The sequence below is a fragment of the Macrosteles quadrilineatus genome, unplaced genomic scaffold (assembly GCF_028750875.1).
Source record: "Macrosteles quadrilineatus isolate MER2022 unplaced genomic scaffold, UCM_ALF_1.0 Scaffold_9__3_contigs__length_116548681, whole genome shotgun sequence".
NCBI lineage: Eukaryota > Metazoa > Arthropoda > Insecta > Hemiptera > Cicadellidae > Macrosteles > Macrosteles quadrilineatus.
In genome coordinates this window covers 107,387,450-107,531,628 of record NW_026542602.1, presented here as the reverse complement: position 1 = coordinate 107,531,628, position 144,179 = coordinate 107,387,450, and the positions used below count along the sequence as shown (strand labels likewise).

Below are 144,179 nucleotides of genomic sequence, written 5' to 3'. Positions count from 1 at the left end.
CCTATACGAAACTTGCTTCACACATCAATTGTATGGATTACAAGCTACTTCCAAACAGAAAAAAATATATGGAAAAACTTGAATATGCTAATACCTTTATTTAATTTAGGGTAATAATTAAGCATTACAATATTGATATTTCTATCAAATACCAATATTGTGACATCAAATATAAAAAATTCGTAACTGTAACAGTAATAAATCTTTAGATTCTAATTTAAAGCAACAACTACCACTACATTGTTTATGACTAAAATGTTTTGTAAAAACTTAGTAAATGTTGGTTTCATCAGTTAGTTTCCAAGCAATTACCAGCCTCCCAATGCAAATAAAATAAGGTTTGCTTGCAAAGTATTTATATGCCCCATTGCAAGGAAATAATAATATTGGAGCTTTTGAGGGTGGTATATTATTTACTTTGAGTATATAATCATTTTACTCTATTTAAACCAAGACCAGATAAATCAGTATGCAAATGTGCACCTCTATTGTATAAATAATGCACTTATAAAATATCACAAAGTATAGATTATACGTACCAACCACCCGCATACACTTTAGTAAAAAACATGTAGGCTAACATAATTTTAGAAATATATTGCTTGTACTTATTACAGCGAGGTCTAACACTGCAGAGATCCCTATAAACTCTCATTGTTTTAGGGTCTATTGTTTAGCAACAAATAAAGCAGGATATACACGAGACTTAGAGATTACGAGACATAACACCTCCTACTCTTCTAAAAATTTATTTTATCCTATGTAGAAGCATTACAATAGTTTTTTATAAGTTTATTAATTTCTAACATATTTGGCCTTACATAATAGATGCTCTTTCGCTGAATTGTTTTTATCATTATAATCTTATATTTTTGGTGAACATTATTTTCAACCACAACGATCCACTCCAAGTTTTAACTAAAAAAATAATACCTATCTAGTATGACGTTTATTGAAAATATATGTACCTATTTTATACAAGTTTTTACTTTATATTTAACCATTGGCTTGCTGTTTATGTAGAAATATAGTTAAAATTTAAATTTTAACAGTGTTTATGAAAGCTTTACATAATCGGTTATATTACTTCAATGGAAGCGCACGGATTTGCATTTATCAGGAGTTGTCATTTTGAGACATGACTTCTTAGGACGGAAAAGTACACAAATCCCGCTAGCTTAAGCTTTATTGAGAAAATGCAATGAGCTGCATTTACTGAGTGTCCAAGAATTCCACTCCTTTCAATAAGGACTAAAAAATCTAAGAAATATCTCAAATTATTGAGTAACTCATTTTTAAACTAGCAGAATCGAAAATACTTTTCTATGGCTATGGATTAATACTACTAATAACTAACTACTAATACTACTTCTTAATAACTTTTAGTAATTTTTCAACCTTACGTACTCCACCTAATATATTGTTACTACTAAAATATGTGTGGATATTTTTGATTGGACTTTTTTATAGGCTTATATTGTTTATTTACCACTTATTATCTTAAACTGCATGCGAGTAGACATCCGCAGTAAATCTTGCAGCGTATCTCATGGGCCTCTTTACAGGTTGTAAGTTTTGTATCAGGGTGGGCATAAGACATGATTCCTCATGCCAGTACTTCGGTAATTACAAACTTCACAATATTACAGCCAGGATACTGCCATGTCTATAAGAGCAGCCTGTAGATACTTATGAGGTGTGCATGAATTTCCAAAAGACACTCTTGCTAATTGTGATCTGGAATGGATCATTCAGGGCCTATCTTATAATAGATATGTTAGCTTATTATTCTTCGCAATGTTCCAGTGAGTGGGGAGTATATGCTGATCACACAACGTGTGCTGGAAAAATAACAAAAATTATGGTCTCTACACTTAATATAAACACAGTATAAAATATACATCATACATGCAACAAATATAACTGCCTTTACCCCTACCAGAAAATGTAGCTGGAAGCCTGGTATCCAGCAAATGTATGCAGCCTCCAGATTTTTAGCTGCATACTATTTTAGAATTTGCTCAAATTGTCAACCAGACAAAATTTTTTAGTGAGTTAAAGTTAAGTTTAAATGTGTATTAAATAAAATAAACACAATAATGCACTTATCTTTTGGCTGTTGTTGTTGCTTCAGCCAATTGGTAAAGTCCCAGAACATATTCAAAACCAACAACGCGGTTCAAAGTAGACACAGACATTCCTTTCCTTTTAGTTAAGGACCGCCATCTTAAACTTCATTTGCTTCTAATAAACCATACATCAAAAACTTTTTGAATTTACTGCAAAAATATAAAATCAGGAAATAAAAATACAATTGTAGGATATTGAATACTCTAGAATAAATATTCAATTTATTTCACCAAATAAACATAGTACCACTGCCGCAGCGAACCTGTGACCTAAACAAATTTCCATCTTCATAGGATTTTCATTAAAATATTACCATAAAAGCAGATGGATTAATTCTATATCTTAATAACAAAACGTTGAACGAGTAGGTAAAAAAAATTGAAAAAATCATCATCTACCCTGTCCTAAAAAAAAACTAAAAAAAAACAGGGTAGATTTTTTTTTTAATTTTTTTTTTAAATTAGTATAAAAACAAATTTGCCAAGTTTGATTAAAATATGTGTATTAAGAAGCAAACTACAAGAGTTTACTTATTATTTTCCAAAAGAATGACGTAGGAGCCAATTTTTAATTCACTTGATGCATAGCCATTTACCGTGCAAAGACGCTTCAGTATTCTAAATCTTTATTTTTTTGAGCTGTATTAAATGGTTTGACAAGAATTCCATGACCCTCAAGTCAAAAATGAGAAAACCCTATAAAAACCCTTTTTCCAAAGTCTGCTCATACTGGTTCACAAACTCGTGCAAATGTAGGTTTACAAGTTTCAAAAGGTTGAAAGTTACAAATTTCAACAATATATATGCATTTAGACGGATGGTGTTTTTAAATTGTGGAGACATTAAAATAAAATCTTTTTCGGGTCTAGGTCTTACCATGAGACCTACGGATATACTGGGGCTTAATCCCTATGGGAAATTCACTAAAACAAAATACTGTACTTTAATCACTAGAAAATCACTAGAATTTACAGAAGTTATGCCTTGTTGGTTACGACTTTGTCAGATTTTTTGGGGTTATTTACGATGTTCTCAGGTTGGCTTTAGGACAATAAGTTATTTAGTTAAAAGTGTTGGTTAAACCTGTTTTAGTATTGTCCATAAACTGTGAAAAATTTAAGTTTTCATTTATGCGTTAGGTTTCATGGATACAAAAAGAAATTATAAGATAAAAATTGACAACAGGAACACACGTTGAAGATCAATAAACACTTTTACGCCACACTACAATATTTTGACGAACTTCCCACGCAAGTATTTAGTCCAGAAAACAGCTGTTTGCCGCCGGCTTATTCAAATGGGGTTTTATTGCGTACTACTGTACCGTAATGAGTTTTACCGGACACCAATCAGCTGATTGTAATGTATTTAATATTTAGGTGGCAATGAGTGGTTATAAAAAAAAAAACATTACCTCTCAATGACTAATGATTTTTAGTCCTTTAGTTGGTGGAAATATATAAGGATTTGTACAGATTTAGTAGTATGGCGTAAACTAACTATCGTACGCAACTCGTCCAAAATGTGTGTATCGGACTCGTATGGTAATCCCGTACTCGACTTCGTCTCGCACGGGAACGACCACACTCGTCCGGTAAACACTTATTTTCAGGACTGGTATTGTAATATACTATTATCTACCACTTTTACCCATTTCGAAAACTCTTTCATACGGTTTCAACTTAGTATAAAGGTCATGTGACACGAGATGATTCATGCCTACCCACATATATTTACCTGGACCTTGAATTTAGATTTAGTAAAATATATCTTCAATAAACATCTCATGTTTCTATTATGTTTAAAATATCCCTTTTAATAAAATAATACACTTGGTAGTAAAAAGTGAATATACTTAGTTTAACATCACGATGTGCTCAAACTACCCTTTCAATGAAGGTTCACAGTTTACATATTACCTAATGAAAGCTTCAGGGTGTTTAAAGCGTTCCAAATAATATATCTCGGTATTTATTGGTTCTTTTTTCTATTCAAGGTATATTATATTTTAAATATTATTCGTTATTGATTCAATTCTGTCATGCATTCATTCCAACACGGATATCCCGTTTAGTATGCAGTTTTTTTAGTTGGGTTGGTATATTTATTTAGCAAACAACTTTATGTAGCTCAAACTATGTGAATACAGTACACACTGTAGAGATTTGCAAGGTACTAAAGAAATAGTACCTTGCAAATCTCTAATAATAAAACAAGAGGCTTTGTGCCAGATATTGTAATTTTAAAATAATGTGATTGTGCCTTCACACCTCCAATGCAAGCTCAATGCACAAGAACGTGTAGGTGTTGCTTGTCAGGAGTTAAGGCGTGTGCAAACAATTCTTGGTGCACGTGATGTAATAAAATTATGACTGAGCTCTCAGTTTGCATTGGAGGATTGTTTTATAGACTGTGAAATATTTGTTAAATTAATGTCATAAAATACAATTATTAACTGTTTTTAAAAGACTCAATTGGTTAGCTATTTTTGATACAGTTCAACCACAGCAACTGCTGAATAGAAACTCCATACAATACTTGGATGGTATATGTTAATTATGTTGGTATGTGAATAGAGCATCCTCATATATAATACGTGAAGGCGATTTCTACAAAACACTACTCCTCCGTTAATAATGGACGGATTTTTATAAACGATGTGTCAAAATTAAGTATTTTTTGTGTAGACGCCTCCTTTCACCAATTTCTGTAATAAAAGTCCTCGGGTTTTGCCCCACAGACCATCAAAATCCCAATGTATTTCTTATGAAGAAAATTTAATAACCCAGCTGTTATGCTTCGTTCTGCTATTTGATTAAACTTGTTTATATGAAGATTTGTTTCTTTGTGCCATGTGTTCAATGAATTTTATTTTTGCAAACATTTTTATTGCAATACACTATATAAAGTAATGGTAATACATTAATAAATCTGTATTTAAATAATCAATTAGTACGATTGAGCTTTGCCTATATGTTTCCGGGTAACTGTATTAAAACTGTTTCATTTAGTAGATTTAAACAAACGAATTATTCTTTTCTGTATTCGCAACCCGTAGCGAAGCACGGGCAGAGCAACTAGTATATTAAATTTATTGTACTAATTGTACTTATTTTATGAAGTTTTTAAAGTAAAAGTACAACAAAACAATGATAACCATTCTCTATAACCTTTTTACCATATGCCAAGGGTTGTAGCCATACTGGTTACAAATATTTACCTATCCTATATTGACATAATTGTTGTTTATATCCAAACATTATGAATGCTCCTTTTTACGATATAATAATATCCTTTGGGAACACTTAACAATGCTTTTATCGAGTCCCTTTGGATAAACACTCTAGTATCCCCCTTGAAACATTAACAAGAATTTAACGTTAATACGTGGATACCATCACAACAAGTTAATATTGAAACTTTGCTATTTTATTACAATGTTGTTATGGTCAAGTAGATTTAAAAAAAAAACTAAAAAAAATAAGATCTAGCAATGTATGAAAAGCGATAACAATCAAAACATTAATTTTACTGGCATAATGACAAATCATATAAAAGAGATAAGTAATCAAACAAAACATAATTTTGTAAAATTTAATCATGAAACTTTTCGTAGGTCTTCAAATAATAAATACAAAGAAAAATAGATTTTGGTGTAACATAAAAATTCAATAATCATGGTAAAGCGGTAACCGATTTTGATACTATATTAAAATACAAACAGGGTCTGGTGTAAAGCGTATTTATTTATTATATCATAGAGTTAATTTTTTAATGAAATTGCAAATTATACAGGGTGTCACAAAAAAGTGTGATGGGCTATACAGGACCTAATTCTACATGCAAAAATAAGTAAAAAATGAAGAATAATTTTTTTTGGATTTAGGCTTAGTTTAGCCGTAATCCGCCATTTTGTTTTTTGGGGAAAATATTTATTATTTCAAAATCCCTTTGAGATATTTTTACGAAACTTGGTAAAATTGTTTACACTATAGTAAGTAACATTTATAAAAAAAATATTATTTTAACTTTTCAAATTTCAAAATGGCGGCCGTTTAAATTTTTTAATGCCAAATTTCATGAAAACCGGTACCTAAATCAAAATTTTGTAAGAGACAAAAGTTTTAGTATTTATTATGACAAACTTAACAAAACAAAAATGAATAAAATCGGTTCATAAATAAAGAAGCTGTGTTTATTTTAGTAATTTAGACTGAAATTACTTAATACGTTACATAAATTATTACATTACATTTAATACATTTTAATATTAATAATTTCAGTCTAAATTACTAAAATGAACACAGCTTCTTTATTTATAAACCGATTTTATTCATTTTTGTTTTGTTGGATTTGTTATAATAAATACTAAAACTGTTGTGTCTTACAAAATTTTTTTTTAGGTACCGGTTTTCATGAATTTTGGAATTAAAAAATTCAAACGGCCGCCATTTTGAAATTTGGAAAGTTAAAATAATAATTTTTTTTATAAATGTTACTTACTATAGTTTAAAAAATTTTGCCAAGCTTCGTAAAAATATCTCAAAGGGATTTTGAAATAATAAATATTTTCCCCAAAAAACAAAATGGCAGATTACGGCTAAACTAAGCCTAAATCCAAAAAAAAATTATTCTTCATTTTTTACTTATTTTTGCATGTAGAATTAGGTCCTGTATAGCCCATCACACTTTTTTGTGACACCCTGTAGAATATAGTCTCAGTAACAAATTCAATCGCTTCCTTTTATCTAATGCAGCTACAATCACAAATAAGAAATCCGTCAAAAACATAATATTATTCTCACAGAAAACCATGCCGTCATCAAAAGTCATAAGTTATTTGTATGTATTTGTATAACTAACTGAATTAACATACAAGTGTATTGTGGCCTTTCATCAAAACTGTTAAAACCATCCAAATATCAGCTTACAATTTTGTAAAAAGCGATTAGTTAATCATAACAATAATTATTCTGATAAATTTAAAGTTGTCAAAAATAAATCGTCATATTTGATGTATAGAGGACGTGTTTCAGATTTAATTTTATTTCGAATCTATGTTTAATTATTGCTTTCTACTCAATGTAATAAAAAAATTAACACTTTGAAATTATACATGAATGAAGTAGGCCTATTATATTATTATTGGCATCACTCATGGAGATATAAGAATGACGCACAATGACCTTTCACCTTCTAAATTTTGTGATTTATATGAAAAATGTAGCATTGTTGAAACGATCTTCCGAACGATAAAGTGGGAGGATTATCTTTCACTAAAGGTCAACTTTTATATAAATCTCCCTTATAAGCGTATGGTTTGAAATACGGCTTGACAATAAGGTAGGAAAGTAATTTTTATTCGAATTCATTTTTTAAATGGCGTAGCCAAGGTAAATTTGTGTTAAATATTTAAAAATTGGTTTCAGTATACACTACAATTTGTTTAAGGTATTGTTTAATTTTATATAGGATGTGACGTAATGTACTTGTTAGTGTATTCGGTGTTTTACAGTATATTTTGAGTAGACAATAAAAAATGATAAAATGAGTATAAAAAATGAGTATTTTATAATGTTAAACGGTCAAAGATTTGAGTTTTTTGTAAATATTTTTTAAAAATCATTTTCATAAACCATTGAACAACTAAATAAAAGAAAGGATGTTTTGAGTTTTTATTTGGACATCTAGCAGAAAAGTATAATTTCACCGTAAAATATTTTTGAAATTTAAGGATATTGATAGGATGAACTTAATCAATAAACCGGCAGTTACATATATGTTCACGCAAGTACAAATAGAAATATCAAACGCCCGTAAAATGATGGAAAGCAGACGCAACAGAAACAAGTGATATAAACTTTTTAGAAGTCCTCGTCTTAACTGTATCAAAATAGAATTAAATATTGCTATTGATAGTCAAAATAATTAAAACCATCAATTTACCAAAAAAATATATAAATAGGCTTAACACATTTGCGGTATATTTCAGGGACACTTTCACCTCGCACATTTCTAGTTACCTCTATTGAGACAATCTGTCGGGTATTATCAGGTAGATTTACAGAGAAACCATTAGTTATGTCCTACCTACACCTCCACCCAAATCCGCCATTGTAAGTGTCTAACTTATTGTTCTTGCCAAATAATTGTCATGTGTATTTCATCAGACGAATAAAATGTATAAATATTATAATATGTATTTATATGTATATGTATTTATATGTATAAAAATATCTAATACACGAATGGTTAACATTAAATTTAATTGTAAAACGGTTGCTCTTTAATAATTTGTTCTTTGCTTTTCTTGCCCTTACTATATTTTGTATACAAATAACGGTAAATTAAAAGGATAAGCATTGGCATTCTTATACGTCACACTAGTTAAGGAATAGAATTACATTTTTTTAGAAAATATATGTAATTTATATGGAAATAGGTTAGGCTTTAAAATGTGTTGCTTTAACTTTACCCATGAAGATTTTAACCCATGAAAAATAGTTATTTTAAATAGTAATATTCTGCTCACTTTATATTGTTGTTCGTCTAATAAAGGAACATTTTAAGGATGGGTAATGAAAATATTGACTTATCCACAAAAATACTTTAAAGTTAACTTATTTTTATTATGTTTTAATATCAACTAATTTTTACCTTCTGCGAAAAGTTAAAAGCAATTTCTAACTTTAACAGAACACACCTAAAAATTATTAAACAGAAGAGCAGTAAATCTTCTTTTAGTGAACAAATGTAAAGTTAAAATATGTATACATATCTATCATTCTCTCAGATTGAAATATAACAACGTTAGATACTCTAGAGAGTTTGAATGTTCGAAGCAAGAGATGGTTTCCTGTTTTGGCGTTTTAGTTATCTTTTATTTGGAAGTATGTTTGAAGTGGTTTTTTAATGTAACCATCCAAAACGAAAGTCAAAAGTAAAACATATAAAATGTATTTGAACCAAATGTCTGCATCTAGTTTAATTGATAACGATCCGTAGGAACAATTAAGATATTGGCCTCTTCGATGCAGAATCGTTTCAAAGAACTTATAGTCATATAATATTTTTTTTGTGGAACATGGCTAGGAAGAATGTGTATTTCTTTCCCTGTGAGTTTCAACGTAAACATAACACAAAAGTGACCCACCTTGATTTTCCTACGCAAATCTCTTTGAAAAGTGGATTTTATGGATTATTATATTTCTTTCCTTAATGAGCTTAATTTCAAAACCATTCAGTGTATTAACTGTTACAAATAAAATTTAAGTTGGTTTACCCAATAAATAATTGCACATTACTTCATATTGTCCCGGAATCATATTTTATATCTTTTCTCATAGAAAAAAAAGAAATACCTTTCGTAGTATTTTTGATTAATAATATTCTCAGAGATTGACTAAATACTTCCTGTTATTCCTACTTTCACAAAACTTTAACATCGTGTTGTAAGGCGTATTTTGTCTAGACAGATGCTATCTTCTGACAGTGATAGATGGGTGTGTAAGGTGACAGTGTACAAAACGTAATTTAAACACCCCCCACTTATCATTGGAGTCTCGACTGGTTAGTCTGTTTTAAAAGTATAAAATCTTTCATTCACACCAACATACGTTAGTTAAAACAAATTTTTATTCCTTGTAGATTTTAATAGATTCAATTTAAATTTATTAGGTGGAGTAGAAAGTTAAATATCCCCATATGATGTCAAACTATAGATCGGCAAATGCCGCAATCACTTCAATCAGTTTGAGGATGTCAAAGTAAACAATGTATTCGACCGAAACAAATCGCCAATAAAAGTCTCATCCGATCACAACTCAAATATCATTGCTTTTTGTGTCACATTTGATCGATATCTTGTTTTATGAGATCACATGATGGCTTGCAGGGCTGTTACGTAAATTTAATTAAATAACTGAATATTTCATTAGATTTGCTTAACTGTAGTTAAACACCTATCAATGTTTTAGTTTCCATGTCTAGGGTTGTTTGCAATTATAGCTGATTATTAAAATACCCATAGATTTACCCAGATTTACCCGTTTTCAACTGTGTTAGAACAGTGATATTTTTTCTTAACTAACCACACTTGTCTATTCTATAAGATTAGCAAAACGAATCGGATGGTTGGAAACCTTATTTGCTTTTTTAATATCAATACTGAAATGAAATGCATGCTGTAATCTTAAATATATGGTTTAAATATTTCTTTGTGCAGAAATAACCAATACAAATTTGACGTGTGGTTAGACTGAAGAAATCTATTGGACCAGTTGTGTACAACGGCAACGGCAATGCTATGCCAATTTTAGTCTTGCTGTTAAAAATATCGTTTACAAACCTTCACAATTTAACTCAACATTTTGGCGGACCAACTAAACAATAGTATGTTTTTTATCCTTTACTGCATTGAAAGCTGATATCCTTTAGTAGAAGATAATCTATCAATCGAACGGTATGTAAGAAGATCTTGTAAACGGTTTTGATAACTTGTTTTATTCTTTATAGACTGGAGAAGCCATTTGTACGTTTATCTGAAACTAGAATCTTATAAAAATATAAAAATTTCACTAAAATATTATAAACAAAATTTTTTTTCAAAATTTAAGTAATTGATATAACTTTTAAACAAGCTTTAAACTATAAAGGGCTTACTCTCCTTAGTTAATAGACTTCTTACAATCAACTTGCGAATACTAATCTAACAAAACATTGCGTAGGGACATTATAAATAGTAAGCTTTGAATGTAACAGAGCATATAAAAGATAAAATGAAAATATACCACGATGACAAATTATTCAGCAGATGGTTAGAGCTGTGGAAAATACGTTTACGCTTGCGGTAGCATGAAACAAACTCTGGATAAACGATGTTTACAAGTTCAGTTGACGTTAAACTTAAAGTAACTGTTATTGTTCAAAAAGCATGAACAACTTCACCCACAGTTAGGATCTGACTTTTAGTAATTGAAATTGTATTAAAATAACCTATTCTCATAGTTAATTTTAAATTAATTACTTAATTGACGTATAATGACAAATAACCTATGCAAAATAGATCAACAAAGCTTCCGTTCGTGAACACCACTGTACTGTTTGGGATTAGGAATAATTTTATTACTCGTACAATGGTTGACATGATAATGCGTAGTTATTCTTATCAAAAAGGTACAGTGTTCCCCTAAAGTGACGTTTTTTATTTGTAAGTTATCCAGTAAACAGTTTTTCTTTTACATTTTTGAACAACAATTATTCCATGCTCATAGAAATATTATGTAATTTTTATTATTTAAATATATGAGCAGTTGTACAATGAATTGGTCAGTTATGAAAATAGGCCACTTTGCTGTGTTTTACTATTTTCACAATCACTGTGATTGTTATCTTTACAAAATCAGTACATTTCACACTCGTGTTGGATGAATTAGGTTTAACGTATATTAAAAAGTACTGTAATCCAGCCTCTTGACTCGCTACCTTCGCCACTCCCCTAGTGCACGTGAAGTGCCGCTACCTTCGGGTGTAAAAAAAACTCAGCTAAGCTTTACACTTCACTCCAGGCTCGCCACTCGTGAATGTATTCATTTTACACGTGTTGTGTTTTCGTTATTTTTAAATATGTGTGAAATATGACCACCTCCAAAAGAAGCGATCATTAACTTGTAACTCCTGATGAATGAAAAGCCATTGTAAGCTGAAACTTTACTACAGTAACCAATTGGATTACCTATAATACAGGAAAATGCTTTCCATTTTCACAGTTTTTATTGCGTTATTATTGTGAGCGGGTGCATGAGCATATTTTACGATTATTTCCTTTAATTTGTTGCTGAGCCGTCACAATTGTGGAAACCTTTAAGGTTAAATTTAAATTATTGAAAAATGGTTATAATAGTAGTAAAACAGTTATTCTTTTGCTAACTTTCATTTAGCAAAAACGTACTCATACCCTACCTTTACTGATAGGATACTATAATTCATAAATTTATAAAAAAAATCGGAGAAAAGTTTAAATTGATCAAGCAAGCTAACTCATATTACACATATTATTCATATTACTGATATTAAAGTCTAAGACATTACAGGTTATTGATACCTAACAGTTATTTGATTGATAAGTAATATTTCACGTACATGTCCGCAAATATTAACCGTTTGAGTATTTAAATGGTAAGAATGTCAGAACGTAATATCGTATTTGATGCTTGGAAGCTATTTCAAAGTAGTTATTAAATTGCGAGGAATGAAAGATGTAAACATTCTAAATTAGATTTATACAAAAGAATTTTTTGTCGAAGACGGAATAAGCTGTCAGGAAGATTTAACTCAAAGAACTAAGTTTAAAAGGATTAACTCATCCCAAAATTCTGCTTAACATATAATTGACAGTTATCATACAGACCGTTTAGTAACGATATTATTGAGTAGTTTTTTGAATTATTTGTTGCCATTATAATTTTAATACAATTCTTTACTTGATTTTAATATTTTGAAGGAATTAAAATACTATAAAAGTTGTGTTCACTTTTATTTTATTTTCATAAAAAAATATAAGTTAGTTTTAATTTTGGTCATATTCTGTAAGACGTTGACTTTAAAAGTTCATTGCTAGAAGTTCTTTTTATTCTACTTATTATAAATACCTTATTGCATTTTATGCCATAATAGTCAGGTTCTTGTATATAAATAGATTTTTGATAAAATGTAGTTCCAAATTCTGACCAGTTTTATATTTTGGCCACTCTCTAATAACTAACTAACTTCTACAAACGATTTTTATTTTTGGGGATGATAAAACACATTAATGCAGCTTTTTATACTCTTGCGTTATTTATCTTGACAGAATTGATAACTGTTAATATTGAATTTATGGTTTTCTGGTTGCTCATATTTCTATTTGGCTATTCATATTTCTTGCAATAACTATCAATCTAGACTTCTTTATTCGTAGTCATTACTTTTTTAGTTATATAAGTCTTATGTTACAAAAAGAGTTTCTTATAATTGATGAAAGGATTAGGAGTTGAAGATATGTCTTAAAGTCAAAATTGAATCTGGTGGATGGGAAATAAATGTTTCTAAATATAATAGTTCTAAGATAAATACAGAACACATTTTTCAAATTAAATTTCATATCACACGTAAAGTCACCGATTCTATTTTTGTTTGAAAACCACAACTTTATACTTCCAAGTGACCGAGTTTCAATATTTGATTGGGGTACATTAATTGCATATTATTGAACGGAATATATTAAAGGCAAGATACCATAATGGTAAACAACTATGTTCAACGCAGAACTTTGTTACGATCAAATTATGAATAATTCTCTTATTTATTTCTTTTCATAAGTTATTTGCTATTTTTCATAGTTTGTTAAGTTAGAGTTTATAGACAATAGTAAAAAAACACACAATTAAAATAGCAGCAGTTAAGTTCACATGAGAGCAATTGAGTGTGTGAAGTTGTTTGTCTGAAACACGGCTTTTAATTAATCCAAGTTAAATATTGAAGATTTTAGATATTACGTATTCAAAGTTAGAAGCAAACTCTACAAAAAAGACCTTGCTTGACTTACATTTATATGAATGAAGTAATTTTACCAGATACACTTTGTTGAAAGAAAATTAACGAGGGCAAATTTTACCTATTAAATATATAGCACTCCTAGTTAGAAAATAGGGTAATCATCAAAACAAATTAACTTGCTTTTCAGTAAGGATACGGACTATAGTCATAGTTCTAAATGTTCTAATTAAATTAAATTTAAATTTTATACTTTGTATATATAGTCAACGTTACAGCCTCCTAAGCCACCATTCAGCTTCACGAGGCAACTACATGTTTTGTTTGCTTATTGGTTATATTTTTATTTAGAAAAGTTTTTAAACAAACGTTATATATTCAATGTTACAAAACTATTACCCACCACTTTGAATAGATTGAATTGAGTAAACCCAAGCAGAAATATTAGTTTTTCAGTGAAACGACTATTTAATAGTTTATAACACATAAAATACAGTATTTAATTTATAGATAGAAATATTTTTACGTCAATACGGAGAGGACTTATTTATTGTCTACAATAAAGTCATAATTAAATATCGTGGCACTACCGTGTCGATTATAGATTGTGACGGATGTTATATTTTAAAGTACCCCTAAGCCTAATTCGTAATTGAAGATAATAATTCTTCAAAATGAACTACGAAAAACATATTTAGGTTTGTTTTTTATACATTTGGATGGTTTCAGACATATTCAATTTCAATAGTTCTAATACAGTAGATATAAAAGTGTTTTAATCAAATCAAATGTACAATTTAAAGAGTGAAAACCTTTTAGGTAAATGTATAGAAAAATACCCAATAATCAGTGATCATGCTTTAAAGTAAAACTGAAAATAAAATAACACTCACTTTACATTGCAGAACAGGTTTGGTTAGTTCTTTTGGTGGCCATTTATGTAGTACACCGTATTGAACAAGGGATTCTAGAAATGTACCCAAAGATCTTTCTTTAATACAATTCTTGCGTGCAGGTATTACTTTTTTATGCAAACACAATGCCCAAAGTAAGTTATTACTTCTTTGGAATTTGAAAAATCATTGTTCACAATCCAAAGATTTATGTTTATGTAAAATACAATCATTAAATCCCATCGATAAGTAGGAGAAACTATCAAACTATTCAATGTCCAAAAGTAATTAAACAAATAAAAAGTGTTGCTAGTCATAAAAAAAAACAATTAATTGATAAAACCAATATTTTGCATTACCAAACCAAACGAAATCTAGAAAACATAAAAAAAAACTCGATACAATCTAAGTCTACGTAATAATTGTGTTCTCATAAAACATTAAAAACATTTTTTTTTATTACAGTGCTTAATATGTTAATATGTGCTATGTTTTCAGATAAAACAGCTTTTAAAACAAGTTTTTGGACATAAGATCCTCTTTTTACAAATTTCTGTTCATGAAAAGAAAAAGAAAATTAATAAATGGGTTTGTCAAATTCTGTAATGGAGGGCTTTTTGACCGATATTATATTTTATTTTATTCTAAATTTTCAATATAAAGACTGTAATTTTCAAACGTGCCAATTAAAGCAAAAGAGAGTTATTTATACATGGCCAATCGAATTTCTTGGTCTATTAAAAAAACCAGTTCTTTTATAGTATTAAAGATCACTAATTATATTTAAAAACAATAACATAAGGTATATTAAAAATGCTACCTCAACTCTAAGATATTTTGATTAAATTATAGTAAGTTGAAAAGGTCAGAAAAACAACTCCCGATAAAATGCTTCGCTTGTTCTCTAAAGAGAAACCTTGAAACTTTTCAGTTCATATGGTTCTTCAATGTTTTATTAACCTATGTGTCTCTAGGTTAAGCTAATATATCGGTACAACTTCTTATCTCTAAGGTAGAAACATTGCATGATGTATTTAATCAAGCTAATGTTTTTCGTGGTTGAAATTTTAACCTTAATTTATATGCTTTTTATTTAGATGTTAAATAACGGTTCATTAAAAGGATTATTTATGTTTGGTTGCCTAAGGAAGGCTTGGTTTATTGTTGTAAATATAAGTTTGTGTATTTTTTTCAACTGTTTCCTAATCAACTAGTATACGAGTTTGAGAATAATTCCCAAACAGGATCTGCTTCAACCATTCAGGATGTTGCTATACAACGTTGTTTAACCTTAACTCTATTTTACATTAGCTGTTTTACAAAATTACTGCAAGAACTGTACTGCATTTGATTTTTTATTGGAAGTCCCATCAATTAGATTTTGTAATTTATATATTCAGTCATATTCTGTAAAAGTACAATGCCTATAAATAAACTTATAGGTGGTTCTATGCAGATTGCTGAGTTTTGAGTAAAATATTAAATTGTGAGAACTACTGGTCCAGTCGAATCATTTATACACATTCATGTCGTTCAAATAATTATTTTCCCAGGCCAAAAAGCTATTAATTAATGACTTTTTTTAAATACATGGCCCTTAGACAACTTGAAAACATGGATGCAAACCGTAAATTTAATTCAGTTGTGAAGAGCGATATGTTATCTTCAGTAAATTAAGTTGTAAAATTGAAAAGGTGACAATAGATTGTTTCGTGAATTTCTTTTAATTAACTTTACAATATTAGTTAGGCATCCAATCTTTTTCAACATTGGTAAAATATTTTCTTCCTCTCGTAAAAGGTGACTCAGAAGGTAGATTGCTCTGATATCAAAGGCTGCATGATCTTTAGTGACAACAGGGCAGTGGTTGTCCCAAGTACAGTCCAATTATAATCCCACTTAGCTCAGCCCCTATGAAAATATCTTATCAAATTTTGATCAAAAAAATATCAATACTTGATCAGGTCTGATCCGGTTATGGGACATTTCCAGATCAAACATTGATCAAGTATTGGTCAAAGTTGATCAGTTTTGATCAAGTATTGGTCAAAGTTGATCAGGTTTTGATCAGGTATTGGTCAAGGTTGATCAAGTATTAATCAATTATTGATCATGTTTTGATCAAGTGTTGATCAAGGTTGATCAAGTTTTGTTCGAGGTTGATCAAATCCTGTGTAATGTGAATCTCTAAGGTGTAACGTGATTCAAAAACTGAGTGAGAAATTGACAAAATATTGAAACTAATATTGATGAGTGCTAAAAGATGTGTATTGAATATTGCAAATAATAGGAACAAATATTTTCAGTAAAAATTATTAATTACTAGTGAGTTATTAGCTTCGAAAGTACGTGCTTTTTAGTACTTTGTCGATAATATTCAAACTAGGCCTAAGTAAATTTGTTCATATTCCACTGAGCTTTCCACTGAGACTCCGAAAGAGGTAAAGTATGTTTACACCTACAAACTACGGCAAATGCCTTCAGTGAATACCGTGGATGAAGTCTGTTTAGTTCAAGTGAATCACGCAGGAATTCCATGAGTCACTCACGTGGGGTTAGTGGTTCCACGGTAAGGCTGATCAGATGAACTGCATTCTTTTATATAGATTGTTAACACAACTCCTTCGTATTTTGGTATAGTTTCTCTGTCTTAAATAAAAATAATGGGAATAACGACGTTAATATGAAAAAAAATAATGTATCCTGTGAATTTATGTTATTTTAAATACTGTTTATTTATGTATTTTAGTAGGCATACCTACTAATTATTCTTTAACACCCGATAATGATTATGATCCTTTACAGTTAACCTTTATGCCAATTCAACTATTAAATAGTTTATTTGTGTTAGTTTGATTTAATACCATTGAATATTACTTAGAAAAAATTAAAACAAAGAACAATGCAAATGTAAATATAACTGGTTGATATAACTCCGCCGTGTTTGGACTACTTTTTCGTGAAATTACTAATCGAATTCAAATCTTTAACGTCAAGTTACAAATTACACTTACTTTTATCAGATAATTTGTAAGAGTGAAGTTCAATTTACGCTTCATTAGCGCGGGTGGCCGGCAGGTCCCCAGCTATTGTTTGGAGACCTCGCCCAGAGTCGACGCATGACAAAGGCAGTGGTCTTGAAGGGCAATAAACTGCCATCCCTTTGCAGCTTTCTCCGCGTCGATGAGTGGAAATCGTCAAATTCAGCTCGAAAACTTGTCACTGTATTCACACACTTATAACGTAAACACTTACTATCCACGGTTTGCGCGATCCGATGTCGAAATACCTAAATGTACCAAAATGCACTGAACTGTAGACGCACTATGAAAATTAATTGAACTTGAGTTTCACTGATTACACTTTAATGTCAGTAATAATGCACATGAAGAAAACACTGCTTACTAAAACGAACCTGCTGATAATGCTACTGTTTTAGTGAAAATTAAATTAATGCTCGAACGACTAATGTACACAGTTTGAATAAAAAGACGTGTAAAACGAAAAAAATGCACAACATAGACGTTCGGACGTTGGTGCAAGACTGACCTACGCTACTCACCCCAGTTAGTCTCAGGGGGAGGGGATAACACTTGATCAAATATAGTTGATCAAGTTTGATCAACTTGAAAAACTAGTTGATCAACAAGGTCAAAATTTGATCAAGAAATTATTCTTGATCAAGTGTGTTGACCAAACTTGATCAAGTTTGGTCAATATTTGATCAAGAAATTATTCTTGATCAACTGTGCTGACCAAACTTGATCAAGTTTGGTCAACTTTGAACCAAAGTGATCAAGTTTGACCGAGTTTTGATCAATCTTGATCAAACATTTTCATAGGGGAGCCCTTCATCGGATATAATGTACCTGGTGTCCATAAAATAATTATTTTGTTTTAATTACATATACTGTATCAATTAATTTTTGTCCCACTACACAGTGACTCAAACGTGGTTAAAGAGATTTTCCCTTTTGTTTTATAAGCATATGCTCAATTCATCATTGTTCATCGTTTCCCCGTTTGTTTACTTTCATTAGTTGTTTTTTAAATGCCTATATTTGAAGAAAAACCGTCTGCACATGTTAATATATGATGACAGTGTTTCTAAATAACTGTAACTGGAGTTGCATTTCTGATCATTTTGGAGCAATGGTTGTTTCGCCAATTGAAGAGGTCGTTGAAGACTTCATGTTGCAGCAGGATGGGGCTTCACCTCAGTGGCACTGATATGTCCAAAGTTTTTTTAATTGAGAGACTCCCTGATAGCTAGATCGACTGCTGTGTTTAGGATGACTTCGCTCTACTAAAGATGTCAATCCAGTCGCCGGATTTTACTGTACGTAATTTCTTTCTCTGGAGATATGTGAAGGACAGTGCATACATATATGCACTGTCTCAAATTCTGCCAGAGCTGCGTAAAAGTATTTGCTTTGTAGTGACAACAGTGAGCCAGGATATTCTACCGACGTTTGGGCAGAGTTGCAACAAAGGCTGAAAACATGTGTAGCTGAAGACTGGCACACATTGATAAACTCTAATGATATAAAACAAAACTTGATAACTTTCTCTTTTAATCCATGAAGTTTTTAGAAGCATTCATGTATCTGTGAGTTCAATAAATTATTGTAAAACCCGATATTTTATGGACACCTTTTAGTATGGCATTTTCTATTAGAATAGATACATGTGATAACATACATAGTGTCTGTGTAATCTTATCCTCACCATGGTTAACTTCCATTCCTCCTATAACAGAAACATACAATTAAAAAAATCATAATATTATTCCCAAGACAATCATTGAGTGCTAATGTACTGCATTAAAATGTAGCTACAACCACTAGTTTTCTAAATATTTGGAATTTGGAATGTTGAACTTGAAAATATATGGAAATTATGAAACTAATTTGTTACATACCTAATATAAAATATCATAACTTATTAGGCCTACTAGTGAGAGCAGTTGTTTGTATTTACTCGGATATAGGCAAATCTCTTGCTCAGATTGAAAAACAATATCGTATAACTCCCTTTAGAGTTGAACTGTTTGCGTCAGATGAGAGTGATTCCAGTAAATGTTTGTATTTTAAAAAGGGAAGTACTTGATTTAATATGTCTGCTTTTCTTGCTTAAAATAAACGCTTCTAAGCAAAATATTGCAAGATAATAGCTTTTATTAAAATTATATTTTTATCTATTAAACTTGATGGCATATTTACAGGTAAAAGCAAGTATAAAATTAAAATAGATCAAGATTAAATTAAAAATAATGAATATATGATACATTTAATAACGTTATCTTTAATTAACAACGAATGAAGTACTAAGCAATAATAAGTATAGACATGTTTAGGCGATGGAATTGGGTTGGCTAACATAACATAGTCCTTTGGAAATGTAATTAAATCATTCTAATTATCATATCAATGGTAAATGAGTAGCTCACAAGCTGCTTTAAGTGCAGTTGAATTTTCTACTATTAGTTTTGATGGAATTGAACTAATTTATTAGTATACTAACTAACCCTACAAACAATTAAAACTACAATGTATGGTTAGTTTATTTTTTTGAGCTAAATCCTTAGTGAGACCGATCACCTCAATGATGACTAAAAATAATTTAAGTGGTGTGAGTCCTTAAATGTTCGGATAACCATGGACAGAACTGACTTTAATTAGCCTATTCTGCTTTGAAGACACTAAATAGAATACACAAATGTATTGGGTCAAGCGTGGTCAGCATTATCGATTGACCAATGGCAGAACAGCTGATAACTTTGTCTGTACTTGCGTGGACGACGCGTGAGCACGTGGGGACGTTCGTTTAAGAATGAAGGTGATTAATTTAGGAGAAGCCAAGCCAACATCATCCACGATACTCAGAGCACCAACGCCAGTGATTTCTCTTGAATACAGTTTTGGAATGATTGTCTTGAAATAATTATTAAATTGTTAAGTGTAATGTGAAAACACCCATTCTCTTCTTAGCACTAAAAAAGAATATCCGCACGGTTTCCAATCGGACGGTAAAACCCGTTCAGTGTGGAATTTGTGTAAGGTGTAAAAAATTAAACACAAGCATAATCAAAACGTTTTTAATCAAACGTACAATTTAGGTTATTTAAAATCATTTACCTTAACTAGTTCAGTTAATCCGTATATTATTTTTAAGTTATTTTAATCCATTTATTTATGAGTTAGTACTTGCATGATGAAATATCGGCATTCAAAATCTGTATATATATACTACAGATCAAGAATTCCCGAGTCCATTACTATTATTAAGGACAAGGACGAGGTACTTTGAGATTAGTAAAATAACCTGGTTAACCAATATTTCCAAATTCCAAATTAAACTCATATCATAAAGAATTGAAGAACAATTATTTACATAACTAATGAATAATTCTTTAATTTTTTTAATATCCATAAAGGGTGAAAGGGTAAAATTAGAAGTACAGTAATGAGATGTTCCAAAATCTCTGTTGTATTTCATTTCAAAGCCTTCGTAATGCACTTAGAAGGGAGGATGTGAGATATTACAAAACCGGATCTACTTTATCAATTCCGGATGTAGTCGTTCGGTGTTGTTTGGTTTTCCCTCGTAAATTCACTTTACGTTCGTTTAGCGAGTGATTATTGTTAAAAATTAATAACGGTTATATAACATAATATGAGTATTATTGTGACACTTCCTAAGGTGCTATACTTCATTGATTTACTTGATTTAATTCCCATAGTTATAAACATTCATCATCAGATGATTGCTATGAATATTACTACCAGCTGACAAACTAAACTGATTTATTTAATAACTATTTCTGATAAATTATCGTCTCGAGTTTTACTGATTTGATTTTGTTAATACTAGGATAACACTGGTATTTAGAAGTATTTATATAAAAAATTAGGCCGGAATGACATTTAGTCCCTTGATTTTTAATACACTACCTTACCAATAACTTTTATACGAAAGTATTATAGATCTTTTAAAGATATTTTAATCATGTAAAAATGACCCCGTTAAATTTTGTATATTGCAAACTGAAATAGCTAGCTATGTTTCAGTAAACTGTGTTCATTAGAAATATTAAACATTACAAATTAGTATTGAAGACATTTTGATCTACTATGAGTCTTCCACATCCATAGCAAAAACAAAATTGACGATTTTGTTTTAAGGTACATGTCTGATGCGTTGAAGTGACGGGAAAGGGAGAATATAATCGATAATTAATAATGAACAAGTTGAAGAAGAGACATTAAACATTTTTTTTAATCTTTTGGTATAAATAATAAATATAACACAGTTTGGGCTTTAAGGATTTCAACTGCAAAACAGAATTGATTTTTCCTATTTAAAAACTTCATTAGACAACGTAGTGACTGTGGCTAATACATAATTTTTTTAAGTGTTTTCTTTAAATGTTAGTTATTCCTAAAATGCACAACAATCTATGTATAATTATACATATCATATATACATATATAAAAGTTTTACGAATGGTGTTTTTGGCCTCTGGGGACATCAAGATGAAAAAGTAAATCGGTCCCGGGCCTAGGTCTTTACGTGCCGCCTACGGTATAGCTACTTTCCTATAGGGAAATTGACTAAAAATATAAAAAATATGACGTATGAAAACAGAAATACTTGCGTTTTATGTACAATAATAAATTATACAACTGTGTTAAGATAAGCGTAAAAAGTGGAGTAAACCTCAGAGTTTTTAAGCGTAAAACAGAACTTGTCAACAAAAGCTAAGTAATGTTTGTCATATAAAGCTGCCCCGATTTTAATAATAACCATGTAAATGCGGTTTATGCAGGTTGGCTTGATTTATGTATTTTGAGTTGTTGGTTCCGTAAATTTTATTAAAACATTATTATTATTTGAATATTCCGTATTTTTTACTAGGTTATTTCATTAAATTAAGTATTTGGTTCAGTGCTTACAAAATAATACGGTGATATGCGTATGTATTCATATAAAAATGAATATATTAAAGCATAAATTTATCAATGTGTTACTGACGTACAGGTATTTAAATCAACTATTAAAGTGTACAAACAACCTAACATAAACACTGAGTAGCCTATGCATAACAATTTATTCCTTTGCTTAACATTACAAACAATTATTGTTCCGTAAACAAATCTGTCAATATTTGTGTAAAATAGTAAATTTTAGTAGTTGGTGTTAGATTTTAAAGAATAAATATTTAAACTTAAAATGTTAATGACTTGAAAAGCAGCTACCACATTTCAAGCTTAGTATTGATTATTAACGAAATTAAATAAACATGGACATTATCAATTTCTTATATTTTTTCTATGGTTAAACCTAAATTATAAATCTCAAATATTGTTTGTACTGGTATGAGTTTTGGTATGTTATCATCATCAAATAGTTAAGGAAATCCTCAATATAGATATCGCTAGCATGCAAACACAAGTACAAACTATGTCCATATCTATATTCACATTGTCGTATATGAGGAACATTATATGTAAACTAATTACGAAATAGTTCCTTCACTATATTAAACTCGAGTCAGTTTGGTAATAACCGAACAACTAATAAGTTGTGAACGTGTAAAACAAAGCCTTTAGACATTGATATTAGAAAACTATAAAAAAATAACAGTTAGTATCAGGAATATTAGGTAAACAATCTATGACTAACTTATTCTATAAAATTAGTATTCATATAAAGGTATTCATTCCAATAGGACAATTCACAAAAGTTACACTCATAGGCTATCCCACTCCCAAGATGAGACCAACCTTGTTATTTTTCAATATTGTAGAGAGATTTGGATGAATACTTCAACCTTTTGATGTGTATCAATTAACACCATACACAACCTTTCATCTCAATAATATTTCTGTAGCGTTGAATTAAAAAAATAGCATGATTTTGGTGCCAACTCAAAACACCTGCCTATGCAGAAAATATAACAGAGAGCTACAGTCTTATTAAATGTTGTTATAGAATCAAAGTTTTTTTTTATAATGCCATAGGTTATTGGAATGATGTGTGATGTGTGAATAAGGCTTAGTTTCTGGTCTAAAAATGCCTAGTGTTATTTTATGTTATACAGTAATCATAATTTTCTGTAAAAACATTATTTTAGTTTCAATTAATCGTTTTTTGGGGTATCTGTTAATTTCCATACATATAAACGACATAATACTAAAAATATTTACCCTACAGATATAAATGAGCAATGTGCATATAATATCACTCAATTAGTTAAACGACAAATATGTTTCAAACTGTGCAATATGAGCAAGATAGAAAATTGTCATAGCTAAAGAGGAACAACAAAATGCTAAAATTTATATGTATTGTACTACTCTCTATGTTGTTTTTTAACCAACGTGAACTAGTTTTGGAATATATCTGTAAAAATAAACTTTATATCTATTCAAACAAAAGACTAACAGAAAGAACAATAACTTAGATTAGAAACAATGAGAATATTTAATGGTTTTTGTGTAAATCCACCTCATTCTACCCAACATATTGTCTGTAGGATGTTGTTGTGATACTTAAAACCATTAAATACAGGTAGGTAAATCTTTGTTTGTCATTAGCTGTGAAATACTGGTATGTTTCACAACCTTGTAGTGATGTAAAATAAGAACAACGTACTACGATTTTAAATATCAGTTGTTGTTTGTTTTGGCAAATGGAAACAGATATAATTTTTATTACCCATTGACATTTAAGATGTATATCCTAAGTCCTACTTTATAAGGATATTAGATGTATTGTAAATTACAGTAGATATTTATCAAGTTGTAAAAGATTAATCTTACCATATCTTACCTGAATAAGAATTATTAATAAGATAGGCCTTTTCTGAACAGAATAGGAACAGTCTATTGTTTCACATGAATAAATGAAAAAACTGTATATTATAATGTAACTCTTACTAAGAATTGTCATTTGTATATAGAGTCTTTGATGTCGTTCACTACTAAACAACTTATCTGGATTTGGAAGAAATGTATAGTCTTATTCTTTTATAACTTAATTATATTGAAACAAACGATGGCATGAATACTGAAAAGAATTTTACAAAAATAAGTAAGTTGTAGATTACTACAAAGTTTCCTAACCCCCATACAAAGAAGTTTATATTCAACTCAGGTCCTGTACTGAAATTTAGTAATATCCTTTGTAGCATCATCACTCAGTCCGAGCCGCCTACGTCCCACCTTTATACCTAAAAACTCTAACTCAGTCTCTCATCCTATGAGATCATTAAAAGTACAAAGATATGTTCGAAAATTAGTTGTAAAAATAAAAAAAACTTCGAAAATCCAAGACATTTTACACTTTTAGAAGTAGGTACGGTATAGTTTTTTGAAGGTGAAGGAAAGCACGGCAAACCTTCGCTAGCCGTTTTGAAAAACGTGTTTCTTTTAAAGAGGGATTTAAGGGGAAATTTTGGGAACGGGTTTCAATTAAATGAATGTACCTTTTTGATATTCTGGATGGTTTGGGACCGAGAGTGACTCCCACCAAATATTTCAGATCCCTAGTTATTCTTTTATTGCGTAAACAATACCTACGTTTTCAACAATTTTAGTTACGTTTGAACAATACGTTTTCATAAATATCAAAAGCCACTGAATAATATTAAAATGATAGACATTTCAACCAATTAAAGTTTTTTTTTTCTTCTTGTGGCTTACTCATTAAAAGAAATTTATTAGAGCTATAGGTAGGCTTTCCAATCTTATGAAACTAGACAAAATAAATTAAATACAAACACTTTTTTTAATAGGAAATTGTAACACGAATTTTGTAACTTTTGTGTAAAATAAAATGTAACTTTTAAAATTTGTTTTCTTTAATGCAGCTGTTGGATGACTTGTATATAGTTGTTATAATTAGGATTATAAATCTAACAAAGTGATAAGAATCAAAGTGTTGTGATAAGAATTAACTCTGTCTGTAGTTGAAATAGTTAATTAGATACTGTAGTAAGTTGGGTCTTGATATAAATTGGTGTTTAGAGAAATAAAAAGTTATATACACAACCTAAAAATCCATTAATGTATTAATGTAATAATCTATTAATACGTTATGTCGATGTTAATAGTGAAGGTTTCTTAGACTTTTATACGTTATAGGAAGTGACGTAAATTAGGTTATTACATCATTCTACATTGTTTTCCTTTCACTTAATAAGGAAAGTTAACTTCCTATGTTTGTTGTAAGAGATATTGCAGTCTTTCTTTACAATATATAAAGTGGTCTTATAGTTTTTTGCTAAAAGCTATTATAACTATGTGCTCAAATTAGTAATAAAATGGTAATATTGATTTATTTTAGTCTCGTACCGTTATTAAAAATAATATTTTTCGGTGATTTCTATTGTACAAATAGATCTACTCACATAACGATTTTAACTATTTTAAAACTATGAATGGAATAAGTAGTTGCTCCCTCAATAGGGAACGACTAGAAACACAAGTAGAAAATGTTTAACAGTATGCAATGGGTATGTATTTTTGAAAATATTTATTTTTTTACTTTGAATACCTAATTTAAATAAACATATTTAAGGGATTTGGGGGTTAAGATGTAGACGACTGAATAGAAGAACCTATAGTTTTTTTGAAAGCTATAAGGTCTAGAATATACAATAACAATAATCGTCCTCTAAGAGTTTTCAAAAAAGAGCATTATTTATTTGAATGCACTGACGTTTGAAGAATCCTATTTAAGCTAAGAAACAAGATTTTTTAGTCCTTCTAAACTATTTAAAACTCATTTGTGTAGAGAATTTAATTATTTTCAAAACTCATTTCAAAGTCTTTACCTTTACAAACGAGTTAGTCAGCTGGTAAATACGAGTTTAATTATGACAAGTTATAAGCCATCTTGTGAACAGTGAAACTAATATTGTCTCAATATTCATACAGCTGTTTTATTTTATACACTTTAATTACAATACACAATTTTGTAGCTAATCTATAAGTATAAAAGAGGATGTTTGTATATATATATATATATATATATATATATATATATATATATATATATATATATATATATATATATTTGGCAGTGATAAACTCAGACACCGCTGAACCGATTGCCACGAAACTTGGTACATACGTGTAGAATTTCATGGAATAGGTTTATACACCATCAATTTCGTGATCCGTCCAATCGGCTCCGCCCCAGTGGCTTTGGAGTTTCCCATGTTAACCTTATGAGAAATGGAATTAATGAATCTTAACAGCTGTTTCAATTAAACAAGTTGGTTCTGTTCTATGATGTTCAATAGCATTAAAGTTACAAGGATTACCAACAGGGTGCAGCACTATTATTTCTTTTACATTTATGACAACAACTAATTTGCAACCAAAAGGTGAGTGAGCGTAGCGAACGAACTTCAACCTGGAGGCGAGTTAGCGTAGCGAACGAGCTAACCTGAAGGCAAGTGAGCGTAGCGAACGAGCTAACCTGAAGGCAAGTGAGCGCAGCGAACGAGCTCCAACCTAAAGGTGAGTGAGCGTAGCGAACGAACTTCAACCATTACGTGATTGAGCCATGCGAACGAGATCATCTTGAAAATTAAGAAGTTAAACGGGGCAAAGCCCGCGGGTTACAGCTAGTGACATATAACTGTCATTAAAAATATAAATCAATACAATATGGTGCTATCTTTGGTACAAAAACATATGGAAATCTTGTAGTTCTGTAAAATATACATATTTTATATGTCATAAACACTATACAATAAAATTACTTAATTTATGTTAACACTTTATTATTATTTTTTCTTAACCGACTCACATTTTAAATAAACACACGTTAAACATATTTACCAATATTGAAGTATCAAAGCAAACTTATAGTAAAACCTTTGGTAAACAGATTAGGCTTAGTAAAACAAAATACAATGGAAACATTATTAATCTTAGTAAATGTAAGGTAGACAAAGTCACAACAACGACTCAGCCAAAAATCACATGATATCTAATAAAAGCAAAGAACCAATCAAATATGACACGAAGGGCAATAATCTTTGATTTGTGATCTGATGAGACTTTTATAGACGAATCGTTTCAGTCAAACACATTGTTGATTTTGACATCCAAAATTGGTTTGAGTGTTGATTACATTGTGCGTCAATCAATATTTATTGCCATGGAGTGAAATCAATTTTTTTATTTAATTTAATGTTTGCTGAATATTATGATGAACAATATTTTAGGGAAATTATGACTCAAGACACACGATAATTTTGTAAAGCATATTTATTCAGTAGCTAAATATCGTTTTCTACGCCCAGTTGGGTTATATTTTGGTAGTAATTGAGTATAACACACATTCACAGTACACACGCACACAGACGGATAAAATTTAATTTTTATATCATAGTATAAATTAATTTTTTTCTTTAAATGAATTTGATGAATTTTAATTAATTATTTTAGGCTTTAAAGTTCATACAGTTCTTTGAATTTCTAATAGACTACAACAATTGACATCCTAATACAATTATTGATACACCCGAAACGTGTTATACCTTATTTTTAAATAATTATATTTTACGTAAAATACATTATAAAATAATATAAAGACCAAAGCTATGTTTAATATTCAGCGATTTGTAGCACGAACATTTAGTACAATGTTTGTAAAGCTCAACTACAACCAAAATAAAAAAATAAAAAAAATAAAAAAAATGGTAAATATTGTTGGGTTTGTTTTCAAATTTAACTATAACAATTATAGTCATTTTATTTAAATATAACGTTTTCTAAATTGATCGATTGTATAGAAATAACTTTGAAATATAACGGAGTTGTATATTCCAAAACATTAAAAGTAATAAAGAAAAACTCTCAGTTTGTTGATCGTTAAGTAGAATAGAAATCACGGGGGGTTTTAAAAGGTTCTATTCAACTTTCAACCCTGAGGAAGGCAAAGAAAACAAAGAGTTTAAACTCAAATGGAGTACTTTGCAGACTATATTTACTTTAAGTCAAGCTCTTATATTCATTTTAATCTGATAACTATTGGTACCAGTAGGCCTACTTTTGCTGGTATAAATGCTAATATGAATAATGTTACCACTGAGAAACTACTTATAGTTAATTATACTAAATAGTCCCCCATAAAACATAAGACGGTTTCTGGAATTTAGTCAAAAGTCAAAAGTCATTTTAAAGTCATTTAGTCATTCTTATCAAAAGTCAAGAAAAAGATATTGCCTTAATTTACTTTAGATATTGTTTATTTTCAATTTACCTTAGTTTCATAGTGTCGAGTAAGATATAGATTCTGTGTGTCTATTTTAAAATATACCGTTTCGATACATTAAATAAAACTACAACTACATATTTAATTGGAAGTAAACAGATAATCGAAATTATATTTTAAATTAATAACTTAGCTTAAAGTATAATCCTTAAAGAAAAATATGAGTGAATGTGAGGTTTAACAGATTCTTAAAAGGAGGATGTACAGTTTGAAATACGTTGGACAATTGTTGAACGTTTCCAGTTTAAATTGTTTTTGCTTGATATTTTAGTTTACTTTTATAATATTTGTTTGTTTGGTTTATGTCATTTTTCTAATATAACTTTTAGGAATTAAAATGTATATAACATATTGTATATAACATATTGTATAGAACATATTATAAAAAAAATACGAAAGAATGAATGAAGTTAAAAACTAACAAAGCAAATAAAATGATAAGTGAGATATTTTTAATTGCGTTCTGTAGCCTTCCACCCTACAGATTCATCCATCACTGCCTAAATATAACATATGTCCAGACAAAATCTAACATCTTAAACTGGTTTTGAAGCTTGTCTTTAAATTGTGCTACAAATTTAATATGAAAAATACACTCTGCAATGGATCTATACTACTTTTATCAAGAGAAGGAGCTTCCTCAATCTATAACAATTTCGATTAATCTGAATAATAATATACTCGACTGTTTCATAATTTTAAAATATACAATAAACAGTGTTTGGAAAGCAACACGAAAACAATGCTGATGGAAAAATAGGGGTTTTAATAAATGCAGATTACCCTTGACTTAATGTATAAAAAATAAATATATTTACCCTTGGTTAATGTTTACAGACCTGGTTTAGATCACAATAACAAACAATGTAATATCTAGTGCCAGACGACGCACTCATTCGATTTCGTGAGTTGTCTACTCTCAAAGTAAACATTTGAGTTAGTGCGTCACTTTACATGCTTATTTGGATTTACTAAACAAGTATATGTTATTATAGGACAATTCAATTTTTTTAGCATAACAAATTAAAAAAAAACAGCCTGTTCATCTTTATTTTAGGTTTTAAATAATGTTCTAATTATAAGTTTTTCATTTGTTTTTAGAGTTTAAATGGCTTAATATAAAGTAAGAGCTATATTTGATTTAAATGAACGCTTACGGTATTTTTACATATTCTGTAAAAAGTTGACGTTACACAAGAAAAGAAAATTAGAGTTGGTAACAAAATTTCTAATTAAGTTTTATGATAAAAGAAATAATCATGCTAGAGGATCGACCTTTGAACACGTTAATAACTATCGACTCCATTGTTAACAAAGATAAATGAGCTTAAGAAACCGCACGAATTCATAAATTAATAAAAAGTTAAGATGTTTTCATTAAATATTTACAGACATATGTGAATCGGAAACCCTGCTAATACTGCGAACAATCCAACGCTCTGGAACGTATAATGTTGTTATAGTTCAATCCAGAAAAGAGATACATGTTTATGCATATTTCAATATTCTATGTTTTCTCTGAGAAGGCTTTACTCCTCAGTAATATGGTTCTTAGAATTGTAATCTTTCTTCTATTAAATTCCTTCTCAGTTTTACACACTACTTAACTGTTGTTTTATAATTTTGCATGCTCTGACTGCAACATATTATTAGAGTGCAGTGTTATGATTTTAATAGAAATAAATACACATGTTACAAAATGTATGATTTAGTGGTTTATTTCTCATTAAATTACTCTATATTTATTTCAAAAGTAAAAATCCATAAATACGTGTCCTTTGAAACAGTCATAATATTTATTAACATAAGACTAACGTTTATTTCAAAAATGGATCATATTACCATTTATTTATTTTGTTTTTGTGAAATTGACTTAAATTACAGTTGCTTATCCCAATCCCATGTTTAAAGGAAAGTTTCAGGAAAAGGTCATAACACTTTATCTCAAATTACTTATACAAATTTATTATACTGTTTTCATGTCCAATATAAGGCCAATACACTTAGAGATGTAATTAGGAACTGTTATGTTGTTTTGAAGATGTAATGCTAATTTTTTCCGGCTAGTATTTTTTTGCCAATTTTGAAGAAGTTAATGCAATAAGCAAAGCCTCAGTAGAAGGTACTCATAGGTGATTCCTCTCGGGTTGAGACTAACTTTGTTATTTTTCAATCTTGGAGAGAGAACTGTATAAATATTTCAACTTTTGTTTGGGGAACAACAGAAATATTTGTATTATAGACGTCATCCTCAACACTTTAAAATGTTTCTGTAATCTAAATGATATTCTTGTGAGGACAATTTTAATAATAATGATATAACATAGTGTGAATTTAGGAAAAACACATCTATTTCAATTTTTAAATTAGACTGAAAACACCAAGCAAAATTATTGTTTATTATTGATTTCTAACCATAAATCCGCGAGAAAAAAACTTACATATTGTATTTATTGAGACAAAACTCAGTGGATCTTTTTTTCAATTTAATTACCTTGAATGAAAAATAATACCTAGTGCTTTGTGTTCGTGGACCACTATTAAATATACTTTATTGGTAAGCTTATAAATATTTGCTTGGACACCAATATGCATTTACGCTTAGTTTGAAAATGCTTTATTAACGCAGATACATGTATGTAAATTGTTATCACGCAGTAGTAGCTTAGTTAAATATGTTCAAATAGCAAAGTGAGCTAATTTTATAACGTATCAATAGGGGTTTGCGATGTATAGGTTTTAAGCAATAGTAATTAGGAAAAAAGGTTCCTTAGCAGCATTTTCGTGCGGTGAAACTAAGCCTACATGATACTTTTTTCTTTTTTGACCAAGACCTTTTTAAAGAAAACATATTATAAAAAATTAAGCAATACATTGAAAAGTTTGATTTTTGAAAAAAAAATTATGCGATGAAATTAGGAAACGCGCTTACTTATTTAACACAATAAGGGAATTTAGTCCCAAAGGACTCAGGCCAACAACAATAATGAGTTATGGGAAGGCCTAGGTTTAGTAGAGACAAATGGTTAATGATCTGGCTGTAGGGATTTATTTTCCCCATCAATATACTGCCTATTCTAAATGTTCAATCAAACGTTGATACATATTGTTTAACTCTATCTGCATTCTTATGAATAAGTATGAACTATTTGAGTCACAGCTGTTTTAAAGCCTATACTTTACAAGACAAATTACTTATCGTCAAAAACATTCATGGCTTCAAATACTTTATTTTAAAATCCATCACTTTAGTCGTTCTTAAAGAATCAACGATTAATTTCTACAACTTTTAACCCCTACATGAAACGGGTTTTTTTTATAATTCACACCCTTAATTTTAAAATAAGTAAGGTATTTAACGAAATAATGCAAGAAATAAGAACATTTTCAACCGGATTAATTTTAGCTTATTATTTTTAATTTTATAATTATGTAAGTATTTTTTCTTCATTTGATTTTATGGGTATTCAAAAAGATGCAATATTAAGAAAACGTTGAAACCCTTGCATTTTACATACACTTTCCATTGATCACGATACTATATTTCGCTGCCTTATATTTCTTTACTCTGGCAATTAATTGCATCATTTATTAGCGAATTTCCCTATAGGGAAGTAGCTATTACCGTAGGTGGCACGGTAAGTCCTAGACCCGGGACCGATTTACTTTTTCATTTTGATGTCCCCAGAGGCCAAAAACACTATTCGTTCAAATTTTTATATATGTATTTATATGTATATATATACGTCCGTAAACGCGATAACTTGAGTAATTTTTGTCCGATTTTGATGAAATTTGGTTTAAAGGTGTAAAGCGGGATAAACTTGAATGAGTTCGCGAACCAGCACGATCAGACCATGGGAACGGGGCTTTACGGGGGGTTTTATGGGGTAAAAATTGGTTTTCTCACTTTTGCCCCTCAAAACAAAAAATTTCCCAATTTCTGTTTAGACCTTTTTAAAGAGCTTAAAAAAACAAATAATTTAGTATATAAAAGTATTTTTGTTCAATTATTAGTAACGGAGAAAATTTAAAAAATTGTAAATTTAAAATTCCCATGTTATTCTTATGGAGAATATTGTCAAATGTTGTAGTTTGCTTGTTTATGAATATATTTTGATCAAACTTGTCAAATTTATTTATTTTGAACTAAGCTATCAATATTTTACTCAAAAACACACTTTATTTGTTTCCTTGTAGCAGCAAACCTAGGTACTCGTTAAACCTAATGTTATTAAAATATAATTTAACTGAAAATCAATCCAGACAAATGGAAATTCGCTTAGTCGGCAGGTTTGCTGCGGCGGGGGTATTTATTGAACGTTTGTAAACCAAAGTCCTTCCCCCTTTCAACTGCCAGCTGTTTTAGATCCTAATGTATATTAGGAGTCAAAGGGTAAGTCCTTGATAAATTAATAACATTACTACAGGTCTTTTATCTCTAATTAGCTTATAATCCCACTTAGCTAAGTCCTTTACCATGCTCTGGATAACATGAATCTGTATAAGCGAACATCGTGCTTGAAGCTGGTATATGATGTCACATATCAAAACTTCAAATGCGTGTAAATCGTAGAAAAGAAACACACCATGAGGTATGGTTATTTTGTGCATTATGACGATGAAAATAAAAACCTTGAAAACATGTTTTTGATAAAACTAATATCTTTCTTAAAGAACACTGATACCGCAGTGATCAAACCATATTATTATCATTATTGGTATATGCATGACGTTTAAATTACAGTATACTCCTCAGTTCTGCCACATCTTGTACTTAAAAATCAACAAATAATAACAGGATTTTATATCCTTATTCATTGATATTGTTTTAGATTCTTTTAGTAAGTACAAAAGTGTGCATAATGGAGAATTTTAAATCAATACAATTAAAACCTTAAAGTACAATTGAATCTTACAGAAAGTAAAAATTTGTATCCAAAATCTTCATACGCTCTCTGTAAAAAATGTTTACAAACCGATAAACCCGTTTCCTCGGAAACATCAACTGAATATATCTGTAATCGTTCAGAAACAGAGGTTAAACCCCCATAATCCTGATACATAGGGTGAATACCGGGTTTAAGTAGCGTTAAATCTTCGAAATCAGAGAGAAATTACGGAAATAGCCTATCAGCCGTTGTAAAACGTGCACTTACACGGTACTTTAGTTAGAGGGTAGATGACCTAACAATAAAACATTGGTAAAATAAATCAATAATCATATACAGAAAACTGTATATTCCATGAATTTCAGGCTGATTTCAACAAAGAATGCAGCATATCCTACGGATAAGTGAAAGTTTTAGCAAACAATCGGTACAAATAGAGACCACAAACTCTTTCCTATTAGGCTCACTATATTTGAAAAAAAAATGGAAAACGGGATTCATAAATGTAGGCCTACACAGGATTACACGCGAACTATGCCCTAATTATGCCAAAGTGAATAACACATTTGTTTAACAAAAATAAATCCACTAACCTTATGTTTTGTTTTAATATAACATGTTAAATATCTCAGAACATAAGTCTAACGTACATATAATTTATAGATTTGAAACGCTTATAACAAAAAGCAATAGGATTATTTAGTTGATTTTGGAATTATATTTATACTATTAAATAAGCAATCCGTTTGAACTTATTTAGAAAAATATTCAGGAATAATATAAAATATGTACTAAAGATAAACAAATTGTCATATTTTAGGTGAGGCTGATCGCAGTAGCCTGATAAATATGTTTTAGAACAAGAAGAGACAACCGAAACAAGCGTAATTAAAGTTATAGATTGGCATAACAATCATATTTAAATAAATAGCAATAAAAACAATTCGATGGTAATTCTTAATTTTTAAGCTGTTATAATTGCAATAGCTATATATTGTACACATTTAATCCAAATGCAAATTGTAATAATGTTGCATACTGGAAATGGTTAAATATTGTTTAGCAAACGGGGATAAACAGACGGTCGTTTGATTTCGGTTTTGTAAACAGTCATATGCATAATGAATGTTCCACCTAATGAAGGCTGCCGGTTGCATTTGTACAGTGACTAGAGTAATAACAGTCAAGTTTTATAAATAAATGTAGTTGAAATGTACAGTATAAATAAAAACACAAAGAATATAAATTAAATAAAAACTAATCAAGATAAAGTTTAAATGGATATTTTTTATTTCACCTGAACAATAAATTTAATTGAATGTTTAGTCCCAATTGAATCAAACGGAGTGATGGTGTTCTTTGCTACAATGACAACTATTTCATATGTAGGGGAAATATAAAAAGAAAATGCATGATATTAGACAATTATAAAAAAAAAATACTATCGATATATACTTTGTAATGAAAAGTTTTTTTTTTATCCACAGTGAGCAAAGGTTTAACTACAGGATAATGTACTAGATTCCTAAGTTATTTTATCCTTCAGACAAACCGTTGCTTCCTTATCAGAACAATTTTACCTACTGTAACACGTTCAATTTAATTACCTTTCGAAGGATTTAAAGGAGTCAAGGAATAACTATTATATGCATTTTAGCTTAAGGTTTTACGCTTAAGACAAAGTCTTTGTGAATCTTAAAATACGATTTAACGATTCAATTTTGTACAGAGTTTACTTGTAAGAGGTTTAAATTATATTCACACTAGAAGATGAAATTAAATACAATTTGATTCACTATACTGGGCTATATTGTATAGACGGCTCTGCTGCGTAACATTACAATGTTTGAATGGCAGATTACTGATTGCAATTGCTATTACCTTCCGTATCTGTTACTGCCTGGAGATAATTGAAAGGTATGGATAACATCCTATATCTTCCAACCGTGTTTTCAATTGGTGTGAGAAATATACATGCATAAAAATTATTTGAACAATGGCAAATACAAACTTAAAAAAGAAGGATAAATAAATTAATAAAAACAAAATTCATAACTGTTTCTAAATATTTTAAAATCTGATAAACTTATAAATAGAAATTAGTTTTATGTCACATTTTAAGCCCCTTAATATTTAACTCAGATTTTATATGAGTTGTACACTTAATAACTCTGAAAAAACTGACTTAAAATTAAGGTGTTTAAAATACGAATTAAAATTAGTTGTACCATATTTGAAATTATTTACAAACAGTTATGAATGTTGTCTTTATTAATTAATGTATTCTTGTTGTTTTAAGGTTGTAATTGCAATTGTTTAATTAATTGTTATGCACGTATATTTCTCCCACAAATTGAAACCACTGGTTTTACAATCCGTACCTTTTTCAATTGAAAAAACATATATCATATTTGTGGGCTATAATTTATGTTTGTTTAAATAAAATTATATTACTAACTAATACATTATTTCAAAATAAAATAAAATTATGGCTCACAAACAAGAATCTTAAAACATGTATTTCGAATCTAAGGCAATGATGTTACGGACATCATCCTAATGCTAAAAAAAGTTGACTTTCAGGAGAATCTGGCGTTGCTTTATTTCAATTTGAGAGAATGAATGTGTTAGGTGCTAAACAAAGTTTTGAAAGACTGGAATACAGTTGGCTAGAGACTACCTATGAAATGATAACAATTTTACTACCACTAATGTGCTCTGCAAAAAATCACATAAACCGTAAAAAGGGTGGTTGGCAAGACAAACTTTCAACTTTTGTTTTAGGGACCTAAAGATCCTAATGCCAAATATTATAATTAATAAAAGATTAGTTTATTGATAGAAAAGATTAGTGAAAGGTTTAGTGTAAATATTAACGTTATAGTTGGATTAATTTTTTACTTTGAAATAATTCAATAAGTTACCTAGTGTCAAAATAATGCTTAGATTCTATAATATTATTTATGTACATTAAATATGTTGTGTGAAACTAAACCCCTGCTGGGTAAAACGTTTTTAAAAATATATATGATAACAAATATTTCTAAATATTGGGTCAATACCATACCAATCATAGATCTTAGTTTTTGCTAACTGTAACTAAATATTCATAAGGGGTTTTTTTTTATTTTTGTTCCAATTGAACGTATGTAGTATTATTTTATTTCGTCATATCATTGTTTGAATTATCACCTTAGTTTAGAACAATAAAACAGGACGCAGACTCTGGCAGGTTTAGAAGGAGGTGTTGTAGGACATAATTAATGGTTTCTCCGAAAGTCTACATGATAATACCCAACAGATTTGTCCCTAGGGTTGTATTTTGTAATGTATAAAATAAGATTTCAATTCAAAATCGACATTTTATATTTTTTTATTTGTAGGTTTTACTTTTTGATTTTACTAACTTTGTGTAAATATTTTTTTTCGTTTTATTGTTCTGATTGAATATAACCCATATTTCTAAACAATCGTCTTTTTTGTTTTTTCAAATCTGTGTTTAAATGCCACCGTAGGTCAAGCAAGAATATTAATTAGTAAACACAAGTTTTCTTTTCATAAATTTGCAAATTATTACTTGAAAACAATTTGCATAAGGCAAATCATCATAATTATGTTTCAGTTTTATTGTTATATAAAAGTAAGAACAATACATTTCTTTTCATTAGCAACTAAATTGGCCTGAACAGCTGATTAGTTGAAGCTCGGAGCATTACAATTTTACATCTTTTCTCTCAATCCTTGACTTCATTGGTCTGTTACCCGTGTAAAAAAAACGAAAACAATGCTGTTAAGTAAGTAAACAATGCTGTTAAGTGAATCTCTTTAATTCTAAGACCTGAATTGAAAAAGCTAGTTTAAGAAAAACGGATATCATGATTACAATAAATAATAAATTTGTAATTTCTGGCTTTATAGGTAACCAGGGAGACTTTTTTAAAGTTTTAATTTGGCCGAAGATTAAACACCCGCTGCACAGTTTATATAAATCCTAGGTGTTTGAAGTAATATGTCATTTTTACTTTTACACTACATTAAATTCTTTAAATAAAATGTACTTTTATATACTCCTAAATTTACAACGAAAATAAAATTAAGTATAACTTAAATTTAAAATTCAAGTTCTACTTTTAATTGAGCAACGAGATTTGCAGGTGAATTCGTATATTTACGTTATTGGAATGTTAAGCTTAATTCAATTGAGTATGTTAGAATTTGAATTATAATTTTAGGTATTACAAGGCTGTTATTTCTGTAAAATAGTTTACATTTTGTATTTTTGATTAAAACCCTATAGATATTAGTTTACCAATAATGAAAAACCTCTGTTAGGTTTGTGATTAGTAACAGTTTCCTGCTTAGTGTAGGTTTTTTTATGGCACTCCAATAACGTATCCTTCAGTCTCATGGCCACTTGCCACCTAGACAGCCAGAATTACTTAACGAAAGTGACTTGTTATTTGCTCTTTTCACTACATACATTCGCTTTCACCAAATAAAAACACGAACAAGTTGTTATTTTTACGGTAATTAGCATTATTTCACTAATATCTGTAACGAGTAATTTACAAATCACAAAAAATCTACTGTTAAAAATCATAAAACTATAAACATAATGCAAGGTATATTTTAAATGAAAATAATCTTACATAATTGCAATACAAGACACAGTCTTGTAATTATATTCACAAAATTCTTCCCTTTTATCGGTCAAGTACTGTAATAGTAGTTTACGGAACGATTGCGTTAACACTATTTAGCTAACACACGGCCAAACTAACAACACGAAACACCAAAAACAAACTAGCTAAAACAGTGACACGTTTTCTCTAATGTTTAACCAGAGAGTATAGATATAATCTATTTATCTCAATGGTAAAACTATGCTGTTATGAAGTAAACAATGCTGTTATGTGGAACTTTTAAATTCTAAGAACTGAACTGAAACGGCTACTTAAAAAAACGGTCTTAGGTAAAAGAATTTAAAATCATTAAACTGTTTTACGATAATCTTTAACTTTACGTAGCATTGCCCAATAACTTTCCTGCTACTTCTTTATAAGGAAGAAATAACTTGGAACGAATAGAGAAATGAATATGTACTATAGGACTGGCCTTAGATCGCCTACAAGATTCTACATGATCCATACATGTCATGCCATGTCTTGGACATGTAGATGCTATCATTAGTAATGCTACTATCAATTATCAAGCAATCGTATCAATTATCAATTACGAGTAGAATGAAACAATAATCCTTGGAATGTTTTAAAGCGACGTTCATTTGAGGTATTTGGGCCAATATCAATACCATACAGTTTAGACACAGTATAATGAAATAAGATTTATAGTCCAATCAAGTACCATTTAAGGTTTAGAATACTTTATTTTGCAACTTTGTATTCGGAAAATATTTATGATCTAAATCCATCCCGAGCAATGTGTGGCGAATAAAAGGGACAATTGTGTCATGATTGTGTGACCTGTCTATTATATTATTCAGATTGTAAGTAAAACAGGTTATTTATGTTTCTTTACAAATTAAATCCTTGTACCGAAATCTTTGTGTATAATCCATTGTTTGAAATAAGTCTCCCTGATGACAGGTAACGACTTACGATTATTTAGGAACGTTACCAATCTAGGGTTAAATAAGTTACCTAGTAAAAGCTGATCACATATGTACTATATTCATACATCAACAGCAAGTTTTAGTAACGACTATATCGTCAAGCGTTTGGATTCAAGGTTACAAAACGAGTAACTACACTCACTAATTAGGCAGTAAGTCTCTTGTAATTTATAATGTATACTATTTAAAATGTAAAATACTTTAAAATAGATTTAATTTTCATCCATTTAAACAACTCAGCATTATATGTTTTCACTATGTATCTACTCCATTGAGTTGTATTCAGACAGGTTGAAGTGTTGGTTCAGATACACGCAACTTGGCAAGGATAAAGATCTGTTATTTACTTAACAGGTTGTTTTGTGAAATTAACTATGCATGAAGAGAGTCGCGTAAACGGTATCCATCATTGGTATTTGCGTGGTGCTGTACACGCATTTTATCCTCTCAAAAGAGAATAAGCAGTTTTAAAATGTTGATTTAATTGTTTGGTGGTTGGGAAACACCTGTAATACTGTAATACTTGATTAATTTATTACAAATTCCCACCTCAGCAAGCCTGTAGGCTAAGGGCCTACTAACCGTCATGTACCTGGTTGGATTTACACTGAAATATGTTCTCAAACATGTCTCATTTAGTCCCTAATTAAAATGAATTATGTCTATGTTAAGTGTAGTTATGTTATTTAATGCTACAGGGAACTCAGTAGTGTGGGTTTTAAATGGGGTATTATAAGCTTAGTATTAAATGAAAGCTATTTACAATTATATCAAAATGGATTTATAAACTAGCTAGTAACAGTTTGATTAGTCTTCATAACAAATAAGATTAGCATTGTAAATTTGCTGTTTTTTTTCATTCAATCCGTAACCCTTACGTGTACAACTACTTCAACGAAGTGAATAATTTGTTCTAATCTATTCAGAATAATATACTATATTAGGAAGAAACTACAACATTTTGGTTTGAGTCTAAAAACTGTAAAAACCTAATAATTAATTTCTCAAAAAACTGTTACCATTTCATATAGCCTAAGAACAGGTGTTGTTTTTGGACTCTGGGGACCTCTAATACAGAAAAGTATTTCATTTTTGTTTATTAGTTGTAATATTGAATATTGAAATCACTTTCATCGATTACGAAAAAATCTACTAAACAAATACTGAAACACAGCATTCCTAAAAAAAGAAGTAAATCGGTCCTGGGTCAAGGTTGTACATTGATACCTATGGTACCGGTAATAGTTTTTTTTTCTATTTGCAGAATGCGCTAACAATAATTTTAAATGCATGACTAGCCTTGAAAAAAAGTAATTGTAAAATATATGTATGCTTCTGAAATTAAACATTCGTAAAATCCATTTATTTTGACTAAATGTTTAGACAAATTTCAATCATACGCATTTAGTAGATGTACTATATTTTAAATTACTCGTATTTCGTTTACTAATAAAATATGATATGGGGGAAATTTTCTTATGGTAAGTTAAATATTATGTTTTATTATTAACATTAAAATTTACACATATTTTTTTGTAAAATTTTATCTCCAATCATCATTTTTGTTTTACTATTGATCAATAACCATACTTTTGGTTTATTTTATTTTATAAATTTTATGAGCAGGCTCTAATCAACAAAAGTATTGTTTTCTGACTGTTTTAAGACCTGAGAGAATGAGAGAGAATTTAAAGGTTTGTCCTTATTTAAGTACCCTTTCGTCTTAGAAATACTTTTCAAACTGGCAAAGCGTAAGATTTTATGCAAAAAGTAGATCCTGTTGTTACGTTTTTGTATATTAGAATAATTCTGATCAACAAACTATTTATCTACTGTACATAATAAATTCAATGGATAATATTCTTTTATACTGTTTAAGTCGGATAATCTTAGTGACGAGGTTTTATAGTTAACTTATAAAATGTTTACGCAATCGTTTATATTGTGAAACGGTTATCCACCAAGATTCATGTTTTAATAAATATATGTATATTGTCTAACGCTAACTACACCTTAAAGCATATAGTTTGTCATAGATTTACAATGCAATCAACAAGTAAGTGGTGAGGGCACAGACACACAAATGTTTCATGCATAGATTCATGCATAGAGATGGAAACTGTAGTTTTTGGAGATACTCGATCAGCTTTATATTACAACCCGGTGAAAAACGTACTTCGCGCATTTATACCATTGAAGTGTTTAATCGGTTCAATTTAAGTACTAGTTTAATTTGGGCTTTTAAAAAATAACAAAAATAAGTTGATTTATAAAATAGTTAATATATTGTAGTATTGGTTATATTTTTTATCATGGTATATTATAGATGAAACACATATTACCAACAGTGAAAACATTAAACCAATTAATAACGGTGATTACCCCGCTTATTTACGTATAAACTCTCCTTTAAGTGTTACATTACTTCAGTGAACAGAAACAGACATCGGGTATGATTTTGCAGGAACAATAAATGAGCAAGAAAGAGTAAATAATCGGTGTTTTTTGCTTTTAGCGAATTTCCCTATAGGGAAGTAGCTATTACCGTAGATGGCACGGTAAGACCTAGACCCGGGACCGATTTACTTTTTCATTTTGATGTCCCCAGAGGCCAAAAACACCATCCGTTCAAATTTTTATATATGTATATATATATATATAGATTTATATATATATATATATAAATATAAATATATAAATAAATATATATATATATATAAATATATATATATATATATATGTACGTCCGTGAACGCGATAACTTGAGTAATTTTTGTCCGATTTTGATGAAATTTGGTTTAAAGGTGTAAAGCGGGATAAACTTAAATAAGTTCGCGAACCAGCACGATCGGACCATGAGAACGGGGCTTTACGGGGGGTTTTATGGGGTAAAGATTGGTTTTTCTCACTTTTGACCCTCAAAACACAAAATTTTCCGATTTCTCTTTAGACCTTTTTAAAGAGCTTAAAAAACAAATAATTTAGTATATAAAAGTATTTTTGTTCGATTATTGGTAACGGAGAAAATTAAAGAAATTGTAAATTTAAAATTCCCATGTTATTCTTATGGAGAATATTGTCAAATGTTGTAGTTTGCTTGTTTATGGGTATATTTTGATCAAACTTGGCAAATTTATTTATTTTGTACTAAGCTATCAATATTTTACTCAAAAACACACTTTATTAGTTTCCTTGTAGCAGCAAACCTAGGTACTCGTTAAACCTAATGTTATTAAAATATATTTAACTGAAAATCAATTCAGACAAATAGAAATTCGCTTAGTCGGCAGGTTTGCTGCGGCGGGGGTATTTGTGTTTTACGCGGTTGATATTTTTGTAGATTTATCACTGTCCTGGCCCTGGTCTTGCTACCATCTAAGATTAACCTTTTGTTGGTTAGAATCATTAATTGATAGCTTAATATTAACAAAAATCTGGGTTGGTGTCCGTCATCGCATTTTAATATATACAGGGTGGATGAAAAGTAACTTGCCCCCCTTAACTTTTCAACAATTATATATATTCGAAACGGTTTGTGTCAACCTTCTTAGAAATGAGGGGCTACAATATATATGGTAAATTTTGAAAATTTTGCTCTTAGGTGTAGTGGTGGTAGGGTGTAGCTCAAAGTTTTCAAATGACAAGTATGGTCGAGTTTGGTATTATTTTACAGATCTTAACAAAACTAAACGATTGAAATAACACACTTGCCATTTGAAAATTTTGAACTACCCCCTACCCCCGCTAACCCATAGGGCAAAACTTTCAAAACTAACCATAATTATTGTAACCCCTCATTTCTAAAAAGGTTGCTGCAAATTGATTTTAAATATCTTAAAAGGTGCGAATATGTTACTTTTCAGTCACCCTGTATACGTTTGGATTCTTTTTTTTATCAGAATCAAAATTCTAACCGTTACCAAATTATAGCTTTTATTGTACACAGTATACAACGATTTTACAAAACGTTACTTCCGGTATTATTTCACTTATAAATATACAAAGTAAATTTACCAATAAACCCAGTATGGGAATTGTTCCAAATATAGTGTGCATTAGTCTTTCAACGGATCTGAACTTTGACTTTTTCAGTTTAAATGAATAGCTTCGCGGAACCATAGCGTGTCATAAATAAACAAACAGAACTTAACCCGTGTGGGATGATCATTGTCCAGCTAGGTGCCTGCATAAAATCATTGTACAGATTGCTTTGTTTATAGAACAATATAGAAGTATTGATACAACTGATGTACAAGTAGCAGGAAGGTTTTGTGAAATGCTTGTAAAATGAACAATCAATTAAACATAGCAAATCTTATCAGAAATAATTAGGAACATTTTCAATATTTAACATTTAGTTTAAATAAAAGTCACTAATATAAAATAGCTATTATCCCGAGGACGGCTGAAACAACTTTACATACGAATACAGGTACATTTTAAACAGATTCTCAGAGAGCAAAATGATGTTGTTTCTTTGCTAAGTAAACATTTGACCCAGTCTATACTTCAGCTTATGTAGGGCTTTACTCTACCTAGAATCCATTGTCCCCCCTTTTGTAGAGTCAGTTGGAATTTGCCGAATCAGTATTTAATTTAGACTAGTATAAGTATTTGTGCTTGTTCAGATTGTTAAATAAATTCGTGTTATGAAGGCACGTGTTAATATTGAATCCGAGTAATATTTCTCCATTGTTTATGAATAACTATGAACATTTATGCCTATATTAGGTCATATCGCTTCATTGGATTAATACACGATAAGGGTTAATTAGACTCATAAACTTAGTTTGTTGGCAAAAAAAATGAGTTGAAATAAAATGGACTCTCCAGCATAGGTTATGTTTATATTCAAAACAATCTGACGTTTTTTTTACAATTCTTGTAACAAAAAAAAGAAAACAATGATAATTAAATGTAAAATAACCTTAAAATATACAGTTGTTACACGATAGAAAAGTATTAAAACCAAATAACTACGTTTTATACCATTGTGAAAACTGTACAATACATATTTATTCTTACATTTGTAAGATTTAAATTTTATCATCAAAGAAAATATTTTCAACGACGTATAAGTACCGTTGACAGTATATATTCAAGTGATATTTTGAGTGTTTCTATACAAAACATACTAATTTTACGTCGATTTCCAACATCAAATATAATAGGCCTACATGTTAAGGTTATAAGGACAAGGGGTACGTATTACAGGTAAAGTTTCATCAGTCTTGTTATAGTGTCACATTATCTTAGTGATATATTGAAGTGTTCAGTAAGACATATTCCTACCCACCACTTTTATACCATGATATAAACTATATTATGAAACGGCTGACATCCCTATTATAATAAGCCGATCGGGTATATTCATCATAATGCAAGTGTGAAGTATTAATTGTTGAATATTGTTAGCTTACTTTTTAATTAACTTTTTGAATTGAATATTTCAGCAAGAGAGTAAATTTATTTTATTCTTTAGTCAACAGTCCTAGCAGAAGAACCCTAGCAAAAGTAATCTCTGAAAAAGTATTCAAAGATCTTACTCTTTTTTTGTTATCTTTTGTTTCTTAAGATCGAATAGTTTTCAGTCAAACGTAGAGTATATTGTGTAATACACCATTGAGTATGCACGTGTACACTCAATGGTATAAGTTTTTATGACCACCATTTTTACATTACGAGAATCTTTGAGTAAAGGGTTGGATTCCACATGTAAAATGTAGTACCTTATGTTCAAAATGTTACATTTATAATACTAGTTAATAAAAACTCTAGTTTGGAATACTATCACATATTTTGTGTTTCATCCAATAGATTGAACATACTACTATTTATTTACTAGAGTAAAAAAAAAAATAAAAAAAAAAATATCTCTCTATCTTGATAATCTAAATATAAAATCCTGAATATGTTTAATACAATAATGTAAATGTGTAATTAGATGAAATCTTTAAAAAAGAATACTTATTATATTATGACTAGCTGTTACCCACGGGCTTCACTTCGTTTGACTTCCTAAATATTGATAAAACTATTGATGTGGTTAGGTTGAGCTGAAATAAACTAAACTGAATACAGTAATACAAACAAATAATCACACCTGATTTTAATAAGGTAAAAAATTGAAAGAATAGCGTACAAAAAAAGAACAGCTGAGGTATTTTGAACATTAGGTAGGTATATAGAAAGTTCCCCTTATAAAGCAATTACGACCTTAAAGGGCAATATAGATATAGTTTTGTGCAAGGTTTTTCGTCATGACGAGAAGTATATCGTTTTATGGGGTGTGACTTGTAGTTTTATCAAGAGTTCATGGGTACTTTGGGCTTTATGATGTATATGGATATAGCAATGTCCAGGTAATTCACATATATTTATGTTGCTTAGCCTCCGGATCACTGGTATAGTAATCAATAATGGTTTTACCTTAGACCGTCAAAATTGTCTTTTGTTGTCTATATATTTGTAGTCTCTTTTGTAGGCTACTACAGTTTTAATCCCGCCCCGAATCACATACTTCTATGATAGTTAACTGTTACACAGTCTACAATTAAAAAAATATAAACATAAATAAAAGACAATATTGCTATTTTAAATAAACGTTTTAGTGTTTATACGTAAAATATATTATAATGGTTTGAGAAGGGGTCTTTTTTAAGGAGCGCGTTTAAAAGCATTACTTGAGTGGAAATTGAAAATCTTTCCTCTTTTTGATAAGCACTATAATTTCTCCATAGATTATCACCACACCCATTTTGTTTACCAGTTAAATCAAGTGCAGTAAATCTCGATTTTAAGCCGCTCAGATCCAATCCCATTATTCAAATGATACGTCCCGAGAGGAGGTAGATACAAGGATGTTTACCAGCGGCACTCCGCCTAGAAGGCTCCTGGAAGGATTGTGAGGGTGTAATAGTTGCAGGGTAGGGTAGGGACAGCAGTGGGAGGAGGATGGACACGCGCACGCGGGTTGAGCCCGTACAAAACGCAACCCAGACGCTCCCATCGTCCATTCCAGTGCGGTGTTTGACTAAGAGAGGAGCGCGTCTGATTTTGGTGAGTTCAACACGTGGTTTGAAGCAGGGTAAACCACTCTGGAGTCAGATAAGACACTCTGTGTGGATTTATTTTTCTCTAAGTAAAAGGTTAAGCCAACGGGTGAAATGTGTCCTATATTAAGAGCATATTAGCAGCTACATTAGTTATATTAGCAGCAAACACGTTTCACTCCGAATAATAACTAACTGATTAAAACTCTATCATTAAAACCAACACACAAACTGTTTGATAAAAAACACTTACGGTTTTATAAAAAAAACAACTAAATTTTCACCTAATACTAATTAATAAACTGATAAAAAAGAACATGACTAAAATATACGGAAACTGTTTGATTAAAAAACAAAACACTTTTATAACCATTTTAATCATACTCCACTTTTTATACGCTAAAAATATAGGACTCAGTTAAATTTATCTTTTAATTCCATATAATTTTAAATCAGCCCTTTTTTGTTTCCATAATTTCTGTTTTTCTCTTTTCATTCTTAATTTTAACAACAATCTTATTAACAGAGCACAATATTAGGTACATGAGCATTAAGTTTTACCATTTTTCACATACAAGCATCATCGCCAGTTAGTTAATAAATCCCTTTCAGGGTACTGAAGTTTTTAAAGTAATCAATTTCCTTTTAAATTTTTTTTTGTAAGCAAATACAATTCAAATCACAAAATCAGTAATATCAAAATTAGTACTGCCGTTTAAGCTGACCAGCTTTTGAAGATTCCACCTTTAGAATTCTCCTATAAAAATAGAATGTTTTTTTAAATGTTTATCTTCTGTTTTTGTACAATCCCAAACGTGTCAAATGTGCCTAAACACGTTTGAAAAGACTATTTTCTTATCACAGGATGATTAACAGTTTATTATTTCAGCCAAGTATTTGAAAAACTGATACAGTCCTTTTTTCACTTTTTTATTTAATCATTAATTAAATGCCCGTTTATAACGTGAACCTCAGTTTTAGCTACTTAGTTTATTATTTACTCACTCTTTTAACTATACATATTTTTAATCTGTTAAGTTACACATTTTAATAACTCAGAGCTGTTTACATATAGATACCTCGGACACACCCAGCTCCGGTCGTTAGCGCTATCCAAACACGGCGGATATTGTCAAAATATTTACTGTGTTGTGGAGTGTAGTTACTGTAAACAACTGAAATATTTGTAGAATTATATCCTAATTTAAGACGATCAATCCCTAAGAAAATCCAAAAAGTAAAAGACTAAATCCATTTATATATATAATTGTATTTTATATCGATGTTATGGGTGGTTTAGGGAATTTCCATCAATACTATTTATTTATAATAATCGGTGATTTTTTAGGTAATTTATATTATTTCGACCCATCGCGAAACCAAGTAAAACATGTATATACAATATCTTAAACAAAAGGTATACCCAGAAGTATTGATTTATTATTTATAGGAAATCAACTTTAGCAGTTTAATTTATCTTTCATGTAACGACACAACTAATAAAATACCTTAAATTCTTCATTTAAAACAAATTACTTGACCTATTTCTGATTTCCAATTCCAATACTATATATTATTTCATTATTACCACAAAACACTGTGAACTCCCGTAATTTGGTAGTTTTTAGTTTTTTTTAATAAAAAAAAACAAAATAATAAACAAAAATAATAAACAAAAATAATAAACAAAAAATAATAAAATAATAAAAAATAATCGTTGACATTGGCCTGCTAAAAATAAAAGAAATTAATATATTATTTAAGGGATTATTTTCTATCATATTCCTAGTTATGTAGACGTTCTTTAATTAAGTACGTAAAGAGGAAATTTTAATTTAACATTTTGGACATATATGTTTAAGTTATAACCCAATTATAAATGCTTGATAACCAAACTCTTTAATCTATAAACTAATATAATATTAACAATTCTTTAGAAGAATTTCTCATGAACATCACATTTTGCCAAAGGGTTTGATATTCCATATGTATTTAGTGAATTTCCCACATATTAGGAGATAAGCTATTACCGTAAGTCTCATTGTAAGACCTTGTCACAAGTCTAAAACACTTCCGCGTTTCGATGTCCCCATAGACCAAAAACACCATAAGCTAAAATGTATTATATGTCTGCCCATTAGCGCAGTAACTCGAGTAAAAATGATCCCATTTCGATCAAACTTGGTACAAAGGTATGAAAAAGTTACATCTATTTGCGAATGAGTTAAGAGTACCAGCATGAGTGACTATGGGAACAGAGCTATGTGTGGGGTTTATGTAGTAAAAATCGGGGTTTGTCATTTTTAACCCTTAAGTCATAGAACTTCCAAATATCTCTCTGGGCAATTTTTAAAGCTCAAAATACAAAAGAAAATTGTATTTAAAAGTGGTTTGTATGGTTAATAAATACAAAGTGCATTTAAAAACACAAAAAATGTAAACTCTAAACGCGATTTTTATAGAACATAACTAGACTGTTGTAGTTTCCCGGTTTATGTTAATAAAACTTGTCCCATTCATTTATTTTACCTACTTAAGTTTTACTTTAAACCCTATTTATAATCTTTCCAAATACATTAACAGTTAAGTATTTGTTAAACTAACCCAACTAGAAAATAAATTTTGATAGCAAATAAATTGGACATATTTAGGAAAATATCCAAGTAAAAATCAAATGAGGCAAATTTAATTTGGCTTAGTCTGGAGGTTTGATGCCGCTGGGGTATTATAATCTAGTCTAAATTAATCTGTACGACATTTTAAAACGAAAATAATGGAAGTTGTATGTTTAGTCGAATAGAAATTTACATATCCCACGCAAAGAAAGGTAAAGAAAATGTCAGGATTTACATTAAAGAGAAGCTTTAGCTTGCATAACTTACTTAAAACCAATCCTTTTATATTGTTAAACAATTTAAGATTTTTTTATTATCTTCCCTACTTGTATGCTAAGGTTACTTTTCACTTAACTATCAGCTTTTTGTATATAATTGAACCAAACCACGTATTAAAAATAATGTATAAAACTGCAAGGTTTTATAGTAAGGCTATTTATGCTTGTAACGTTAAATATCAATATCTGGCACATAATACTCTCACTCATATATGTTATATGATATCGTTCCAATCATTAATTTTAACCATTGTAGACAACATAAAATTTTGATACGCATAAGAGGCAGGAAAACTAATACATACAATAGTAGATTATTTTATCTTATGTATTGCCAAGTGTTTTTTTATGTAGTTAATAAACCATAGTTTCGAAGAGCTTGTTAGCTTCAATTTTTAAGTTTAAAGGACATTGAGCGTATTAATTCTTTTCTATTTAAGTTACGCGAGCTTTTCTGAGTCGGTTCGTCTCTTCTACCCGGCCGATTTTCATAGTTTTGGTCATACATTAAAGGTATGCCCGCACAGATTTGCCACCAAGCATGGGCATACATTTATCTGACATATAGTTCTTCCCTGTCCATTTCTTGAGGGATTAAAATTTGGGTTTCCTTTTCCGAGTTCGATTAGCTCTTCTATTTTCATTTTTGGATAATATTAAAGGTATGCAAGCACAGATTTGTCATCAATCATTATCATTCGTTTATATACTGTGTAACTCGACCAAAAAATATAAATGAGATATTTTTTCAAATTCTCACAATAAACACTATAATTTTTAATTCAGTATTTTATTTCACTAGTTCTAGTTACATTATCCCCTATATTTTGGCCTAAGAACCTTCAGTGAAATACCAGCTTTTATTTGAGTTATTTATTATTAAGATCGGACATACCTGAAGTAGGACGTATCAAAATAATTATTTTAGGACTCTTCTTCAATCAATGATACGTATCTCCATTGTTATTTTAGTTTTTCTTTTTATGTCTTGGTCTTAAAGTGCTCCTAGAAATAAAGGCTTTAATTTTAGATATCAATAGTTTGAATCAGTTGAGTTCAAGATAGGTATTGACTGTATTGATAGGTAAAAATCAACGCTGCGGACTTATGTAAACAGCACAAGGTCCTCTAGTAAATCTTAACATATATTTATAAAATACTAACCGAAGTTTAGTAGGTGTTGCGAGCTATTCAGTCTACCTAAATCTGTAAGGCCTATACTCTTAAACATTTTTTTAGCGAATTTCCCATATAGGGTATAAGTTATTGCCGTAGGTCTCATGATAAGACCTAGATTGACTTGTTCGTTTTAAATTCCACAGACCCCAACACTATCCGTTAAAATTCATACTATGAGTATGCGAACCAGCATGTTCAAACTATGAGGATGGGGTTTATGTGATAAAAACGGCATGTTTCCATTTTTGACCCTAAAACTCAAAATCTCAAAATTTCTTTCCAAATAAAGTTTTTTTCAGCTTAAAAATTTATATTTTTTTACATTTAAGCGTTGTTGTATGCCTAACGGTTATGGGGATAATTCAACAAATTGTAAATTTTTAATGCCCTTTGTTATTTTTGTGGAGATTTAATAAACTGCTGTAGTTCGCTTGTTTATGGGTATATTTTAATCGAATTTGGCAATTTTGTGTGTTCCATACTAAGTTAGTAATATTTCAATAAACAAAAACACACGTCACTACCTTCCCTGTAGCAGCAAACCTAAGTACCTAAGTAGGAAATAAATCTAAAAATTCTAAGGGAATATTTAAGTAAAAATTCATCCAGGTAAATGGAAATACGTTTAGTCTACAGGTTTTTTCTGTGTTGGTGATATTTAGGTTTTTAATAGAAACCCTTTTAAAGAATAACATTTATATAGATTGTGGTATATGTAGAAACAATGTATTGATAAAACTGTTACTATAAATATAAACATGGCATACATTACTTACCAAATATGTTTTACTTAATAATTTATTTTTGTAGAAAAACGGTATGGACATAATTATTAAAAACATTTGTTTTGTCATCAAACGTTATCACATGTTTACAACATGTTAACGGACGCAAACACATACATTACCAGCCCTAACATTCCGTCAGCAACAATGTAGGGACCGCAAGCTGTTTTATAATGTTGCGTCATAAAATTTTTCCATCTAGGAAATTTCAGTACTAGCCAAGTGTCAACAAGACGATAAGGTTTTAATTTAAGAGTGAAGGCGGATAAAGAGTCTTGGAGCTTGTTGTTAAAATGGTTTACTTGCGTTAATAAGAGATTCAATTAAAGTCTTTGTGCCACAACCTTCTTACAAGTCAACTTTATATTATTATTTTTTAAAGAATCAAGAAAAATTCAAAGAATTTGGAAATAGGACAATTTTCTTCAAACTAAACATTTCTTTTACACCCGTTGAAATTATCCACATTAAAACTTGTAGTTGAAATGTATAGGTATGATCTAGGAATTGTCAAAACACATGTCTTGCGGTCATGGATGATTAAGATTATTCACAATAACACAAGTATAAAAGTATTTGGCAAGCTAATTTAAATTATATTTATAACTGATAGATGAGCGTTGTTTTTGAGTTTTTGTGGAAAATATTCAAGTAAAAATCCAATGAGGCAAATTTTAATTGGCTTAGTCTGCAGGTTTGATGCCGCTGGGGTATTATGGTCTAGTCTAAATTAATCTGTACGACATTTTTAAACGAAAATAATGGAAGTTGTATGTTTAGTCGAATAGCAATTTACATATCCCACGCAAAGATAATGTCAGGATTTACATTAAAGAGAAGCTTTAGCTTGCATAACTTACTTAAAACCAATCCTTTTCTATTGTTAAACAATTTAAGATTTTTTTAAATTATTATCGCTACTTGTATGCTAAGGTTACTTTTTACTTAACTATCGGCTTTTTCTATACAATTGAACCAAACCCCGTATTAAAAATAATGTATGAAACTGCAAGGTTTTATAGTAAGGCTTTTTATACTTGAAACGTTAAATATCAATATCTGGCACATAATACTCTCACTCATATATGTTATCGTTCTAATCATTATTTTTAACCATTGTAGACAACATAAAATTTTGATACGCATAAGAGGCAGGAAAACTAATACATACAATAGTAGATTATTTTATCTTATGTATTGCCAAGTGATTTTTTATGTAGTTAAAGAACCATAGTTTCGAAGACCTTGTTAGCTTCAATTTTCAAGTTTAAAGGACATTAAGCGTGTTTAATTCCTTTCTATTAAGGTTACGCGAGCCTTTCTAAGTCGGTTCGTCTCTTCTACCCGGCCGATTTTCATAGTTTTGGTCATACATTAAAGGTATGCCCGCACAGATTTGCCACCAAGCATGGGCATAAATTTTTCTGACGTATAGTTCTTCCCTGTCCATTTCTTGTGGGATTTAAATTTGGGTTTTCTTTTCCGAGTTCGATTAGCTCTTCTACTCGACCGATTTTCATATTTGGATAATATTAAAGGTATGCAAGCACAGATTTGTCATCAAGCATTATCATTTATTTATATACTGTATAACTCGACCAAAAAATATAAATTTTTATATTTTTTCAAATTCTCATATGGAAAAAAAATTTTATTACAGTTTTTTATTTCTCTAGTTCTAGTTACATCATCCCATATATTTTAGTCTAAGAACCTTCAGTGAAATACCAGCTTTGATTTGAGTTATTTATTGTTAAGATCGGACGTACCTGAAGTAGGACGTATCATAATAATTATTTTAGGACTTATCTGCAATCAATGATACGTAACTCCATTGTTATTTTAGTTTTTTTTTATGTCTTGGTCTTAAAGTGCTCCTAGAAATAAAGGATTTAATTTGAGATATCGATAATTTGAATCAGTTGATTTTAAGATACTGTATTGATAGGTAAAAAACAACGCTGCGGACTTATGTAAACAGCACAAGGTCCTCTAGTAAATCTTAACATATATCTATAAAATACTAACCGAAGTTTAGTATGTGTTGCGAGCTATTCAGTCTACCAAAATATGTAAGGCCTATACTCTTAAACATTTCTTTAGCGAATTTCCCATATAGGGGATAAGTTATTGCCGTAGGTCTCATGATAAGACCTAGACCCGGGACCGATTGACTTGTTCGTTTTAAATTCCACAGAGACCAACACTATGCGTTAAAATTCATACTACGAGTTTGCGAACCAGCATGTTCAAACTATGGGAATGGGGTTAATGTGGTAAAAACGGCATTTTTCCATTTTTGACCCTAAAACTAAAAAACTCAACATTTCTTTCCCAAAAAAAAAAATTTCAGCTTAAAAATTTAAAATTTGTTACATTTAAGCGTTGTTGTATGCCTAACGGTTATGGAGATAATTCAACAAATTGTAAATTTTTAATACCCTTCGTTATTTTTGTGGAGATTTATTAAACTGCTGTATTTCGCTTGTTTATGGGTATATTTTAATCGAATTTGGCAATTTTGTGTGTTCCATACTAAGTTAGTAATATTTCAATAAACAAAAACACACGTGCTACCTTCCCTGTAGCAGCAAACCTAAGTACCTAAGTAGGAAATAAATCTGAAAATTTTAAGGGAATATTTGTGTAAAAATGCATCCAGGTAAATGGAAATACGTTTAGTCTACAGGTTTTTTCTGTGTTGGTGATATTTAAGTTTTTAATAGAAACCCTTTTAAAGAATAACATTTATATAGATTGTGGTATATGTAGAAACAATGTATTGATAAAACTGTTACTATAAATATAAACATAGCATACATTACTTACCAAATATGTTTTACTTAATAATTTATTTTTGTAGAAAAACGGTATGGACATAATTATTAAAAACATTTGTTTTGTCATCAAACGTTATCACATGTTTACAACATGTTAACGGACGCAAACACATACATTACCAGCCCTAACATTCCGTCAGCAACAATGTAGGGACCGCAAGCTGTTTTATAATGTTGCGTCATAAAATTTTTCCATCTAGGAAATTTCAGTACTAGCCAAGTGTCAACAAGACGATAAGGTTTTAATTTAAGAGTGAAGGCGGATAAAGAGTCTTGGAGCTTGTTGTTAAAATGGTTTACTTGCGTTAATAAGAGATTCAATTAAAGTCTTTGTGCCACAACCTTCTTACAAGTCAACTTTATATTATTATTTTTTAAAGAATCAAGAAACATTCAAAGAATTTGGAAATAGGACAATTTTCTTCAAACTAAACATTTCTTTTACACCCGTTGAAATTATCCACATTAAAACTTGTAGTTGAAATGTATAGGTATGATCTAGGAATTGTCAAAACACATGTCTTGCGGTCATGGATGATTAAGATTATTCACAATAACACAAATATAAAAGTATTTGGCAAGCTAATTTAAATTATATTTATAACTGATAGATGAGCGTAGTTTTTGAGTAATCTATTTTTCACCAGTTATCCAAAACAAATCATATTCACATTTAAAACAACGATTTTATTTAATTATGTACGATTTGTATCAATAAAATTACCAATAAAACTACTCTATATTCTATGGCTCAGTTTTCATAGTTCACTCTTTTGAAGCAATAATCTTCATTTTAATATTGCAACATAAATGTGGTAATCCATGATTTCATACTTGACTCTAAATCATAAAATTTCATATCAAAATAAAATGAGTATGAAAGTGTTTTTTTATGATTTAATATTTAATAAGCGGTTCATTAATACACGAAATGATCTGAAAATGATCGATGGTTTGAAAATCCTCAGAAGTTAAACAACTATCCTACTTTTTCCTATCAGCACACCTACCAGCAACATAGCAAATATTTAACACTGTACGGATTGGCCTTGATATTCTTACAACAAAGGTAATATTACACTTATAAATACTTTGAATTTATAAAAACTTTGATTCAACTGTTTGGTTTTTTCAACTGTGTTTTGTATTTTTACAAAAGCACACTAACGTATTTTTTTAAATGTCCTTAATTGAAACATCCTTTTACTCAGTTATTATCTACAAGACCATTTTTTTTGTTTAGGAGTATGGATTAATAATACTAATCCTTTTTTATGCATTTGTATATATTCTCATACTGGCCTACTATATTTTTAACTTGTTATTATCACTAAACAATTTTAAATCTGAAGCTATTTTATTAGTGAACTATAAGACAATTGATTAATTGATCATATAATTAATAACTTTTTTAATTCAACATTATCTTAATTGTTCGTAAACATTTTATTTTATGCTCCTACATAAGTACTATTATCTTTGTATTTTATATTTTGAAAATCTTTTATTATGTTTGTTTACTTATTGTGAAAATAAATAACTGATTTGATTTGATCATTAACACCCTTAATCAATATTGATTAAGTAATAAAAACATTTTCAATGAATCCTTCTAATTTAAAAAAGAAATAGTTAGTTAACGCCTATTTGTATATACATATATAAGTTAACGTGTCCAGTCATAAAAAGGCGAATTAAGAAATTGCGTGAGCACTAGTGTGATGCGCTATATACCAACAGACACGTTGTTTTCCAAGAACTGACTGATGTCAATAACACAATAAGTCAGACTAAGTGCAGGTCCACAGAGACCTAAGTGACTTGGTCTTATATTATTAACCGGAAAATCAATAAAAGCACTTAGAACCTGCGTGAGAACATAGCTTCGCCTACGACCTTTTTATTAACTTTGAAAAGAGTAGTTTCAATTTAAGCAAGTTAGGTTTGAAAATTGAATAAGGTATTTTCGCTTGGTATACTTTTGAGTAATCCTAAAACTGATTCCAAATCACTTAATCTCGTAGTTTCTTTTATAGTAATACTGAAACAAGTTTGGATTAAGTTTATGAGTGTATTTTATTGTACAGGCATTTTCATGCCAAGGTCAAACACAATAGTTTATGTGTTTTAAATTAAGTAAGAGTGTAAATATAAGAATCAAGTGTTGTTAGACGTATTTTTATTTACTCTCAGTGTTATAATCGCCAAATATTTTTAAATATATGATTCACAATATGAAGGGGTATAATAACTCGAAACTAAATTTGTTAGAAATATACTTGAAATATCGTAAATAAAACTCATATAAATCGTCAAGCGTTCTGGTAAGTGAAAAATTTATCACATTTCTCTTGCAATTAAATTTAATGGTTGTGATTTAAAAACTCTTTTACTAGTTGAATATTTCACCCTAGTTAAAATATATACATAAAAAAACAAATTATACGTCTAACAACACTAAAAATAATATATTTACTACATTTGAATCACAAGACGGTAAATACATATGAAAGAAGGTAATCTAATAGGCGAATCTAAATAATATTAACACGGGCCTTGTTCGAACCTCTTTTAATTTAGCTAGGCTATCTATGATTACAAACATAGACAAACGCTAAACTTAAATTGAATCCACTTAAAAAGTTTTAATTTAGTTTAAATACATTTGACGAATATTTTACGTTTTGGATTTTTTAAGGATGGGAAATGAGACTGAACCATTGACCCAAGGATGATTTGGATCAGAATTGTCATGCATAGTTCTACACAACTGTTGTACAACCCCTTATGGTTAATTACTATGTTTAATTTTCTGGCATAAAGTAGGGTACTTTGTTCTTTAGTGTGCGCAGTTCTTAAATACCTCTGAATTTCATTACCTCAAGAACCATTCTTATATCAGGAAATTGAGAGAAAACAAACTAACAAATTTATTACGTGAAACTTAAACCTATATCAGTAAACTATATTAAAAGCAAACCACGATTGGAATATTACTATAAGATTACTGCCTTTTACTAAGTCAAATCAATTCACTTCATTTAGCGTATGGTCTCTACTGAATATAATTGTTATTATTTTCGGTTTGGATTACTTTTAATTACAAAAAATATAATAGCTTGTCCAAGAGTAAATAAATAAGTAGACTAAAAACACAAACCCTTCTGAAAATACCCTTACACAAAACAACTTTAAACATTTTACTAGTGCACAGACATTCATAAGTTGAACTTGCACTACAGTATCTATAATTTTAGTTTTTATTGTCAAGAATGAAAATGTACAATTAAAACAATTCGTACAGTTCAAGCTGATCTTAAGTCAAAATAAACGCAAAGTAATTTAAACAGAATAAATAGCTTAATAAAAAGCAATCAAAAGTTTGAAATTGAAAAGAAAGTTTACAATTGCAATGAAGTTTTATAGCATTGCCTGAGGACTTAGCTGAGACCATCCGATGGTGAGGCGTACCGGACTGGAAAGAAGTTATTGCAGGCTGTAATTTATATATCATTGGAATGGAAAAATAAAAATACTTTCCATCCCATTCGACTTTAGGAATAAAATAGTGGCACATGATGTAACAAGCAGTTTTTCCATCTTTATGAAGAAAGACGTGTGATTTGTCTTAAATTAAGCTTTTCTGATTTATTGTGTAGTTGATGTCGTATATTAATCCGTAGATCATAATAGAAAAATCGTTTGTTTTGCTGCAACGAGTATTGAAGTCATAGTCACATACAGGGTGACAAAAAAGTCTAGAAACGGCTTAATATCTTTTTAACTAAATCTGTTAGAAAATTCAAACCTTTCACATCAACTTATATGTAAGACAACTAATTTTTGCAAGCATTAACATTTTTTGACCTCTACCAGGAAACGACCCATGAGGAGTAGGTACATAATTTTTTAATGTAAGCATAGGTTGATATGCATATCATATTAAAGGTCTGCTCAAGTGAAGTTCATTGCCGGACACCGCGTCTCAAAAGATTCATCCGTTACAGAATCGCGGCTGTACAAAGTTCTTGCAGAAATACCTGCACAGGCCTTAGTATTTATTTATTTATTTATTTATTTATTTATTTATTTATTTATTCATTTATTCATTCATTCATTCATTTATTTATTTATTTATTTATATATTTATTTATTTATTTATTTACAGACGGAAAACAACAGTATTGGTGAATACTCGTAGTCAACATTAGCTAGAAAACTGAAACCCGGTTAATTTGTTTTGAATATTGAATAAAATTAGTCCATGAGCAAGTTGAATTTCAATCTCCCATGGGGGGTGGACCATCAGGAGTCAGTTCCAGCTCTCTTGCTCATACATTCTATTCTAGTTGAACATAATTGATCGGTAACAATGTTACACGTTTCACTTTGAACGCTAAATGGTCCTATAATGTAATTCATCAAAGTAGCAAGAGTCTCGTGTAAACAACTACGTAAACCTTATAAAATTTTTTAAATTCATTACCATCCGTTGTTACTGGGAATTTGGTTTCTAGTGAAATGATTATTTCAGTGAAAAGCTCCCCACAAGATGTAATTATTCAGTGAGACTATTTGTCACCTTGTCCTGACCAAACCTTTACACTGATCCCTAGAGAGCAACCATAATAAATGATTTCCATTTGTTTCACATTGCTATTAGTTTTTATTTTCATCACTTTAAATGATTATATCCAGGTTAGTTTTTGACGTATTACGTTGTGCTGAATATGTTTTTATTCAAAGAAGTAAAATGACAATCCAATTTACCATTTTACGTTGAAAATGGTATATTTATATACTGCTAAGTGTCTCATATTAAGTGTCTCAAATACCCCTGCCAAAGCAAACCTGTAGACTAAGCGAATTCCCATTTGCTGATTTGATTTTCAATTAAATCTACTTCAATTACATTAGGTTTATAACGAGAGTTTGTTGCTACAGGGAGGTTAATAACGTGAGTCTTCAGTAAAATGTTAGTATGAAATGAATGCATTTGCCAATTTTTATCAAAATATTATCATAAAAAGCGAACTCCAACAGTTAATTTATTCTTCATAAAAATAACATGGTGATTTTAAACTATCGTTTTTTGTATTTTTCCGTGCCTAATAATTAACTATAATTTTCAATGCACTGAATTATTAGGTTTTCAAGCTCTTCAAAATGGATAATGAAATTGGAATTTCATTAGAAATTGGAAAATGTTATGTTTTGGGGGTCAAAAATGAGAAAAACAAATGTTTACCCCATACATCCCCCGCAAAAACCCATTCCCATGGTCCTATCGCTCTGGTTCGTGAACTCGTTCGAATAAACGTAAATGTACACGTTAGTACTTATTTCTTCGAAATAAAATCAAGTTGGTCGAGTTATCATGCTTATGGACACACATATATAGTATATAAATATATTTATGTATACATTAGATACTGCATTTAATATATTATATGTACCTGAATTTAAATGAAATGTGTTTTTGGCCTCTAGGGACATATAACTAAAAAGTAAATTGGTCCTGGGTCCAGGTCTTACCATGAGACCTACGGTAATAGCTTATTTCATATACAGGAAATTAGAATATGCCTCATTACATCAACATAAGTTAAGTGATAACCATTAATGTACCGAAGGGCGTTTCCGATACAAACATTAGTGTTCTGCTTCAATCTTAGATTAATTAAATCATGGTTTATAAGCATGCAATTCGTCATTATACACCAATAACGAGATAAAACTTGAAATTTGGTGATCAAAACAAAAGACATAGCTTAAAAAAAACATGTTATAGTTATGGTAAAAATGTTTGTAGTAGTACTATACAAAGAGTTGTGAGATATAAACAACCGAATTATTCGTTACCTTGTTTGATAGCCTTGGTTCTTAAAGAATATTATAAGTTTCCTCCAATATAATTTGCCACGTGGAATCTTAAGGGAGAATCTCTTTATAATGTTATATAATATGTAAAAAAAATTTCCCCTGAAGCCACACACTAGGGCGAAATATATTGGAGGGGACTTCTAAAATCTTGCAAGAAAAAAGGCTATCAAACAAGTTAATAATTCAATTTTCTTCTTCTTGCCACTGGGTAAATAACCAACAATTAATCAACAATTGTTCTTAATTCACGTGTATTAATGTACGAATTTGCTCCATCTGCCATTTTTAGGTATTTAAAAACTTTCATATACCAATCAAATATTAATTAGAATATGCCTCATTACATCAACATAACAGTGATAACCATTAATGTATCGAAGGGCGTTTCCGATACAAACATTAGTGTTCTGCTTCAATCTTAGACTAATTAAATCTTGGTTTATTAAATGAGGTATTTAGTCCTCGTCACTCGTACATTTTGTGTAGTTTATTAAGTTGGTATCACAGAGATGCGAGGAAAGTGCAATTATTGAAAACACATCTAATAACTTTTTTAAAGCTATAAATTGAGTTAGTCCACGTTAGTTGTATTTCTTTGAATATAATTCCCCCTTCCTCAGCAACTGGGCATAGCGTGAGCCCAGCCCAAGTCTTATCACTCTTTATGACACATTTGGAATGGTTTATTTTTCCATCACAAGAAGTAGTAAAATGCCCAATATCAATACAGAATGTAATTGACAAACATTTACTTTGATAACAGTACGATAAAGACAATCTATAAATCGTTAACAACCATTGTTACTGACTAATATACAGGGTTTCCCATAAGTCATTAAAGAAATAATTTCTTATTGGGTTTAATGGGTCAAAATTAAACAAAAATCAGGAATTGTCCTTTTATCCAAAAATGCCCCGTTAGCGATATATCCACAAGTGTTTAAAATTGTATTTCTTAAAAACTATTTGGGAAATCTTTGTTACCATTTTATAAAGTAAAAAGAAATAAATAAAAAATTAAAATACATATTTCTGTTTTAAAATGGCAGCCATTTAAATTTTTATAACTTAAACCAATAAAAACGGCTTATTTCATGTAAGAGTGCCAAGGACACTAATTGTCCTTGGTTCTCTAAGGAGAATATATTATTGGTTCTCCAAGATATTGAGGGAATTAAAAAGGTTAAACATAAGTCCTACATAATTTTGTTTTCTTTAAACAATTATACGACAAGGATGCTATATATTCCTATAAGTTTGACTGAAACTATTTTAATTATAAACATTCCACGACTGCAGAGGTGAATATTTAATTTCAATCAACAACAGGAAAGCGCGAGAAGCTGCAAAGTGTTTTCTTGAGTCTTCTTATTAAAATATAATATTTCAATTAACACTTCTATCTTAATATCAATCCTAGATTTAAGATTTGTGTTGAAATGTTATTCTTAAGTACTTAGTTTTCCACTTATTTGAGATATTTATTTAAGTTATACTTTTCAATGCTAAATGGATACTCTAACAGCTAATGAAAAAACATTCATTATAATCTATGTATTTAATGCTTGTTCACTGTTTGGCATAGCCTGTAACAATATTGTTGATCGGCCGACTAAAATAATTTTATCAGTGTAACATTTTATCGTTGTAACTAAGTGAATCAATTAATGCATTGTCGTATTGACAAATAATCTTAAACAATTACAAACTTCAAACACCCTTCAGCAAAGAATTCACACTAATTTATGGTTTAAACTTAGTTTGTAAAGTATGATAATACACCACACAAATGTAAATGTTTTAAACCGTTGTAAAACATTGTTTTAATTAATACTAACATTATAATCTTTTTAAACATATTAATATAATATAACTTTTAAGGGTAATTACAAAAGCCTTTAGTTATTTACTATTGTGAACAAACAAATATTTTTCCATAAATAAATTTTAGGATATATATACTCCAATTATTTGTTCCATTATTTAATTTGGTTTAGTCGTCAAATTTTGTGTACGCCATTTATATTAGTACAACTATACCTTACATGTATACACTTGCATAGTAGCCTAAAAAATGTGTTTTCGGCAACCAGTACTTATAAATTACTAGGATTTTTTAAGGATGCTCCTAATCAATTCTTAGAACATGCAAGCTCTAGAAAAAGCTCTAGATGGAAAGCTAGAAGGAAAAAGCAAAATTAAGCTGCAATACAGAAATAATTCTTTAGAATTTCCAGAAATATTGTAATGTTAATAAAGTTTTTTCTGTATTAAATTGTTATTTAAATTCACTGTTTAGGATTAAATTAATAATCGCTTTTCGTATAGAAGTGACAATGCAATTACTATAAAATTAGATACTAATACAAAATGTCGTCGTGTAGGACATTCTGATAAACTTTTAGTGAAAAAAACTTTCACCTTGTGATTTACAAGGACGAGAAATATCCTTGGAAAGAATAATCTTGATGAGTTCTAGACGATTGCAGGTGTAAGCATTTAGTTTGCACTTCTCTATAAACTTTAAATAAACATTTAACCTTGTGATCCTTACAAAAGTTGAGATCTAAGTTTGTTTGAAAGTACCAAACGTAGAACCTGTAGAAACAGTTACCTTGTTTGGTCAGCTTTCTGTTTCAAGGATTTTGTCTTAATCGTTTGTATTTGAGACTTATAAAAAGGAATAGCAAATATTAAACTTAAATGGCGTCCAATATTTACAAAGCTCAGGATCTGGAAGACCTCTAATCATGTGTGGGTTTATCATCAAGCGACTTTACTATGTCATTTATATATCATTATATATTGTCTGGACTTATATAAATGGTTGTGTATTTACTATTTTAGACACCATTATACTGTTATCTCCGTTAGTAACATTAATCTTTTATTTTTATTTTTATTTTATGTGATGCCCCAAAGCCTAATGAGTTTCTTGGTTTATTACTATTGAATCTTAGGTTGGTTCTGTTCAAAGTTAAGCATTTTAAATACATTTCAACCCATTTAGTTGCACACTTAAATTAAGGTACAATATAATTGGAAAAAATGAAAAAAAAAACTGAATTTCATCCCAATACATCTCGTTCTTAGCACAATTCCTCGTAGGGTTAAAACAAGTTTATACTTTTGCATTTCACGAACAATATTCTACTTTCGACTGATTAAAATATAGAATAATTCACAACCAAACAGTTGTTTATTGTAAGATAAAAACTCTTTTAATACACTGGATCTTACAAAACAAGGAACCTTATCCTTAATTTGTTTAAGTGTATTTTCAGCCATTTCATCTCAAAAATGTAATGTGTACTGCATCGTAAATTGAAATATATTTATATCAGTTCGCAAAAGAAATATTTTTTGATAACAATTATTTGGGGTTAAAACAATGAAGGTGCTAGGGATGAATAAAACATGTGGTTTGAAATGTCAAAAACGAATGCTCAGAAAAGCAGAAGGGTCTCCTCATGTAACGAGCTCATTGTAAAAGAATCTCCCTACTTTCGAACAATCCCAACTAGAAATACAGTTCGTTATAAGATTTGACAATACGACACCGTTTTTAGAAAAGTTTTTTTCTTATTTAAGCCCAGGTATCAGGGGACCGAGCACTATTCGACGATGCTTAGTTTGTTTAAAATATGAAACATACTTATGTATGATTACCAGCAGATATGTATTTCCACACGTCCAGTAACATCATAAAATACTGTCAAACATGTTATCAGACAGACGATACGAATTTATTTAATCTTAAGCGAGGAATTTGCTGCAAAAAGGAATAAAAAAAAGAAGTTTTCGTGAAAACCATCCCTTGTTCCGAGGTAGAAAATATTCATAGTCTTATCAATGAATATATGAAGCAATCTACACAAGAATGCTTTAATAACTTATGTATACAGTCGGGATTCCTTCATAGGTGTCCAATAGCCAATCCTTAATGTGGCGTTTTTATAGACCAATCTTTCCATACAAATTGTATCATAAATATGATAAGTTGTGTAAATCAATAATAATTATAGTTACTTTACAACCAATAAATTTACCAGATGTATAAAAGAAACTTATTTTGGAAAGAACGTTATATAATTTTAGATCTATATACATGGGTTGTGTTTATATTAAACACAGCTGCAAATAGATCCATTTAAACCACTTGTATGATAAATTTTGGTCAAGCAGATATATATAAAAAAACATGTACTACATTTACTGCCAGCTTGTTATAAAAGGAGTTGCTTTTTTGATGTTTTACAAGGTTAGAACAACTTGTTAATGTGTGTGTGTTCTGTTTTGACAAAAGCGTTGACAACTTACGACTATTGCAAATAAACTGACTGAACTAGTTAATAACCATTAATGTTCTTAAGTAATAATCTTTTTCACAGTAAAAATAAGTTTCTTGAGAATTAGTTTTTTTTTTCTTACCTCGCATTGTAGTCCCCGATAATTTAGCAAAGAATCGGTCAATGTCTAGTTCATGTAAATTCTAAAAATAATTAAAGGATATTTATTTATAACAAATGTGACCTGGAAGCAAATTAGTACTAAAGCTTAAGCTTTTGTTTTGTAAAGCGTTGATCAAAACATAATTCCGCCCACATTTACATCCAAGGACGCTAGGCATCAGCTGGGATTTATTTTATACATTAGGCTTTGTCGCAGAAATTTCAATAGGAAAATACCTATTGACGGGTATTGCCAAGCCCAAGATCTCAAGAACCGAAGTCCCACATTCCCCCACCAGACCACACTGATTAAAAATGTTTAAACATCGCAGCTGTAAAAGATTCAACCAACTAATCTTTTTGGACAAATTTATTTAAATTAGTTGGCCTATAGGAGGGGATATTCCAAAAAACTTAAAATAACCCTTTGTGAGCGAAATGTTAACTTCTTAATTTAACAAAAAAGATTATTACTAGTTTATGATTGTAATATTATAAATTTTGCACGTTTTAGTTGTTGATATGTAACAGTCGATGAACTAACAAAAAAAAAAAAAAACATTACTAGAGGATATTTAGATTCCTACAAAAACTCTTGCTAGGTAATTCATTAAGTCAGATCTTGGTTCTTATCTCAGGAAGATGAATGAAGCTGATGTTTCTACCCACATAACCTTCCGTGTACTCAGCATCCTTTAAACTGACATTGAAAACCCCTTAATTTATTTCACAAGTGTTTGAAAGAAAGTTAAGATTATTTATAAGATCAATGATTTCAGCTAGGAAAGTCGCTTCCCAAATAATTTATCGTTACAAAAATAATTTCTCACATTACAATTTACAACATTTTTGTTTAGCTGAAATGGAAATACAGAATAATCAGTTTTATTATTAGAAACACATTTTTTCCTTCAAAATTTATATTCTCTTCCAGTACACTACATCCCAACCGCCTGAAACAAAGGTAAACATTTAGTGGAATATATAACTAAGAATTACACTTGTTCTCATCTAAGAATTAGGTAAAGTATGAAATAGTTATTTGTGTAACTAGTGGTGAAAGTGGCACTTTGCTGCACACGAGAGCAATGTTTACGCACGAGCCGCAGGCGAGTGCGGAATGATCTCGAGTGCAGCAAAGGCCTTTTTCACTCGTGTTATACATTATATTTTTCCTACAGTCACTATAAAGCATATAAATAATTAGTCTTTCAAACACCATACAACACTTTTTTAGGTTCAGCTGGCAACACAAATGGTGCCCTAGAGAAAGTAGTACCCGCAGTCCGTATCACTCCGCTATTTTTCCTCGGCAAGAAATGTGCTCCGCGTTTTGAGAATATAGTTCCGTATGTTTTAGTAATTTGAAGTGGTTTCCGCGCCTAAAAAAATGCTTTAAAGGTTAATAGTTTAAAGGTCTTGTTTATTAAGATCGTAGGAATGTTTTAAAAACGTTTAAAAGAAAAGTCCAGAAAGTTCAGAAATACCGAAACTATAAACACGAAATGACAGGTTAAATCGTAGTTATAGTCAATCAGCTGCTCATAGAATTATTATCTTTAAGTGTTGCCAACCTATGTCCAAGCGTACACGGATTACGTGCATAATAAAACCACGCTGTTTTGTGTTGTTTGGTTGGAATCCTGATGTGCGGCAAAGTATAAACCGTACGGCAAAGTATAAACCGTACGGCAAAGTATAAATATGCAGCAATTAGCAGCTTTCTGTACTATAAACAGTACAGGGAAGCCAACTTTGTCGGGTGACTGTAGGAAAAGTATTTTTTTTTTTTTTTAGTTGGGAATGACGTTACAGGAAGATGAGTAACACTGATACTGTCATTTTCATACACGCCATATTATACCGGGAAACTCGATCACGTGACTAACACTACAGAACGTTACCGGATGCCCTAACAATTATAATCATCGTTTAATTTACATGTAATATATCAATTTCATTTTTAAATATTCATTTTCACTAACAAAAAAGACAGAGATAGTTAACTCATTATGTTGTTCTGGGTGCTTATGATATGCATTATAAAAGACACATGTTTTTAAAATGATAAGTAAGTATATTGTAGGCAAAGTATACTCAAGCACTGAAGATTGGGTACAGGTTGATTAGACCATCTATCACAACCTGTTGGCATCCTCTTAGTTTCCTTAAGGGATAGATCGAGAGAGTTTTCACCGAAGTCTAAAACTACGATGAGAGCATTGTAAGAAAATAAGTTATTATAAAAAAAATTGCGTAAACTATAATATCTTTTTAATTTTGAAAACATTATGAGGAACATATCTTTGGATTTAAAACAATAGTTATAAACTTTGTAACATGTATCTTTCATTAAGGTATTTTGAGAAAACTTTCTCGTGCGTTTTTAGACGTAATACGTTTCAAGGGAGTAATGACACATACATATTTTTGTGGTTTTCGTAATTGGTAAATATTTTTATGGTGCCTTGGTTCTAGTTTTTTTATTAAATAAATTGTATTTTTAATTACCGTGTAAACCTTATTGTTTAACTAATTGCATTCTTATATTTTTTACAATAAATTATTTAAATAAAATACAAAACATGGTATATTTTTAAGGATATTTGTATATACACTTGCCTTTGCTCGCTGTTTATTTAAACTGTGAAGATAAAGTACCACGGGGGACAGGATATTGTCCGAGAATATTCATATTTACATAAAACATTCGTCATATTGAAAGTACCTTAAAAATTAAATACGCTTTTATCTCATAACCGTTTAACGTTTTTTACTTACATCCAAGATCTTTTATCATATAATATTGTGTTTTCACTAAAAACTAAAATACTAATAAAATGACCCTGACCCTTACCATATATTATAATACACTGTAGGTTTATAAATTAATATAGGTGGACTGAACATTGAACATTTCCATTTTTGTAGATATTGCATGTTGTTCAAGTATGTATTTATACATTGAAGAAATGTTTTGACAACATTATTTGGGGGTAAAACAAAGAGTGAGCTCAAGATGAATAAAACATTTGGTTTGAACGGTCAAAAACAAAGGATAAAAATGAGCAGAAGCTTTTTCTCATATAATGAGCTCATTTAAGAAGCTTCTCTCTATTTTGGAACAATCACATATAGGAATACAGCTTCAACATAAAAGTAAGCTTAGAGATATAATGCTGAGTAAGTATCGAATCAGTTGTATGGGACTTTGAGGGTTTTACTTTTGAGCTGAATCCCAAATGTTGTAATCTTAACAACTAAGTTTGTTTGAAAATTATATTTTATCAATCACCATCAATGTAGTAAATTGCTGACTCGTATTTAAAAGCAAAGTTTTGTTTACAAGTAGTTACAATCTATAAAAATCGTTGTGTCCACTTTCGTTATGACTTCATTCCAATAAGGATAATATGGGGAATCAGCTGGTTTGGTGGTGGATCACGGGACTTAGGTCCCTGAGATACTGGATTCAAATCCCTCTGATCACAAATGGATGTAATCTTATACTTTTGTAATTATACTTTTGTATAAAGCCGCAACATCTAGGACTAGCCTGAATTAATACTGAATGTCCATTTGAAGTTCTTATCATAAAAATAAAATGATCCCCTTGTATTTACCATGCTCCAAGGCAAGAAGAATAAATTAATGTTGTATGTAACGACAATTTGGCCAACCTTTGTTACCAATTTCTTACATTTTGCTAATCCTATAATAAACACTTGAAAATTACTTAGCTGCTTATACGCATGCAAAATTTGAAATAGAATTATGGTGCAAATTCTAAAAATCAATAATTATGTAAATAAAGAATAATAAAAAAAAGTCAACTATAATGCATCCAAAATTTTTTTAAGAAATAATTTTGTTTGAAGGCAGTACAAGTACATTGTAAATTGTCTATACTTTGTATTTCAATTTCACTTTTCTTCTTTAAATCATTGCATTCCTTACCGCAAATAGTGTAAAAAGTTCTTTAGTTTTGAAAATAGAACAAAAATGGGCGAAGAGGAATGGTGGGTATTGTTGTTGTGAGGTCATTAACAATATGTTTATCTTAGTGGACAGAAATCTGTCCTATATAAAGTAATTCAATGCCAGTTTACTTTACTATTCTGTATATTATACTAATAGTCAGTATTGTACCTTTTTTTCCTTGCTCTTTTCGAATAGAGTTCACTAGTTTGCAATTAAAATAGCCTAGTTGTTTGCAAAGTGAAATTTAAAGACTACTTTTACTTTGAAAAGAAATTATATTATTGCAAGTGTTAAAAAAATAACTTGGCATAATCTTTATCCATTAACACAAAAACACAATTCACAAGTTCTACACAAATATTATAAATGCTCAGCACACTTTTCTACGAATTTCGGAGGAAGTTTTTGTATGGCAATTTGTAAAGTCAGCACTTGGTTTTTATCTAAGAAAAGATAACTTAACACGTGTTTCTACCCACATAACATTCCGTATACTTGGTTCACTTCAAACTAACATGAAAACTTCTTGATTTATTTCTTCAGTGTTTAAAATCTTTAGTAGATTTGTGAGATTCAGGGATTTAACAGAGTAAGAAACTTTCCGAAGCATTTCTGGTTATTGTTTTATTTCTAAGATAGTAGAAAGGGGCAATAAACAAAGGGAAAGTTTAATCTAAGGAAATTATAATTTGTTTCTGTTTAATAAATATTTGTTTGCGTGCTAACACAAACATAGCCTGTTGCTTCTAGGAACAGAAAGAGCCACCAGGAGTGGGGTAAAGAATAGAGTTTATTTATGTTATTAAGATTCACCCTGGTCTCAATGAATATTTATTCGTATGAAGTCAGACACGGATGTTAAAAACAGATATCTGATAGTGATACAACACAAGCCAACACGCTCTTTTATTCACGAAATTAGGCCTAAATGAATCTTGCTCTAGTGACTAACATTACAGATTGATCAGTTGTCTTTGCATTCAAAACAGTAGTTAAATTATATGTCATTACTTTTAAACTCATAATAATTGTTCTTTGACTATGATAGTAAACAAAAGTAGATGTTGTCCTCTAAGTGTGTCATTCGTAAAACACTCATTCTTAAATCTTCAGTCAATACCTGAAGCAAACAGATGCGTTTCGAAGTCCTTTCGTCTAAATATGAGATACGAAAGTCATACTAGGCTAATTACAGCTAAAATAAATTTAACCCTTCGTTTTTATCATTATGTTCTAATTTGTTGTCTAGCTTTGTTTTAATAGTGACACTTACAGTATACACTTGAGATTACACGAATACAAAATTTAAAGTTGAGGGCATATACGTTTGTCAAGCTCGACATATTATACTTTCAGGGTGCTTGTTTTCATACTTTGAAATCCAAATATTGTTATGATGGGTGCCTGGGTGGGAGATTTTACGAGTATTGTACAAAGGAAGTATAAAATATACTGAAAACCTAAGGTACGAGCAACCTGTCGATTATACAATCTATCAAAAGTTTTCTGACCAACTCTTAGTTTCCTTGGACGATGGATCGGAAAAGTTTCCACCCACGCCAGAAACTGGGCGAAGCACCAACTAGTGTATTATATGAAAATAACATATAAATCTTAATATAACTTAAATTTATATTCTTAATTCAAGTATATTAAATGGTTTACCACGAATTCCTAATAATCGATATGCACTTTTACATAATAAAAATGCACAAAATCTTAGTGACTCATCCAACAAATCTATTATATTATTAAAGTGATACAATAAAATTTTATGTAAACTGTTAAGGTAATTTACCAAATGAAAATATAGGCAAATGGCACATCAAAAGAAAGCTTAGAGTGTGTAGATATGCCGAAAAGTATTGATACGGAGGAATTTCCTAAGGGCTCTGCCCCACAGGCAGATTTCCAACGGGCTACGCCTGGCATGCTTCCAATCTTTAAATGATTTAATTTAATTTAGTTAATGAAACAGCTGGTCAGTACAATGAATTGGTGTTTGTTTATTTACTCGAATAAGATGTTTGTTTTGCTGTATGTAGATTGAGGAGGGTTATGTTTGGTTTTAAAGTGAGGTTGTATATGTTTTGTAAAGTATTGCACAAAGTTTCATTTTTTAATTTATATAGTAAACTACATGTGAAGAGGCTTGACTACAATTGAAGAAAAATGTAAAACATGTCATTCGTGAAGCATCAATATGAAGCAATAATTGATGCTATTACTACACTAAGGTATGTTGTCATATTCTTAGGGATCTATTAACATCAAAAGTAGGGGTTTGAAAGTAAGTAGGTTTACGCTTTTAAATTAGTTTTATTTTCAAACTAAATCATAGAGGTGCTGTATTTTAAAACACACATCAGCACCACTTTAATAGCTCTCTAGGTCACATTTTCTTCCCGTTGCAAAGCACGGGTATAGCAGCTTGTTTACATATATATCTGTACATTGAAGAACTGTTTTCACACAAAAAATTGAAGGTGGGATAAGAAGTGTCCTCTGCATGAATAAAATATTTGTTTTGAGCTGTCAAAAGCAAAGGATCGAAATGAACAGAAGCGTTTTCTCATGTAACGAGCTCATTGTAAAATCTTCTCTCTATATTGGGACAATCACGTCTAGAAACATAACTTGGAACTTTAGAATCAGCTTTAAAATATCTTGTTCGAAAAGAAAAAAATTGTTGTCTGACCTTTAAAGCCTACATATAGTTCAATCTAATTTAATAGCATAAGTTTTGTTTTCGGCTTAATATAATATTCTGGAGATGATGATAATAGGATTCAATTTTAACATTAAATTTTTAAAATACTATTCTATTAGTAAACATCTTCGGATTTTTATTAAAAAACATATAATGTGGATTTTTTCTTTACGAAGGACAAAGCTGTGTGTATTCGCATTTAGTTAAACACACTTCCAATATGCCATATACAGTATAACAATTTCAATTGTGGTTTGAGGTGATATTTTAAAACATTTTTTCAGCACAATCTTCATAATTACCTAAGTTACTGTAAGGCCATAATCCCTTAGGTAAAGTAATTGAAACCTAAATAGTTAAACATTATTACGCTTACTCTTTTTTGTACTTTATGTAATGGAAAAACAACGGCCAAACTACTGTAATTCCGTGGTTTGTAAAAATCATTTTTCAATTATCAATGCCATTTTACTTTAGAAAAAAAATAAATCGATAACCAAACTGTATTTTTTGTATGATTACTCTCTCCTTCTATAAAGGAGTTATTTTAAATAATTGTCATAAAACATTCCCTTCACAACCCCTACTATAAGCCACTGTAAATAAATTTCAACTAGGTCAACGTGTAATAATGCTCATTATAAATGGAAGCACTGTTTGTTTGCGTTGGGATGAGTAATGTTTTGACATTGCCAGAAACAGTCACGCTATACAGAATATTGACTAACAGATTTTCCTGGAACTTAATACTCGTGACTACGTTTCTGTGCAGAAAGGACAGTGAAAAAGCAAGTTTGCTTTAAAAATAAAGGAAGTATGCTTTTTAAAAAAGCAAGTTTGCGTTTTTGGTAATCTAACTAATATAATCTAAGTAAATGTGGGTTAAGTATTTACTTGGATACTTATGTGTCTAAATGTTCTTTATTAAATGCTTATTCAATGTTTATTCATCTGTGTCCGAACCTATTTAAAATGTGATAGCTATACTGTAGGGTAAACTAACATTTTACAGAAAATCGCTTTGTAATATGTTAATGTATTTCTATTTTTAAGTACTAATAGTTAGTCTTTAACATTTTAGGTACACCCTTTAGGACCTTCTATTATGCTAAATGATCATAGCTAAAAAACCTATAAAATCTTATTTTATTCGAATGAATGTTACCAATAATTCTCCAATTCAAAGCCTTGAATAACATTTAATGCAATTAAAATATGGTTTTGTTAATAATATTATAGAAACTCTAAATAATTTGGTGCTACGGATACAAATTGCATACAAACGTTAAAATAAGATTGTGTTATAAGAGCCAACAATCAAGCTTTATGTTATCCAAGAACAGTAGCAGAAATAAACTTTAACTATAAAACTTCAAAACTTTGTTTAGAAATACCTCTGTTTAGAAGAACAATATTGAAGATTTTCGTGTTAGTTATGAAAATTCGAGATTTCTTCAACTTGCTATTCCTATTTTAAGTTCCTTCCTTATTAATTATTACATTCCTTACTGCAATCTAAGATAATCAACATTTTCAGAATACAACTTTGTATCTTATTAAATAAATACAGGAACATCAACAGTTTATTTAGCTTAGAACCCAAATATCTGTGCTGTATAAGATATTCTACAACTTCTATTACCTTTCAGTACATTAGATTAATAAACCTGGAACAAACAAAGGGAAATGCTTGGAAGAAATATGTATGATTGAATCGAGAAATAAACCATAATTAATTACAAAAATTTTCAGCCTGCGAACAAACTAGTAATTTCTAGTTAAAGTACGTTATTTTCAACTTTCAATTTGGAACAGTTGTAAAAGACTAAAAGAAAATTCCTAAAACTCTTACATGGTCAGTATGCTAATTTTATCTAATTATAAACCATTTCCCACTATAAACGGTGACTTGTTTTTCCTATGCGATTGAAGTTTTTTAGGGAACGGTCCTAACTAAAATTTTTTCGCTGTATAAGGGCAATTATTATGATTTCCACCATCATTGACCAATGAAAATGCTTAATAAGGCCCAGAATCGGTTATTTTGGAATCCAACCAATGATCTCCAGATTTTTAAGGGAGATGCTATAGCAGTCTATATAGATAAATATCCAACCCATGTTTTCTAGCAATTCATCTTTAGTGAAGTGCATTTGATATAAAAAAGTAAAAGTTTGAAATGTCAACTTATAAAACAAAACATAAACACATAAATAAACCATATTGTTAGTATAACAGTTACAGGTACATAATGTTTATTTGCTGTTGTAACCTAGCATTAAATATTAAGTCCAGATTCCTTCATCTAAAACCCATTGTGATGTTCAAACTAAGCTATTGGTGCAACTGCTTGCAGTTTGAACAAAGTTCAAACTATTGTTTTTTATTTAAATAGCCAATAACACAAACCAAACTTTATCAAAAACAAAAAATTGCTTGATTTACATGCCTTTTGATTTTTGTTTATTTAATTGGAACGTTCATTTTGTAAATGAGTAAAAAACAAAATAAGTATTACAATAAAATTATATCTATAACTGGTATATGATGTTTTAAGACTTTGTCAATAACATAATGAATGTCAGTGATAATTCCTTGTATAGCAAGTTCCGTTTGTGTAGCAAACAAAGCTCAAGAGGATTGGTACAACCACACACATGATAAATGTTAAACAAGCCGATTATAAGCAACATTAATTAAATTTGCTGTCAGTTTTGTAACACAAAGTTGTTCTGTTTATAACTTCCCACTTTGACTCGTGTAAATGGTGGACAACTCGTCTCACAAGGGCCATAATCCATTAATTTACTTAATAATGGTCTAAAGCTTACAAATAAATCGTAACTAAGTAAATTAACGGCGATGAATCAAATTATCGAGATGGTGTATTATATTTTTTGTATATCAAATTTTTGTCGAAGAAAATTAATAAATTAATAATAGTTTTTTTTTTATTTTGTGAGGATAACAGTTTATAAACATTTTACAATTTTTTTACTATGCTATTCTAAGGTTGGTGTCGGTTATCAAGTGACATGTAAAACTAAATGCTCAACTCCATTCATAAGCAAACAATCCATTAAATAGTATTACAGCCAGGAAGAGGAGTTGTATACGTTTACTAGCTGTGTACCCGTTCTACGGACGAGGAACTTGTAGTCTGTTGAAACCTTCTAAGAACAGCAGTTGGTTTGCATATTTAGTGTGCATTTTTCCAGATACGCAGGCAAAACTATCATAGGAATACACATAAACCTTCACAAATACAGTATCTGGAGTTTTACGCCGAAACAAATTCTTGGCAATTAAATATGAATCTTGTAAGTCTATATCAACGGCGTTGTATACTTTCATTAATTTTGATGAATTTTTTTCTAAGCCTTTTTAATAACTTTCTCGTAATAAGTGTTTGGCAGATTACCCGGTAGCACTTTTTAACATAATATATTTTTTTTTCAATCACATCTCATAAAAAAGACAACTTGCGAACTTAAGACATGCTGATATTGTGAACGTTAAAGAGTTTTTCCTTCCCTGAAGAAGCGATTTGTGACAAATGAAATATTTTGTGGATGTATCGATTTTGTTTGATGACCATTTGATTTCTATGTCAATAATAGGCTATAATATAAAAGATAGTGCCAAAATTTGACGTATCCCATGATATATTATATAATGGGATACAGCGTATTTATGTATAAATTTTACTAGATATATCAAGAAGGGGTTTGATGAATATCACTAAGAAAACTTTAAATATAGGTTTTTATATCTCAATGAAACACGTAACAAATAATTCTTTTCAAAATGTCAATTTGTGTATTTAGCTCACTTTAAACAACCCTTTAAGACTTCGCAATTTATTTATTCAGTGTTTAAAAGGAGTTTTAAGGTGATTTATGACCTCGTTGCCTTGATCGAGTGAGCTTAGTAATTTGGGTTAAAAAGAGTAACTATTGATGGCGTGGTCCTTGCTTACTAAGATAGGATGGGAATGTAATGATACAGTGATACTGTATATAACTTGTTTATTTCGGTAGAACATCTTTGCAGAGAGTTTACCTAATATTAATGCTGATATGAAAATGTCTTGTTAAAACCCGTGTTGTTGCTCATTTGTGGGTTGGAATACAGAACTTGGTAGAATAAACTACAGCAGAATTAGAAAATAATCAAAGTGATTTGCTCACTTGTTACAGATTAATATATGTATGTAAACATCCTGTTCCTACAACTAAAGGAAAGGTTAACTTAAGAATGAATCCAAAACTGTGGTTACTTTAAACATCTACTTAGAGAGGGTAACATATTGGCAGAGGCTACCTACGTCTTGAAATATATGTCCAATTTAACTTCATCTTCACAAAAACTGGCTTCATCTGGTCCATATAGATGAGACGCCTTTTTCACTACCAATAGGAAATAGTATTACTCAATCTTCCTTCTCAAATATCTCTTCGTCAGAGCATTTTTATTTACGGTGTGTTGTTGATGGTTGACGGTTTTAAAATATTTAGCTAATTAAAAATATATCAATCACAATATGTTTGCTTCTAGGACCGATTTTTTTAATTCATAGTAAGCAAAATCAACGTACACATTCGACAGTACATTCAATTTTTGGGATGGAAAATACATTATAAAATAGTATATTTATATACAACAATAGTGTACGAAATACAAATATTTAAGAAACTAATAAATTGCCATCAAGGATTTTATAATAACTAAGCAAATAAACTATTTTTCTTTGAGCAAGCTCGTATAAGTAAAACGGCCTTTATTTCCGTTGCGTGCTTTTAAATATCAATCTTACGTGTAGCTTAGGAACAGTTAATCTTTGTTTTACTACACTATGACATGAGCTTACAAAACATTTTAGGTTGTTACAGTTTATTGGTCAAAACATAGAATTTTAAAATAGGGCACAGTAGTGAGATACATCAAGTGTCTTAGTAGTGTTCTTCACCTTACATGTTTAATACACTTTATGTTACAAAAACAAGTTTGAATTGCATTCTAAAATACTCTGTTATACAACAAATAGCTGGTTGTACCTCCCAATTGTAAATATTGTTGCAGTTAGTAGGTATATGAAATATTATGGTATATAAATGACCCAGATGGAAAAAATCATTAAAGATTAGTAGGATAATGAAAGTTGAAATTTCCTTGGATTTTATTGCCTTGTCTCAAGTTAAGGTTCACTAAATAGAAAGTTGAAAATATCACTCATGGGACAGTAATGTTTTGTAGCAAACCTACTCATGGGGATGGTTAGATACTATTTATAGCTATATAAGCTAATAATAATTACATGTACAGTATATCTATATTGATTCATATTACTACATGCAAGAAAATATTAATACTAAATATAAATTTATAGTTAAGTACTTATTATTTTTATATTGAAAGACCTTTCCCTTAAAATTTTAAGGGTGTTATTTTTTATTTGGCGGAAACACATTCATAATTTATTTCAAATATATTTTTTTTTTGAAAAAAGGAAGGATTTGATTAATTATCAGATTGAATTTGAAAAAGGAGCAATTAATATATTTGTCAATTTAAAATGTAAATATCACACGTCTAGGCTAAATTTTAATATAGGTGTTTTTATACTACTTGCTGTATACTTAGTTAAAGTTGATATTGATTTTTGTTCCCCATTAAATGAGTTATGTCGAAAAAGAACGAAACTGTAACATTTTGCTTTGCTGCCTTTGAACCAAATCCATTTAAGTTCGCACAGGACAAGCTATTGTGTGGGTTATTGATTTATCTCAAAAGCAAATGAATCCTCTAGTGCTAGTGGAAGATGTATGAACAATTCAGCATCCAGATTGCAAAAATTTTTATATTTAAAAGTAACCCAACTGTATTATGTATTGTAAAAATATAAGAAATCATTGTTTTCAGTAAATTTTCCATAACCCGTATTTTAAGAAGCCGTTACCATAGGTCTCATGGCCTTCCAGGGACCGATTTACTTTTTCATTTGAGGTCCCCCGGGCCAAGCATGATCAACCAGCATGATCGCAGTTAACCTTACAAAAAACTCTTAGCTCTTAGCTTGACTCTTAGCTGTTTGTACATGACACAAACTCCCCATGCAGTTTAATCGCATGCTAACAACACCAAACATGTCTGTGACCTACGCGCGTGTTTGTTTAAATGTTTAGTTACATGTAAACGTCAATAGCTTCGAACTGTTTCGTGGTCTTGCTTCCGATACTTCAATGTGATATGCTTGGCTTAACATAAAGTTGCAAAACATTTTTCAGATACTTTAGTGGTCATAATACAATCAGTGTATGGAATTTTTCCAGCTTAATACATTTCAATACCCACATGGAACCAGATAAAACACTCATGTTTTTCGTTGTTACTTGATTACTTTTTGTGAAACATGATGTATGTATGGTATTCAGCTACAATTTATTTTACCATTGAATTGATTTAATTTATTTTGCTTAAACATATTAAGATTAAGTAAAACGTAAGTTTAATGATAATGAAATGTTTTAAACTCATAAAACGTAAATTATTAACGAAGTCGTGAAGATTTATTTATATTTTTAACAATAAATGAGTACTGTTATTCTTTTGAACACAGCAACCACTTGAAAAAGTGATAAAACGTGTGTTGAATAAATGGTAAATAGATATATATATATATTTATATATACTTCTTAAGCAACTCATTGTTCTTTTTCTCAAAAAGCCCGTACTTATCTGAGTAGGTGGGTTTGATCAAAGCTTCAGAATTTACATACCTTTGCCGCGTGACCAGCCCTAACTTCATTTGCAACTGAAGTCCTAACTATGAATGTAACTGGAAACGTGACTCGAGTTTCGATGCTAAATTATTGCCAATTTGAACATTTCCTAGCTAGTTGAAACGTTTGGAGGCTTTTAAAAGAAATTCATGTTGTGACACTATAACTTTCTTTTAAATGTAAATAGATTTTACACTAAAGAGTATACAAATCGTTATACGTTATAATTTTAAAGGTGCGAAATATTGATTAGAAAAAATTAGATATCGTTAGATTAGGCCTACTTTTAACCTTAAGACACTTTAAAAAATCTTGACATGACCATTTTTCATTTTTTTAAGGCTTTGAAAAACTAAATCAGGAGACGCCCTAATAGACTCATAATTTTCAATGTTGTACTTGTATCCAAGCCTTTGACTTGAAAACAAATAATTATGAAGAAACAAATTAAAATACTATTAAGAGTTTCAAGTCTATAAAAAGAAATTGTGGCTATTTATCTTGTTAGCTGAAACAAAATGCCATATAAGTATGGGTCTAAATTGCCTAGATTTCTTTTTGTCGGTCTGTTTGTGATTTTTAAGAATTATTTTATATCTTGAGAAATTTTAAGATATAAATTTAAAAATTGATATGTATGTGTATTTTTGGAGGTTAAAAAAGCTTTAAAAGTTTCTTTCCAATACCTTAAGCCGTTTAATATGGCAGCTATTTAAAATCGTTAATGCCTAATTTCATGAAAACCGTAAACATTATAAGAACATTGTTTTCGTATTAAAAATATGGAGAATTTAAATCCAAATCAAATGAGACCTTGTTTGTTAACATCGGATGACAAACAACCGAGCTATCAGATTTTCTTTCTACATTCGGTTACGCAATTTATGACTACCATACTGCTTAAAAAAAACAAATAATAAACAATATTGGAAGTCCTATTAAATCGCATAACCCAATATAGAAGAAAACTGATAACTCGTTTGTTTGTCGTCAGATTTTAACAAACAAGGTCTCATTTAATCTGGATTTAAATGTTCTATCTTTTTGATCTGAAAACAATTTACCAACTAACCTACTAAAAAGCTCCTATACCTATTAAGATACACATGTATACCAAATTCTATCTCGAAAAATGCCCAAGATATAAAATCATTCTTAAAAATCACAAATATACCAAAAAAAATTTCATTTAGGCATTTTATACCCATACTTATATGACATTTTATGTTTGTCTTAGCCCAAAGATCAAGCCCACAAAATATGTCCAGACAATTTGGAAACACCCTGAGAATAAACAAGCTAACTAATAACTCAATAACTCAATAACTCGTTTATTAAACCAAAGTAACAAATACAAATTTGCATTAGTCATGTCAAACAAAATATATCTTTACGTCTAAAATTTTCAGTAGCTTGCTTCAAATGTGCATTTTTTTAATGATTTTCCCCACTCTATATATTGTTTTTGACGACAGAGATGTTTATTTTATATGTACGTAATTCATGAATAACATGTCTATGACTAAAACAAAAGGCTCGTCATTAAAACACAAGTAATTACAGATGAATCACGCAATAAACTAATAGCCTCATCAAAATAAAATATTTTGCATTTCAAACCATTATTAACATTCGAAACCATTGCAATTCGTAATTACTTTCGATTAAGTTGTATCATTACATAAAATACACAAAAAATCATACAGTTTAATGGTACTCACAGAAACTAGATATAAATCAGCAAAATTCATTAATTTACCTTGTGTGTTTTTATGCTTTAAAATTTAATTACTGCATTTATGTATAGTATAAGTGAGAACTATATTATATAGTACCCGTTTGGGAAACTGGGAATTCCCTTAGTTGCTGATTCGCAAAAAGGCTGTTTGATAAAATTTCGTTTTGTTATTGCAAGTTATTAAATTTCAATATGACCATAATACCATTGTATTGTTGTAATTAGGAATATCATCAGCATCCGCAATACAATTTAAAATTACATTTAGCTCAGTAAGCATTATTAATTTAAAACACTTTCAGTTCAACCCTTTCAGCAGGTCAAACTTCTGCAACCGAAATTATACTTGCAAATTTGATTGGGTACGAGTTGCAATGTTAACTACTTTGAAGCTTGCGGTGATTTATTCTAATTGTCTAAACGCTCAAATGATTAAACAACAGCATGTTATACTACTTATAACTAATAAAAGTTATACAACGGTTATTATTACGTTAAATTTTAAACATGTTCAGTAAAACCCCGATTAAATGCAATCAATAAGAAACATTTTACAAAGGTTACAATGTTATTAATTGATGTTTATGATTCAGAAACTGTTGTTAAAAATATTATGACCGTTTAAATGTTTGATTTGTATGTGATTTTCAGTTTAAGTTTCGTTCCTGTATGTTGAAACTAAACCAATTGTGTAAGAATACTGTTTCAACTGCAACTTTGTGAGGGTTTCTAAATCTTTCAGCCTCCAAGTTTTTGTGACAAGATTAAATGAATCATTCTTGCTTGATAATTTTACCGTCACAAAACTATATCGCAAAAAGTGCACGCTTTTGAAAATATAATATAAGTGTATTGCTTTATGTTAAGCTGCCAGTAAACCTTGAAGTACAGTAGTCCTAAATGAGCGGTAAATTTTATTTTTTTTTGCTAAGTGAAGGCGTTTTATCTCTTGTTGAACGTCTATGGTAAATTTCTTAGTATCAAAAAAAAGAAAAATTAATACGTCCTTAACTGGTGAAAATTTGCATCTATATTTTAAGTAAATCTTAGGGTGATAATTGTTACCAACGGCACTATTTCCTTCGCATTTAACATATTTATAAACATTCTATTGTTTACGGTTAAAAAGTTAGTGAAACATAAAACAAATTTATGATAATTTGTTGGCAGAAATTAATTAATTGATTTGCTTTTGTTTGGTTTGGAAACAGAATTTTAATAGAATGACGTTTCCCACTAGGCAATGAGTAAATAAATCGCTATTACAATTTTTAGACGTATAATAAACATGTTATGTATTTTCTCAAAGACACATACATGATTATAATTTTTCATTACCGGCATTTACTAGTTATTGGGACAGCCTATAGCTTTTAACATACTAGTTATATATCTGCTATATAAATCTTAACTTTGTCAAATACAAATTGTCAGTTGGAAATAGAAGTGAGTTCAAGAGAAAAAAGTATATTTAATTATGATTTGTCATGCAAAGCCTTTTTACCATGTTAAATTTTCCATTTCAAAAATGTATTACTGTGTTATAAAATGAAACTACACTATTACATTTCTAAACATGCTATCTAAACATTTATCTACCGTTTCACGTTTTAACACTTTGAGTCACAATGTACATTGCAACCGTTGAGATCGAAAACACAATGTTTAGAATCATCTTCTCTGAGACTTTGGCAACCTCAAAAAGGATCTGTACTGAATTATTCAAATCCAATTCTGTTTTATCACAAGTGAATTCAGTCTTTACGATAAGTAGACTTTTCATGGAGAGTTTATAAACTTGAATTTGGGTAAAATATGCGATTGTTAGTTAGATGATGTATAAAAAAATTAATTATTTATTTTATTTAATAATACATTTATTTATTTAATATATTTTAGTGCAAAGCTGATTAGCTTATAGCCCTCACCTGAAAATAAAAAGTTTCCTGGTTTGAGCCTGAGAGAAGTCAGTCTTTCATTTTTCGTTCGATACTTGGCTCAGCAGTACTTAATCATTTAACATGAAAAAATGGTTTTGGCTATACAAAATGTTAACTTAGTCAGTGACAAGGCTACCCATATTGCAATACTCAATTTTACTCTCAACCCCCATTCATTTTTAGTTTGAAATACACACTTAACAATAAAATGCTGTTATCTATTAGTTGAACTTCGATAACAGTGATAAATCTTTGTGGTAAAACCAAGCGAGGAAAACAAGTGGCAACAGAGATCTGATAGTCTTAAACCAGCATTGTGTTTTTTTTTTTTTTTTTTTTTTTTTTTTTTTGGGGGGGGGGGGCGATACGCCATTTCTGAGGTACCGTGTCCGGTTTATCATCGGTACAACATTCACGGTAGCTCAGATGAGTCCTCTTCCCTGACATTATTATTTCATTTAATCTTAATAAATTTAACCACACTGTTTATAAGGCCTTCCTATCTTCCATACAGTACACATAGGTTGAATAAAAGGATGAACGCTTAAAAACACATTTAGCAAATATAGAGTATTTGTGAAGCAACTGTTACTATAGGTATTTTAACAATAAGTTTGGTATAAAAAATATCATCTATAGTCACTTTTGATAGGTTGAAGACGAATCATTGTTCATGAATTATAAATGCTTCTTTCGGTTAACGTCAATCAAATTTAGACAAGATAATATTGAATATTCTCTTTGTTAGTTCAAAGAACTCCGTGTGACTAACAACTACCCTGTTAAATTCATTAAAAACGTTGTTTATTAAAAATAGTAGGTGAACCACCTAGGGAGAGCATATTCATTCATGAAAAAAATTGTTTGAAAATTAGCTATTAATTGTTTTTGGGCTTAAAATTTACGGTTCCGATGGACGGGGTGTAATGTGAAGCTAACATACCCTTGATTCAGAATTGGTCACATTTTACCGAAGGCTTACGGATACCCTCAAATTTTCTTCTCTTAGTACATCAAATGTTCAATCTGTTAAGTACATAAAATACTAGAGAACTGTTTTAGAAATAAATTGAATGATTGTAATAATAAATACAATGCCAGCTTGATCTTTACGATTGTGTGTTAAATTAAATACAGTACCTTCAAGTCGTTTAGTGCTACTTTTCGAACTTACTATTAACTAACACTACCAGTTTCTCTTAACTAAATTCTACTAGAAACTAATCTCGAACTTGTATGGAAATGCTTACCTTTACAAGAGACATGTAAATACGGTTATGACACGCCAGATGTAAGATAAAAATCTGATTTGAAATTTAAATTGACACGCACTTTTTAGAGCATTAGAGATAAGGGAAGCCGGATTTTACAGAGGGGATTTATTTAACCAATTAAAAGTTGGGAAACTAAATGAGTTAAGGCAACATAAATCAGAATGTATATTATACTTCAATACTGCTAAAACATTTTAAATTAAAATGTATTCCAAAGTTATGGCAATTTATAGGTTGATATACATTTAATATACTTTCCTTTAAACAATTAATTTATTTTATATTCAATTTACGAAATCTTATACATTCCCATTATACCCCTTAACCCAACAAACTAATCTGCAGTTATATAACGATTTCTTGTCAACATGTAACGATATTTCTCGGTTAATCATAGCCCTAACAAAACTATATAAAAAAATAAAGTTGGTAATAATTATCAAACACATTTTACCCTCTTTTGTACGGTTTGACTAGAATTAACCTATTTGAAACCACATTTTATATTCCTTATCCCATCAATACATTTAGATACAAATGTAAAAGAGAACGACATACTTATCGTATGACCAGAATACACTCACGATAAAACCAAATTGGACCTGAATTATTCATTAAAGATCTCTTTTCATGAAACAAAACCCTCAGAAGACGGGGTTGTTTCTAGGTTATTTTGTTACAAATGTCTCGTTGATATTCATTGTTTATCAATAGTCACACAGAGAGAAGTACTAAGAACACTAAGAACAACATACCAAGATTTCAATACAGAAAGACAACGCTTAATTACAATTCGGTAAGGATAAAACTAATTTGACTGTGGTGTAATGAATTGTAACATGGTATTTAATTAAATACTATTCGATTTAAACTTTTTAAACTAGCATTATATGTGTAACTATGTTTCAATATACTTTTGTTTATTATTTACCAAGACTTTTGGAAAAGTGATATATATTTTGTCATACATTAAAACGTTATTAACGATGTTTGTGAACAGCTTGGTTGATGAACTAGGCTAATTATGATTTTCTCAAATTTAAAAGTTAAGTTGTGTGTATTGTTTTTTATGCAAATATGAGTTCCAAAATAAAGAACTTGTAGTATCTTGAATACATTTAGAACCAAGCTTTATCTAAATAGAGAGTTTACGTGGCTGAGAATATTTTACTAGTCTTTGCCACATTGATCAAAATATTTATTTCAAAAGCCAGGATTCCCATATGAAGATATATGCAATTTCGCACATATATCCATGTAATACACGTATCCAAGAACTGATGGCTTAGTCAACTATTGTGGGTTTGACTGCGTAACCAAATCCGTTATATATCGGTTTCATTTCTTAGAACTGCCACTAACAAAACCATATATAGGCCTACTACTGTTCATCCTGCTTAATCTTTATAATGAATTTAATCGTTTACCACTTGATATGCTGGAAATGTTCCATCACAGTCCTGATGGCAAATTATTTAGCAAAGTGGAGGTTAAAAGAGGCAATAGCCTTTTTCAGGAAATTAAAATTACTTTATGACTACTTAAGATAAAACTAACATAGTATTGTGAAAATATTATGATGATTTATTTGTATATGTGAGTTAATCATCATAATATTTTCTTTTACTTAATCGTGTTATTTAGGAAATTAATCATTACGAACAAACTGTGCTCTTTCCTTCGACCTTTTATTCTTGTTTTATTCCCTCAAAAAACAAAAAATAGTGGTAAAAAAGGATTAAAAATAGTTTACACCAAAAGTTTTGCTAAATTTATATTACACTTATTGTTATTCGTATATAATTGGCACTAACCTATTCGCTTAGTATTACAAGACACTTAGTTTTAATAAAAACACTAAAAACCAACATCTTCACGTTTTCCATGTGTAAGATATGCACTGATCTTGAGAAAATATAAGTTATGGTTCAAGGTAAAAGATAAAGAATAATGGTTCCTGAGAGCTGCTGGCATTATGTGATAAGTTCCTGTCAGTCTTGAATAAAGATCCGAAATTTATCACTTGGATTTATACGTGGGTAACTGTAGGTTGGTGTATTCAATTTACTGTACCTTCCTGAATACGTCTTTAGGGTGTTACAGGTTACAAAATTATGCTGTAAATAAATGTTTACAGTCACAAATACTCTCAATAAACAAACATTTACAAACCTTCCAAAAACCTCACAAACGTTCAACATCTTTTGGTAAAAATTTTAGTTTTATTTTTGTTTCTACTATCAGTTAATAGTGAGTAACTAAGTTCTTTACTTTTAATATTTCGTAAAATGGCTTAAATGTCGTACAAAATTGTGCTCATCATTTTTTATTCCTAATGTAGCACCTACCCAACAGGATGTATTACCTTATACATACTAAGGCTGTGTTGTTGACCACTTGTATCTTTTAAGGAATAAAATTAAAAAGATTTTTAAATAAAACTTGGCAGGTGACTAAGGAGATGATGTTCACACTAAAATTTATCATCAATTTACTCTTTTACGGAGTAGTAGGCTCTTTGAAGAAATCGCGTACAGCCATGGAAAACTTTTTCTCCCAAATACTGCTCTGTGTTTTTGAAGTCGGAATCTAGAAACATCAATTTTGCTTCTGCTGCGTATATTTTAGCTATGAAAATCTCCTCTGGCCTTTTGTAGCTCAATGTTTGACCAGGGGAGGAGGTTATATACTGCCCAATAACAGTATATACTATTAGCCTTCTAAAGATTGGCTTACAATGTTCAAAAGGAGCGCCAGATGTCATGGCTCTCAAGGCAGTTTCTTGTAGCCTAAGTACTCCATCACATCCTGAAGCCGCAGAGACGTATGCCGTACGGTAGGACTATGGAACATTCCGTGAAAATGTTTATAAGCTACTCTTCAGTCTAGCTTAAGTGAAGCCTCCCTTATTCTTATGGGTAATTAGACAGCGAAAATTATCAAACTTAAGTACCGGGTAGCATGTAACTTATGAAAAAATCTTAGTACTCAATTAAATGTCCTTTTAACTTGTTTAAAATAAGTTACGGAAATATAAAACATTTTTGTGTTTTAGCTGGAAAATCAATATTTTTACTATTGGTTTGAAAACGATTTTAGTCAACAGAAAACTGAACCTATTCGTATTCTACGGTCATAGCGTAAAAAGAAACCCCACAGTATTTGAAAGTGACTTTGAGCAGTTTTTTACGGTTTATTGATATGATAAACTGCGATTGATATGAGGTGATTTTCTGTTGTTGCAGAGACCAGCCCGTGTGATTGCAGCCCGCTCTCTAGCGTTGCAGTAGCCCTGGTCTTTCCTTTCCGGACTATATAACACCTTAGGTAAAATAATCCCATCACCATTAAGTTGAAGATATGTTAAATGATTTAACAGTATAGGTACCTAATGATCAGGTTTTTAACCTCGAGAAAATATATCGCCTTCGGAACTGAGCTAGTTGTCCTTGATCACTGGTCTTGAGTAAATAATCCATGCCAAAGACACAACAAAATCTTCGTCAATGACAGTCATTCTCACACATACATCCAGATTATAATACACTGCTTGTCGTCCCTGCTTCAGTGTATTGTAATACACGTATTTGTCTTGTATCAAATACACTTGTATCATATGTGTTATTAATAAACTAATTTTATAATACATAATGAGAACTTTGAATGTGTAAAAAGGTCCGAAGAGACAAAATTGGGAGTGTTTTGTTACCTATATTGATAATGGAGGGAGCAATTCCTGAATTCTGTATTTTTAAGATTATGTAATAAATTAAATTATATGTTAAGAATTGTTAAATTATTCGTTATACAAAATTATCACATAATAGAATAACTAATTTTGTAGTTGACTAATCCAATAGTTCTGTTTGGGGTTGTAGCCAAGGACAATTTTTATTTATTTATAATTCTCTTTTAGTTTAACATGATAAAGATAATCCTTACGCTAAACGTAAATAAATAAAACGGAATAAGACTTAGATTGATTAATTGTGATTCCTATCTTTGTTTGGATTTAATTTACTAAATTAAACTTTCCCTTTTAATATACGGTGACGTTGATTAACTTTGAATAAAAACTATTGTGATGTGTACAGAATTGTATCAAGTTTGGTTTAAATTCGTTTTCCTGTTTAAAAGAGGGTACAATAAACGAAACTTCTAGCGCTTAAAAGCTTTTTAAACTGTTGAATGTCAACAATTGACAGTGCATAATTAGGCATAATTAAATTTCTTCTTGCTCATGTACTGATATCTTTTTGACTACTTAAAAAAAGTAGACACCAGAATCCGCCGCCTTGTCTTGGTAGTTAAGTATCTGAGTATAAGCTATGACTGGTTTTTACTGCTTAATTAAGCAACGATTTGCAAAAGACGTACACTAATGTCTAGCTAATCTATTTGGCGAGGAAAAGTCCATTTAGCCTATTACATTACTTCCAAAATATTTTGTTTAACTTATGTTTATATTGATGTTCACCGATGGAAAAAATACTTACATAAGGAAATCCACGCAACTAAAAAAAAATCATAAAACTCCACTAAGGTTCGCTAAATTGAGGAAGTTATTCCGTCAGTACTCGGCATGATATAGAATTTCTTTTCCATTTGTATCTTATATATTTTTATGTTTTTTCTATCCACTAATATACAGCTAATGTGAGAAACCTAATAAGTGAAGTCAACACTGGCTGTCCATATTTTCTTTCTACTGATTATTTACATATAACTACATTTTACATGAACCTTTTTGTAACTTCCAAAACCTATTTTAGCCCCATTCCGAGACTTTTTAGATAAATAAATACTGAAACTTACAATAAAACATGATTGAGATAAGATGCGGGATGACTACAAGGACAAAATGATTATCATTCTCTACAGTACCTATCAGTTTGCCTGTATAGTAGTCACAAACTGTATTTGATTCATTGAAGTGTCGATTGTATGTTTAGATGGGCTCAATGAGGGCGTACACGGTGCTGATGTGGTTGCTGATACTTCTGGTGACGGTTGCTACGGGAAATGTCCCAGTCTATATGAGGGACAAACCCAGGTCGATACGGGGCTTCAAGAACCACGCACTGTCCACGGCTCGCGGTTTCGGCAAGAGAGCAGACTCCGAGATGATCAGTCCTGACATGCAACCTACTAATGAGGCCAACAGGTAAACTTGGAAACCCGAATCTTGAGGATTTATAATTGGATGGAACATCCAGTGTGGGACGACTTTGATTTGTTTTCGTAGCATCCACTCTCTGGACTATAACTCCTCCACATAAATCAATCGTATGAAAAGCTTCATTAATCCATAAATGTAAATCTAGGCTGCTAATATGATTTTACAATGAAAATCTGTAGGTAAAATTTGCATTTACTGATGCCTATCTACCTACGAGGAGTATATATATTTTTTTTGTATCAAACATTTTTGTTCACTCTAGAATGGGTTAAGACTTTCCCCTATAATTTTGTTTGTCTACCTACACTTCTTATTTAATACTGTAAACAGTTCTTTAGTTATCGGGAATGTAAGATGGCAACTTGAATGGATGCTTAGAGAGGGTTTAATGTGTGTGAAGTTTGAATAGGGTGACCACGCAATTCTTGCTATTCTCTAGTTCGCTCCGATGTGTGAAATATAAATTAATTGATCATATGATAGTTTGCTTTTTAAGTACACATTTTTTTGCGAATAGAATAAAGGGACAAGTAGTTTTTTCTACATTTATAAAATTTAATGGTTATCGATATTTGTTCACAGTTTCCCAGCAGATTGGTTTGCAGATGAACTACAAAATAACGGAGAGCTGGCACGACTAATAGTTCACAAGTTCATAGATTCGAATCAGGACGGAGAGCTGTCTGCAGATGAACTGTTAAGGCCATTGTTTGAAAAACCACAAGCTATCCCATATAAGTAAACCCACGACTAAAGCCTGGAGACACTGGAAGGCTTCGAACAACTACAAGTTATCTTTTATTAGATTTAGATTTTTATTGTTCCAATATGTTACTTGGACAAATTTATCACGGAAAGTATGAAAAAAAAACATAACGTAAGGAGAGGTATAGACATAAACTAGTTAATTTGTTGTATAAATATGACCCTTGCACTAACACTTTGGTTTGAAGCGACTTTTTTTAATTTGTTTGGTTAGGTTATCTTTAATGGTTATATTAAATGGAAGGATAGCCATATTCTTATATTATTTTCTTACCTATAGTTCAACCATTTTATGCTGTGTATACGGTAAACCATGTCTAACAGCCACATCAGTTGCTTAGTTGCAGGTTTGTGCTGCACAAGTATATGCAATATAGAGTATTTGTAAAGTAACGTCTTAACAAAGAGCGTTACTTCAATTTGATTCTAATACAAAAAATCCTCTAGAGCATACACCTTTATTTAAAACATTGCATTTTACCAATAAATAGAATAGTATATTTCATTACTAGGACCGAAAGTGGCATTTTCCGGAGCGCGCTCAAGTTTTTGTGTGAGGCGAAGCCGAACACAGGAAAATCCAATTTCACATGCGAGGCGAAGCCGAGTATGTGAGAGCTATTTTCACGTACGAGGCGAAGCCGAGGACGGGAATAATGGAGCAAGAGCCGGAAAATAACTTTCGGTACGAGTTATGAACGATACTTTTCATCACGACGCAAAAATACACAAACACAGAATAACAGACCTCAGTAATATTACAACTAGTTTATTTCTAAATTATTTATTTTAAACATCAAAATAAAATCTTCTAAAAGGAAACCTTTGTATATTTCTCGATTAATCTTTTTTTAAACATAAAAAAAATCCAAAGGGAACCTACTTAACAATCAAAAAATTAGAAGTTTATGGTTATGTTTATTGTACAGTTTTCATTGTTGGAGACATTCACTCCTTCGTTTAAAAGTTTTTTCTGAAGTTCTTGAATCGTTGAAACGTTTGTAGTGGTCGTGTTTGTTTCATCAACTTTTCTTATTTTTCTCTGAGGACATTCTTCATCTTCTGAGTTGTTAAACACATGATCAATGTCAAAAAAATCTATTTGGCTTCCTGAATGTGTTTTTTCTACAACATTTCTGTTTGTATTCTCAGCAGCTGTTGAACTCATTGCATGCGGATTTTAAAACAGTTTTCTTGACAGTTGTAATTTTCTTCCAATGGAATTTTCTATGTAACTCTCTGCGACATTAGAGGATTTCCAACCTCCGTGTGATTTAAGGGCAAGTAAATCCCCTCCTCCCTCAACTAGCATGGTGGCTGAGGTACGCCTGAGGGCGTGTCCAGTATAGCGCTCCGGTTCGTCTAATTTAAGGTATTCTGCTACCTTTTTTGGGATTGAACTGATTGTGTGACCCCCTACATTTTGTCCCACGCATTTACCCTTCCTGTAACCAATTAAAAATCGGTTACTTTTCATTTGTCTGGGGCGCAATAACAAATATTTGCGAATCAAATCACATGGTCTATATGGACAGTTGTCATTGGTTATGGTAAAACTGCGTTTAATGTGTGTTTTGCCATCGTTGAGAAACACGACAAAAAAACTGCCATTGTCTGTAATATCTTCTACTTTTAAATTTATAAGATCGTGGTTTCGACAAGCTCCATAAATACCCAGAGTTAGGATGACCTTGCTCAATAACCATTCATTGTCAGGAGCGTTAACCATGAATCTTTGAATTTCGTCTTCAGTAAAAACCTTAGCTTTTGTAGGTTGATAACCCACTGATTGACGTTTAAGAAATGCTAGAGATTTGTTAAATTTTGATACATCCACATTTTCTTTTAATTTCAAACCACTCTTTATCATAGAAAATTTACTCCACAACGTTGTTGGTTTCATGCTTTTAGATTTCTCAGATAAATATACTAATAAAACTTCGTCACTTACATTCTTTGGTAAAACATTGTGTCCTTGGCACCAGTCCATAAACTTCCTGAACTCCTCATTATACCTCTCTCTCGATTTCTCTGGAAGGAGGTTTTTGGTTATCTCTAAAGCTTTCTTCGATAAATCGTCCGAAATAATAGACATATTTTGGCCGCTTTTAAATACGCACTAAGCTAAAAACACAGCAAAACAAGCTTATGCCTGTTTATGTTTACATTTAGATTGTCAAACAATAAAAACAGCTGATTCAAATCATTAAATTAAACTGTAACAAAACACTAGCGCGCGTAGTGAATAAATGGAGAACTAATTGAGAGCGACGAAAGTAAATTTAGAGCGAGGGAAAAACAGCTGATCGATTTTTCCTCGCCCTAAATTAGAGCTTGGGAAACGGCTACTTTCATTGATGTCAGCTGTTATCGAAAATAGTTACTTTCGTTACGGAGTGATGAAAAAGAATTATTAACAAATTATCTAGCTTTTTAAAATATTACCAAAGTCAAATGGTATCCAGAATATTTCAAACCTCAATTTTACAAGCATATAGCATTTTTGGAGCCAAATTCCTTGAAAACACATTTGTTATGTTTATTTAGCTGTTTTAGTAGTAAAATTGGGGTTCCAGTTAGCCAATGTTAACTACTGTTGAATTGGTCTTGTATTAAAAGTTATTATTTTATAAATCAATCGAAAGAACGCTAGTTGTTCAACCACAAGGAATAATTCTTTGGAGAAACATTAATTTTAAACTTATTGTTAATACAAATAGTAATAGTAGTATTTTATTATAAAATAATTGCTTTTCTTATCAAAAACCCTTACCTCTCTTATAGGCTTAATGATTTCTTATCTAACTTAAATTGTATGAACAAACAATGAACATATTTGATCATCTTATAGTGTTGTAGTGTTTTGAAACATTGTTTGTACACCACAGTTTAGTGACTGAAGCTGTCTCCAGGCAACAGAACCCCATTTTTGGGTCGCGGGTTTTGAGCGACTCTCCTTTGAGCCCACCGACTTGGGTCGTTCAAAACCCCTCGACTCCTGTAAATAGTCTCTATGTTTTATTTTACTATCAATGTTGAGGTCAAAAGATGTTTACATAGTCTATGTAAATGGAGTAATTGTTTACAAATAAAATTCCATTTTACCGTTACCAAGCTGCAGAATTTTGACTTTTTATTCCCTACAAATCTCTTTATGTAGTAACAACAAAGGTTTATTAATAAACAAAGGTTTTCAATCACTTACGAATGTTTCTTTTGAGAAGACGTTATGCTGTGTTGAACTTAACTTAAGTAAATTAATAGCATTGTAATAAGGCAGGTGCATATAAAACCTTTTGTTCGAAATCTACTATTGGATACATTTGCCATCCATTTAAACACAGTGCAGAGCCAAATACTAACCAGTTCTTGCACGTTTCTTACCAAAGATCAACTACACCAGCCCGTAAATGTATTACAACTGGTTTTGAGTAGTCCAGACTCAATTAAATATAACCTTAATAAGAAAACTTTTTGGAAATTGGTTTCTTAGACATGAGGAGGAAAATGTAAACGACTTTAATTATGCTGGTTATCTTATGATTGAGATCTAAAGAGTCACACTAGCATGCCTTACATATAAATAATTTGTACGTGCTACGTACACTAAGAATTAGTCCAAGAATGAAACATAACAGAATTCTGCTCATATTTAAAGCAATAAGTACAATGGGTTAAACACATCTATCTTAAGCATACGTTTATTAATAATCATTCTTAGGTTCAAAAATAGAAAGTTATATGTTAGTCAACCTAATCCAATTAGTGTGCTAGCTAACCATTTTAATTTTAGTTCTCAATATCTATTCAAATTAATGAAATTTGGCAACAATTATGAAAAAAAAACTGAGTACGTGGTAGATGCAACAAACACAAGTAGCACGCCGTAATTTCAAAGTAACAGTATGATTAAAGTATTAAGTTGAACCAATCTATTTTAAACACCCAGTATAATTAAACTGGCATATTTTTTTGACATTTTTGTCCAATGTTATAGAGATCAAACCGAAAAGCTCATTTGATTGTTGCTGTTGTTATGGATTTGATTGTTAGGTTGGTACTGTTTAGGAGTGTATTCATACTTGACTTTTCTCTGACTAAAAGTAAACACATTCAAGACATCTGAGGAGCAAAATGACGTCTGTAAATAATTCTATTTTATAATTTGCACCAACAGATTGTTTAAGACTTCCATCACATAAGTAAGCAACGTTAAAGTATTTCCTATATTTCCTTCTATTTGTGATACATTGACAGATGAAAGACTTACTGAGGGATTAAATGCTCATGGTAGCTTGAAACATTGTACTTCCACGCCATAAAATATGAATCCCAAACTGTTAGAGGGTTAGTGGGGAGCCAATAACGTTTTAAGTGGATTTACCCACAATGGAGTTTGGTTTATTTGGCACATTGCCTTATACGATGTGGATATAGCAAACACACTGAATGGTGACTGGTTTACATAATCTATGTAGTGTTGAGGATAATGTTGAGTTGCATTATTAGTTTTATTAGGATCATTTAAAATAATATTTGTATTACAATCACATTGTTACTGAATTAATTTAGTCCCCTTCATCTCTGAAATACTTCGCAAAATGTCTGATCTGAAACACGAGTAAAACAAAGTTTTTTTTACTACAAACTACCAATAACGGTACAAAAAATGGGAGAAATTACATATTTTTTTAATCTGGGACAAAATTTTTGTGATTAAGGGATATTTTTGGCAATTTATATCCTAAAATTTCGATATATCACTTTTTGTTACCAAAAATAAAGTTGGGCTTCTTGTTTCCTAAAATTGTCAATATACTACAAACCCTCAAACTATTTACTCATTAAAAGAAAAATGTATATTGTAAGCCTATAATCTAGACGAATTTCCAAGCACGATGATTTTTTTTATAATTGTATATACTGTTTATACGTGTTCAATATAATCATATAAATGCCATTTTCAAGTTAGAAACACGTACCAGGTTATTTTTCAATCATAAATAACAATGCAATATTAGAAAACACTGATCATTTATGTACATTAATATAAATTTATTGAATTTCCCAAAAAAACCCACGCTTCGACCTCTGAAGGTTGTATTGCTCTGAACCCACACAACATTGCGAGATTGTTATCAAAATATTGCGACCACTTTTCAAGGTAAGGTTTAATAATATTAGAATTTGTCTGAACGTAACTCTTTTTATAAGCAAATGATATTTCAGTGGCTCGATTGTAGTGCTTATACAAATATGTTTATTTAATTGTACAAGGTTTTCGTTTGTGTCATGAGTATGAGTTTTTTAACTTATATAATATAAACCTAATTTTACACTACTAATTAGAAGGAAATTATTTAAAATATCAATCTTACTCATGTTGGGATGAATTCCTATCAACGAAATTGTGTTTTTTTTTTAATTGATTTAAGAAAATAACTTCTTTATACTAACAAAAAGGAACTTTGTAGGCCATTGGGGTAGTAATCGTGATCGGTCTCGGCTTACCGACTAAATGCACAAACAAAATAATTAATTTGATTTAACAACCCTGAGTGAATAAGTAAATAGAAATTTGTTAATTCAAATAAAAAGATTACCAAGTTTATCCTCTAACAAGTAAAACCTATTATGGTATTTAGTTTAAATTTGGTAATTAGTTTACTAAAAAAACATACTTTGGGTGTTACTTTCCAAAGTAAAAAGTAAACGTCACACCAGTTTAATTTTATAAGACTGGCTGTATTTAACCTTACTGATGTAAGTAGTAAATACATATAGACACAGTTTCTGATTATTTTGAAGGCCGCTTAAAACCCATGGAATATTAGTTTTCGTTGAGTTTTTTTTTTATTCACACATCCAGATTAAATAATTGTTTGCTTGAGAAATGCAAATCTTATCAATTTCAGAATAGTGATTTAAAACCACTACATAATCTTAACGTTACGAAACCATACGAATGTTACCCAACGTAACAATGGAATAACAATTTTAGTTGGAAATTCAGACCAATCGTTTTAACTTGAAACAATTGTCAAAATATTGAAGTACACATAACTTGAAGCACACTTAATGTTGTATATAAAGTAAAATATATTTTAAATACAAAATAATCATAAACTTTCAGTCTGCTGTAAACTAAACACATAAAAAAGTACAACAAAGTTGTGTGTGGAACCTTGTTGGGGTATAAAAATTTATAATTTACTGTTAAACATCCCTTGTTATACAGGATATTAAGTATTTAATGGATTTACCTAGTTAAGTACTTCCTAAACCTACAACACAATTTTGACAGCTCAATGTGTATTGTCTGATTAAAAGATTGATATGACAAAATGTCAACCAAGATATTTATGCAATATAATTATTACATGTATTGGAAAATAATATTCTTACTAACCTTTGCACAAGTATTTACAAGTAATTCATACAAATAAACTGCAAATCACATGTAAAATAAATCATAAGAATTATTGATCCTTACAGAAATATTGTTTATTCTCTGAAAAGAAAACAAGGTAAGCTTGTCTTTAACAAACACTACACCTTGTAGCTAAGGAATAAGCTGACAAGATCACTGAGCCTGTGTCCCATCTTTGAGTTGCGTTTCGCCTTCAAGTAGTGTTTTATGTTAAAAGTATTTTTATTTAGTTTTTTTTTTTTTTTTACTAGACACCTTAAGTCACAGTCTATCCATAGACGATGCTAAATTAAAACTAACTCTACTGTCTACTACCAATACGATTTACAGACTTCACCAAGAATACAAAATGACTACTCTTGTTAAACAACGAAACGCTTTTAGAATTTTGTATGTTAAAAATTAGTTTTATTATCAATTAAAATATAATTTAATGCGTATTAGTTAGGCCCATAGAATTTATTTACAGAAACGTTTCAAGTTTCCAACCCTACACGAAGGGGATTAAGGACTACCCTTAGGCACAGCACTCTTGCCATAATCTACCCTCTCTTATCCACCACCGTCGGACGTGCCTCGTTACTACTACCACAGAAAACAATAGTATGTTTTCTGTGCTACTACTTAGAAGATGGCCACGATATTAACCCGAAGACTACGGTGTTTCAGACCTTTTATTTGACTTTCAGTCGGAAAGATATTGTATTTCATACTGCATATTGTAGAAATCCTTCTGGAAATACAAATTTTTTGAAAACTTTGGAGTATGCATTTGTAGAAAAATTATAAAGCTAAACCAATAACTAACCCTTTTCAATTTCTTCAATATTTAAGTGAAAATTGATTGTAAAAAGAATGTATTTCCACATTCATAGCTAGATATAGTTTAATGAAATTCCATACAGTTTAAATCCAATATCAAATATCACCGGTCACAAAGATATAATGAACAACAGAACAAAAACAAAAGTTTTGATAACAGAGTGATTTCTATGGTTATACCGGTACCTAAACAGTTGCACGTGCAAGCATTAAACCTTATGTATGTTTCTATCAGTAAGTTGTTTAAGTTGACTATCTTCAAAACTGATCTAAAGAGTACTACGTGATTCTATTCTGCGTTTTGATCTCATCACGATAAACGAGTACTACAGCTGCTTTGAAACCAGTTAGTGTTTAGAGATTTCATATATATTTCAAACAACTATAAAATTTAAAATTTTGACTTCAAAAAAGATAAACGGAAGTGGTAATACGTCTAAAACAAACACTTTTCTGTTAATTGCTATGTGACTTAGTAGTTTGGCTAAATAAAACTGTGATCACATATAGTTTATTAGTTTGTTACCATGCATTACAAGAGCAGATAGGGGGGGGGGGGTTTACAAAATTGCAGTAGAAGATAAATCCAATTATTATGTTTCAGTACGATGAACGTTGTAGCAAAATAATGTTTCACTGCATAGTTTGCCAAAGTTCATAACACAAACATGACTACTTACAGATTTGTATTATCAAAAGTTTATAAGGTATACATGGAGAAATTAGCTTAGACGGAATTGAATGCGCACAAATTTAGCCTATGGGCAACGAATAACCCAAAATGTATTTTGTAAGAAACAAACGAAAATGAATAAAAACCTCACAATAAAAGCTGTTTTTGTCTTGAATAAATCCAATTTGTACCTCAGAACGGTGTTATTGTCAAAACGGATTCATTTATCATTCAGCAGCAGGGGCCATTGAACTGGCATCTTTTGTCACTTCAACCTGTAATTTGAAAAAAATACAACGTGCGCTGGTTTTGCAAGACTAATTAATTAATTCAGTATTTTAACATAGTATTACAAAGTGCTATAAAGTAAGGCTCTGTCGTAAGCACAATACCCATTCATTATGTATTATACTTTAATACTTAACTTTGAAATGGTGACAAATAAGAAAGTAGGTATTTTAAGCCAAGTATGAATGGAGATGAGTGCAGGATGAGGGGCGCGATCTTGTAGTCTTATTAGTAACTAAGCATGGCATATTCCTTTAGATACAGATGTTAATTAATAGCCCATACAGCTAATTTGAACTAAGGAACATATTGTTTCAAGTGGAATCTGAACCACATTTTTGCCTTGTAGCAAAGCTTGTAGTTAACTAATTTCTCTAATTATCATTACTCACGGATATTATTACAAAAATGAAATGGATTATTAACATGAAAAAGTGATGACGTCAATCTAATATTTAAATTATATTTCCAAAATAAAACGACCTACTTCTTTGTTGGTAATCTATTTTAAAGTTATGGTGCTACCACTACAGGGAAGTGTTATAATCATATTCTAGATTGCACCTATTGACGATGCGTTTGATTACGAATTTAATATATAATGAAACCTTGCATAACATAACAATCTCCCAGTTGTAATTGCAAGAGAAATGGTTTGGTACAGAACTCATGCATACCAAATTAGGTCACTTTACAACGTCCAGTCGTTCTGACATAGTAATAAATCTGACTAATAATGGATTTGTGTAGCAGAATGAAACCAATGTAAATATAATACGAAAAGTAATATTGTAAGAAGGGTGCATACTCTTGTATTATCTGTATTACCTGTTGTAATAGTATTAATCAACTATAACTTTGCTAATAAAGGGTGTAAGTATAAAACGGAACTTTTGGATTTTGCGTTTAGATTGTAAGCAGTGATATATTCTTAATATATTGGCTTAAAATACCTACTTTGTATGGTCACCATTTAATAAGAAAGTATATAAGTAAAGTGTATCACATTATTATTTTATAGGTGTTATACGAAATTAGCTTAAAAGCACGGACACGAGTCCTGGATGGATCACTGTCAAGCAATCGGGTGGCAAGGTGGGAGGCCACGTTGACTAGCCCTCCCATACCAGCCAGGGAGGAACTGGCTCCTGGTGGAGGCCTTTTTTACACGGTGTGGAAGACCCTAAATCGAATTAGGGTCGAGGTACCAAAATGCAAGACGAACATGCCAAAATGGGGTCTTTTACCAGACGAAGAAAACATCTTGTGCGCGTGTGGTGCTGTTCAGGATCCTGGCCATCTGCTGATCTGCCCACGCCTAGACCAGTCTTGCACATTAGATAATCTTTTACATGCGAATGACAAAGCCATATCGGTAGCTAATTTTTGGAAAAGCGAAGTCTGATTTCCGGACACGAAAAGTAAGTAAGCTTAAAAGCACAGGATGTGTAAATATGTTTTTCATAGGGTTCAAGTTTTTTTTTGTTCTTAAGTACATAACATATATCTAATTTATCGAATCAGGGAAATATTTTGCGCATTTTATACGTTGGCGTTGTGCCGTTTTCTAAAAATTTTCATTTTTGAATGTTTTTTTTTTTTCACAAAACTAGTTAAACAATTTACAACAAGCATTTTATAGCCCTTTTAAACATAAACAAAACGACACAACGGCTTATTTAAACAACTATTCGTGTACGTTTTACGGTTCAAAAGCAATTTTTTATGGTTAGAAAGCTATTGCAACATAAATTGCAAAAATGTACGTACTCCTAACGCTTCATTGTTTTCCTTATGAATAGTAGACCTTTTAATGTCAGGCTAATACAAGAGTATGAGCAAGTTTTCTGGATTAGTTTATTGTCAGATAGCATAGTTAATTAATTCATAGAAAACTACAAATAGCATCTGGCTTTTGCAGTGAATATTATTACATCCATGTGTTATTTAAAAATAATTAATATCTTAATGCATTTAAAAATAATTGAAATAAACCTACCAACAGTTAAAACGTTCTGACTTTTACATTCTTCCACACCCTGTCAAAGAAAACGATATATTTTACTAAAGGACTCTTTATAATTTGACAGGCGATACCCTTGGGTTGTTAGCTTTATTCCTGCGTATGCTAGAATATCAAGGAACTCAAACGTGTATTTATTGTTTACATCGTGTATATATTTAAGTTGTATTATTTTTATACTTTATAAAACATTCTTATTTTATTGAACTTGATACCAAGCTAAGAAACTTTTCATTTCATTTAAAATATTTAAATTTTAAAATTTACTTGTAATATATTTTAATTGCTAAAGACACGACATATTTGCACAGCAAGATGTGTGATGTGACTCATAATCTCACGCAACCACATAATTAAAAATGTATAATCACATGGTACGCCGCATGCCGTAAAAATGGTGATGGATTATATGCTGACATGCTCTTTTATACGATGGTTACAAAATATTTAATGACACATCAAGGAAGAAATTTAACCACTGTGGCTGAAGTCCCCAGTTGTCATAATTGAGTTGTTTTCACCAAAATGTTGCTCTAAGCAAATGTATAACAAGATATAGTTTGTCGTAAAGAAATTTCGAGATTCAAACTCGTGGCCTTCATTTATAGAAAACACTCTGTACTTGGGTCATGTTCTAAATATTTTGAATGGATTCTTCGTATGTGATTTAGGGGGGAATAATTTTATTTCGTGTCTCTAGGATAGTAGTATGTTCTCTGTGCTCTAGGTGAAAACAAACTCCCATAAAAGGATGTGCACATGTGGTCTGATTCACCCGGTATATAATAACGTAGAATTCAACCAAACCCGTTTCTTTGTCTACAAATGTGGTTACTGGTAACTATAGTACTAAAAAGATTGACTTTGTTCGATGGTAAATATAAAAATGTAAGTATGAAATATATAGCACTCATATATATCTGACTCCTCCAGAATAAAAAAATCACCATTTATATAGATGAATCACAAAACCGATATAAATGTACTTCAATATAAAGTTTATTGATCGGAAAATTAATTCTCATAAATATGAACATTTCAAACTAAAACTGTGATATTGAACATTGATTATCGACTTGTTCCTAGACCAAGCTATTTTCAATTCTCAACAGTCATAACATAATAATGTTTTAATTCAAACCAATTCATCACTAATATATAGGCTACTGTTTACAATTCAATTTATGTTTTTTAGTACGCATAGCAATTAAAACACAATTTAAACACAGATACTATTATTTGAGGAATTTCAGAGAGAAGTTGTAGTTCTGTGTATGATAAACCAACAACGAACTTTGTTTGCGTTAAATCATGTACTCCAATTCCGTCCGATTGAAATACCTCGTGAATTACACTAACATATGATTTTTATTCAAACCAAATAGTCACTAATATATATCCAGAATAATCAGCTTTTTCCAAGAAAGTCTTGAGCTGCTGTATTGTTCAATCTCAACGTATTCTTAAAATGTTAATCGTGAGGCAAAAAACTTAATTATCCTTCTACAGCATTAACAATTTGTAGTTTGCAGGATAAATAAAATCTTTATCTTGCACCTGCGTAAGAACAAAACCATTTTATATGTACGCGCATGATAAACAACTATTTATTATCTTGCACGTTTATAATATAACAACTATTTTATATGTAAGCGCGTGATAAAAAACTAATTATTATCTTGCGCACGCTTTTACAGAAACGTGTGATAATCAACTTCTTATGCGATAAATAATAATCATGTTCAAACTAAAACCAAGAATTCATCAAGCAGTAGAATAATACATAAGAAGATGATTAGCTGTACGAAAATAAGAAAATTAACGGTATTGATCATAAATATATAGAAATGACGTCACTTTTTGCGCACCTCATCCAGAGTTAAATTAAACAGCATCCCGTCACACCAGCGTATAAAATACGTATGTTTACATTCACCATGGCAACCAAGGAAAGGCCTTGGGTATACTGAATTATGTACATAATGTTTATCGATGTAATATAAGTAAATCTTTACCGTCCCCCATTTACAAAATTTTAAAAATTTTTCCTATAATCCTGGAATAACGACATTGTAGCCATCCAGAAGAAATTAATTAAATTAGTTTCAGCTATATTTACTTAGGATTAACTTTTTCATAATTATAACTAAATTAGTAGTTTTAAGAGAATCCTATGTAGCATTTTGTAATATTTACTGTTAACTTTGTGACTCGAAGATATTATGAAGTGATTTGTAGTTTGCAAACACTCATTTTGGTTTCAAATTTAGAATTAATTAGATATTTTTTTGGTCAAAATATTTGTAGAAAACAGTTAATGTAAGTAAATGGTTTAGTTATTGTCACAATATAAGAATATAAAGCAAACAACTCAGTAAATATACTTAAATAGTTGTTGAGGTTGAACAATGATCATTTAAAAGGCATCAGGTATTATTTTAGTGTTACATATTACTGTTAATCCATGACACGCTATTTTCCAGTGGGAAAGGTAATAATGACAAACAATAATCGTAGTCTATGGAGCAATTCCAGTAACCAAACAGTAACCATTTATCTTCTTGATATGATAATGGTTAGTGTAAAATACAGTTTTTAAATGTTTTGAAAATAAACTTACCTGTATTTGATTGTCTGATAGCTTGGCGTAAAACGTTGATAAGTAATATGCAATGCGTGTGGATTGGAGAAATTCAATAAATTGAAATTTGATCGTAGAACTCTGCGTTGGTCCTAGCTCTAAGTGCTTTTGAAGATGAGGCTAACTCAATATTAACCTTGATGCTTGAGCAAGACCTTCTTGAATTTGTAATACCGAAAAGTGATTCGCCATTTAAGTAACATTTACAGTTATCAATATTGCTAGCACAAGTAGATGTATGAACCATTATATAATGTATTACTAATTCAATTAACCCATATTTAGTAAAAAAGGTTTTATGGATTAAGTAGTTAGAAAATGTATGCATTTTGTCAAAAGAGTATAACTTACCCTGTACTAGATTCACAGTAAGATTTTACACGCAGTTTCTAAATAGTTATGGTTTTGATTTAGTAAACTACTAACTACTGTAGTAAATACTGTTTGTAAATTGATATTAGTTGCTACCGTTGAACTCACTTTATCGGTTTATTTAAAGAATTGCGTTACAAACGATTTACAATATTACTCTAAGACATTTATTTCTTGATTCTTTACAAAATAGTTTTCTTATAACATCTAAACATTAGGCCTAAGCCAATATAAATCTGTACTATAAATTTTATCACCGACAAAGAGTTTCATGGCGTTCACATCATCCTATACTATGCACTATTTCGAATTGGTGAATCAAGAATATTATTATTCTTTATCGTTAAATGACTCTTAGCTGGCATATCAATCAATCAATTATCATAGTCAAAGTTAACAAACAAAATTCCTTCTACCTTAAAATAAATACAAAAGTTTCATAAAGATCGAATAGAAACATAAAAAAATATATCATGCGAAGATAGTTTTATATCTGATATGGGGAAACATTTCATTCAAGAATTTCTCAATATTTTGACCAATGGAACCGTTTCCCTGAGTTTGGCTGTTTGCTTACGATCCGGTATAACATGAAGTGTAACCAAACTCATTAAAGGTTGAAAGCAAATATTTAAACAGTTTTCAGGTAAAATAACGTTGAAGCCCACACAGAGAATCACTCTTATTTAAATTGTGAAACTAATCTTACTTAATTAATTTTTGTGAACAGGAATTTCTTTTTTATGTGATTGCGATAAGACTAACTAACCTCATTTTCCCTTCTTGAAATATATACTATAACTAGCTGTGTACCCGTTCTACGCACGGGGATCTTATAATATTCAGTTGAAACCTTCTTATATAAAGAACAGCAGTTGGTTTGCATATTTTAAGATATGCTGGCCAAACTATTATACATAGCTTCATTTTATGTTGTTTTTTGTTGTTCCGGATCGGTATGACAATCAATAAAAGGTTAAATTACCTCTGTGTCTGCCGGTCGATCCTATAACGGTAGGCTTACTTTTATTTTTACTATCTGATCTCGTTTGCATGGCTCAATCACGTCCTGGTTGAAGTTCGTTCGCTACGCTCACTCACCTGTATGTTGGATTTCGTTCGCTGCGCTCACTTTCCTTCAGGTTAGCTCGTTCGCTACGCTCACTTGCCTTCAGGTTAGCTCGTTCGCTACGCTCACTCGCCTCCAGGTTGCAAATTAGCTGTTGTCATAAATGTAAAAGAAATAATAGTGCTAGTGCTGCACCCTGTTGGTAATCCTTGTAACTTTAATGCTATTGAACATCACAGAACAGAACCAACTTGTTTAATTGAAACAGCTGTTAAGATTCAATAATTTCATTTCTCATAAGGTTAACATGGGCTTCCAGAAATTCCACGTCAAAAATCGACAAAAACTTGATTTTCAAGGGTTTACTGTTAAATATCTAACTGTCTCATATTCGATGAAATACGTCTAAAACCATCTCATATATGTATAGTATTTGGAAAATAAGTTTCAGGCGGGACAGTGCTATAGTTATTGAGGAGTAGTTGTAATAAAGTGCGTATTTTAGCGTTACCAAGAGAATGACAGATATACAGACAGACAGACAGACAGACAGACAGACAGAAATTGAGATAAGGTTTGATTCGGTTTCTCTGACCTATGAAATGTAAAAATAACCAAAAAGTTCATTATTCTAAGCAATGTACAGACAAAACTCTAATTTTATTTATATAGATTGATCAAATAATGCTAACGCAGATTTTAAATGCCATCTGAAAACACTTTCCGGAAACCAAATCCCTATTTGTAAAAATATTACAAACAAAAAGCATTATCTTCAACCAAAGCGGAGCATTGTGAGTCATCAATGTATTTAAATGCAAGACCCATGAAGAACGGATTCAAATTCACTCAATCACAAAAGCTGATAGTTTCACAATATAGTAAACATGACTGACGCGGTATGGCAAGTTCACGTGCATTTTACTAGCATAAATGTCTCAATTAGAATAAGCTTTTCGTGCAAATAATAATTAGGACGTTTATCCGTCTCCACGTCCGTAACTCAACTTGAACCAATCCTTTTAACACGTAGTGTTTCCAACTAATCTTTTACATTCATCACAGACGTATGCAGCTATCTCAAAATGCTCACGAATACCCATTTTACTACGAGGACGAACTAAGCAAATTTATTTATATCTATATTGCTATGTTCATAACTGTAGACAATTTATACACTACACAAAATATATTGTTTAGTGTTTTGTTTGTTTCTTGTAGGTTTATAAATACATTTTGTTACACCTTAGGCCAATTTACTATTGATTTATTATTTACTATTGATAAGTGGTTGTTTAAAGATAAAATTACAATTCCCAAAAGAGCACTTTGTAAGTACTTTCCTAAATGTAGCCTTTTTAATAGGATATAAATGATCCGGTGATGCATTTCTGCAAATGCTTGAACTAAGGGTAAACAAAGTTAACGTTCCCCACAGCGTGACTAATGCTTAACATGTTGAAGCTGGTGATTAATTTAGGAAGAAGAGGGAGTAACCGAGAGATAATATCTATCTAATGACTCTCCAACCTGACTGTTGTGGATAATACAACTTTATTCAGCCACCAACAAAATACTTTGGGAGGTCATAGTCAAGCATTCGACGTAAGTTTAAAAGTTTTTTGTGACTTTTTAATTATTAAAGTTCCAAGAAAAAATTTGTCATGTAAGTGTTTAACACCCCCAACAAAGCAAACCTGCAGACAATAAAAAAATCCATTTGCTTGATTTCATTTTGGTTACACTAATATCACCTTAAAAAATACAGTTTTATTCCCCATTTAAATAACATTAGTATAACGAGTACTTAGGTTTACTGATAAAGGGAAGGTGATATAGTGTTTATTCATTAGTGAATTGTTAATAGTTTATTATTAAACGGATTAATTTGCTAAATTTGATCAATACATTTTTTCATAAAGGAAACTACTACCATTTACCTACTCCCGAAAATAAGAATTATTTTAAATGTACATTTTCTTTCATCCTTAATTATTTAACTCATAACAACCTTCAATATACGAATGACTACAGTATATTAATGACACAAATATGAAATCGCAAACTGATGTTGGTCAATTAAAAAGACATAGCAGAGTGCAATATTATATATTTTAAATGTGTAACTAATTTTTTGGAAACTAAGGGCAGCATGTGTGTAATTAAATCAGTGATGATACATTTAAAAATAATGTTTACCTAATATCAGAACTATCAGAGCTTTACGTAAAAAAGCCACCATGGCAAGTTGATCAATCATGAACGTAGATTATTAGCCCTGTTTGTTGCACTAGTAATAGAAATAAAAATCTTAAATGCAATTATGATAATAAAAAAAAATCATTTTTTTTAAGTAAAGAGTAATTTACTATCTTCATCACCTCAATCACCTTGTGTGTCGCAAGTAAAATAATGAAGAAGCTTAAAGTGTAAAATCTTCATTACTTTTGCACTTTATTCTTCAAGTCCAGGAGACTTCAATGTTGCTTAATCCTGTTCCGTCGAAACCTTGCTAATACCTGTGTAATCCTAATCCTCTAAGTCATCCTTTATACTTTAACAAGTTTTCTTTGGACACAGTCTTATCAAAATGTAAATCACTTAAGAACCTAACACAGTTTTATATACACATGATACATAAAAAATTTTGTTTTACCAAGCAAATAGCCTTAACATCAAATTGTAACAAGATCAATGTTTAGCTGCAAACGGTTATTATACATATATTTATTTGATATTTTAAATCAGGTAAGATACATACTCAGAATAATGAAATAATAGTAAATATTATGGCTGAAAAATGTTATAATGCATTATAGCATAAATAAGGAATTATTGCAATATCAAATAAGATTTTATATAAGACAATTGAAAATGTATATAGACTAAAATTCGTTTCAACTGATACTTAAGTCACATTTTTAATTGTTCTCAGTAATTATAAAATTTATACTCCAAAAGTAAATAAAGATAAGTTTGAAACTAAACATTAAACATAAATTTTAGCCATGACTCACGGAAATTACCTCCTTCCTAAATATTTAAAACATAATTTACATGTTATTTATAAACATTAAACATCTTATGTAATTGAAATGTAAATCGTCATTTCATTACTAATTTCCAATTCATTAGGAAAAGTGCACTTGACAAATAAATTTGAGGATATCGTTGCTGAGATAATAATTAACAAAATTGTACGTTACAAAAATGTGAACAGACTTAATAAGAACAGACTTCTTTGAATAGTTATGGCTTGGATGCAAGATACTGAAGCTAAAAACAGGTAAAAAGCACATTTTAACAAACCTAAGGGATTTAATTCATTCCAGTATTTGTGTTTATTGTAAACACCTTTTTATTGCCAGTAAGGTAATTTTAATCTACACCGCATTAAATGTTTAATGTTTGACACTTTTGTTTGAACTGGAAGCAATTAACGTTGTACTGGTGCAGCGATGGATTCTGCTGACGAGATTTATAACGTTATATTGTGTATCTATAGGTATTTTATACCTATGTTTTTACTGTTCATATAATATCAGAACACTTTGTAATTTAGTTTGGATAGTATAATGGTCAATGCTAACCGTCGTAGAAACCCTTTTTATACATATATAGATCAACACCAAGTGCAAACAATATTAGCTCTACAAGTACTTAACTTCATTACTTTGGCTCACAGTTTTTATTAAAAGTCAACAGAAAACTATGAAATTTTTAAATCATTAAATTTTACAGACATTTTTTAAAGTTCACAAATCAACAGGACTTGACGCAATTGAGTAACATGAGATGGATTTCACCTTAAAAAGCACTAGCAACTTACTATTAGAACATTTCACATGCTAAGGGCTAAGGCATAGCAAATATTTAGTTGTTTTGAACAAACCCTAAATTAATTTGTTTAAACTATAAAATCATACATGCTTGTAATTATTGTTAGACAAAATAACGAATTGCCTGCTATTCTGTTATTTTTCGACCGACTTGCCTAAGATTTAACGTTGTCACACTCTGATTACTCCCAGTAATGAAATAAATGCAATAGTCAATTACTAATCGTATAAACAAGTTAATTATATTATTTTAAGGGGTATTATGATTAAATAGCAAAACAAAACACTATGCTGTTTCGGTAGTGAAGAGTTTCTAATAAACTGCAATTAAATTTCATTTAATTGACAAGTTTTTTTTTTTTATGTGTGTGGATAAAGGACTTACGATATTAAAAACAGGCTTTACCTTCGTCAATCCAGCTCAAATGATGTAACTGCGTTGGTTATGGCCAAAGATTAATCATAGTGTAAACGTGAAGAAGTTATCAATATCATTATCATGAAGAGATAAACGGACAAATAGTAATATCCATATAAATAAGGAACGTGCGAATATATTTAACTCAAAATGACTTGACGACTAATGAACAGCAGTATCAAGTTACACTCTGTGCCAAACCCTCGCCCTAGTGAACATGTAAAGACATAGTTTGGTCAATTAGACTCAGATATTTGAGTTTGGTTCACCAGTCAAAGTCCCTCGTTCAACTAAGTAATGCAAAAACTTCTTGACTTTATATCAAATATCATTGGACATATAGTGTTGGTAAACATGCCAATTTAAGCTCCTTACTTATCGTTATTCGAATCATAGTATTTTTGTGCTGAAAAATAACTTGTGTTCTTTTTTACATTTATTAACTATGTTAAGGTTTTTTTGTCTAACAAATGTTATTCTAATCCCCCTTTCTAATTTTAAAATTATTTCTCTTCATCATGTTACATACCATACGTAAACATCTATGTTTACGTACATAGATGTATGTTATGTACATATTGTCTAGTACTATTCTTCCTTGATGACAGTATGGCATTTCATGAATTTTTGGAAATTTATTTTAGTAAAGGTCAATTGAAACTTACTATTTTTCGTAAACTTGTTTTTGTATCCTGTACCGCAAAATGACTTTGGCTGCTGACTGAAAACCATCCTAATTATGTTAATAATATATATAAATCAAATAGCCTATTTTGTGTATGCAATTGGAAAGTATAAAATTAAAATTAAATAGTTAATTACAAAATTAAGTAAAGCACGATCAATATGTGAGTTTTTTTTTCTACAACGTAATCCTAGAAATGATATTGCTTAAAATGATCTAGGACAATAAGTTAAACTGATTACCTCAAGATTATAAAATACTCTTACTATTACCATGTAAACTGTGGCCTTGGGTAGAAAAATAATCATTCATTTTTTTTCGTAAATTTATTATTTAATTATGTACATGTAAGCCATTATTAATGGTTAATGTGCATAAGTGAATTTAAAAAAAAGTACAGTAAAGTACAATGAAAAGCATATTATGTTGTCAACGTATTCAGGAACTAGCTTACATACATAATATTAAATTTGTTTAAGTGTGTTTTTTATTATAACTCTCATCCTGTGATAAGGTACATTAATTGACAATAAAAAACGCCCTTTCTGGATGATAATAAAAATCTGAATATCACGTTGGTATAAATAAAGTAGATTATATCGGATTACTCATCAGCAATTTACTGAGAACCAAATGAAAGATTTTCTGTTCTATACAGTTGATAAATGATCAATCTATCCCACCTTTGAGGTAGACAGACTTCAATTATAATCATTGGTGATGCCATTTATATGCTAACCAACGCATTGTCATTTTTAATTAATCTAAATTTCCTAAGAATTAAAATTGAGTACAAAAGTCAACTGAACGTGAATTTTAGTCCAATAATAATGCACGTATAATTAAATAAGTTGATTCAAATTTCATTTATCTACGAATATTCGTCAAAGAATTAGTAATAACTGATTCTAAATGAAATTAGAATTTACTTTTTGTATCTTCTAAATTAGTTTCTAGGCTTGCTGTTTTATTTTTATACAATTGATGTTTTAAATATAATACATGTTTTGGATAAAAAACTAACAACTTTTCTTGTTGTTTGGGCAAATTATTGTTCACGATTAATCATTTTTATATTACAATGGATAATGAATAAGTCACGTTATTACAATAGGTTTTAGCTGAAAACAGTTTTGTCACGCTAAAGGTTTTCAGTAGTTATAATGTTTTTGGGATGTGCAGTACCAATATTTGGCCACTCTAACCAGTTCGTGCAATGATTTTTCGAATATAACAGATTTTTCTATTCACAATATGCATTTATTATGCTAGTTATTCTGGTTTAGGATTGAATAATAGTATGTTTCATCACTAGGGCCTAAAGTGACTCTTTTTGACCCGTGCTCAAGTTTTACGATCGAGACGAAGCCGAGGTCAAAGATTGGTGAGGGTTGGCAGTTTTTGATCGTGTGATGAGCTATATTTTCGTCATATTGCACCATTTTTAAAACAAACTATGTTACAAAACTAGATTAGTTTTCATTTAAGGAAAAGGAACCTCTTAAAACTACAACTGATTTGTTGATCACTTGTTTTCAATCAAATTTGATTATGGAAACAAGCAGCTGTTTAGTAAGTAATTCAATTGTTTCGTCTATTACGATTGTATTAGTGTGCATTATAGTATCGATATGTCAAACTATTTACAATAAGGCAACGATTATCTACAAGCGATTAAACAATCGATACGTACTTTGATACCTATAATTTTGTTTACAACTGAGTTGACAACAGCTGATTTATACTCCTTAGGGGCTAAAAGTGCGTTTTACTCTTAGTCCAGTAAAAAGATAATTTGAAGTTGACAGCTTATAGGTAATTGTTTTTTAAGGCTTACTTTATACTTTGGGGGGTGCTACACACAAATCTGAAGTTGTCTAACAAAATTCCTTTGGCAATTATAAGAAAATTATAAAAAGGGTAAAAAATCTTTATAGTCCAAGTAACTTATAAAATATAAATACCCCCGCCACAGCAAACTTGCAGACAAACCTAATTTCTATTTAGCTGACTGGATTTCAACTAAAATATTCCCTGAACATTTTCAGATTTATTCCCTATTTAAATAACATTAATTGTAATGAGTACCGAGGTTTGCTGCTACAGGGAAGGTATTGAGGTATATTTTTTCTAAATGTTAATAGCTTAGTATAAAATAAACAAAAATGCCAAATTTGATTAAAATATATCCATAAACAAGTAAACTATAACAGTTTATTCATGTTAACGAAACTGGAGACTTTAAAATAAAATGGAAATTTTTTTTATTATCAACAACTTAAATTAAACTACTTACATCAAAGGACATTTAAGGCATCATTTTAGGGCTAGAACACACTGCAAGCGTTCATAAGAACTGGGTACTAAAAAGTATCATTCATATGTATAACTATCTTCACCATACACGCCATAATAGGTGCATGGATAGATACTTTGTAATGTTAATATGCGCATGCCATAAATTTGAGGTTATAAACCGAGTATTCTGTTGTGAAAGACCTTTGTTGTGAAATTTTAGAGGTATTTCAATTGCTACGAAATTTCTGTTCAAGATGTAGAAGAGACACAAGAATATATCTCAAGTATATTTAAAATAAATAGAGTGAGGGTTCATAAAATGATGTTAGTGCAACAAAATCAATATAACAACAAAGCAAAATGTTCTAATTAAACGTTTACTTTTACAGTACTTTAAAATCGAACGTGTAATTAAACTGTGTTTAAACTGAAGTGATGTAAGTCCCTGCAGACAATTATGCTTAATAACCTGTTTTAACAAAGGATTTGGAGGAGCTGTTATATTCACTCAATTTAATTAATGACTAAATTATCTTGAGAGTTAATCCCAGTGCAGATATATTTAACTTTGCTGATACAGGAAAAATTATTCGATTTATAATGAAGTAATGCACTGTGATTACATTATATATTAAATATAATCTAATGATTTACCCAACTTTTTAAAACATAATCAGGTAGGTAAGTAAGTTTGAGTGCAAACATGACATTTCAATGTGTGATTATTACAACATTATATTTTGGAAAAAGATTCCTACAATTTTATATGAGCTCAATTATTTCTTTACATAGACTACATGTATTTAAGTCATTCTAAAGACTGACAAGTGTAGATTGTGTGTGATGATTATTGTATTTTTTTCATTTATGCATTTAACAATATTCCAGAACGGAAAGCTAAATGAAAAAAATTCTTAGTGGCTTAACATTGGAAAGAAATTAAATAAAAATGTTGAAAGATATGAGTATTGTTTGGAAAAACATCGCTTGATAGGCAGTCGTTTTCATAATTGATTCACATTATAAATGATTATACATGTCAACAAAATTTTTTAATCTAAGATTAGTGGTTCGTAATTATTTGTTCGTGGCTAGATACACTATTTGTTCGTAGATAGATTACCAATTAGGAAGATAATATTTACAACAAACAGTAGACAAGGTAATTGAGGCATAATACCTTGACAAATAGGTTAGGTGAGTTTTCTTGGATTAAAAGCTTTAGTAAAATCCGTTCCCTATATACTTAAGAGAAAGGAAGTATGAAAAAGCCGTTCCAGCAGTATTATAGGATGAAAGTTACTGTAATATTCTTAGCTGCAACTGTCTGCACTTTATTCTTATGCAATGAGGTGATTATATAATTGATCAAAGTCTCTGTAGCATAATGTTATCTGAATCAGTATTTTCTCGAGTAAATTCAAAGTCGAGCTTCTTTATGAACATAGTTAACCTATTAGATATATTGTTTTACAAAGCTGAATTAGGCTTACTCTTGTAGTTAAGTACTATTTTAAACATAAAACAATAATTAAAAATTTATCTTAAAAAATTTAAAATTATATTTACAATTTTATATTTTTCACTTCAATCCAATTAAAAGTCCAGGCCTACCATATTAACCTTTAGGCAACCAAGTCCGTCAGCCCAACCCCTATGGAGTAAGTGTCTGCCAATATTCAATTGCATAATCAAATACATTGACAGCTAAGGCTGGCCCAAGGGTTATGGCGATTCCCACAACCATCCATCAAAGATTGTTAAAGTCAACAACGTTCGACGTTGCATTATGATCTGGGTGGATGCAGAATGTAGGAAACGGAGTTTATCATATGGCATAGAAAGTTATTTGTATAACATATACTGCTATTCAAGCTTTCTATTAGAATTATAATTATAGAAAATTAACGATAAGTGATCCTATACAAATTATTATGACAAACTCTTGTACTTAGATTTAGTAAAAAAAAAACCATTGTTTGAAAACTAATTTCTTAAATTTGTTCAACATTATTTAGGGAAGTATATAATTTATGGGACACATCAACTATATATACAAATATCAAGCATGATCTTCTCAAAGAAATATAGTAGCAGTTATTGCTACTAATGTTATATTAATTACATTTATCCATTTTTTGCCTCCTGATATAGATATAGATTACTAATAAATAGATTAAATGCCTTTGGACGTCATTAATCCTAGTGGTTTTACGGGATGATTATAGTTTCGAGGCGTGCTGCCCCAATGTCAAATCTACAGTCTTCTTTAACTATGATTAGTATGTAATTAACTGTGAACAGTAAATCAGTAAAGACAGAAGATTTGACAACGGGGCAGCACGCTTAGAAACTATCGTCGTCCTGAAAAAAAAAACGACTAGGATTTATGACGGGAAAAGGTATTTAGTATAATTATTAGTAATTATTTACATAGCTGTAATCAGTAAATAATGCTGTTGGCAAAAAAAACAAAAATACCTGCGTAGGAAGAACATGTAGGCCAGTATTCCGTAGGCATGGTCTTATTTTTATTATTTATGTATAAACAGTAAGCGCGATTTAATAAGGTAAATAACAACTAATCGTTACACAATCAAGACATACAAAATAAACAAAAAGCTTAAAATAAGGCTTATAGTAAGTATGTATTTAATTTTTTAAGTATATAGTTAACTGGAAACACATATACTTAGAGTACATTATGAAACACAATTCTGAATTAAATAAACAATTCCAAAATCTTATAAACAATTCCTTTTCAAAATCTTTATGTTTTACTCTCTCCTTTTACTTTATTTTATCTAGACATTCGTTTAACTAATAACTTTAGTAAAACGTAAATTGCATGAAAGTGTAGTGATAACTATTTACTGAATCTTCAAACTTCAACTAAGCGTGATAAAACACTTAGTTAACTCGCTTCATACTAAATAGTACTTAATGTTTCGGCTTACTGTTAAAATACATTGACTTCCACTTAGACTGGCTTAAACAACTTACGAACATTAATTTCCTTTAACATTAGTCTTGCATAAGTAGTTTCAATAAAGTAAGGATTAATTTAAAAATAAACTGTATTATTTGTTGTGTTACATTACCTATTGTAACTACAAACTTTTAACAAAGAAATATAAAACAATTCCACTCGTATTAAAGGCTATATTAGTTTTTATGGACTTACATTGCTGTTCTTAAAGTGCGTAACTACAATGTTAATGCAGTTAAGAAAGTAATCATAGTCTAGCATCAGATTAAAAACAAGCCAATATACGACCTAAATACAGTAGAAAGGAAAACATGCATTTGTAGATTATTAATCAAAGACCACAAATGTTATTACAAGGTATTTGGGAACTACCACTGACTAAATAGAGACAGCAACTCACATATATTCTTATCAACATATTTTTTTTTTCATTAGAAATGATGATTTATGTAAAGATGAAAAGCATATTTTAACTGACTAGCATTTAATTGTCAGATCAATGTTTATCTATAATAGGCTATTATTGACTTGAAATCGAAATTGTACAAGTAGACGTCCCGTCCTATTGTAAAATCTGGCCCCTGTTTGATGCGTTTTTCATGTTTCACGGTTAAGGGTTCCTATGTCAATTAAATTTACTTAACTGTTTTGTTAGAAAATCATCTTGATCTCATTGAGGTGGGTGTTAAAGAAAACAATCTTAATTAGCAGTGTTTTGACTTAAAAAAAGTGCATACCGTCAAATCAATGTTTATCTAAATCTGCTTTTAGAATCACGTGGTTTTACAATTCATTTTAAGCAGTTCAAGTCAACTTCTTATCCTATTGTAAATTTGAACAGATGAGTGTGTCGTGTTGTCAACATTTGAGAGTGCTGAGGTTGGCTAAATGGTTCACGAAGGTGTGAAGGTGTGTCCTACGTGTAAACGTAATGCCTGAAAACACGTAACGGTAGTTTGCATATCTAAAGTATTATACTTCTACATTTATCAGTACAAGTATATGTTTTGGGAGTATTTTTCAGAAGGTGCTGACTTAAGTTGTTATTTTGCCATCTAATAAATAAAAAAATATTACAAAGAAGATTATTTATTTTAAACTTAGTTTGATCCCCTCAATTAGCAGATCTGACACAGCATACCTTGAAGCTTTACGTATACTAATAATTTTATTTGAAATAATTTCAATATTAATTACATTAAATAGACGATTTTGGGTTTACCGAGAGTAATCCTTATTTGTGAAGAGTTAAATGAACTAATACTAATTTGCAATAAATATTGCTGTCCTACTGAATAAACTAATCATAACTGTGAAAAAAAATTATATATCCAAGACAAATGCAGTAGAAACAGTTACACAAAAACAAACTCTTCCGGCGATAAATAAGCTATAACAAAACATATTAAATGGATTTGCAATAACTGTTTATTCTTGGTCTGTAATTTTACATATTTGACAAAAGGTGGTCAGACAAATGGTGGTATTACTTATATTCTAAAGACACTCTTAAATACATCATTTAATCATCATTTATAATGTGAATCAATTATGAAAACGACTGCCTATCAAGCGATGTTTTTCCAAACAATACTCATATCTTTCAACATTTTTATTTAATTTCTTTCCAATGTTAAGCCACTAAGAATTTTTTCATTTAGCTTTCCGTTCTGGAATATTGTTAAATGCATAAATGAAAAAAATACAATAATCATCACACACAATCTACACTTGTCAGTCCTTGGTATCCTTAATTAACATTTGGTTTAGGATTTTATTATACACGTTTAAATGTAATTAATATCCAACAATTTTAAATTAAAAATAATAATGCTTGTGTAATAATTTTAGTTTCACATTTCTATTAGTAAATATTCATTTCTCAAGAAGATAAATAGCAGATGATGTATTTAGTAGAGAATGCCTTAAAATAGAATAATCCTGAAATAAAAGATACTAGGTATGCCATTCCTGAATTTTACTAAACCCTACAGAGATACTTCACTATAAACTGTAGTAAATTTTGCTCAAAATATAGTCATTAAGAGATTTTGTGAAAGGTAAGGTTTACCAAATCGCTTATGAAATTCAGCATAGTACTAATATATCAAATTGTATCACACACACCAAAACATGAACATAATGGTAGGTTTGGTTGATAGATTAATTGTATGCATTGATGATTCAAAAATGTAAAAAGTAATTCGGTCCTGGTCAGATTAGATAGGTCTTACCACTTGGCCACCACTATGGCACTTGCTTATTACCTATATTGAAAATCTGTAAAAGCTACTAGAGGTTTTGTAAAATCACTAAAATAACTAATACTATTGTTCCAGTATGCATGATTTAATTTTAAACAATATGTTCAACAATTGTAATACGAAATCTCGGATATTATAAGACAATATTACTACAATATTAGAATATTTTCATTGATTAAATGTTAACCTTAAGTTCTTGTATGTGCTATATTTATATCAAAATCCATAGATTTACTCTAAGGTAAAAATGTAGCATCAATATTATTGTACGTACGATGATTATTTTCAAAATTAAAAACATAGTCTATTTGATCTACAGTATTCTAAAGTTGATAAGTCTTAAATATTTAAAAAATAGCCATTATGAAATACTCTAGCGAAAAAAATCAAATATTGACATTTTTTAGCTTCAACTTCAAAAATATATAGTCTTTTTAAAATAACCTATCTTCAAAATAACCGTAAGGATATGTTGTTTAGTACTCACTATTAGCAAAAAGTATATCACGTAGTATTATACAGGTTTTACGGTCTTTAATTTATACGAGCATAATATATAATCGAAGACAAGAATATTAAAAAACAAAGACACGACCTCTTTTACTTACGCCACACGTCTTACACTTACGTCCGTAGTCAAAGTTGCAATCAGTCTCAACAAACAATCACCAATCAGCTCAGCCACATTGAGATTGTAATAGTAAACACGATCAGTCAATCACGAGTGATGAATCTGGTGTTGGGATTACATGCGTCTTCGTGTAACTATCTTCTGTTTACAATTCACTGTTCATAAAGATCCGTATACATGGGACAATGGGAAAAGAATAAGCGTAGTAGCCTATTGTCATCGAATAGGAAAATACAGTAAGTGAAGGTCGTTAAATATTTTGCTAACTTCAGATAATCATTAGTTTGTCTAGCTGGTGCGTTGTTATCTTTCGGAAGATAAATCAAAATTAATCTAATTGTTTGAGATTCCACACATTTTAAAAGTAAACACCAGATTTGATAAGGGAACTTTAAATTTTTTCATAAATAAAGATTGCCCTCAACAAGATCAGGGGTAAAAGAGGTAGGGTAATAAGACCGTGTAACTCATTGCCTTATACACATTTTTTGTGTTATTCAAAATAAAAAATTTATGCTTTACCACCGACCTCAATGCAGGCATGTTTAATTTTTTTTAAATTTAATTAGAACTTACAAACGGTGTTAATTAAAATAATTAATCAATAAAAGTTGTTTGAATTAAAGAAGACTGAATATAAGATCACGTAAAATTAACACCTTACTAAAAGATTAACCGAGTTGAAAGCCCTGAATACATTAGTATCACCACTTTTTTAGACTATCTGTATATATTTTTCTCAATTAAGTTTCCTTAGTCTTAAAGCCATACTTACAAGAGTTAGAAATCATGGAAAAAATTACAACATAACAAAGTAATTGGGAATTAATTATATCCCAAAAATGTTGTGTAAGTTGAAATAAAATATGACATGTCTAAATTTAATAAGCCGTACATCGAACAAAAGTATAACTAAACATAATTCGCTTACATAGAAACAAGTCTCTTAGCACAGAGTATATGAAAAGACTGAAATAGGTTAAAATTTTAGCACAAAATTGCATAGAATATTATTATAAGCTCCTGGTTGCTTTATAAAGAGCATAATATTTATATTTACATTTATGAAGGGTTAAAAGTAACTTTAAACCCCACTGGGATTCATCCTCTCCATTCCACTAGACCTTTATGATAGACTCTTAAGCGTAACTTTCCTTCATTAATACGTACCTCCACTGTCATTATCGTTTCCCGTATACAACAACTACAGTTCTTTACTATGAAATATGCTTTCCCTTGCCACTTATTAATTTCAGTTCAGAACTATTTCAGATAGTATAAGTATATTTAAAGGTGATAATAATAGCTTGTAGTAAATGTTTCTACATTAAATTAGCATTATTTACAAAACTGTTAGCAATACGTATAAATCTTTCTTTCAACACCCAATATATTAACATTATTCAATTTTTACGAAGAGGTCCCTTTCTAAAAAAAATTGCTTATAGTGTTATAGAAGTAATCATTTACCCGTAAATATTTGATAAATAGGCTGGAAATGTCTAACTACTACAATGAGTGAATTTTATTTTAATATTGAAGTCTTCCGTCGTATTGAAGGCCAGGTCGGTGAGCAGGCCCGACCTATGTAGTCCTACCTGGCGGTCCTAATCCCTCAGCCGCCACCAGCTTTGGCGCGAAGTTTAGGGGAGTTGAATTTAAGGGGGGGAGAGGTTGATAGTAGTCCTAAAGAAATAGTTGTTGTCCAACCAAAAATATAAACTTATATAGTTTTGCTCTTCGTATTAAAGAATTAATTGGTTGAATAAATTCAAATTAATTAATTCATATTGTTATCAATCATGTTATAATAAATGTTATATGAATATTAAGTCTCCCTCTCAAACGTGATTCACCTAAAACTCACATACGTGAATAACCTAAGAACTTGTTGGCCATTTTTTTAAAAGATAAATTTAAATAAACAACTTCCCATATTTTTTGTAACATTTTACGTCATGCAATTTTTCTAGTTAAGTATTTAACTAGTTAGCCAAGTTTTTATAAATAATTTATATTGAAAAACTTTTTTATTTATACATTTACATTTTTTCTCTAAAATTACTCATTTAGTATGTACTGTGTGACCTCGGAAAAGTGGCTTGGCCACGACATTCTCCATCCAAAACGAATACAAAGTACAAAGAATATATCGGTGTTAGAATTTCCATTTTTTTTTATATATGAACTACATAGTATTTCAACAAAAAATAGCCACCATATTGAAAAAAAAAGGCAATTTGTAAGAGTGGAATTTGTATTTTAATGTTTTCTATGCTACTTTTAGATTGTAGATGCAATTTAAAAACTTGTTTATCCTTTGAATTTCCTTTCCAAACCCACTCATTTAGGAGCAATAAGATGCAGAACGTCCAAGCCATTTTTCCCAGTTGTAAAAAGCTGTAAATGCTTCACGAGTAACTCCAAAGGAAGAATTTATAATATTAAACACGTTTTAATATTGCATTTCTTATATTCAACACGCATATGTTCCTTTAAAAATTTTAAAGTTAGCAACACTAATAAGAAATGGCCAATTTTGAACAAAAATGTATTCAATGTTTTCAATGTCATGAAAAATTGAGATACTGATGGTGTCACAGTTAAGCTGTTAACCTTGAATATTAAATTTTTAGGCAATAGTTTTATGATAACCGTTTGTAATTCTACAAGGATTTCAATGATTTTATTACCATATGTTGCTGAAAAGAGTTGAACATTATGTAATTTCGTTTTTTATGATAGCCGTTTTCGTGTTACAATTAGTAACTGTGAATGTATTAAATATTTTCTATCTACGTCAGAGTTAAATGAAAAACATCACTTCACGTCAGACGTTCAAATACGTATGTTTACCTTCACCATGGCAACCACGGCCAGGCCTCAGGTAGATACTGAATAATGTAATGCTAATAAGTGCATTAATATTACGTAAAGTAGCATACAGCATGATATCACAGCTTAATTTAGTTAACTACCTAATAATCATTACTAAAAAGCTTCTATAATTATTCTATCTACCTACTTAATCCGATAAATCTTTTTTTCAAATAACCTCTTTTTTAAGACATAAGCTCTAGGTAAATATTTATATTGTGAGATAATCTTGATTTTTATTAAACTTTATTTTTTTTTATGAAGACACAACTAGTAAATTTCTTTAAGTAACTAACATAACTGGGATATTCGTAGACAACTGTTTCGTTTTTCCTGGTTCATGTTTGTAGAGTTACGGTGTTATAGATTTTTTTATGCTGATGAAGATACATTGCGATTAATTGATAAAGGTAGAAGAGGTATGCCTGGTGATGTTTCAGTGGATAATAAGTCTTAACATTACTTAGAATGTTAAACTAAAAAATAACGTTCAACTTACGAACAATGTCCCCAGAAGAGTGGCTATTATGAGTATTATAAGAGTTGGACCAAATGATTACTTTTATTCATTCAAACTCTTCAAAATCAGTATTAGCAGATTTGTGTTTACTTGTAATACTATTTCGTTTATGTATGAGGTCGAATACGGTTTTATGTAAACAGCTACCTTCAAACATGTAGGTACTCAAACATATGTAACTATAAACAAGTAGTCCTATAGTGAATACTATTACGTAATGTAAACTTAATGTGAACATAGGTTCAAGGAATCCCGTTTTTTTTTCAAATGTGATTGTAAAACTTTACGTAAGTGGTCTCTCAAGGTGAGGATAATTTAATTTGACTTTCTGTCAGTACAAAGCTGTAAGATTCGTGAACATATTTTATTTTATTGTCTCATTAGCCAAGTAGTTAGTGTAACAACTTCGTTGTGGGCTGTGATGTTTAGTCCCTATAAAAGACTGAATTCCTACTATTAATTGACGTATATTGAGGTTTTAATATATTTTCCCCAAAAATAAAAAATAAACTAAATGCATGTCAAATAACACTAGTGTTAAAACCGGTAAATAACATAAGTTTTTTGTATTGTTAAATGTACTGATGGGAAAATATTCAAATTTTAACTAGAACTTATACAGACTGTCCCAAAAGTCCCGGACCGGTTTAATATTTTCTAAACTACAACAGATAAATCAATCAGATTTTGCACATCAACACCACACCTAAAAATCTATTTTTTTAAGGAACTATAAATATTCTGTCATACCATGGGGACGTCCCGCAAGGAGTCAGAAGGAAATCTTAAATAGAAGCATAGGTTGATATGCACATCAAATTAAAGACCTTTACTAGCAGAATATAATACCGCAAATTTGAACTCAAACGGATAACTGAGTAAAAAATTGCAGCCGTTCAAAGATTTCTTGAATCCGCCATTTTGAATCTTTGAACGACTGCCATTTTTTACTCAGGCGTTCTTTTGAGCTTGAATTTGCGGCATTGTAATCTACTAGTGAAAACCTTTAATTTGATGTGCATATCGACCTATGCTTACGTTAGCAATTTTCTTCCGATTCCTAGGGCTGTGCCCCCCGAGGAGTAAGCGTATAATAGCAATGCAAATTAAATGAATCTTTGAACCACTGTTATTCTTGACTCGGTTGTCCGTTTGAGTTCAAATTTGCGGCATTATATTCTGCTAGTAAAGACCTTTAATTTCATGTACATGTCAACCTATGCTTCTATTTAAGATTTCCTTCTGACTCCTTGCGGGACGTCCCCATGATTTGACAGAAAATTGATATTTCCTTAAAAAAGTAGATTCTTAGGTGTGGTGTTGATGTACCAAATCTTATTGATTTATCTGTTGTCGTTTGGAAAATATTAAACCAGTCCGGGACTTTTGGGACAGTAAAACAGTTACAGAATCCGTTTAAACTATATATTAACTATGCAGTGTAATCATGACAAGCAAAGAGTAGTTGTTAATTTAAGTGAGGATTTCATGAAATAGGATATGATATTAATAAATAGAACCAAACATTATCAATAAATAGGATTAATATTTGATAATCTGAATTGCTGTGTAACAATTGCTGCTTGCAAAAGACGTTTTAAAAGTTGAACAAAATAAACATGATGTATGGCTTAATGATTTTGAAAGTATTTGGAAATATCAGGGTTGCAGTAATGAGAATGCATTCCTGTTGTAAATAAATCCCGTGTCACCCAACCTCCATGATGATATGATTATAGAGATGATATGATTTTTAACACAGGGTCATGTAATATATTATAACATTCATTGGTCTGGTAAACTCTAGTTAAGCAATATGTATATTATGTACCAACTTAAAATTGCATATCCAATGGAAAATATTTAATTTTTTCACTCAAAGGTTAACATTACCACAAAAATCATGTCTGTTATTAAGTTTTATTTCCATACTGATATTTCAGTGTCCGGTAATTTGTTGACTATTGTTCAGCAGTAAATAAGATGACTGTGTTGACTTTTCCCCCTTTGTTGAGTGTTTGTCAATATTTTGAAGATTTGCATCGTATTTGTAAATTTGTATATTTTTGGTTGTGTAGTGTGTCAATTTGTATCATAATGCATACAGCGTGTTAAAAAAGTCAAGGATTCGTTTAACATTTTTTTAACTAACATAGATACGGTGGTACAGTTTTGTATCTAGATATTTATGACAAAAACCTACCTTTTTAAGCAATTGTGAATTTTTTCTCTTCCAGGAAGACAATTCACAAAGAGTAAAGAAAGAAAACCTCTAACGTAAGCATAATTTGATATGCAACATCAAATTAAAGGTCTTTACACTTGTAAAATACAATGCCACAAACTTGAACTCAAACGTACAACCGAGTCAAAAATGACAGCCGTCTAAAGATGCATTGAATTTGCATTGCTATTATAAGCTACCTCCTCAGAGGGGGTAGGGATTGCTAGAAGTCGGAAGAAAGTCATAAACATATGCAAAGGTCAATACGAACATCAAATTAAAGGTCTTCATTAGTAGAATACAATGCCTCAAATTTGAGCTTAAAATAACAACTAAGTAGAAAATTCAAATGTCAGATTCAAGATATCTTTGAACGTCTGCAATTTTTAACTCGGTTGTTTTTTAAGTTTAAATTAGTTGAATTGTATTTTACTAATAAAGACCTTTAATTTTTTGTCCATATGAATTGATGCTTACTTTATGATTTTCTTCTTACTACTTGTGGGCTGTCCCCCAGGAGAAGAATAAAATTTATAATTGCTTAAAAAGTTAGGTTTTTATGATAAATGTCTAGATACAAAACTGTGCCACCGTATTGCAATATTGCAATATTGCATTCTTGTTAATCTGTAAACAGAAAATCTAAACAACAATCTCATTTCAAAATTCTCCAAATTTAATGAACGTTTAGTGTAGGCAAACTCATTAAAGCTTGAAAGCAAACATGTAAACAACTGAAAAGGTAAAATTACGTTGTATCTCACACAGAGGAAAGCCACTCTGAATATGATGAAACGAAGCATAATATATAGTTTTACAATGTTAGTTACATGTCATTTATTTAGATATTGATTAGTAATTTAAAAAGCTCGTATATTTTTTAAGTTTTTCATAAAAAATACTATTGTTTTTTGTTTGAAAAACTCATAGTTTGTGTGTTCTAGAATATTTGTTTACGGACAAAAGTATGTTTCTTAATATATTAAGTTCTTGAATAAACATTGTACATATTGAATATAAATATTATCCAACGAAAATTATTAATTCTTGGAAGCAACACAATAATTAAGTAACTTATAAAGTATCGACCTCACTAATTCCAATTATGTAATTATTGCGAGTATATTTGGTGTATTATGGATAAATAAAGTCTATAATAGGTAGTTTTCTCGTTGACAAAGGATTATGTAATGACCAAAGTGCAATTTTTATTTCATCCCACAAAATTATGACTGGGAAAACCCGTGCCAGATTGATTCAACCTGATTGGATGTAATATTGACAATGAACGCCTTTGGCAAGGTGGTAGAATTTCCTTGAATATTGATGAATATAATTTATTCATAACTAATGCGTAGGAGGACAATATCTTTAAATAATTAAAAATATTTTATTACTATTTACTTTATTTATTATTTATTTTAGTTTATAAATAGATTTGTAATTTAAACAAAAGGTAAGTGCTACGTAACAGAAAAAAAAACTATGGTTTTAATCAGAAATGCTTCTAACTGTTAAGGCAAATTTTAATGAATTTTCACCTGAAAACAATATTTTAAAGATGAGATCTAGGTTTCTCATTAATACTTAAACAATTTAATCGATTTCTGTGATAGCTTAGAAGTTTATTCCAGCAAATATAAATCCAACAGACGTTTTGAATGTATGAATAATATTTGTAATTTAACATTTCAAAAAGTTCACCTATAAAGTCAAACTATCACTTAGTTACAAATATGACAATTATATTAAGTATGTATAAAAGTAATCGTAATGCTTTACTAGGGTAGCAGATCATAAGGAACAATACTGAGGTACAATTTCTCAAAGACAACCTTCCCTGCAGCGTGACTAATGCTTCACATGTTGAAGTTGAAGATTACTTTGGGTAGTGAGGGAGTAAATAAGTGTTAATCTGTCTCTTCTGGTTCACTATCCAACTATTATTTGACATTATCATTTGTCAAGAGTATAATAAAGCCTTCAGAAACATTTAAAAACCTTGTAACCTCCAAATACGTAGAATCTCTCAACTTGAGTTATTCATAGTAAAAGTAATAGGTGTAGCCTAACATCCTGGATGTTAATAAAAAGTCATATTAGGCTGTTTAGAGTAATTATAGTCATAGGTTATATACATTTATAACTACTGTACTTTCCGGAAATTCACGAAGTAAAACACAAATTTATGTCCCCAATAGGAGTTTTACCTTAGTATAAAAATAAAAGAGGGGCTGCACCTCGTGACACATTCATTTTATGTTATTATTTTATTACAGATGCATTAAACTCGTATAAAATATTTTATCCGAAAGTATTTGAAGCCACATCGTAAACCGATTTCACCAAAACTTGAAATTCATTGACGATATTAAAATGTAGAAAGCTTAACTTATAACCTAAATAAAATACAGACTTGAATTTGATACATTTTCAGAAAAGTTATTACCGAGTAGTAAATAAACGTAATTGGCTTTTTTAGAGGTTGTTGGCCTCTTTGACCTTGCAGTTTTTAGTCCACTTAGGCCTCAGAGACATGTAATAGGTCTGAACCCAGAAAAACAACTTAATTTTTTAAAGTTTTTATTCCTCATCTACAGTATTGGACTAGGATAAACTTTAATGAAATTAAAAACTGCTGTTCATGCACTTCAGTTTGCTATATATTATCGTAGCATATCATAACATGACACACCTTCCCATAGCATAGCAAGTGGTAGCTCGTCAATCCAAACATTAGTTGTAAATCAGGAACTTCTTTATGACATAATATAACTGAACTTATTATAGTCAAAGCGTTTACAAATTTTATTTATTTTAGCTGGTTAAGTTTATGAAATGAAATATACTCTTATAAGCTTAGTTTAAAAAGCGTTAATTAAACGTGTCGACCATGAACATAAACAGTAAAACTTTCAATAAGCAAGATTAGCAATTCCCTTGTCAAATAACATCGATCGATGTTATTTGAATATGTTTCGTTATCGCATACTAGTTTTAGTGTGCCTCAAATTTTATCTTCTTTGCTGCTTTACCATTTACGAAATACGTTTAAAGGAAACTTAAGAAATCTTTTTGGTCTTTCTGGTTTCTATAAGGAAAGACTACATCCATACTAGCATAATATAGCTATTTGTTTAGACAATTGTCAAGAAAAACTTTTGTTCAGACTTATATAGGAAATACTATGAAAAAGGATTGTAACTTTTAAAAATCTATCGTTGTAACGACTTCGCACTCTTATGTTTAACAGAATTTGTTATCTTAATTCCCAGGAACACGCCTTAAGTTTTCATCTTTCTTATTGTAATTATTCACAAAATGGTCCCTTATTCAAATATTTTAAACTCAATTTCTGCACATTACAATTATTTTAGATAGATGGTCCAAAATCTTGACAACTAATGGTATTGCTGTGATAGGGTTCAGAGAAAAAATGAACACGATAGTACATTTTCCACTGTATATAATGTTCTCTGAGATATTTGAGAATCCACTTTATATCTTTATAAATAATAAATTACTCCAGGATAAGAACCAAAGCGGAGAAAGATAATGTATCCCATTGCCCAAGAGAGATGCTTGGAAGTACAATTAGATTAGTATGAGATCGGTTAAATATTTTGTTTTTAAAGTACATTTATTGAGCATTTTACATGTGTATTTACATTAATGTCAATACAGTCCACAGTAGAATAAATAATCTCTTCCATCTATATTTCTTTAAGAAATTAAATGCCAACTCCTGCAATGTAAGTGTTAATCCTTACTGAGAAGAACCATAAGTATTTAAGCTCAACTGCATGTAAAAAATTCAGTTCTTTCTTTACTATGCATTTAATAAAAAAGGTATGTTATTAATTTGTTTCATGATCTGTAACATAACACGTCTTACACTTACGTCCGTAGTCAAAGTTCCAATCAGTCTCAACAAACAATCTCCAATCAGCTCAGCCACATTGAGATTGTAATAGTAAACACGATCAGTCAATCACGAGTGATGAATCTGGTGTTGTGATGACTTGTTTCTTTACATTCAACCGTGTCAAATCAACTCTCATGAAAACGTTCGTTGGAACTGGAAAATGTGAGGAAAAATATTCAATCTATAACTTCTCCAACCTACAACTAAAAACACAAATATTTTGTTTTTACACTATTTCTTTTGATATGTACGATAATAGTTTATTAAAGCTTTATAGTGTTAAGACACTTACTTTAAAAGCCAGGAAATGATTTTCTATCTCGTCATAATCAATGGAAGGAGTATTTTATACGCAATACGATTGTTTAGGAGGTTGTTGGCCTCTTTAACCTTGGATTTAACTATCCACATAAGGCTGTTTGTCCCTTGTAATCAGCAAATATAGGAACCAGTAGAGGGAAAGAGTTCACCGTTGTACTTCTACAGTTCAGTGGTGAGCATCAGGAGTCAAACCTACGTCATTGATTCCATGAAGTCATTCTTCGTCTCACCAATATCTGAGCTACCATCTTACGTATACTTATGTTTAGGTGTTATAAACTATTAGGAAGTTATATTGACTCAAAGGTTTGTGTTAAGATAGCAGTGGTGATGTTCCCTTACTACAAAATAATAAAAATCTAAAGTTATTTGTAAAAAGACAAACCCATTAATCAAAGTAGGCCGTTTAACTAGGAGCCTGCTTGTTATTACTGGGTTTGTCAAGTGACATTATATTGAAACTGTTATTGATTGATGTTGACTACTGTGGACTAAATTTATTTCACAAAGGTATGATTATCGTTTGTCAGCTAAACTTCGATATTAAAACACCTCGTTGAATTATGTTAGAGATGAAACTCGTGGTCTTCCTTACTTTGACGAAGCAATATTGTAGCTTTGAGAGGGTATCGTGAGAAGTTGAGGTTGGAAAATCACTTTTGATGGAGGGAATTACTACTACTTCATGCTATATTATTCGTAATTTACTATATTGTAGTTAATTTGTAGTTAGTCTAAGATCAAATCTTCGCGCAATGAAAACAATTGAAATGCCAACAGCAAAGGTCGGATGTGTATTAATTCAAAATCAAACATAGTATGAAAAACGCAAAATTCATGCTTTGGCAAATAAAAACATACAGCTTTTTAGGGTTATTATTTAGATATTTGGTTACCTTAAACATTTTATGATTAATTATTCAAACGTGTAAAAAAGGTGGTATAAAACCTTTGTAAATCTGTATTTTCTGCTCAAAAATTTAGGTAGAGTTGTCATTTATTTTTAATGTGCTCATTTTCGTTAAGTATGCTTTGTAATAAGTAGAGGAATAATTTTGTTAATGCGCATAATACATTCTTAATAAGATAGTAAACATTTTACTGAATAATTAGTTAGTCTTCAACCATTGATTTTAGAAGGATGATTTTAGTTTTGGTTTCTATTAGCTGCTTTGAACTACTTACATATAAGAAACTCTGATATGAACAGAATGAAATATTGTGATTATTTTTTGTAATTTCTAACAGGGATTCAAAAATTAATTTAATTTAAAGCCCTAATCTTAATAAAAGCCAAAAGATAAAAAAGCCTTTTGGTTTTTAAAAAGCACAAACAGATAAACATACGCTAAACGGTTTCAGATTGGATACATGTTGTATGCATTTTTTGCTTGTTTTAACCTCCCGAATAATCTGGTAAAGTTTGACATAGTCAACGCTGGGCACCCTGTATAGTGTGACTGTACCAAGTAAGCCTACCCAACTACCTTTCTGTAGAAGGCGGCATTTACATTCCACTCTAACCATTGATTTTTGAAACAATAAAAACTGTGACACTGTCACCACAAATAACATAAATTAAAGTCGTAAAATATAGTAAAAGTGTACATTCTAGTGTTCCTTTTTTTATTTGATTTGATTTAAGCAGTTAGGCCTACGTATTAAATTACTACGACTAAATTAAAATGTATGGTAAACAAATTCAGGATAAAATGCTAGCTGAAAAGTAAATGAATTGCCAACACCAGGGCTCTCAAAATTAACTCACACAGGTAAAACAGCTTTATATTTTATGAAAGGATGTAAATTGTGTCTTCTTAATCGACCGACATTGTGACATCTTTTACATCCAATTTCCGTATTTTAAATGTTTACAATATGTGGTTAAATTCATCGGAGCGTCTTGGATGAAGTATTCGATTTAGTATTATAATCCTATAACTAATTATTGTGTTGGACAGGAAATATTTTATGCTTCTTCCCTTATCAAAACTACGAGAAAAGCTCTAAAAATCCGTAAAGTGGTTAGTTTAATTTGTGAAAATGAAGACGGTTGCCATTTTGAGGGCTAGTTTTCTTTTAAAACTTATTTGATCATAAGTACTAGTAAATAAATTTAAAATTAAGTTATACATAGTTGAAACGGATATTTTATCTACGTGTTGCTGGACTTGTGTAGTAGTACATGTAGTCTAATACCAAATGTGCAAGAGTCAAAGACACAACAATTGCTGCTTATAATCGATTGCTATTATCGATTGTAATTCATTGTTGCATTGTTTTCGGCTAAGGTGTGATTTTTTACTTAAAATCTGACAAGTTGAGCGACATGAAAAATAACAAATACATTTTTGTAAGGAGTTCAATACACCATTAACAGCTGTTTGTTTACACACAAAACAAAAAAAGGAGGTAAAACCAAAAAGGGAGCTACATTTGAGAACAACTTATACACACCCCTTCGCTGTATTTAAAATAATAAATTGGCTGTAATATCGTACAATAGGAGGGATAGTATAGTTTGTCACAAGGGGTTAAAATATCTTCTCTGTCGTTGCTTATTCTAATAACCTGGGCTGCACCTTATTCGTTTAACTTGAGCTGAGCTCTTATCTAAAAGAGTCATGATAGATAGACACCTATGTGATAAATTACGCCACTGATGACTGTTAATAAAAATAAAAAAAGACATATTCAAACACAAAGTGAATTATGTTATTATTGGATAATGAACTAATAAGCATATGAGATAATGCTAAGAAAAGTTATATTCTATTACACGAATTTTAATTTTAAAATACTATGGATGTGGTTACTGCACAGTACTATAGATAAAACATACTTCCTTCTGTTAAATAGTCTATGATAGTACAAAACCACTTAAAAGATTTTATTTTCGAAAGGTTGGACGTAGCTAAAATATAACGAAGCTTTGACTAATACTTTTTTTTATTTTACAACACAAATATTTTGTTTCAACACGTAACAACGTGTCGTTGTTTCAGTTCAAATAAATATCCAATTAAGGACTCACAAATTTTAAATTATTTTAAATTGTAAATAAGTTGTTAATCCTCAACTTTCACAAATTTGTTCATTGATAGAACCAACTAAAAAGCATTTATATGGTTAAAATTTCAACGAATTAGGTAATTTAATCAACTGGGGTAGAAAAAAAATTTAATATTGTACTATAAATTGTGTTGTTATATACATTGAACACAAACCTTTTCTGCAATAACGGTACTTATTTTTTAAATAAGTTACCTACAAAGGTATTCGAAACAGGACGTCTTCTTAGTCACATAATGTTTTACGTGAGTTCCTAAAATGTCGAGCAACTCCCAGATAAGTGAAAGGCCCTTTTTGCTTTAAAACCACGACTTCTTCCTTTTCATTTGCTCCTGAATTTCCTTAAACATTTGTAATTTCTGTTGTTCTTCCTCTCTTAAAACCTTTGCAACTCTTTCAACGGCAAGATCCTTTAATTTATTTTCATTCGCCCTTTCTTGTTCCTCCTTTGCCTTTTTACTATTCATCCACTGACGAAGATCCTTTAATTCACCTTGTCGTTTGTAATCTTCTACTTCTTTGATTTGTGTTAGCTCTCTAATCTCGTCCAAAGATAATGGCTTCTGCAGTTCCTTAAAATATAAACAAATGTTATCACTATCTCTATTTAAAATATGTATATTTTTTATACACATAAAGTTTATCCTTACAAAAACCTAAATGAGGTTTATCTCAAATTGTCATTAACATGACAACTAAACCATATTCACTCGGACGAATCGATCATGTCGTCATAGTGTTTACATGTAAGATGCTCATTACATACAAAATAATATTTTTTGCTCAATATAATAATAATATTTAACGCATGTCGTCATTTTTATATATAAACATCTAAGCCTTACTGCTTCAGAAATACAATAGAACTATCAAATACAATAGCTGTCCTGCATTGACAAATAATTTATTCATATTGTAAAATCTTTGATAGTATTGGTAACGCTAAGAACTACAAGTCAACTGCAACGATGTGGTTGGTTCGCATCCTGCCTCTAGGTTTTATCAGTACAGTTCCCTACTGTATTGTACCGTCTTATCGCTTGCTTTGTCACACTCTGCGCAGGCCCGAGGCCTAGGAGAACGGGGAAAAGCAAGATTAAAGTAGGCCACTAACATCTTTTTGACTTGTAACATTAGTAAGGGCAGTTCTAAATAGAAAGTCTACTTACGTCGATAATGTTTTATGGGACTACCGGGTTTAATACCTGTGCTTCCCTTGCTCAGGGAATCGGCAAACATCTGCATATTCACAAGCACATAGGACTTGGCTGAATCTCTGCTTATCCTAATCGTAGTCAATAGAACGACTATACATAGTTAAAAATTACTGGTTGTTTTAAAGACCCTACACACCACGATCATATAGATCAGTACTAGTAGTTGTCAAGCTTGTACTTATCTGGAAAACCCCACCTCTCTTTGATCATCCAAGTGTTACCTAGTCTGATACTCTAGATACCCTGTCGATAAACTGGTGCTTTTTTGTTTTTTTTTTAGTATCTGTTCACTTCTAATATTTGTTGACAATCATACACTATGCTTACTTTAGTTAAATCACGAAGTATTACTTATAAGACATATTTGCTGTTCTTTAACATATACATTATATTTGATTGTTTTTGCATGTACTTTAATCATACCTTAATCAAGTAGTACTGATCATTGATAAGTCTCTTCTCCTCTTGGTTAAGTTCCTCCAGTCTAGTCTTGTATATCTCCGCCAAGAGACTATTGTCATCTTCAGACTCCTGTAGAGTTTGCCAGTCTTGGTTATCTTCCTCTCTTGACATTGTCTCTGTGTCTTGTTCAGGATCTCCCACTCTGGCTTGACAGGTGTTCTTCAAACCCTCCTTGTCCACCACCATCTTACACTCCAGCCCTCCACAGCAGTTTGTGTCCATGATACACTGTAAAAGGTAAACTTTGTAATGACAAATTAATAATACACATCGTTAATAGTCGTCCATCAGGTTGCTGTATCCAATAGAAGTAATTAAATCAGTAAAAGTATTATAAAACAGTACATTTACATGTTATACAATATAGGCTCATATAAACAGTACCAAAAAGGAAAGAAAGGTGACTATTTCAGTACTGGTAATATTAGTACTCGTAGTATTTGGAATAACTTTGTTTTACAAAAAAAGAAAGCTTAGTTTATCATTCTCCTCAAACACCTCTTACGAAACATTTTCTTTGGTAGGCTCTAGCCTAGACTTTTTTACACATATCTTTAGGATTGGTTTTAAAGTGACATTATTATTTGAATAAAATCCCTAAGTGATTAGTATTGGGACCCGGTACCTCGGGGACCGAGACGTCTAACTCTACTACTAAACCAGTTAGCTCTAACATAATAAACAATGGGTAGTGTTACTAATTCAGGTTAATATTAATATAGTGTCAGCAAATGATATTTTTGAATCATAATTGGGACTTAAGTCTCAAAAGTTGGATTTGTTTCCCATCATCACAAACTTAAAGTTTTAAATTATCAATCTAAATTATTTAAGTAATTATTGAATAGTTAATATGTTGACTAAAACAAAAATGTCGCTTAAAAATAAGTTTTCTGTTAAAAAGCGTTTCAAAAATGATCAACCATTTACTTTTATGTTTATAAAAATGTAAACTCACCCCCTCATCCTCCAGTGCGCAGTTTGGATGTGGGTTGACGTAAATTGGAAATTTGAAGTAATCCGTTAAGAATCCGAGGTTGTACTTCTTCTCAAAATCTTTTCCAAGCTGGTTGAGGTTTAAAAAGAAGGCAGAAGAATACAAAGGCAAAGCCAACAAAGTGGCTAGGTTTGTCAACAAAACCATAGTAACTTACAGACCTGCTTTTGGAAGTAAACATTGTCACTCTGCGTTGTCAGTAATGATCTCAAATTAGTTCTCAATCTGATTAGATCACTGATATACAACAGCGAGTCATCGTGATCAACTGATAGTGAAACGTATACCGTATTGACGATGTAATGAAGGCTGTTTGAAATACACATTAGTAAATTTTTGTACTTGTCGACAACTAAACTATTATTATATGAGTGATGTAAAGACTTGCTCGCGTATTTAAACCAGTAATTATTATTTTTGTAATTTTATTATTTATATCGATTAACAAATTGACAAGCAATAATCGATTGAGCTTGGATGATGTCACATGTTACAGTAAAGGTCCAAATCATTAAATGTTAAAGAAGTTGATTTCTTATATCAATACTATGTAATATAAAAATGAGGTGGTGCCTGTCTGTCTGGCTGAGCGTATTTGAGGTTGAAATAATTTTAAAGAAATAATGAACATCGTAAAATTTATAGTTAAGACCACAATAACCTTAGAAATATTTAAAAGGATGTTTTTCACAAAGAATTCTCATTAATAAGTCTTTTGTGTGATGCTATCTCCTTTGCACAGGTGTTTTGCTGCCAGACTTTGCTTACCGATCTATAATTTCTCAAAGGACCTCAATTATAATGAAATTCGTTATTATTTTTGTCTCTATCTAATATTATATCAGTTTGTAGCTGATTTTGCACTTAAAACTGAAATCTTTTGTAACTCTACAAATTCGCATGAATAATTCCATGATTGTACTGTAAATGAGTAAATTATTGAAAAGTATGTGTTATTTTGCTGAATGCAACAGGGCAAGATTGAACCCAAGTTAGAATACCACTTATATGAATTGCTTCCATAAAGTACGTAGTCAGTACAATATTATTATTATTAATTAATTAGTAATAATTATTACTAATAATAATATTGTACTGACTACGTAATTTATGGAAGCAATTCATATAAGTAGTATGCTATGAATAATAAATATTATTATTGATTAATTAATAATAATTAAATGATTAATCAATTATATTATTATAACCATTACAAATTAAATAATATAAATTAATTAATTTCTACGGTATATCTTGTAGAAATACTCTGTTCTGAAATGAAACGTTGCGATATAACGGCTGACTTGTCTTATTTAGGTTATCAAAACTTCTACAATATTAGTTGACATTTCTCAAACGTGGAGAAAATATTTTCACATAAATGAGCTTTTTATTACCCTATATTATTCTTAACGCGCAAATGTACGCTTTTGGCCAACTATACTAAAAACCCAAATGCAGAATTTTATGATAATGTTTTTGCCAACACATTTTTTTAAACTGCTTTAATAAATCTTATAATTCCGTAGTCGTTTTTTTCATTAAGGGTTTTGGTGCAAAACGATTTGGATACTGTAAGTATAAAAGTTAAGGTTTTATTCATTCTTAAATTAGGATATACATCAGATGATTATTAAGTGGAACTTCCAGAAAAGAAAACCTGGTTCCTAAGATTTAAATATACATTAAATGGTAAATAATAGATTATATTCGGTAAATATGCCTTAAACCCGTTATCTAGCCTATTATATTTAAAAATATGCTTACATTAAAATAAAATGTAGTGTTAACCAAAGCTACATTAAAATAACAGGCCGTAATGCTCGTCAAGCATGACGTCACGATAGAAGACGGCAATGACGTAATGTTTGCCGTTTGTGATCAGCTGCTTGTTTTAATCTTTCTATGGAAAATAAATTACAAGCGTAAATATATGTTTTAAGTGTTATAAGACGTTTCTTTTATTTACTTTCCGTAAATTTTATAATGTTTTTAAATATATATATATACATTGTTGTTATAGTTATTGATAATTTTGTTTTTATGTTAGTATTAAATGCATGGCATGAAAGTGTAAGTAAAAGTGAAGGGAAAAGACAAGAAGAAACCCACTGAAGCAATAATAAGTGCATGAACTGCTTCAATGTAAATGGTGTTTAAACTGTATTGAAGCATGTGAATAAAATAAAATGCTGATCAAGAAGTTATTTAAAATAAATAAATAAATACCTACGTCATTACCGTCTTCCATCGTGACGTCATGTTTGACGAGCATTACGGCCTGTTTTTTTTTTTTTTTTAGTGTGGCTTGAACCTTCTTACTTGAGACATTTACAGTATAAATGTTCCTCCCATGAAAAAACAAAAACCGAGAATAAGAGAAAAGAAACTTAGCCCAGACGACTTAAACTGTCAACGTCATGTATTCTGTTTTTATGCTGCACACACCATGTGCAGATGTTCAGTACACACAGTGTGTCTTCACCACCTTCTGTTGTGCTAGACATTACAACAATAATGAAAAAAACCTTAATGGAGACTCGTAATGAAATATAAAAAATAAGACGAAACATTTTGAACTTGTAATTATTGAGGTCATTTAGGTACATAGCGTGAAACATGTATGATGCAAACAGACGTCTACTATATCGTTCGACGTCTACAAAATAAAAGTAATAAACATATTGTGAATTCCTGTCGTCGCATCAATGACATAAATTAATATTACATGACAAAACTCTTTGAAATTTTGGAGAATATTTTTATCCGTATATATTTTAGGTTTACTAGTTTTAATAAATTAGTTCTACAATTTTAACAAATAGAGAACCAATTGAAACTATTTTATGGCTTGTTCTCAATAATAACACCAAACACAACAGTAATCACTCCACATGACAAAGTAATGAATCATTTGGAATTTACCACTTTAACAATAATCTAGAGGCTAAATTAAAATAAATATAAAAATTGCTTGGCCTACCTTTTTTCGTGGGGTTTTCAGTTCCAAGCTTTTATTTTACCAGATAACAAAGTGTTCAACATTTCTATCTAATATGAATATTTATATTCATAAAAGTAGAAACTACTATACATACAAATTAAAATCACAAATCAATTTGGGCTTGCAAAGTAAATATCACCTTAAATATCAATAAAAAAATTATCGTTTGTCTTTAAAGGATCTGTCTCTGAATAATGTGTGTTAAGTATTGTTAATTATAGAATGTAAAGTATTTTATGTAATGCAGTGCTTTTATTGTTTTTTAATAAGGGTGATTAAGTAGGCCTAGCACTGTTTCAGTTCTTATTTCTCATATAAAGTAAACGATGATCTGTATAATTCATAGATTGAGAATTATTAAAATCCAGTAATAAAAACGGAACCATTGTTTTGAGCAAGTTTCCAACTAACGTATCATAGTTCTGTGTGTTTATTTTTCTGTAAAGTTTTTTTTATGAATACACCTAAATTTAACATTTTCCGTATTGCTTATAACATGTTATGATGTTATAGTGTTGTGTATTAGACACATCACATATCCGTGTACTCTTTTAGTAAAAAAAACCCTAATGTGTATCGCCTGCTTCAACGTATCATTTACTCCCATATGTTTTAAAGATCATGTAAAGTTCTCTTTGACCTTGGCCTTGCGACATTTGTAGATTTTTAATATTATTGTGAATGATGATGGGTCCTAAATTGAGGAACCTGTGGGTATTATCACATATTTTTTTTACTTTACTGAACCTAGTTGACACTATAAACACAAACATTACAAACTGTTACATTAATTTTAAGTGCACCTTTTATGGGTCAATACAAAATATTTTCTGAGTGAGAAGGATATGATATGCTCAAAATTTATTAAAATATTTATAAAATGACGAATTTGGGATTACGACCTTGCCATATAAAGCTCCCATGTGCGATATCTTAGAGGATATGTTTTATATGCAACAATACATGTAGTAGAAAATAACACTTTTGGATATTACCCAAGCAATTGAGTGCGATATATTCCATTTAGTAATTAATACTTGGTTGTTTGATATAAGTCCGTATCCCGGCCTAAGTAAAAATTAACCTTGGCTTTGGCTCGTTACTCATTTACTAGAAGTAAAAAACTCAGCGTTTCCTTAGGCATACCGTAGCCTACTTTAAAGTGGTTAATTAATGAACATCCCTATAAAATTTATTTGAGCTATTTCTAGAGATACCTAAAAAATAAATAAGGGTGATGAAATTAAATGTTAACATGTAGAAATTGTTGGTCAATACATTCAAAAGCGAATCTGATAAACAATCAAAGATTATCTGAAAAATAAACAAATATATTTAAGAATAAACATTTGGGTATTCCCAATCCATAATAAATGATCATGAAACTACTTTCAACATTGAACAGATACATGTTGGTAAACATACTGAAATGCAAATCATATGATTGTTTATTGGCAACTGTTCTTATCATGACGTCCTTTGTATGGGGCTCGCAATTCCCCACCCTCAACTAAGTAATTAATTTAGTCTAAAGATAATACCTGCATTTGTAAAAATGAGGCGAGAACATCCCTGAGGGCTGGCATGTCGAATAGAGTTGCAGTGTGGCTATGTTTGAACTAGTTACGAAAGTGTATGTTCTGTGGTGATGATATCAGTTGGTGTTAATTATTACTTTTGAATAATATAAACGTTGACTAGTATTTGTTAAGTAGTACTGTGAGATATTAAATCGATATGTTTATATTTCTCAAAAAATATTTAACCATTATTGTGTTTATTGATGTAGTGTAAACCGTAATTTAATTGTTTTGTAGTAGACTTATATAGATTATTTTAACGATAAAGGACATTAAATACAACAGAAGATAAACGGTAAAAAATTCTTTGGTGTGAGAGTATTTTAAATTTGAATGAGAAAACTAATTTTTTCAAACGATTGATCAATGGATATTATTTGATAAAATATTTTATAAAAGTATGTTTTAGTTATGAAAAGCAGATAAAAATGCTTTTGAAATGCGCCATTTAATCTATTAGAATATTTTTAATTAACGAACTATATTTGATTTAAGAATTAGTTTTATCGATAACAAATGTGAAGTATCCGTGCTTACAATACTAATATTTTTACCCTTATAAGATCATTAATATTAATAATATTTAAAAAATAATATTGTTAAAAATACATAAATACATAAATACTGATAAGCAATATATGTAGGCTATATTATATATTTTTTTATAAAATATGTATATAATATAATATATATGTAAAATATAAGAGTTTTAACACTGTGTAAACTTTTATTTAATTCTTAAAGACATATTTCATAAGCATTAAACACTTTAACATTACGACTCTTAAACCTGAATATATCTTCAATTTTTTTTGTGTACTTTGAATCAAGCATGTTTTATTTTATAAAATAAAATTTAAATATTAAATATTATTCAAGGCCGCACCCGCATCTAGGAGAAGATGAGAGAACATTTGATATGATACTGACTTGGTTACAAGTTTCTTGTGGGAGGTCGTGAACATTATTTAACTTTGTATAGTTATGATTACTGTGTGAAAAGAATAACATTACAATATTTCAATAATTATTCATTCGATTTGAATCTAAAACCCAAATAATCAGTATTAAGTAAGAAATTAGAATTCGTAATTAGTTTAAAAGAAGATAGACTATTCTTGCCCATGTCTTGTCCGTCATCGTAGGTAAAATTATTTTAATAAGTGTGTAAACTCAATCCACACAAAATCATAACTACATTTTCATCGTATGTCTAAATAAATAACACATAACGACAAAAATATTTTTTCTTGATATAAAACCACCTTGAACTTAAAATAAAATTCATTTTAACATGTTTATTTGAATTTACACGCATACATTTTTGGCAGAAAGAAGATTCAATATATCAATAGCAACTGTATATACTCTTGGAGAATATAATATTATGAATATACACATTCATAAAGTATTTTAACGGTTGGGTCGCGTTCTAATATAAATGTACCAGCATGGCCCTCACTTGGGAAGTACATTATCCTTTTCTGCTTAAATATTTAAAGCTGAGAAAATTTTAATATTTAAAGAGATAATGGGGTTTTTAATTCTGTTTGTAAAACATTAATTACGGTATTATTACAATATTTACTCTAAAATCACACAGAGAGGCATTTAATTAATAGTTATTAAACGTGACGTGGTACTTTTATTTATAATGTTAAGTCTTTAGGTTGAGATTGATCGTTAATAGTATATGATTTTGTTACCAAATAGATTCAAACATAATATTTTAGTAAAGAAAATGTAGGTTTCAAAACTGATGACTAAAAGAATTTCAATAAAAAATATATAAGAAAAGTAATTATCCATTATGAAGTAAGAAAATTAATAAAATATATTTATAGACGATATATTTTTACCATCGGAAGATTACAGTAAACCTTCAAACAAGCTTACGTCATTATAATGAAATATTTCATATTTTTGAACATAATAGTATCCAATTTATTTTTTGCTTGATTTTACTTTAAAAACAACCTCTCTAGTACATGGATATTTAAAATTTAAATGCAATCCTTTTTCTCCCAGCAAAGATGAAGCTAAGTTGAGAAAATAGTCTCTAAGGAAGGCTTCATTTAACAAACCATTATACTTCCTTTAGTACTAAGAATATGGTAAATGCGTCCCAGCAGTGTTAATAGAGTGTAGTTTTACAGTTATAATTTTACCTTCACGTCCTCCCTTTTATCCAGTAAGTAAAGACTAGCGATTATATTTTAAGATAATTTTTCAGATATTACTATACTTTTAGATCTAGTTCAAATTTATGTTACATTGCCTTCGATCCCGTGGTACGGCAAAGATCCGAAACTAATTTATTTGATCGTTACGAAAGCCACAAAGGTGAACAAAACATCCATAAAAATATACATATGTATGTAATATATGCATTTGTTTGTGTGTGTTTGTAGACTTACGTGAACAACCGTGTAAGTATCTTCCAATTGTGGTACAATTTTCCATGAATGTGTAGAGCAATATAAACTTTATTTAGGTTGCAATCCAGTAAGGTCATGTAAACGGGCTGTTATGGATATTTTAATTTAACATACATCCGATGACCTAATGTTTTTGTTACACCTGATGGTGACTTCCTCCAGAAGTCCAAAACCATAGTAGTGTACTACTAAAAAAAATCACTTGAAGCAAGATGGCCTAAACCATTTTGCTTAGACCTTTTTGATCATTTACTATCTGGAAAATAGCTTCAGTGTGATTTGTAATTTTTTTTATTTAAGAAAATTAAAACAGCATAAACGAGTAAAAACAATATACTTATAAGACTTATACTTTATAAATATTTTGTATACTAAACAAAAATAGGCTCAAGGCCTATCATACGTAAATCTTTCTTGTTTGTATATCACTATTAATAACTTGACCGTTAAATTATCTTTATAAAACCTGTTTATCGTTTTATTATTTGGAAAATATATTCTATGCGACATGTAGTTAAATTTTAATTTCAGGATCATTGAAAAAAATCTGGATTATTGTATTCCCAAACATAGACACGAACTAGGCTAGGCTAGTGTTTCCGTCAGATTCCTCTAATTTGAAATTCTTCTGTAACAGATGAATTTTTACTCATCCACACATCAGTAGTATGTAGACCACAAAAAACACCAAAAAAATCATAAAGTAAAAACACCTAACAAATGGTCTCTAGACAGTTGAAACTATAAAGTGTGAAGATTTACAAATAGGCCTACTTACGTCGACATGTACATCTATGTTGATCTAAACTATAGTAATGGGTTCTAATAGATATCAGACTGATGGTTTTGAAGGCAAAAGATATTCAAGAGTTATACTGATATGGCATACATTACAGGTTGTCAAAATATGGACTCTAACTCGAATATACGCGTTTTTACACTCCAGTTAATTATGATTTTTATTGAAATTGTATCGTAGGGTGTTGGATACCAATTACATTCTGACAACAGTATCGTTTGAAGAGAAAGTAAATCAACATCTATAACATGGGTCTAATAAAGTAAATGACGTCATTGTCAATTTGCGGGTGAAAATTCGCGGAACAGAACATGTTCGTAATTACCCTTGAAAATTTAGTATCAAATTCCTTTATAAACTATTGGCGCATATTTTATATACTATAAATCCAATAAGGCTTATTCGAGCTTAAATAAAAAAAAATAGAGCAGTAAACGAATATTACTGTTAAAATATTTTCCATAAACATATGTATGAGTTGATTGTGTAAAAATGCTTGCAAACATTACAAGCAAAGGAAGAGATGAAGAAAACCAGAGAGTACCATTATATGATATTTTAAGACAAGACTTAATTAATTCCACAGTTAAATATTTACTTACATGACAGAGAGTAAAGTGGCGTTCAAAGTGATGGCGTATACGTTGTCTGTTTACTTGGAGGGTCTCCTTCAATTTTACAAAATGTACATGGCTTTGACCACAGACTTGTGGCTTTTATTAGCGGACATCTAATAGCATGCCTTGTAGAATCTTATTTAAAAAAAAAAAATTAAATATTACTCTATAAAAAGAAGCCATCTTTCAAAAATGAAGACATATATGAAACAGATACTATTTTGTATATCACACATCTTTATGTAATTGTGAAATCGTTTTTGGTGTTAGTATTTTCAATTTAATATAAATTTGAAATATAATTTTCCATAATAGTACTTTTAATACTGCTTTAAGACAATTTAAGGCTGCCGTACTTGAGGTATTAAGCTTTTTTATACTATTAAATATGTATTTATAAAAGTCTGAGTTTTAATAAAAAAAAATATCATCGTTCCTCCTACATTAAATTATGCTTTTAAAAGGTTAAAATTTAAGTAGAATATAAAAAAATATGTATATCGGAAATTAGAAGTCTCTAAATCAATACAGTACAAAATGGTAGTAGTAAAAAACCAGCTCACATTAATAAATGTTAATACATTTAACGTATCCACCATTTTGTACTGTAAAGGTAAAGGTTTAAATTAAAGGTTTCTGGCTTTGATTAATATTCTTCTTTTGTATTGACAATTCCGAAAACATAATATTCAATGATAATTACCAGTAAAATATTTTAACTTCACCAATAAATTTACCATGTCGTGGTACAGACAAAAATTGTCTTTTTGTTAAAGTACTATTTAAGTTTTCCCAAAATGAAAAAGATCAATAATGAATTTCGATTCGTACTTTATAATTAGTTTTCTTTGTGGATGATTAGAATTTTAAAATATTGTCATTTTTCGCTACCTATATTTAAAAGACAAAAATTTACATGGATATTTTCCCTAAGTAAAGACTGCTTGATTGGACCTAAGAGCTTAAAGATGTTTGAGCCATCTAAAAATTTCCCTATTTTGGGGTCCAAGGTGAAGCTAATAGTCCAACTTAAAAGAGTACTTAATATACCATTTCATTTTCCTTGCGTAGGCCTAACCTTTTCACACATTTTCCTAACTTGAATGTGACTAATAAATGTAAGGAAAAAGTCTAAGTGCACATGGTAAGACTTATAATATATAACATAATTCTGGATGCCTGCATACGGTGTCAGATGCGCATTCACATGATTACATTTTATTAAGATTAAGGATACTCAGGTTCACTTCACCTTGCGTAAGTGACCAGGTGTTTCATCAGTATATTGATGATTTCATTAATGATCACTATTGAAGTCAGTCAAAGTGTTCAGCTCAAAGGTGGAATAGATTGAACATTAATCAAATCTATTGGACGGTAAATCTATCATTTGGTTTAATCGTTATTGCTGCTGTATAATGCTTTATAATCTTATTTTAAACATTTGTAAGACTTAAAAAGAAAACCCTTTTATAGCTATATAATCTCCATATTTTAAGACTAAGACTGTAAATAATAAAAGCTTTATAAAGAATATGGTCAAACACTACTTAAGTATCCATCTTCACCTTTGTCAAAATTTGGAAATGGAATTATGAGTTATATAATACTAAAATGCGATAAAATGCTCTCGCATTTTAATGCTCAAATGGATTTTTATTTTATTTTTGGTGAGCATACGTTTAAAAATCATTAGTAACCAAACCATGGTCAATATTTATCTAATTGTGAATGAATGATTAAAAGTATTTAAGCTGTTTTAAATAACCTGTCAGATATCAGTTAATTGTTTTATATTTATTTGGGTGAAACGGGAAAAATTTATAAGTATCCAAAATATTCATAGTATAATGAATTGAATAAATCAGGGGATTTTCATCATAAATTTTACTAAATATAAATACATTATAACTAATAAAAACAAACACACAATATAGATATAAATTAAAAAGCGTTAGTTTTCTCGTTAGTTTTTTAACGAGAAAAATAGTGAAAGTTGATGATTTTCTTTTGTTTTTCTTCCTTTTTGAACCATGCCCTCGCGCCTGCACCCAGACTAACGAAAGGAAGCGTGATCCATGCGCAGGCCCGAGGAGCGGCTCACAAAACTTTACATAACAAAATGAGAACCATGGATGGAGGCTCAAGAACAACACGCCATTTGAGAGAAACGAGCTGTAATTAACCATTTAAAAAAAAATAACACAACAATAACATCAACAACAATAATTAACAATAATACATGAATTAAATACTCTCAATTAAACTTTAAAAATTTTGATACCCGTTTACCCTACTAACTTACAATTATTTCATTAATCATTTTCAAATAGGCTAAATTTCAAAAATAAATCTTACTAGCTTTTACCTTTCAAAAAACTTTAAATTAACAAATTACAACATGATATATATAATGACTCTTTTAATAAATTCATTTCATCTGGTAACTATAGAAACTTTAGGGGCCCCAAATTAGAATTCAATAGAATATTTAATAAAATTATAAAATTTAAAAAAGATCAACAAGTAGCCTAGGCTAAAGAATTTAAAATTTAAAAAGAAAAACAATTAATAAATCTCTGTGCACAAATTAACAAATAGGTAACGAAATCTCCAAGTCCAGGACGGTGGTTAGCAATAATTAATTAGGCCTAAAACTTGCGGAATTTGCGGTACTAGTTCATGTTTCTGGGCGAGCAGCACCGGAGGGGAAGCAGGCATGACGGAAGAGGGGGGCCAAGATCCAGGGGTGGCCAAGAGTTGTAATTCCCACTCCGCCAAGGCTGATGCAGACTACCGGTACTCCATGTTCCTCCTCACGGGCCCTGAGTGACAAAACCCAGGAAACACAGTAGTAAGAGTAATAGACTGAGTCCATATCCGCAAGGTTCACTGTCACATCTTTCACCATTTACATTTAGTTCCAATATTTCACTGCTTTAGGCCTAACATATCATTTTCAAGTTTCTAAATTTTTTAAAAGGTTTGTCTCTCTATCACAGCTCTCTATCAATATAAAACATTTCAAACAATAACAATATTTTAAACATAACAATTAACAGGTTAAACAGTACAAGAACGGTAACATTAATATTTGCGGTAAAGGTGTCAGCAGGCTAGACGGGTATGTGACAGTGATAAATTTCACCAATAGAGAGAAAATATTTAAATTGCCTGGTCCAAAGTGGCCAGAAGAACAAGTTAACAGAGAACAATTGACGCTTAAACACAGAAAAATACTTTAAAATTGACAAAAAACGTTCCATACAAAAATTTAGGCCTAACGCAACGACTCATGTATTTTTGCTAATTTCTCCAAAAGTTGTGATCCGAATTTGTTCGGAATGGTCTTAAAAGCTGGGGGAAATGTTCCAGCAGCTTCTCCAGACCATCCCAAACCTTAACTCAAAGGCTGAAACCAGTTGGCCTATTGGTTACCCAGTTCAAACCTGAATGAAAAGTTGCCAAACTAAAAGTTACTGTAACTTTCTTAAAACTTGAGTAAAATGACTCAAACTTTCAGGGGAGCTTTAAGAGCAGTTAATTCAACTTAATTTAACTAGTTTGGCAAGGACAAAGCAAAATAAAAGACTTTAACCTTACTTGACTGGGTAACACAAACTGAACATTTTACAAGACAAAACAACACTAAAAATTGTACGGGACACAGAAACAAAAGACTACCAGAGTAGTAGCCTAAGACAATTACATTTACTGAGCAAAAATTGTAAGCCTAGGCCTACCACAAAACAGTCAGAAGGACCCAAAACTGACTTGGCAGTTTCTCTCAAATAGCGGCCTTCCAACAAACATTTCTCAGTCAATTCTAGGCCTAGCATTTCGGGCAAAGCCCTGAATT

General features: G+C 30.2%; 2 protein-coding genes across 2 annotated transcripts; one reads left to right on the top strand and one right to left on the bottom strand.

Annotated features, from left to right (window-relative positions):
* The first annotated feature begins 46,393 nt into the window (after positions 1–46,393).
* LOC129004399 (allatotropins-like) lies at positions 46,394–91,940 on the top strand. The gene is made up of 4 exons (XM_054432968.1): positions 46,394–46,432; positions 86,127–86,208; positions 87,834–88,045; positions 88,643–91,940. Exons 3-4 carry the CDS (start codon positions 87,834–87,836, stop codon positions 88,800–88,802), a joined length of 372 nt encoding a protein of 123 aa, XP_054288943.1. The 5' UTR covers positions 46,394–46,432; positions 86,127–86,208; the 3' UTR covers positions 88,803–91,940.
* Positions 91,941–129,372: 37,432 nt separating this feature from the next.
* LOC129004390 (uncharacterized) lies at positions 129,373–132,066 on the bottom strand. The gene is made up of 3 exons (XM_054432961.1): positions 131,844–132,066; positions 130,847–131,113; positions 129,373–129,778 (listed from the first exon to the last, which is right to left on the bottom strand). Exons 1-3 carry the CDS (start codon positions 132,027–132,029, stop codon positions 129,506–129,508), a joined length of 726 nt encoding a protein of 241 aa, XP_054288936.1. The 5' UTR covers positions 132,030–132,066; the 3' UTR covers positions 129,373–129,505.
* Between the last annotated feature and the right edge of the window lie 12,113 nt (positions 132,067–144,179).

Coding starts and splice junctions, on each gene's coding strand:
- LOC129004399 (XM_054432968.1), top strand. CDS start 87,834: ATGGGCTCAATGAGGGCGTACACGGTGCTGATGTGGTTGCTGATACTT. Junction 88,046..88,642: donor CCTACTAATGAGGCCAACAG/GTAAACTTGGAA, acceptor ATTTGTTCACAG/TTTCCCAGCAGATTGGTTTG.
- LOC129004390 (XM_054432961.1), bottom strand. CDS start 132,029: ATGGTTTTGTTGACAAACCTAGCCACTTTGTTGGCTTTGCCTTTGTAT. Junction 131,114..131,843: donor GCGCACTGGAGGATGAGGGG/GTGAGTTTACAT, acceptor TACCTTTTACAG/TGTATCATGGACACAAACTG. Junction 129,779..130,846: donor ATCAGTACTACTTGATTAAG/GTATGATTAAAG, acceptor TTATATTTTAAG/GAACTGCAGAAGCCATTATC.